Raw genomic sequence first — 144,179 nt, 5'->3', positions numbered from 1 at the left:
AAGCGAGCTATGGCAAAATGTTAAGAGACCTTTTTTGTAGAGAATTAAGTTTCCTACTTTTTATGTTGTATGATACTTTTTGATCAGATGCGTAGTTCTCGAGATATATCAAGATATTTAAAAGTTCCGAAGCCGCACCAACATAATAGAGATACAGAAACACCGTGGCCCCTTTCTTTGAGATAACTCTGCACTATTGCGAGCTGCAAATGCCACTTCCAGCTTAGCTGTGCAGAGGAAGAACAACAAGAAGAAGAAATATCTCGAAATATGTCCGTCAGGCCAGTTCCTTTGAGCTGAATCTGCAAATATCTCGGAAACGAAGCGAGCTATGGCAAAATGTTAAGAGACGTTTTATGTAGAGAATTATGTTTCCTACAATTTATGTTCTATGATATTTTTTGATCAGAAGCGTAGTTTTCGAGATACATCGAGATATTTAAAAGTTCCGAAGCCGCACCAACATAATAGAGATACAGAAACACCGTGGCCCCTTTCTTTGAGATAACTCTGCACTATTGCGAGCTGCAAATGCCACTTCCAGCTTAGCTGTGCAGAGCAAGAACAACAAGAAGAAGAAATATCTCGAAATATGTCCGTCAGGCCAGTTCCTTTGAGCTGAATCTGCAAATATCTCGGAAACGAAGCGAGCTATGGCAAAATGTTAAGAGACCTTTTTTGTAGAGAATTAAGTTTCCTACTTTTTATGTTGTATGATATTTTTTGATCAGATGCGTAGTTCTCGAGATATATCAAGATATTTAAAAGTTCCGAAGCCGCACCAACATAATAGAGATACAGAAACACCGTGGCCCCTTTCTTTGAGATAACTCTGCACTATTGCGAGCTGTAAATGCCACTTCCAGCTTAGCTGTGCAGAGGAAGAACAACAAGAAGAAGAAATATCTCGAAATATGTCCGTCAGGCCAGTTCCTTTGAGCTGAATCTGCAAATATCTCGGAAACGAAGCGAGCTATGGCAAAATGTTGAGAGACGTTTTTTATAGAGAATTATGTTTCCTACAATTTATGTTCTATGATATTTTTTGATCAGAAGCGTAGTTTTCGAGATATATCGAGATATTTAAAAGTTCCGAAGCCGCACCAACATAATAGGGATACAGAAACACCGTGGCCCCTTTCTTTGAGATAACTCTGCACTAGTGCGAGCCGCAAATGCCACTTCCAGCTTAGCTGTGCAGAAGAAGAACAACAAGAAGAAGAAATATCTCGAAATATGTCCGTCAGGCCCCTTCCCTTGAGATAAATCTGCAAATATCTCGGAAACGAAGCGAGCTATGGCGAAATGTTAAGAGACCTTTTTTGTAGAGAATTAAGTTTCCTACTTTTCATGTTCTATGATATTTTTTGATCAGATGCGTAGTTCTCGAGATATATCAAGATATTTAAAAGTTCCGAAGCCGCACCAACATAATAGAGATACAGAAACACCGTGGCCCCTTTCTTTGAGATAACTCTGCACTATTGCGACCTGCAAATGCCACTTCCAGCTCAGCTGTGCAGAAGAAGAACAACAAGAAGAAGAAATATCTCGAAATATGTCCGTCAGGCCCCTTCCCTTGAGATAAATCTGCAAATATCTCGGAAACGAAGCGAGCTATGGCAAAATGTTAAGAGACCGTTTTTGTAGAGAATTAGGTTTCCTACTTTTTATGTTCTATGATATTTTTTGATCAGATGCGTGGTTCTCGAGATATATCAAGATATTTAAAAGTTCCGAAGCCGCACCAACATAATAGAGATACAGAAACACCGTGGCCCCTTTCTTTGAGATAACTCTGCACTAGTGCGAGCTGCAAATGCCACTTCCAGCTTAGCTGTGCAGAAGAAGAACAACAAGAAGAAGAAATATCTCGAAATATGTCCGACAGGCCCCTTCCCTTGAGATAAATCTGCAAATATCTCGGAAACGAAGCGAGCTATGGCGAAATGTTAAGAGACCTTTTTTGTAGAGAATTAAGTTTCCTACTTTTTATCTTGTATGATATTTTTTGATCAGATGCGTAGTTCTCGAGATGTATCAAGACATTTAAAAGTTCCGAAGCCGCACCAACATAATAGAGATACAGAAACACCGTAGCCCCTTTCTTTGAGATAACTCTGCACTATTGCGCGCTGCAAATGCCAATTCCAGCTTAGCTGTGCAGAAGAAGAACAACAAGAAGAAGAAATATCTCGAAATATGTCCGTCAGGCCCCTTCCCTTGAGATAAATCTGCAAATATCTCGGAAACGAAGCGAGCTATGGCAAAATGTTAAGAGACGTTTTTTGTAGAGAATTATGTTTCCTACAATTTATGTTCTATGATATTTTTTGATCAGACGCGTAGTTTTCGAGATATATCGAGATATTTAAAAGTTCCGAAGCCGCACCAACATAATAGAGATACAGAAACACCGTGGCCCCTTTCTTTGAGATAACTCTGCACTATTGCGAGCTGTAAATGCCACTTCCAGCTTAGCTGTGCAGAAGAAGAACAACAAGAAGAAGAAATATCTCGAAATATGTCCGTCAGGCCCCTTCCCTTGAGATATATCTGCAAATATCTCGGAAACGAAGCGAGCTATGGCAAAATGTTAAGAGACCTTTTTTGTAGAGAATTAAGTTTCCTACTTTTTATGTTCTATGATATTTTTTGATCAGATGCGTAGTTCTCGAGATATATCAAGATATTTAAAAGTTCCGAAGCCGCACCAACATAATAGAGATACAGAAACACCGTGGCCCCTTTCTTTGAGATAACTCTGCACTATTGCGAGCTGCAAATGCCACTTCCAGCTTAGCTGTGCAGAGGAAGAACAACAAGAAGAAGAAATATCTCGAAATATGTCCGTCAGGCCAGTTCCTTTGAGCTGAATCTGCAAATATCTCGGAAACGAAGCGAGCTATGGCAAAATGTTGAGAGACGTTTTTTATAGAGAATTATGTTTCCTACAATTTATGTTCTATGATATTTTTTGATCAGAAGCGTAGTTTTCGAGATATATCGAGATATTTAAAAGTTCCGAAGCCGCACCAACATAATAGGGATACAGAAACACCGTGGCCCCTTTCTTTGAGATAACTCTGCACTAGTGCGAGCCGCAAATGCCACTTCCAGCTTAGCTGTGCAGAAGAAGAACAACAAGAAGAAGAAATATCTCGAAATATGTCCGTCAGGCCCCTTCCCTTGAGATAAATCTGCAAATATCTCGGAAACGAAGCGAGCTATGGCGAAATGTTAAGAGACCTTTTTTGTAGAGAATTAAGTTTCCTACTTTTCATGTTCTATGATATTTTTTGATCAGATGCGTAGTTCTCGAGATATATCAAGATATTTAAAAGTTCCGAAGCCGCACCAACATAATAGAGATACAGAAACACCGTGGCCCCTTTCTTTGAGATAACTCTGCACTATTGCGACCTGCAAATGCCACTTCCAGCTCAGCTGTGCAGAAGAAGAACAACAAGAAGAAGAAATATCTCGAAATATGTCCGTCAGGCCCCTTCCCTTGAGATAAATCTGCAAATATCTCGGAAACGAAGCGAGCTATGGCAAAATGTTAAGAGACCGTTTTTGTAGAGAATTAAGTTTCCTACTTTTTATGTTCTATGATATTTTTTGATCAGATGCGTGGTTCTCGAGATATATCAAGATATTTAAAAGTTCCGAAGCCGCACCAACATAATAGAGATACAGAAACACCGTGGCCCCTTTCTTTGAGATAACTCTGCACTAGTGCGAGCTGCAAATGCCACTTCCAGCTTAGCTGTGCAGAAGAAGAACAACAAGAAGAAGAAATATCTCGAAATATGTCCGACAGGCCCCTTCCCTTGAGATAAATCTGCAAATATCTCGGAAACGAAGCGAGCTATGGCGAAATGTTAAGAGACCTTTTTTGTAGAGAATTAAGTTTCCTACTTTTTATCTTGTATGATATTTTTTGATCAGATGCGTAGTTCTCGAGATGTATCAAGACATTTAAAAGTTCCGAAGCCGCACCAACATAATAGAGATACAGAAACACCGTAGCCCCTTTCTTTGAGATAACTCTGCACTATTGCGCGCTGCAAATGCCAATTCCAGCTTAGCTGTGCAGAAGAAGAACAACAAGAAGAAGAAATATCTCGAAATATGTCCGTCAGGCCCCTTCCCTTGAGATAAATCTGCAAATATCTCGGAAACGAAGCGAGCTATGGCAAAATGTTAAGAGACGTTTTTTGTAGAGAATTATGTTTCCTACAATTTATGTTCTATGATATTTTTTGATCAGACGCGTAGTTTTCGAGATATATCGAGATATTTAAAAGTTCCGAAGCCGCACCAACATAATAGAGATACAGAAACACCGTGGCCCCTTTCTTTGAGATAACTCTGCACTATTGCGAGCTGTAAATGCCACTTCCAGCTTAGCTGTGCAGAAGAAGAACAACAAGAAGAAGAAATATCTCGAAATATGTCCGTCAGGCCCCTTCCCTTGAGATATATCTGCAAATATCTCGGAAACGAAGCGAGCTATGGCAAAATGTTAAGAGACCTTTTTTGTAGAGAATTAAGTTTCCTACTTTTTATGTTCTATGATATTTTTTGATCAGATGCGTAGTTCTCGAGATATATCAAGATATTTAAAAGTTCCGAAGCCGCACCAACATAATAGAGATACAGAAACACCGTGGCCCCTTTCTTTGAGATAACTCTGCACTATTGCGAGCTGCAAATGCCACTTCCAGCTTAGCTGTGCAGAGGAAGAACAACAAGAAGAAGAAATATCTCGAAATATGTCCGTCAGGCCAGTTCCTTTGAGCTGAATCTGCAAATATCTCGGAAACGAAGCGAGCTATGGCAAAATGTTGAGAGACGTTTTTTATAGAGAATTATGTTTCCTACAATTTATGTTCTATGATATTTTTTGATCAGAAGCGTAGTTTTCGAGATATATCGAGATATTTAAAAGTTCCGAAGCCGCACCAACATAATAGGGATACAGAAACACCGTGGCCCCTTTCTTTGAGATAACTCTGCACTAGTGCGAGCCGCAAATGCCACTTCCAGCTTAGCTGTGCAGAAGAAGAACAACAAGAAGAAGAAATATCTCGAAATATGTCCGTCAGGCCCCTTCCCTTGAGATAAATCTGCAAATATCTCGGAAACGAAGCGAGCTATGGCGAAATGTTAAGAGACCTTTTTTGTAGAGAATTAAGTTTCCTACTTTTCATGTTCTATGATATTTTTTGATCAGATGCGTAGTTCTCGAGATATATCAAGATATTTAAAAGTTCCGAAGCCGCACCAACATAATAGAGATACAGAAACACCGTGGCCCCTTTCTTTGAGATAACTCTGCACTATTGCGACCTGCAAATGCCACTTCCAGCTCAGCTGTGCAGAAGAAGAACAACAAGAAGAAGAAATATCTCGAAATATGTCCGTCAGGCCCCTTCCCTTGAGATAAATCTGCAAATATCTCGGAAACGAAGCGAGCTATGGCAAAATGTTAAGAGACCGTTTTTGTAGAGAATTAAGTTTCCTACTTTTTATGTTCTATGATATTTTTTGATCAGATGCGTGGTTCTCGAGATATATCAAGATATTTAAAAGTTCCGAAGCCGCACCAACATAATAGAGATACAGAAACACCGTGGCCCCTTTCTTTGAGATAACTCTGCACTAGTGCGAGCTGCAAATGCCACTTCCAGCTTAGCTGTGCAGAAGAAGAACAACAAGAAGAAGAAATATCTCGAAATATGTCCGACAGGCCCCTTCCCTTGAGATAAATCTGCAAATATCTCGGAAACGAAGCGAGCTATGGCGAAATGTTAAGAGACCTTTTTTGTAGAGAATTAAGTTTCCTACTTTTTATCTTGTATGATATTTTTTGATCAGATGCGTAGTTCTCGAGATGTATCAAGACATTTAAAAGTTCCGAAGCCGCACCAACATAATAGAGATACAGAAACACCGTAGCCCCTTTCTTTGAGATAACTCTGCACTATTGCGCGCTGCAAATGCCAATTCCAGCTTAGCTGTGCAGAAGAAGAACAACAAGAAGAAGAAATATCTCGAAATATGTCCGTCAGGCCCCTTCCCTTGAGATAAATCTGCAAATATCTCGGAAACGAAGCGAGCTATGGCAAAATGTTAAGAGACGTTTTTTGTAGAGAATTATGTTTCCTACAATTTATGTTCTATGATATTTTTTGATCAGACGCGTAGTTTTCGAGATATATCGAGATATTTAAAAGTTCCGAAGCCGCACCAACATAATAGAGATACAGAAACACCGTGGCCCCTTTCTTTGAGATAACTCTGCACTATTGCGAGCTGTAAATGCCACTTCCAGCTTAGCTGTGCAGAAGAAGAACAACAAGAAGAAGAAATATCTCGAAATATGTCCGTCAGGCCCCTTCCCTTGAGATATATCTGCAAATATCTCGGAAACGAAGCGAGCTATGGCAAAATGTTAAGAGACCTTTTTTGTAGAGAATTCTGTTTCCTACAATTTATGTTCTATGATATTTTTTGATCAGAAGCGTAGTTTTCGAGATATATCGAGATATTTAAAAGTTCCGAAGCCGCACCAACATAATAGAGATACAGAAACACCGTGGCCCCTTTCTTTGAGATAACTCTGCACTAGTGCGAGCCGCAAATGCCACTTCCAGCTTAGCTGTGCAGAAGAAGAACAACAAGAAGAAGAAATATCTCGAAATATGTCCGTCAGGCCCCTTCCCTTGAGATAAATCTGCAAACATCTCGGAAACGAAGCGAGCTATGGCAAAATGTTGAGAGACCTTTTTTGTAGAGAATTAAGTTTCCTACTTTTTATGTTCTATGATATTTTTTGATCAGATGCGTAGTTCTCGAGATATATCAAGATATTTAAAAGTTCCGAAGCCGCACCAACATAATAGAGATACAGAAACACCGTGGCCCCTTTCTTTGAGATAACTCTGCACTATTGCGAGCTGCAAATGTCACTTCCAGCTTAGCTGTGCAGAGGAAGAACAACAAGAAGAAGAAATATCTCGAAATATGTCCGTCAGGCCAGTACCTTTGAGCTGAATCTGCAAATATCTCGGAAACGAAGCGAGCTATGGCAAAATCTTAGAGACGTTTTTTGTAGAGAATTATGTTTCCTACTTTTTATGTTCTATGATATTTTTTGATCAGAAGCGTAGTTTTCGAGATATATCGAGATATTTAAAAGTTCCGAAGCCGCACCAACATAATAGAGATACAGAAACACCGTGGCCCCTTTCTTTGAGATAACTCTGCACTAGTGCGAGCCGCAAATGCCACTTCCAGCTTAGCTGTGCAGAAGAAGAACAACAAGAAGAAGAAATATCTCGAAATATGTCCGACAGGCCCCTTCCCTTGAGATAAATCTGCAAATATCTCGGAAACGAAGCGAGCTATGGCAAAACGTTAAGAGACCTTTTTTGTAGAGAATTAAGTTTCCTACTTTTTATGTTCTATGATATTTTTTGATGAGATGCGTAGTTCTCGAGATATATCAAGATATTTAAAAGTTCCGAAGCCGCACCAACATAATAGAGATACAGAAACACCGTGGCCCCTTTCTTTGAGATAACTCTGCACTATTGCGAGCTGCAAATGTCACTTCCAGCTTAGCTGTGCAGAGGAAGAACAACAAGAAGAAGAAATATCTCGAAATATGTCCGTCAGGCCAGTTCCTTTGAGCTGAATCTGCAAATATCTCGGAAACGAAGCGAGCTATGGCAAAATGTTAAGAGACGTTTTTTGTAGAGAATTATGTTTCCTACAATTTATGTTCTATGATATTTTTTGATCAGAAGCGTAGTTTTCGAGATATATCGAGATATTTAAAAGTTCCGAAGCCGCACCAACATAATAGAGATACAGAAACACCGTGGCCCCTTTCTTTGAGATAACTCTGCACTACTGCGAGCCGCAAATGCCACTTCCAGCTTAGCTGTGCAGAAGAAGAACAACAAGAAGAAGAAATATCTCGAAATATGTCCGACGGGCCCCTTCCCTTGAGATAAATCTGCAAATATCTCGGAAACAAAGCGAGCTATGGCCATATGTTAGGAGACCTTTTCTGTAGAGAATTAAGTTTCCTACTTTTTATCTTCTATGATATTTTTTGATCAGATGCGTAGTTCTCGAGATATATCAAGATATTTAAAAGTTCCGAAGCCGCACCAACATAATAGAGATACAGAAACACCGTGGCCCCTCTCTTTGAGATAACTCTGCACTATTGCGAGCTGCAAATGCCACTTCCAGCTTTGCTGTGCAGAAGAAGAACAACAAGAAGAAGAAATATCTCGAAATATGTCCGTCAGGCCCCTTCCCTTGAGATAAATCTGCAAATATCTCGGAAACGAAGCGAGCTATGGCAAAATGTTTACAGACCTTTCTTGTAGAGAATTAAGTTTCCTACTTTTTATGTAGTATGATATTTTTTGATCAGATGCGTAGTTCTCGAGATATATCAAGATATTTAAAAGTTCCGAAGCCGCACCAACATAATAGAGATACAGAAACACCGTTGCCCCTTTCTTTGAGATAACTCTGCACGATTGCGAGCTGGAAATGCCACTTCCAGTTTAGCTGTGCAGAAGAAGAACAACAAGAAGAAGAAATTTCTCGAAATATGTCCATCAGGACCCTTCCCTTGAGATAAATCTGCAAATATCTCGGAAACGAAGCGAGCTATGGCAAAATGTTAAGAGACCTTTTTTGTAGAGAATAATGTTTCCTACAATTTACGTTCTATGATATTTTTTGATCAGAAGCGTAGTTTTCGAGATATATCGAGATATTTAAAAGTTCCGAAGCCGCACCAACATAATAGAGATACAGAAACACCGTGGCCCCTTTCTTTGAGATAACTCTGCACTATTGCGACCTGCAAATGCCACTTCCAGCTCAGCTGTGCAGAAGAAGAACAACAAGAAGAAGAAATATCTCGAAATATGTCCGTCAGGCCCCTTCCCTTGAGATAAATCTGCAAATATCTCGGAAACGAAGCGAGCTATGGCAAAATGTTAAGAGACCTTTTTTGTAGAGAATTAAGTTTCCTACTTTTTATGTTCTATGATATTTTTTGATCAGATGCGTAGTTCTCGAGATATATCAAGATATTTAAAAGTTCCGAAGCCGCACCAACATAATAGAGATACAGAAACACCGTGGCCCCTTTCTTTGACATAACTCTGCACTATTGCGAGCTGCAAATGCCACTTCCAGCTTAGCTGTGCAGAGGAAGAACAACAAGAAGAAGAAGTATCTCGAAATATGTCCGTCAGGCCCGTTCCTTTGAGCTGAATCTGCAAATATCTCGGAAACGAAGCGAGCTATGGCAAAATGTTAAGAGACGTTTTTTGTAGAGAATTATGTTTCCTACAATTTATGTTCTATCATATTTTTTGATCAGAAGCGTAGTTTTCGAGATATATCGAGATATTTAAAAGTTCCGAAGCCGCACCAACATAATAGAGATACAGAAACACCGTGGCCCCTTTCTTTGAGATAACTCTGCACTAGTGCGAGCCGCAAATGCCACTTCCAGCTTAGCTGTGCAGAAGAAGAACAACAAGAAGAAGAAATATCTCGAAATATGTCCGACAGGCCCCTTCCCTTGAGATAAATCTGCAAATATCTCGGAAACGAAGCGAGCTATGGCGAAATGTTAAGAGACCTTTTTTGTAGAGAATTAAGTTTCCTACTTTTTATCTTCGACGATATTTTTTGATCAGATGCGTAGTTCTCGAGATATATCAAGATATTTAAAAGTTCCGAAGCCGCACCAACATAATAGAGATACAGAAACACGGTGGCCCCTTTCTTTGAGATAACTCTGCACTATTGCGCGCTGCAAATTCCACTTCCAGCTTAGCTGTGCAGAAGAAGAACAACAAGAAGAAGAAATATCTCGAAATATGTCCATCAGGACCCTTCCCTTGAGATAAATCTGCAAATATCTCGGAAACGAAGCGAACTATGGCAAAATGTTAAGAGACCTTTTTTGTAGAGAATAATGTTTCCTACAATTTACGTTCTATGATATTTTTTGATCAGAAGCGTAGTTTTCGAGATATATCGAGATATTTAAAAGTTCCGAAGCCGCACCAACATAATAGAGATACAGAAACACCGTGGCCCCTTTCTTTGAGATAACTCTGCACTAGTGCGAGCCGCAAATGCCACTTCCAGCTTAGCTGTGCAGAAGAAGAACAACAAGAAGAAGAAATATCTCGAAATATGTCCGACAGGCCCCTTCCCTTGAGATAAATCTGCAAATATCTCGGAAACGAAGCGAGCTATGGCGAAATGTTAAGAGACCTTTTTTGTAGAGAATTAAGTTTCCTACTTTTTATCTTCTATGATATTTTTTGATCAGATGCGTAGTTCTCGAGATATATCAAGATATTTAAAAGTTCCGAAGCCGCACCAACATAATAGAGATACAGAAACACCGTGGCCCCTTTCTTTGAGATAACTCTGCACTATTGCGCGCTGCAAATGCCACTTCCAGCTTAGCTGTGCAGAAGAAGAACAACAAGAAGAAGAAATATCTCGAAATATGTCCGTCAGGCCCCTTCCCTTGAGATAAATCTGCAAATATCTCGGAAACGAAGCGAGCTATGGCAAAATGTTAAGAGACCTTTTTTGTAGAGAATTAAGTTTCCTACTGTTTATGTTCTATGATATTTTTCGATCAGAGGCGTAGTTCTCGAGATATATCAAGATATTTAAAAGTTCCGAAGCCGCACCAACATAATAGAGATACAGAAACACCGTGGCCCCTTTCTTTGAGATAACTCTGCACGATTGCGAGCTGGAAATGCCACTTCCAGTTTAGCTGTGCAGAAGAAGAACAACAAGAAGAAGAAATATCTCGAAATATGTCCATCAGGACCCTTCCCTTGAGATATATCTGCAAACATCTCGGAAACGAAGCGAGCTATGGCAAAATGTTAAGAGACCTTTTTTGTAGAGAATAATGTTTCCTACAATTTACGTTCTATGATATTTTTTGATCAGAAGCGTAGTTTTCGAGATATATCGAGATATTTAAAAGTTCCGAAGCCGCACCAACATAATAGAGATACAGAAACACCGTGGCCCCTTTCTTTGAGATAACTCTGCACTAGTGCGAGCCGCAAATGCCACTTCCAGCTTAGCTGTGCAGAAGAAGAACAACAAGAAGAAGAAATATCTCGAAATATGTCCGTCAGGCCCCTTCCCTTGAGATAAATCTGCAAATATCTCGGGAACGAAGCGAGCTATGGCAAAATGTTAAGAGACCTTTTTTGTAGAGAATTAAGTTTCCTACTTTTTATGTTCTATGATATTTTTTGATCAGATGCGTAGTTCTCGAGATATATCAAGATATTTAAAAGTTCCGAAGCCGCACCAACATAATAGAGATACAGAAACACCGTGGCCCCTTTCTTTGAGATATCTCTGCACGATTGCGAGCTGGAAATGCCACTTCCAGTTTAGCTGTGCAGAAGAAGAACAACAAGAAGAAGAAATATCTCGAAATATGTCCATCAGGACCCTTCCCTTGAGATAAATCTGCAAATATCTCGGAAACGAAGCGAGCTATGGCAAAATGTTAAGAGACCTTTTTTGTAGAGAATAATGTTTCCTACAATTTACGTTCTATGATATTTTTTGATCAGAAGCGTAGTTTTCGAGATATATCGAGATATTTAAAAGTTCCGAAGCCGCACCAACATAATAGAGATACAGAAACACCGTGGCCCCTTTCTTTGAGATAACTCTGCACTATTGCGACCTGCAAATGCCACTTCCAGCTCAGCTGTGCAGAAGAAGAACAACAAGAAGAAGAAATATCTCGAAATATGTCCGTCAGGCCCCTTCCCTTGAGATAAATCTGCAAATATCTCGGAAACGAAGCGAGCTATGGCAAAATGTTAAGAGACCGTTTTTGTAGAGAATTAAGTTTCCTACTTTTTATGTTCTATGATATTTTTTGATCAGATGCGTGGTTCTCGAGATATATCAAGATATTTAAAAGTTCCGAAGCCGCACCAACATAATAGAGATACAGAAACACCGTGGCCCCTTTCTTAGAGATAACTCTGCACTATTGCGAGCTGCAAATGCCACTTCCAGCTTAGCTGTGCAGAAGAAGAACAACAAGAAGAAGAAATATCTCGAAATATGTCCGTCAGGCCCCTTCCCTTGAGATATATCTGCAAATATCTCGGAAACGAAGCGAGCTATTGCAAAATGTTAAGAGACCTTTTTTGTAGAGAATTATGTTTCCTACAATTTATGTTCTATGATGTTTTTTGATCAGAAGCGTAGTTTTCGAGATATATCGAGATATTTAAAAGTTCCGAAGCCGCACCAACATAATAGAGATACAGAAACACCGTGGCCCCTTTCTTTGAGATAACTCTGCACTAGTGCGAGCTGCAAATGCCACTTCCAGCTTAGCTGTGCAGAAGAAGAACAACAAGAAGAAGAAATATCTCGAAATATGTCCGTCAGGCCCCTTCCCTTGAGATAAATCTGCAAATATCTCGGAAACGAAGCGAGCTATGGCAAAATGTTAAGAGACCTTTTCTGTAGAGAATTAAGTTTCCTACTTTTTATGTTCTATGATATTTTTTGATCAGATGCGTAGTTCTCGAGATATATCAAGATATTTAAAAGTTCCGAAGCCGCACCAACATAATAGAGATACAGAAACACCGTGGCCCCTTCCTTTGAGATAACTCTGCACTATTGCGAGCTGCAAATGCCACTTCCAGCTTAGCTGTGCAGAGGAAGAACAACAAGAAGAAGAAGTATCTCGAAATATGTCCGTCAGGCCCGTTCCTTTGAGCTGAATCTGCAAATATCTCGAAAACGAAGCGAGCTATGGCAAAATGTTAAGAGACCGTTTTTGTAGAGAATTAAGTTTCCTACTTTTTATGTTCTATGATATTTTTTGATCAGATGCGTGGTTCTCGAGATATATCAAGATATTTAAAAGTTCCGAAGCCGCACCAACATAATAGAGATACAGAAACACCGTGGCCCCTTTCTTTGAGATAACTCTGCACGATTGCGAGCTGGAAATGCCACTTCCAGTTTAGCTGTGCAGAAGAAGAACAACAAGAAGAAGAAATATCTCGAAATATGTCCGTCAGGCCAGTTCCTTTGAGCTGAATCTGCAAATATCTCGGAAACGAAGCGAGCTATGGCAAAATGTTAAGAGACGTTTTTTGTAGAGAATTATGTTTCCTACAATTTATGTTCTATGATATTTTTTGATCAGAAGCGTAGTTTTCGAGATATATCGAGATATTTAAAAGTTCCGAAGCCGCACCAACATAATAGAGATACAGAAACACCGTGGCCCCTTTCTTTGAGATAACTCTGCACTAGTGCGAGCCGCAAATGCCACTTCCAGCTTAGCTGTGCAGAAGAAGAACAACAAGAAGAAGAAATATCTCGAAATATGTCCGTCAGGCGCCTTCCCTTGAGATAAATCTGCAAATATCTCGGAAACGAAGCGAGCTATGGCAAAATGTTAAGAGACCTTTTTTGTAGAAAATTAGGTTTCCTACTTTTTATGTTCTATGATATTTTTTGATCAGATGCGTAGTTCTCGAGATATATCAAGATATTTAAAAGTTCCGAACCCGCACCAACATAATAGAGATACAGAAACACCGTGGCCCCTTTCTTTGACATAACTCTGCACGATTGCGAGCTGGAAATGCCACTTCCAGTTTAGCTGTGCAGAAGAAGAACAACAAGAAGAAGAAATATCTCGAAATATGTCCATCAGGACCCTTCCCTTGAGATAAATCTGCAAATATCTCGGAAACGAAGCGAGCTATGGCAAAATGTTAAGAGACCTTTTTTGTAGAGAATTATGTTTCCTACAATTTATGTTCTATGATATTTTTTGATCAGAAGCGTAGTTTTCGAGATATATCGAGATATGTAAAAGTTCCGAAGCCGCACCAACATAATAGAGATACAGAAACACCGTGGCCCCTTTCTTTGGGATAACTCTGCACTATTGCGAGCTGCAAATGCCACTTCCAGCTTAGCTGTGCAGAAGAAGAACAACAAGAAGAAGAAATATCTCGAAATATGTCCGTCAGGCCGCTTCCCTTGAGATAAATCTGCAAATATCTCGGAAACGAAGCGAGCTATGGCAAAATGTTAAGAGACCTTTTTTGTAGAGATTTAAGTTTCCTACTTTTTATGTTCTATGATATTTTTCGATCAGAGGCGTAGTTCTCGAGATATATCAAGATATTTAAAAGTTCCGAAGCCGCACCAACATAATAGAGATACAGAAACACCGTGGCCCCTTTCTTTGAGATAACTCTACACTATTGCGAGCTGCAAATGCCACTTCCAGCTTAGCTGTGCAGAGGAAGAACAACAAGAAGAAGAAATATCTCGAAATATGTCCGTCAGGCCAGTTCCTTTGAGCTGAATCTGCAAATATCTCGGAAACGAAGCGAGCTATGGCAAAATGTTAAGAGACGTTTTTTGTAGAGAATTATGTTTCCTACAATTTATGTTCTATGATATTTTTTGATCAGAAGCGTAGTTTTCGAGATATATCGAGATACTTAAAAGTTCCGAAGCCGCACCAACATAATAGAGATACAGAAACACCGTGGCCCCTTTCTTTGAGATAACTGTGCACTAGTGCGAGCCGCAAATGCCACTTCCAGCTTAGCTGTGCAGAAGAAGAACAACAAGAAGAAGAAATATCTCGAAATATGTCCGTCAGGCCCCTTCCCTTGAGATAAATCTGCAAATATCTCGGAAACGAAGCGAGCTATGGCAAAATGTTAGGAGACCTTTTTTGTACAGAATTATGTTTCCTACTTTTTATGTTGTATGATATTTTTTGATCAGACGCGTAGTTCTCGAGATATATCAAGATATTTAAAAGTTCCGAAGCCGCACCAACATAATAGAGATACAGAAACACCGTGGCCCCTTTCTTTGAGATATCTCTGCACTATTGCGAGCTGTAAATGCCACTTCCAGCTTAGCTGTGCAGAAGAAGAACAACAAGAAGAAGAAATATCTCGAAATATGTCCGTCAGGCCCCTTCCCTTGAGATATATCTGCAAATATCTCGGAAACGAAGCGAGCTATGGCAAAATGTGAAGAGACCTTTTTTGTAGAGAATTATGTTTCCTACAATTTATGTTGTATGATATTTTTTGATCAGAAGCGTAGTTTTCGAGATATATCGAGATATTTAAAAGTTCCGAAGCCGCACCAACATAATAGAGATACAGAAACACCGTGGCCCCTTTCTTTGAGATAACTCTGCACTAGTGCGAGCTGCAAATGCCACTTCCAGCTTAGCTGTGCAGAAGAAGAACAACAAGAAGAAGAAATATCTCGAAATATGTCCGTCAGGCCGCTTCCCTTGAGATAAATCTGCAAATATCTCGGAAACGAAGCGAGCTATGGCAAAATGTTAAGAGACCTTTTTTGTAGAGAATTAAGTTTCCTACTTTTTATGTTCTATGATATTTTTCGATCAGAGGCGTAGTTCTCGAGATATATCAAGATATTTAAAAGTTCCGAAGCCGCACCAACATAATAGAGATACAGAAACACCGTGGCCCCTTTCTTTGAGATAACTCTGCACGATTCCGAGCTGGAAATGCCACTTCCAGTTTAGCTGTGCAGAAGAAGAACAACAAGAAGAAATATCTCGAAATATGTCCGTCAGGCCAGTTCCTTTGAGCTGAATCTGCAAATATCTCGGAAACGAAGCGAGCTATGGCAAAATGTTAAGAGACGTTTTTTGTAGAGAATTGTTTCCTACAATTTATGTTCTATGATATTTTTTGATCAGAAGCGTAGTTTTCGAGATATATCGAGATATTTAAAAGTTCCGAAGCCGCACCAACATAATAGGGATACAGAAACACCGTGGCCCCGTTCTTTGAGATAACTCTGCACTAGTGCGAACCGCAAATGCCACTTCCAGCTTAGCTGTGCAGAAGAAGAACAACAAGAAGGAGAAATATCTCGAAATATGTCCGTCAGGCGCCTTCCCTTGAGATAAATCTGCAAATATCTCGGAAACGAAGCGAGCTATGGCAAAATGTTAAGAGACCTTTTTTGTAGAAAATTAGGTTTCCTACTTTTTATGTTCTATGATATTTTTTGATCAGATGCGTAGTTCTCGAGATATATCAAGATATTTAAAAGTTCCGAAGCCGCACCAACATAATAGAGATACAGAAACACCGTGGCCCCTTTCTTTGAGATAACTCTGCACTATTGCGAGCTGTAAATGCCACTTCCAGCTTAGCTGTGCAGAAGAAGAACAACAAGAAGAAGAAATATCTCGAAATATGTCCGTCAGGCCGCTTCCCTTGAGCTGAATCTGCAAATATCTCGGAAACGAAGCGAGCTATGGCAAAATGTTAAGAGACGTTTTTTGTAGAGAATTGTTTCCTACAATTTATGTTCTATGATATTTTTTGATCAGAAGCGTAGTTTTCGAGATATATCGAGATATTTAAAAGTTCCGAAGCCGCACCAACATAATAGGGATACAGAAACACCGTGGCCCCGTTCGTTGAGATAACTCTGCACTAGTGCGAGCCGCAAATGCCACTTCCAGCTTAGCTGTGCAGAAGAAGAACAACAAGAAGAAGAAATATCTCGAAATATGTCCGTCAGGCGCCTTCCCTTGAGATAAATCTGCAAATATCTCGGAAACGAAGCGAGCTATGGCAAAATGTTAAGAGACCTTTTTTGTAGAAAATTAGGTTTCCTACTTTTTATGTTCTATGATATTTTTTGATCAGATGCGTAGTTCTCGAGATATATCAAGATATTTAAAAGTTCCGAAGCCGCACCAACATAATAGAGATACAGAAACACCGTGGCCCCTTTCTTTGAGATAACTCTGCACTATTGCGAGCTGTAAATGCCACTTCCAGCTTAGCTGTGCAGAAGAAGAACAACAAGAAGAAGAAATATCTCGAAATATGTCCGTCAGGCCCCTTCCCTTGAGATATATCTGCAAATATCTCGGAAACGAAGCGAGCTATGGCAAAATGTTAAGAGACCTTTTTTGTAGAGAATTATGTTTCCTACAATTTATGTTCTATGATATTTTTTGATCAGAAGCGTAGTTTTCGAGATATATCGAGATATTTAAAAGTTCCGAAGCCGCACCAACATAATAGAGATACAGAAACACCGTGGCCCCTTTCTTTGGGATAACTCTGCACTATTGCGAGCTGCAAATGCCACTTCCAGCTTAGCTGTGCCGAAGAAGAACAACAAGAAGAAGAAATATCTCGAAATATGTCCGTCAGGCCCCTTCCCTTGAAATAAATCTGCAAATATCTCGGAAACGAAGCGAGCTATGGCAAAATGTTAAGAGACCTTTTTTGTAGAGAATTATGTTTCCTACAATTTATGTTCTATGATATTTTTTGATCAGAAGCGTAGTTTTCGAGATATATCGAGATATTTAAAAGTTCCGAAGCCGCACCAACATAATAGAGATACAGAAACACCGTGGCCCCTTTCTTTGAGATAACTCTGCACTAGTGCGAGCTGCAAATGCCACTTCCAGCTTAGCTGTGCAGAAGAAGAACAACAAGAAGAAGAAATATCTCGAAATATGTCCGTCAGGCCGCTTCCCTTGAGATAAATCTGCAAATATCTCGGAAACGAAGCGAGCTATGGCAAAATGTTAAGAGACCTTTTTTGTAGAGAATTAAGTTTCCTACTTTTTATGTTCTATGATATTTTTCGATCAGAGGCGTAGTTCTCGAGATATATCAAGATATTTAAAAGTTCCGAAGCCGCACCAACATAATAGAGATACAGAAACACCGTGGCCCCTTTCTTTGAGATAACTCTGCACGATTCCGAGCTGGAAATGCCACTTCCAGTTTAGCTGTGCAGAAGAAGAACAACAAGAAGAAGAAATATCTCGAAATATGTCCGTCAGGCCCCTTCCCTTGAGATAAATCTGGAAATATCTCGGAAACGAAGAGAGCTATGGCAAAATGTTAAGAGACCTTTTTTGTAGAGAATTAAGTTTCCTACTTTTTACGTTCTATGACATTTTTTGATCAGATGCGTAGTTCTCGAGATATATCAAGATATTTAAAAGTTCCGAAGCCGCACCAACATAATAGAGATACAGAAACACCGTGGCCCCTTTCTTTGAGATAACTCTGCACTATTGCGAGCTGTAAATGCCACTTCCAGCTTAGCTGTGCAGAAGAAGAACAACAAGAATAAGAAATATTTCGAAATATGTCCTTCAGGCCCCTTCCCTTGAGATAAATCTGCAAATATCTCGGAAACGAAGCGAGCTACGGCAAAATGTTAAGAGACCTTTTTTGTAGAAAATTAGGTTTCCTACTTTTTATGTTCCATGATATTTTTTGATCAGATGCGTAGTTCTCGAGATATATCAAGATATTTAAAAGTTCCGAAGCCGCACCAACATAATAGAGATACAGAAACACCGTGGCCCCTTTCTTTGCGATAACTCTGCACTATTGCGAGCTGCAAATGCCACTTCCAGCTTAGCTGTGCAGAAGAAGAACAACAAGAAGAAGAAGTATCTCGAAATATGTCCGTCAGGCCCCTTCCCTTGAGATATATCTGCAAATATCTCGGAAACGAAGCGAGCTATGGCAAAATGTTAAGAGACCTTTTTTGTCGAGAATTATGTTTCCTACAATTTATGTTCTATGATATTTTTTGATCAGAAGCGTAGTTTTCGAGATATATCGAGATATTTAAAAGTTCCGAAGCCGCACAACATAATAGAGATACAGAAACACCGTGGCCCCTTTCTTTGAGATGACTCTGCACTATTGCGAGCTGGAAATGCCACTTCCAGTTTAGCTGTGCAGAAGAAGAACAACAAGAAGAAGAAATATCTCGAAATATGTCCGTTAGGCCCCTTCCCTTGAGATAAATCTGCAAATATCTCGGAAACGAAGCGAGCTATGGCAAAATGTTGAGAGACCTTTTTTGTAGACAATTAAGTTTCCTACTTTTTATGTTCTATGATCTTTTGTGATCAGATGCGTAGTTCTCGAGATATATCAAGATATTTAAAAGTTCCGAAGCCGCACCAACATAATAGAGATACAGAAACACCGTGGCCCCTTTCTTTGAGATAACTCTGCACTATTGCGAGCTGCAAATGCCACTTCCAGCTTAGCTGTGCGGAAGAAGAACAACAAGAAGAAGAAATATCTCGAAATATGTCCGTCAGGCCCCTTCCCTTGAGATAAATCTGGAAATATCTCGGAAACGAAGAGAGCTATGGCAAAATGTTAAGAGACCTTTTTTGTAGAGAATTAAGTTTCCTACTTTTTACGTTCTATGACATTTTTTGATCAGATGCGTAGTTCTCGAGATATATCAAGATATTTAAAAGTTCCGAAGCCGCACCAACATAATAGAGATACAGAAACACCGTGGCCCCTTTCTTTGAGATAACTCTGCACTATTGCGAGCTGTAAATGCCACTTCCAGCTTAGCTGTGCAGAAGAAGAACAACAAGAAGAAGAAATATCTCGAAATATGTCCGTCAGGCCCCTTCCCTTGAGATAAATCTGCAAATATCGCGGAAACGAAGCGAGCTATGGCAAAATGTTAAGAGACCTTTTTTGTAGAGAATTAAGTTTCCTACTTTTTATGTTCTATGCTATTTTTTGATCAGATGCGTAGTTCTCGAGATATATCAAGATATTTAAAAGTTCCGAAGCCGCACCAACATAATAGAGATACAGAAACACCGTGGCCCCTTTCTTTGAGATAACTCTGCACTACTGCGAGCTGCAAATGCCACTTCCAGCTTAGCTGTGCAGAAGAAGAACAACAAGAAGAAGAAATATCACGAAATATGTCCGTCAGGCCCCTTCCCTTGAGATAAATCTGCAAATATCTCGGAAACAAAGCGAGCTATGGCAAAATGTTAAGAGACCTTTTTTGTAGAGAATTAAGTTTCCTACTTTTTATGTTCTATGATATTTTTTGATCAGATGCGTAGTTCTCGAGATATATCCAGATATTTAAAAGTTCCGAAGCGGCACCAACATAATAGAGATACAGAAACACCGTGGCCCCTTTCTTTGAGGTAACTCTGCACTATTGCGAGCTGCAAATGCCACTTCCAGCTTAGCTGTGCAGAAGAAGAACAACAAGAAGAAGAAATATCTCGAAATATGTCCCTCAGGCCCCTTCCCTTGAGATAAATCTGCAAATATCTCGGAAACCAAGCGAGCTATGGCAAAATGTTAAGAGACCTTATTTGTAGAGAATTAAGTTTCCTACTTTTTATGTTCTACGATATTTTTTGATCAGATGCGTAGTTCTCGAGATATATCAAGATATTTAAAAGTTCCGAAGCCGCACCAACATAATAGAGATACAGAAACACCGTGGCCCCTTTCTTTGAGATAACTCTGCACTATTGCGAGCTGCAAATGCCACTTCCAGCTTAGCTGTGCAGAAGAAGAACAACAAGAAGAAGAAATATCTCGAAATATGTCCGTCAGGACCCTTCCCTTGAGATAGATCTGCAAATATCTCGGAAACGAAGCGAGCTATTGCAAAACGTTAAGAGACCTTTTTTGTAGAGAATTATGTTTCCTACTTTTTATGTTCTATGATATTTTTTGATCAGATGCGTAGTTCTCGAGATATATCAAGATATTTAAAAGTTCCGAAGCCGCACCAACATAATAGAGATACAGAAACACCGTGGCCCCTTTCTTTGAGATAACTCTGCACTATTGCGAGCTGCAAATGCCACTTCCAGCTTAGCTGTGCAGAGGAAGAACAACAAGAAGAAGAAATATCTCGAAATATGTCCGTCAGGCCAGTTCCTTTGAGCTGAATCTGCAAATATCTCGGAAACGAAGCGAGCTATGGCAAAATGTTAAGAGACCTTTTTTGTAGAGAATTATGTTTCCTACAATTTATGTTCTATGATATTTTTTGATCAGAAGCGTAGTTTTCGAGATATATCGAGATACTTAAAAGTTCCGAAGCCGCACCAACATAATAGAGATACAGAAACACCGTGGCCCCTTTCTTTGACATAACTGTGCACTAGTGCGAGCCGCAAATGCCACTTCCAGCTTAGCTGTGCAGAAGAAGAACAACAAGAAGAAGAAATATCTCGAAATATGTCCGTCAGGCCCCTGCCCTTGAGATATATCTGCAAATATCTCGGAAACGAAGCGAGCTATGGCAAAATGTTGAGAGACCTTTTTTGTAGAGAATTATGTTTCCTACAATTTATGTTCTATGATATTTTTTGATCAGAAGCGTCGTTTTCGAGATATATCGAGATATTTAAAAGTTCCGAAGCCGCACCAACATAATAGAGATACAGAAACACCGTGGCCCCTTTCTTTGAGATAACTCTGCACTAGTGCGAGCCGCAAATGCCACTTCCAGCTTAGCTGTGCAGAAGAAGAACAACAAGAAGAAGAAATATCTCGAAATATGTCCGTCAGGCCCCTTCCCTTGAGATAAATCTGGAAATATCTCGGAAACGAAGAGAGCTATGGCAAAATGTTAAGAGACCTTTTTTGTAGAGAATTAAGTTTCCTACTTTTTACGTTCTATGACATTTTTTGATCAGATGCGTAGTTCTCGAGATATATCAAGATATTTAAAAGTTCCGAAGCCGCACCAACATAATAGAGATACAGAAACACCGTGGCCCCTTTCTTTGAGATAACTCTGCACTATTGCGAGCTGTAAATGCCACTTCCAGCTTAGCTGTGCAGAAGAAGAACAACAAGAATAAGAAATATTTCGAAATATGTCCTTCAGGCCCCTTCCCTTGAGGGAAATCTGCAAATATCTCGGAAACGAAGCGAGCTACGGCAAAATGTTAAGAGACCTTTTTTGTAGAAAATTAGGTTTCCTACTTTTTATGTTCCATGATATTTTTTGATCAGATGCGTAGTTCTCGAGATATATCAAGATATTTAAAAGTTCCGAAGCCGCACCAACATAATAGAGATACAGAAACACCGTGGCCCCTTTCTTTGCGATAACTCTGCACTATTGCGAGCTGCAAATGCCACTTCCAGCTTAGCTGTGCAGAAGAAGAACAACAAGAAGAAGAAATATCTCGAAATATGTCCGTCAGGCCCCTTCCCTTGAGATAAATCTGCAAATATCTCGGAAACGAAGCGAGCTATGGCAAAATGTTGAGAGACCTTTTTTGTAGACAATTAAGTTTCCTACTTTTTATGTTCTATGATCTTTTGTGATCAGATGCGTAGTTCTCGAGATATATCAAGATATTTAAAAGTTCCGAAGCCGCACCAACATAATAGAGATACAGAAACACCGTGGCCCCTTTCTTTGAGATAACTCTGCACTATTGCGAGCTGCAAATGCCACTTCCAGCTTAGCTGTGCAGAAGAAGAACAACAAGAAGAAGAAATATCTCGAAATATGTCCGTCAGGCCCCTTCCCTTGAGATAAATCTGCAAATATCTCGGAAACGAAGAGAGCTATGGCAAAATGTTAAGAGACCTTTTTTGTAGAGAATTACGTTTCCTACTTTTCATGTTCTATGATATTTAATGATCAGATGCGTAGTTCTCGATATATATCAAGATATTTAAAAGTTCCGAAGCCGCACCAACATAATAGAGATACAGAAACACCGTGGCCCCTTTCTTTGAGATAACTCTGCACTATTGCGAGCTGCAAATGCCACTTCCAGCTTAGCTGTGAAGAAGAAGAACAACAAGAAGAAGAAATATCTCGAAATATGTCCGTCAGGCCCCTTCCCTTGAGATAAATCTGCAAATATCTCGGAAACGAAGCGAGCTATGGCAAAATGTTAAGAGACCTTTTTTGTAGAGAATTATGTTTCCTACAATTTACGTTCTCTGATATTTTTTGATCAGATGCGTAGTTTTCGAGATATATCGAGATATTTAAAAGTTCCGAAGCCGCACCAACATAATAGAGATACAGAAACACCGTGGCCCCTTTCTTTGAGATAACTCTGCACTATTGCGAGCTGCAGATGCCACTTCCAGCTTAGCTGTGCAGAAGAAGAACAACAAGAAGAAGAAATATCTGGAAATATGTCCGTCAGGCCCCTTCCCTTGAGATAAATCTGCAAATATCTCGGAAACGAAGCGAGCTACGGCAAAATGTTAAGAGACCTTTTTTGTAGAAAATTAGGATTCCTACTTTTTATGTTCTATGATATTTTTTGAACAGATGCGTAGTTCTCGAGATATATCAAGATATTTAAAAGTTCCGAAGCCGTACTAACATAATAGAGATACAGAAACACCGTGGCCCCTTTCTTTGAGATAACTCTGCACTATTGCGCGCTGCAAATGCCACTTCCAGCTTAGCTGTGCAGAAGAAGAACAACAACAAGAAGAAATATCTCGAAATATGTCCGTCAGGCCCCTTCCCTTGAGATAAATCTGCAAATATCGCGGAAACGAAGCGAGCTATGGCAAAATGTTAAGAGACCTTTTTTGTAGAGAATTAAGTTTCCTACTTTTTATGTTCTATGCTATTTTTTGATCAGATGCGTAGTTCTCGAGATATATCAAGATATTTAAAAGTTCCGAAGCCGCACCAACATAATAGAGATACAGAAACACCGTGGCCCCTTTCTTTGAGATAACTCTGCACTATTGCGAGCTGCAAATGCCACTTCCAGCTTAGCTGTGCAGAAGAAGAACAACAAGAAGAAGAAATATCTCGAAATATGTCCGTCAGGACCCTTCCCTTGAGATAGATCTGCAAATATCTCGGAAACGAAGCGAGCTATTGCAAAACGTTAAGAGACCTTTTTTGTAGAGAATTATGTTTCCTACTTTTTATGTTCTATGATATTTTTTGATCAGATGCGTAGTTCTCGAGATATATCAAGATATTTAAAAGTTCCGAAGCCGCACCAACATAATAGAGATACAGAAACACCGTGGCCCCTTTCTTTGAGATAACTCTGCACTATTGCGAGCTGCAAATGCCACTTCCAGCTTAGCTGTGCAGAGGAAGAACAACAAGAAGAAGAAATATCTCGAAATATGTCCGTCAGGCCAGTTCCTTTGAGCTGAATCTGCAAATATCTCGGAAACGAAGCGAGCTATGGCAAAATGTTAAGAGACCTTTTTTGTAGAGAATTATGTTTCCTACAATTTATGTTCTATGATATTTTTTGATCAGAAGCGTAGTTTTCGAGATATATCGAGATACTTAAAAGTTCCGAAGCCGCACCAACATAATAGAGATACAGAAACACCGTGGCCCCTTTCTTTGACATAACTGTGCACTAGTGCGAGCCGCAAATGCCACTTCCAGCTTAGCTGTGCAGAAGAAGAACAACAAGAAGAAGAAATATCTCGAAATATGTCCGTCAGGCCCCTGCCCTTGAGATATATCTGCAAATATCTCGGAAACGAAGCGAGCTATGGCAAAATGTTGAGAGACCTTTTTTGTAGAGAATTATGTTTCCTACAATTTATGTTCTATGATATTTTTTGATCAGAAGCGTCGTTTTCGAGATATATCGAGATATTTAAAAGTTCCGAAGCCGCACCAACATAATAGAGATACAGAAACACCGTGGCCCCTTTCTTTGAGATAACTCTGCACTAGTGCGAGCCGCAAATGCCACTTCCAGCTTAGCTGTGCAGAAGAAGAACAACAAGAAGAAGAAATATCTCGAAATATGTCCGTCAGGCCCCTTCCCTTGAGATAAATCTGGAAATATCTCGGAAACGAAGAGAGCTATGGCAAAATGTTAAGAGACCTTTTTTGTAGAGAATTAAGTTTCCTACTTTTTACGTTCTATGACATTTTTTGATCAGATGCGTAGTTCTCGAGATATATCAAGATATTTAAAAGTTCCGAAGCCGCACCAACATAATAGAGATACAGAAACACCGTGGCCCCTTTCTTTGAGATAACTCTGCACTATTGCGAGCTGTAAATGCCACTTCCAGCTTAGCTGTGCAGAAGAAGAACAACAAGAATAAGAAATATTTCGAAATATGTCCTTCAGGCCCCTTCCCTTGAGGGAAATCTGCAAATATCTCGGAAACGAAGCGAGCTACGGCAAAATGTTAAGAGACCTTTTTTGTAGAAAATTAGGTTTCCTACTTTTTATGTTCCATGATATTTTTTGATCAGATGCGTAGTTCTCGAGATATATCAAGATATTTAAAAGTTCCGAAGCCGCACCAACATAATAGAGATACAGAAACACCGTGGCCCCTTTCTTTGCGATAACTCTGCACTATTGCGAGCTGCAAATGCCACTTCCAGCTTAGCTGTGCAGAAGAAGAACAACAAGAAGAAGAAATATCTCGAAATATGTCCGTCAGGCCCCTTCCCTTGAGATAAATCTGCAAATATCTCGGAAACGAAGCGAGCTATGGCAAAATGTTGAGAGACCTTTTTTGTAGACAATTAAGTTTCCTACTTTTTATGTTCTATGATCTTTTGTGATCAGATGCGTAGTTCTCGAGATATATCAAGATATTTAAAAGTTCCGAAGCCGCACCAACATAATAGAGATACAGAAACACCGTGGCCCCTTTCTTTGAGATAACTCTGCACTATTGCGAGCTGCAAATGCCACTTCCAGCTTAGCTGTGCAGAAGAAGAACAACAAGAAGAAGAAATATCTCGAAATATGTCCGTCAGGCCCCTTCCCTTGAGATAAATCTGCAAATATCTCGGAAACGAAGAGAGCTATGGCAAAATGTTAAGAGACCTTTTTTGTAGAGAATTACGTTTCCTACTTTTCATGTTCTATGATATTTAATGATCAGATGCGTAGTTCTCGATATATATCAAGATATTTAAAAGTTCCGAAGCCGCACCAACATAATAGAGGTACAGAAACACCGTGGCCCCTTTCTTTGAGATAACTCTGCACTATTGCGAGCTGCAAATGCCACTTCCAGCTTAGCTGTGAAGAAGAAGAACAACAAGAAGAAGAAATATCTCGAAATATGTCCGTCAGGCCCCTTCCCTTGAGATAAATCTGCAAATATCTCGGAAACGAAGCGAGCTATGGCAAAATGTTAAGAGACCTTTTTTGTAGAGAATTATGTTTCCTACAATTTACGTTCTCTGATATTTTTTGATCAGATGCGTAGTTTTCGAGATATATCGAGATATTTAAAAGTTCCGAAGCCGCACCAACATAATAGAGATACAGAAACACCGTGGCCCCTTTCTTTGAGATAACTCTGCACTATTGCGAGCTGCAGATGCCACTTCCAGCTTAGCTGTGCAGAAGAAGAACAACAAGAAGAAGAAATATCTGGAAATATGTCCGTCAGGCCCCTTCCCTTGAGATAAATCTGCAAATATCTCGGAAACGAAGCGAGCTACGGCAAAATGTTAAGAGACCTTTTTTGTAGAAAATTAGGATTCCTACTTTTTATGTTCTATGATATTTTTTGAACAGATGCGTAGTTCTCGAGATATATCAAGATATTTAAAAGTTCCGAAGCCGTACTAACATAATAGAGATACAGAAACACCGTGGCCCCTTTCTTTGAGATAACTCTGCACTATTGCGCGCTGCAAATGCCACTTCCAGCTTAGCTGTGCAGAAGAAGAACAACAACAAGAAGAAATATCTCGAAATATGTCCGTCAGGCCCCTTCCCTTGAGATAAATCTGCAAATATCGCGGAAACGAAGCGAGCTATGGCAAAATGTTAAGAGACCTTTTTTGTAGAGAATTAAGTTTCCTACTTTTTATGTTCTATGCTATTTTTTGATCAGATGCGTAGTTCTCGAGATATATCAAGATATTTAAAAGTTCCGAAGCCGCACCAACATAATAGAGATACAGAAACACCGTGGCCCCTTTCTTTGAGATAACTCTGCACTATTGCGAGCTGCAAATGCCACTTCCAGCTTAGCTGTGCAGAAGAAGAACAACAAGAAGAAGAAATATCTCGAAATATGTCCGTCAGGACCCTTCCCTTGAGATAGATCTGCAAATATCTCGGAAACGAAGCGAGCTATTGCAAAACGTTAAGAGACCTTTTTTGTAGAGAATTATGTTTCCTACTTTTTATGTTCTATGATATTTTTTGATCAGATGCGTAGTTCTCGAGATATATCAAGATATTTAAAAGTTCCGAAGCCGCACCAACATAATAGAGATACAGAAACACCGTGGCCCCTTTCTTTGAGATAACTCTGCACTATTGCGAGCTGCAGATGCCACTTCCAGCTTAGCTGTGCAGAAGAAGAACAACAAGAAGAAGAAATATCTGGAAATATGTCCGTCAGGCCCCTTCCCTTGAGATAAATCTGCAAATATCTCGGAAACGAAGCGAGCTACGGCAAAATGTTAAGAGACCTTTTTTGTAGAAAATCAGGATTCCTACTTTTTATGTTCTATGATATTTTTTGAACAGATGCGTAGTTCTCGAGATATATCAAGATATTTAAAAGTTCCGAAGCCGCACTAACATAATAGAGATACAGAAACACCGTGGCCCCTTTCTTTGAGATAACTCTGCACTATTGCGCGCTGCAAATGCCACTTCCAGCTTAGCTGTGCAGAAGAAGAACAACAACAAGAAGAAATATCTCGAAATATGTCCGTCGGGCCCCTTCCCTTGAGATAAATCTGCAAATATCGCGGAAACGAAGCGAGCTATGGCAAAATGTTAAGAGACCTTTTTTGTAGAGAATTAAGTTTCCTACTTTTTATGTTCTATGATATTTTTTGATCAGATGCGTAGTTCTCGAGATATATCAAGATATTTAAAAGTTCCGAAGCCGCACCAACATAATAGAGATACAGAAACACCGTGGCCCCTTTCTTTGAGATAACTCTGCACTACTGCGAGCTGCAAATGCCACTTCCAGCTTAGCTGTGCAGAAGAAGAACAACAAGAAGAAGAAATATCTCGAAATATGTCCGTCAGGCCCCTTCCCTTGAGATAAATCTGCAAATATCTCGGAAACAAAGCGAGCTATGGCAAAATGTTAAGAGACCTTTTTTGTAGAGAATTAAGTTTCCTACTTTTTATGTTCTATGATATTTTTTGATCAGATGCGTAGTTCTCGAGATATATCCAGATATTTAAAAGTTCCGAAGCGGCACCAACATAATAGAGATACAGAAACACCGTGGCCCCTTTCTTTGAGATAACTCTGCACAATTGCGAGCTGCAAATGCCACTTCCAGCTTGGCTGTGCAGAAGAAGAACAACAAGAAGAAGAAATATCTCGAAATATGTCCGTCAGGCCCCTTCCCTTGAGATACATCGGCAAGTATCTCGGAAACGAAGCGAGCTATGGTAAAATGTTAAGAGACCATTTTTGTAGAGAATTAAGTTTCCTACTTTTCATGTTCTATGATATTTTTTGATCAGATGCGTAGTTCTCGAGATATATCAAGATATTTAAAAGTTCCGAAGCCGCACCAACATAATAGAGATACAGAAACACCGTGGCCCCTTTCTTTGAGATAACTCTGCACTATTGCGAGCTGCAAATGCCACTTCCAGCTTAGCTGTGCAGAAGAAGAACAACAAGAAGAAGAAATATCTCGAAATATGTCCGTCAGGCCCCTTCCCTTGAGATAAATCTGCAAATATCTCGGAAACGAAGCGAGCTATGGCAAAATCTTAAGAGACCTTTTTTGTAGAGAATTATGTTTCCTACGATTTAGGTTCTCTGATATTTTTTGATCAGAAGCGTAGTTTTCGAGATATATCGAGATATTTAAAAGTTCCGAAGCCGCACCAACATAATAGAGATACAGAAACACCGTAGCCCCTTTCTTTGAGATAACTCTGCACTATTGCGACCTGCAAATGCCACTTGCAGCTTAGCTGTGCAGAAGAAGAACAACAAGAAGAAGAAATATCTCGAAATATGTCCCTCAGGCCCCTTCCCTTGAGATAAATCTGCAAATATCTCGGAAACCAAGCGAGCTATGGCAAAATGTTAAGAGACCTTATTTGTAGAGAATTAAGTTTCCTACTTTTTATGTTCTACGATATTTTTTGATCAGATGCGTAGTTCTCGAGATATATCAAGATATTTAAAAGTTCCGAAGCCGCACCAACATAATAGAGATACAGAAACACCTTGGCCAGTTTCTTTGAGATAACTCTGCACTATTGCGAGCTGCAAATGCCACTTCCAGCTTAGCTGTGCAGAAGAAGAACAACAAGAAGAAGAAATATCTCGAAATATGTCCGTCAGGCCCCTTCCCTTGAGATAAATCTGCAAATATCTCGGAAACGAAGCGAGCTATGGCAAAATGTTAAGAGACGTTTTTTGTAGAGAATTAAGTTTCCTACTTTTTATGTTCTATGATATTTTTTGATCAGATGCGTAGTTCTCGAGATATATCCAGATATTTAAAAGTTCCGAAGCGGCACCAACATAATAGAGATACAGAAACACCGTGGCCCCTTTCTTTGAGGTAACTCTGCACTATTGCGTGCTGCAAATGCCACTTCCAGCTTAGCTGTGCAGAAGAAGAACAACAAGAAGAAGAAATATCTCGAAATATGTCCCTCAGGCCCCTTCCCTTGAGATAAATCTGCAAATATCTCGGAAACCAAGCGAGCTATGGCAAAATGTTAAGAGACCTTATTTGTAGAGAATTAAGTTTCCTACTTTTTATGTTCTACGATATTTTTTGATCAGATGCGTAGTTCTCGAGATATATCAAGATATTTAAAAGTTCCGAAGCCGCACCAACATAATAGAGATACAGAAACACCGTGGCCCCTTTCTTTGAGATAACTCTGCACTATTGCGAGCTGCAAATGCCACTTCCAGCTTAGCTGTGCAGAAGAAGAACAACAAGAAGAAGAAATATCTCGAAATATGTCCGTCATGCCCCTTCCCTTGAGATAAATCTGCAAATATCTCGGAAACGAAGCGAGCTACGGCAAAATGTTAAGAGACCTTTTTTGTAGAAAATTAGGATTCCTACTTTTTATGTTCTATGATATTTTTTGAACAGATGCGTAGTTCTCGAGATATATCAAGATATTTAAAAGTTCCGAAGCCGTACTAACATAATAGAGATACAGAAACACCGTGGCCCCTTTCTTTGAGATAACTCTGCACTACTGCGAGCTGCAAATGCCACTTCCAGCTTAGCTGTGCAGAAGAAGAACAACAAGAAGAAGAAATATCTCGAAATATGTCCGTCAGGCCCCTTCCCTTGAGATAAATCTGCAAATATCTCGGAAACAAAGCGAGCTATGGCAAAATGTTAAGAGACCTTTTTTGTAGAGAATTAAGTTTCCTACTTTTTATGTTCTATGATATTTTTTGATCAGATGCGTAGTTCTCGAGATATATCCAGATATTTAAAAGTTCCGAAGCGGCACCAACATAATAGAGATACAGAAACACCGTGGCCCCTTTCTTTGAGGTAACTCTGCACTATTGCGAGCTGCAAATGCCACTTCCAGCTTAGCTGTGCAGAAGAAGAACAACAAGAAGAAGAAATATCTCGAAATATGTCCGTCATGCCCCTTCCCTTGAGATAAATCTGCAAATATCTCGGAAACGAAGCGAGCTACGGCAAAATGTTAAGAGACCTTTTTTGTAGAAAATTAGGATTCCTACTTTTTATGTTCTATGATATTTTTTGAACAGATGCGTAGTTCTCGAGATATATCAAGATATTTAAAAGTTCCGAAGCCGTACTAACATAATAGAGATACAGAAACACCGTGGCCCCTTTCTTTGAGATAACTCTGCACTATTGCGCGCTGCAAATGCCACTTCCAGCTTAGCTGTGCAGAAGAAGAACAACAACAAGAAGAAATATCTCGAAATATGTCCGTCAGGCCCCTTCCCTTGAGATAAATCTGCAAATATCTCGGAAACGAAGCGAGCTATGGCAAAATGTTAAGAGACCTTTTTTGTAGAGAATTATGTTTCCTACAATTTACGTTCTCTGATATTTTTTGATCAGATGCGTAGTTTTCGAGATATATCGAGATATTTAAAAGTTCCGAAGCCGCACCAACATAATAGAGATACAGAAACACCGTGGCCCCTTTCTTTGAGATAACTCTGCACTATTGCGAGCTGCAGATGCCACTTCCAGCTTAGCTGTGCAGAAGAAGAACAACAAGAAGAAGAAATATCTGGAAATATGTCCGTCAGGCCCCTTCCCTTGAGATAAATCTGCAAATATCTCGGAAACGAAGCGAGCTACGGCAAAATGTTAAGAGACCTTTTTTGTAGAAAATTAGGATTCCTACTTTTTATGTTCTATGATATTTTTTGAACAGATGCGTAGTTCTCGAGATATATCAAGATATTTAAAAGTTCCGAAGCCGTACTAACATAATAGAGATACAGAAACACCGTGGCCCCTTTCTTTGAGATAACTCTGCACTATTGCGCGCTGCAAATGCCACTTCCAGCTTAGCTGTGCAGAAGAAGAACAACAACAAGAAGAAATATCTCGAAATATGTCCGTCAGGCCCCTTCCCTTGAGATAAATCTGCAAATATCGCGGAAACGAAGCGAGCTATGGCAAAATGTTAAGAGACCTTTTTTGTAGAGAATTAAGTTTCCTACTTTTTATGTTCTATGCTATTTTTTGATCAGATGCGTAGTTCTCGAGATATATCAAGATATTTAAAAGTTCCGAAGCCGCACCAACATAATAGAGATACAGAAACACCGTGGCCCCTTTCTTTGAGATAACTCTGCACTATTGCGAGCTGCAAATGCCACTTCCAGCTTAGCTGTGCAGAAGAAGAACAACAAGAAGAAGAAATATCTCGAAATATGTCCGTCAGGACCCTTCCCTTGAGATAGATCTGCAAATATCTCGGAAACGAAGCGAGCTATTGCAAAACGTTAAGAGACCTTTTTTGTAGAGAATTATGTTTCCTACTTTTTATGTTCTATGATATTTTTTGATCAGATGCGTAGTTCTCGAGATATATCAAGATATTTAAAAGTTCCGAAGCCGCACCAACATAATAGAGATACAGAAACACCGTGGCCCCTTTCTTTGAGATAACTCTGCACTATTGCGAGCTGCAGATGCCACTTCCAGCTTAGCTGTGCAGAAGAAGAACAACAAGAAGAAGAAATATCTGGAAATATGTCCGTCAGGCCCCTTCCCTTGAGATAAATCTGCAAATATCTCGGAAACGAAGCGAGCTACGGCAAAATGTTAAGAGACCTTTTTTGTAGAAAATCAGGATTCCTACTTTTTATGTTCTATGATATTTTTTGAACAGATGCGTAGTTCTCGAGATATATCAAGATATTTAAAAGTTCCGAAGCCGCACTAACATAATAGAGATACAGAAACACCGTGGCCCCTTTCTTTGAGATAACTCTGCACTATTGCGCGCTGCAAATGCCACTTCCAGCTTAGCTGTGCAGAAGAAGAACAACAACAAGAAGAAATATCTCGAAATATGTCCGTCGGGCCCCTTCCCTTGAGATAAATCTGCAAATATCGCGGAAACGAAGCGAGCTATGGCAAAATGTTAAGAGACCTTTTTTGTAGAGAATTAAGTTTCCTACTTTTTATGTTCTATGATATTTTTTGATCAGATGCGTAGTTCTCGAGATATATCAAGATATTTAAAAGTTCCGAAGCCGCACCAACATAATAGAGATACAGAAACACCGTGGCCCCTTTCTTTGAGATAACTCTGCACTACTGCGAGCTGCAAATGCCACTTCCAGCTTAGCTGTGCAGAAGAAGAACAACAAGAAGAAGAAATATCTCGAAATATGTCCGTCAGGCCCCTTCCCTTGAGATAAATCTGCAAATATCTCGGAAACAAAGCGAGCTATGGCAAAATGTTAAGAGACCTTTTTTGTAGAGAATTAAGTTTCCTACTTTTTATGTTCTATGATATTTTTTGATCAGATGCGTAGTTCTCGAGATATATCCAGATATTTAAAAGTTCCGAAGCGGCACCAACATAATAGAGATACAGAAACACCGTGGCCCCTTTCTTTGAGATAACTCTGCACAATTGCGAGCTGCAAATGCCACTTCCAGCTTGGCTGTGCAGAAGAAGAACAACAAGAAGAAGAAATATCTCGAAATATGTCCGTCAGGCCCCTTCCCTTGAGATACATCGGCAAGTATCTCGGAAACGAAGCGAGCTATGGTAAAATGTTAAGAGACCATTTTTGTAGAGAATTAAGTTTCCTACTTTTCATGTTCTATGATATTTTTTGATCAGATGCGTAGTTCTCGAGATATATCAAGATATTTAAAAGTTCCGAAGCCGCACCAACATAATAGAGATACAGAAACACCGTGGCCCCTTTCTTTGAGATAACTCTGCACTATTGCGAGCTGCAAATGCCACTTCCAGCTTAGCTGTGCAGAAGAAGAACAACAAGAAGAAGAAATATCTCGAAATATGTCCGTCAGGCCCCTTCCCTTGAGATAAATCTGCAAATATCTCGGAAACGAAGCGAGCTATGGCAAAATCTTAAGAGACCTTTTTTGTAGAGAATTATGTTTCCTACGATTTAGGTTCTCTGATATTTTTTGATCAGAAGCGTAGTTTTCGAGATATATCGAGATATTTAAAAGTTCCGAAGCCGCACCAACATAATAGAGATACAGAAACACCGTAGCCCCTTTCTTTGAGATAACTCTGCACTATTGCGACCTGCAAATGCCACTTGCAGCTTAGCTGTGCAGAAGAAGAACAACAAGAAGAAGAAATATCTCGAAATATGTCCCTCAGGCCCCTTCCCTTGAGATAAATCTGCAAATATCTCGGAAACCAAGCGAGCTATGGCAAAATGTTAAGAGACCTTATTTGTAGAGAATTAAGTTTCCTACTTTTTATGTTCTACGATATTTTTTGATCAGATGCGTAGTTCTCGAGATATATCAAGATATTTAAAAGTTCCGAAGCCGCACCAACATAATAGAGATACAGAAACACCTTGGCCAGTTTCTTTGAGATAACTCTGCACTATTGCGAGCTGCAAATGCCACTTCCAGCTTAGCTGTGCAGAAGAAGAACAACAAGAAGAAGAAATATCTCGAAATATGTCCGTCAGGCCCCTTCCCTTGAGATAAATCTGCAAATATCTCGGAAACGAAGCGAGCTATGGCAAAATGTTAAGAGACGTTTTTTGTAGAGAATTAAGTTTCCTACTTTTTATGTTCTATGATATTTTTTGATCAGATGCGTAGTTCTCGAGATATATCCAGATATTTAAAAGTTCCGAAGCGGCACCAACATAATAGAGATACAGAAACACCGTGGCCCCTTTCTTTGAGGTAACTCTGCACTATTGCGTGCTGCAAATGCCACTTCCAGCTTAGCTGTGCAGAAGAAGAACAACAAGAAGAAGAAATATCTCGAAATATGTCCCTCAGGCCCCTTCCCTTGAGATAAATCTGCAAATATCTCGGAAACCAAGCGAGCTATGGCAAAATGTTAAGAGACCTTATTTGTAGAGAATTAAGTTTCCTACTTTTTATGTTCTACGATATTTTTTGATCAGATGCGTAGTTCTCGAGATATATCAAGATATTTAAAAGTTCCGAAGCCGCACCAACATAATAGAGATACAGAAACACCGTGGCCCCTTTCTTTGAGATAACTCTGCACTATTGCGAGCTGCAAATGCCACTTCCAGCTTAGCTGTGCAGAAGAAGAACAACAAGAAGAAGAAATATCTCGAAATATGTCCGTCATGCCCCTTCCCTTGAGATAAATCTGCAAATATCTCGGAAACGAAGCGAGCTACGGCAAAATGTTAAGAGACCTTTTTTGTAGAAAATTAGGATTCCTACTTTTTATGTTCTATGATATTTTTTGAACAGATGCGTAGTTCTCGAGATATATCAAGATATTTAAAAGTTCCGAAGCCGTACTAACATAATAGAGATACAGAAACACCGTGGCCCCTTTCTTTGAGATAACTCTGCACTACTGCGAGCTGCAAATGCCACTTCCAGCTTAGCTGTGCAGAAGAAGAACAACAAGAAGAAGAAATATCTCGAAATATGTCCGTCAGGCCCCTTCCCTTGAGATAAATCTGCAAATATCTCGGAAACAAAGCGAGCTATGGCAAAATGTTAAGAGACCTTTTTTGTAGAGAATTAAGTTTCCTACTTTTTATGTTCTATGATATTTTTTGATCAGATGCGTAGTTCTCGAGATATATCCAGATATTTAAAAGTTCCGAAGCGGCACCAACATAATAGAGATACAGAAACACCGTGGCCCCTTTCTTTGAGGTAACTCTGCACTATTGCGAGCTGCAAATGCCACTTCCAGCTTAGCTGTGCAGAAGAAGAACAACAAGAAGAAGAAATATCTCGAAATATGTCCGTCATGCCCCTTCCCTTGAGATAAATCTGCAAATATCTCGGAAACGAAGCGAGCTACGGCAAAATGTTAAGAGACCTTTTTTGTAGAAAATTAGGATTCCTACTTTTTATGTTCTATGATATTTTTTGAACAGATGCGTAGTTCTCGAGATATATCAAGATATTTAAAAGTTCCGAAGCCGTACTAACATAATAGAGATACAGAAACACCGTGGCCCCTTTCTTTGAGATAACTCTGCACTATTGCGCGCTGCAAATGCCACTTCCAGCTTAGCTGTGCAGAAGAAGAACAACAACAAGAAGAAATATCTCGAAATATGTCCGTCAGGCCCCTTCCCTTGAGATAAATCTGCAAATATCGCGGAAACGAAGCGAGCTATGGCAAAATGTTAAGAGACCTTTTTTGTAGAGAATTAAGTTTCCTACTTTTTACGTTCTATGCTATTTTTTGATCAGATGCGTAGTTCTCGAGATATATCAAGATATTTAAAAGTTCCGAAGCCGCACCAACATAATAGAGATACAGAAACACCGTGGCCCCTTTCTTTGAGATAACTCTGCACTACTGCGAGCTGCAAATGCCACTTCCAGCTTAGCTGTGCAGAAGAAGACCAACAAGAAGAAGAAATATCTCGAAATATGTCCGTCATGCCCCTTCCCTTGAGATAAATCTGCAAATATCTCGGAAACGAAGCGAGCTACGGCAAAATGTTAAGAGACCTTTTTTGTAGAAAATTAGGATTCCTACTTTTTATGTTCTATGATATTTTTTGAACAGATGCGTAGTTCTCGAGATATATCAAGATATTTAAAAGTTCCGAAGCCGTACTAACATAATAGAGATACAGAAACACCGTGGCCCCTTTCTTTGAGATAACTCTGCACTACTGCGAGCTGCAAATGCCACTTCCAGCTTAGCTGTGCAGAAGAAGAACAACAAGAAGAAGAAATATCTCGAAATATGTCCGTCAGGCCCCTTCCCTTGAGATAAATCTGCAAATATCTCGGAAACGAAGAGAGCTATGGCAAAATGTTAAGAGACCTTTTTTGTAGAGAATTACGTTTCCTACTTTTCATGTTCTATGATATTTAATGATCAGATGCGTAGTTCTCGATATATATCAAGATATTTAAAAGTTCCGAAGCCGCACCAACATAATAGAGATACAGAAACACCGTGGCCCCTTTCTTTGAGATAACTCTGCACTATTGCGAGCTGCAAATGCCACTTCCAGCTTAGCTGTGAAGAAGAAGAACAACAAGAAGAAGAAATATCTCGAAATATGTCCGTCAGGCCCCTTCCCTTGAGATAAATCTGCAAATATCTCGGAAACGAAGCGAGCTATGGCAAAATGTTAAGAGACCTTTTTTGTAGAGAATTATGTTTCCTACAATTTACGTTCTCTGATATTTTTTGATCAGATGCGTAGTTTTCGAGATATATCGAGATATTTAAAAGTTCCGAAGCCGCACCAACATAATAGAGATACAGAAACACCGTGGCCCCTTTCTTTGAGATAACTCTGCACTATTGCGAGCTGCAGATGCCACTTCCAGCTTAGCTGTGCAGAAGAAGAACAACAAGAAGAAGAAATATCTGGAAATATGTCCGTCAGGCCCCTTCCCTTGAGATAAATCTGCAAATATCTCGGAAACGAAGCGAGCTACGGCAAAATGTTAAGAGACCTTTTTTGTAGAAAATTAGGATTCCTACTTTTTATGTTCTATGATATTTTTTGAACAGATGCGTAGTTCTCGAGATATATCAAGATATTTAAAAGTTCCGAAGCCGTACTAACATAATAGAGATACAGAAACACCGTGGCCCCTTTCTTTGAGATAACTCTGCACTATTGCGCGCTGCAAATGCCACTTCCAGCTTAGCTGTGCAGAAGAAGAACAACAACAAGAAGAAATATCTCGAAATATGTCCGTCAGGCCCCTTCCCTTGAGATAAATCTGCAAATATCGCGGAAACGAAGCGAGCTATGGCAAAATGTTAAGAGACCTTTTTTGTAGAGAATTAAGTTTCCTACTTTTTATGTTCTATGCTATTTTTTGATCAGATGCGTAGTTCTCGAGATATATCAAGATATTTAAAAGTTCCGAAGCCGCACCAACATAATAGAGATACAGAAACACCGTGGCCCCTTTCTTTGAGATAACTCTGCACTATTGCGAGCTGCAAATGCCACTTCCAGCTTAGCTGTGCAGAAGAAGAACAACAAGAAGAAGAAATATCTCGAAATATGTCCGTCAGGACCCTTCCCTTGAGATAGATCTGCAAATATCTCGGAAACGAAGCGAGCTATTGCAAAACGTTAAGAGACCTTTTTTGTAGAGAATTATGTTTCCTACTTTTTATGTTCTATGATATTTTTTGATCAGATGCGTAGTTCTCGAGATATATCAAGATATTTAAAAGTTCCGAAGCCGCACCAACATAATAGAGATACAGAAACACCGTGGCCCCTTTCTTTGAGATAACTCTGCACTATTGCGAGCTGCAGATGCCACTTCCAGCTTAGCTGTGCAGAAGAAGAACAACAAGAAGAAGAAATATCTGGAAATATGTCCGTCAGGCCCCTTCCCTTGAGATAAATCTGCAAATATCTCGGAAACGAAGCGAGCTACGGCAAAATGTTAAGAGACCTTTTTTGTAGAAAATCAGGATTCCTACTTTTTATGTTCTATGATATTTTTTGAACAGATGCGTAGTTCTCGAGATATATCAAGATATTTAAAAGTTCCGAAGCCGCACTAACATAATAGAGATACAGAAACACCGTGGCCCCTTTCTTTGAGATAACTCTGCACTATTGCGCGCTGCAAATGCCACTTCCAGCTTAGCTGTGCAGAAGAAGAACAACAACAAGAAGAAATATCTCGAAATATGTCCGTCGGGCCCCTTCCCTTGAGATAAATCTGCAAATATCGCGGAAACGAAGCGAGCTATGGCAAAATGTTAAGAGACCTTTTTTGTAGAGAATTAAGTTTCCTACTTTTTATGTTCTATGATATTTTTTGATCAGATGCGTAGTTCTCGAGATATATCAAGATATTTAAAAGTTCCGAAGCCGCACCAACATAATAGAGATACAGAAACACCGTGGCCCCTTTCTTTGAGATAACTCTGCACTACTGCGAGCTGCAAATGCCACTTCCAGCTTAGCTGTGCAGAAGAAGAACAACAAGAAGAAGAAATATCTCGAAATATGTCCGTCAGGCCCCTTCCCTTGAGATAAATCTGCAAATATCTCGGAAACAAAGCGAGCTATGGCAAAATGTTAAGAGACCTTTTTTGTAGAGAATTAAGTTTCCTACTTTTTATGTTCTATGATATTTTTTGATCAGATGCGTAGTTCTCGAGATATATCCAGATATTTAAAAGTTCCGAAGCGGCACCAACATAATAGAGATACAGAAACACCGTGGCCCCTTTCTTTGAGATAACTCTGCACAATTGCGAGCTGCAAATGCCACTTCCAGCTTGGCTGTGCAGAAGAAGAACAACAAGAAGAAGAAATATCTCGAAATATGTCCGTCAGGCCCCTTCCCTTGAGATACATCGGCAAGTATCTCGGAAACGAAGCGAGCTATGGTAAAATGTTAAGAGACCATTTTTGTAGAGAATTAAGTTTCCTACTTTTCATGTTCTATGATATTTTTTGATCAGATGCGTAGTTCTCGAGATATATCAAGATATTTAAAAGTTCCGAAGCCGCACCAACATAATAGAGATACAGAAACACCGTGGCCCCTTTCTTTGAGATAACTCTGCACTATTGCGAGCTGCAAATGCCACTTCCAGCTTAGCTGTGCAGAAGAAGAACAACAAGAAGAAGAAATATCTCGAAATATGTCCGTCAGGCCCCTTCCCTTGAGATAAATCTGCAAATATCTCGGAAACGAAGCGAGCTATGGCAAAATCTTAAGAGACCTTTTTTGTAGAGAATTATGTTTCCTACGATTTAGGTTCTCTGATATTTTTTGATCAGAAGCGTAGTTTTCGAGATATATCGAGATATTTAAAAGTTCCGAAGCCGCACCAACATAATAGAGATACAGAAACACCGTAGCCCCTTTCTTTGAGATAACTCTGCACTATTGCGACCTGCAAATGCCACTTGCAGCTTAGCTGTGCAGAAGAAGAACAACAAGAAGAAGAAATATCTCGAAATATGTCCCTCAGGCCCCTTCCCTTGAGATAAATCTGCAAATATCTCGGAAACCAAGCGAGCTATGGCAAAATGTTAAGAGACCTTATTTGTAGAGAATTAAGTTTCCTACTTTTTATGTTCTACGATATTTTTTGATCAGATGCGTAGTTCTCGAGATATATCAAGATATTTAAAAGTTCCGAAGCCGCACCAACATAATAGAGATACAGAAACACCTTGGCCAGTTTCTTTGAGATAACTCTGCACTATTGCGAGCTGCAAATGCCACTTCCAGCTTAGCTGTGCAGAAGAAGAACAACAAGAAGAAGAAATATCTCGAAATATGTCCGTCAGGCCCCTTCCCTTGAGATAAATCTGCAAATATCTCGGAAACGAAGCGAGCTATGGCAAAATGTTAAGAGACGTTTTTTGTAGAGAATTAAGTTTCCTACTTTTTATGTTCTATGATATTTTTTGATCAGATGCGTAGTTCTCGAGATATATCCAGATATTTAAAAGTTCCGAAGCGGCACCAACATAATAGAGATACAGAAACACCGTGGCCCCTTTCTTTGAGGTAACTCTGCACTATTGCGTGCTGCAAATGCCACTTCCAGCTTAGCTGTGCAGAAGAAGAACAACAAGAAGAAGAAATATCTCGAAATATGTCCCTCAGGCCCCTTCCCTTGAGATAAATCTGCAAATATCTCGGAAACCAAGCGAGCTATGGCAAAATGTTAAGAGACCTTATTTGTAGAGAATTAAGTTTCCTACTTTTTATGTTCTACGATATTTTTTGATCAGATGCGTAGTTCTCGAGATATATCAAGATATTTAAAAGTTCCGAAGCCGCACCAACATAATAGAGATACAGAAACACCGTGGCCCCTTTCTTTGAGATAACTCTGCACTATTGCGAGCTGCAAATGCCACTTCCAGCTTAGCTGTGCAGAAGAAGAACAACAAGAAGAAGAAATATCTCGAAATATGTCCGTCATGCCCCTTCCCTTGAGATAAATCTGCAAATATCTCGGAAACGAAGCGAGCTACGGCAAAATGTTAAGAGACCTTTTTTGTAGAAAATTAGGATTCCTACTTTTTATGTTCTATGATATTTTTTGAACAGATGCGTAGTTCTCGAGATATATCAAGATATTTAAAAGTTCCGAAGCCGTACTAACATAATAGAGATACAGAAACACCGTGGCCCCTTTCTTTGAGATAACTCTGCACTACTGCGAGCTGCAAATGCCACTTCCAGCTTAGCTGTGCAGAAGAAGAACAACAAGAAGAAGAAATATCTCGAAATATGTCCGTCAGGCCCCTTCCCTTGAGATAAATCTGCAAATATCTCGGAAACAAAGCGAGCTATGGCAAAATGTTAAGAGACCTTTTTTGTAGAGAATTAAGTTTCCTACTTTTTATGTTCTATGATATTTTTTGATCAGATGCGTAGTTCTCGAGATATATCCAGATATTTAAAAGTTCCGAAGCGGCACCAACATAATAGAGATACAGAAACACCGTGGCCCCTTTCTTTGAGGTAACTCTGCACTATTGCGAGCTGCAAATGCCACTTCCAGCTTAGCTGTGCAGAAGAAGAACAACAAGAAGAAGAAATATCTCGAAATATGTCCGTCATGCCCCTTCCCTTGAGATAAATCTGCAAATATCTCGGAAACGAAGCGAGCTACGGCAAAATGTTAAGAGACCTTTTTTGTAGAAAATTAGGATTCCTACTTTTTATGTTCTATGATATTTTTTGAACAGATGCGTAGTTCTCGAGATATATCAAGATATTTAAAAGTTCCGAAGCCGTACTAACATAATAGAGATACAGAAACACCGTGGCCCCTTTCTTTGAGATAACTCTGCACTATTGCGCGCTGCAAATGCCACTTCCAGCTTAGCTGTGCAGAAGAAGAACAACAACAAGAAGAAATATCTCGAAATATGTCCGTCAGGCCCCTTCCCTTGAGATAAATCTGCAAATATCGCGGAAACGAAGCGAGCTATGGCAAAATGTTAAGAGACCTTTTTTGTAGAGAATTAAGTTTCCTACTTTTTACGTTCTATGCTATTTTTTGATCAGATGCGTAGTTCTCGAGATATATCAAGATATTTAAAAGTTCCGAAGCCGCACCAACATAATAGAGATACAGAAACACCGTGGCCCCTTTCTTTGAGATAACTCTGCACTACTGCGAGCTGCAAATGCCACTTCCAGCTTAGCTGTGCAGAAGAAGACCAACAAGAAGAAGAAATATCTCGAAATATGTCCGTCATGCCCCTTCCCTTGAGATAAATCTGCAAATATCTCGGAAACGAAGCGAGCTACGGCAAAATGTTAAGAGACCTTTTTTGTAGAAAATTAGGATTCCTACTTTTTATGTTCTATGATATTTTTTGAACAGATGCGTAGTTCTCGAGATATATCAAGATATTTAAAAGTTCCGAAGCCGTACTAACATAATAGAGATACAGAAACACCGTGGCCCCTTTCTTTGAGATAACTCTGCACTACTGCGAGCTGCAAATGCCACTTCCAGCTTAGCTGTGCAGAAGAAGAACAACAAGAAGAAGAAATATCTCGAAATATGTCCGTCAGGCCCCTTCCCTTGAGATAAATCTGCAAATATCTCGGAAACAAAGCGAGCTATGGCAAAATGTTAAGAGACCTTTTTTGTAGAGAATTAAGTTTCCTACTTTTTATGTTCTATGATATTTTTTGATCAGATGCGTAGTTCTCGAGATATATCCAGATATTTAAAAGTTCCGAAGCGGCACCAACATAATAGAGATACAGAAACACCGTGGCCCCTTTCTTTGAGGTAACTCTGCACTATTGCGAGCTGCAAATGCCACTTCCAGCTTAGCTGTGCAGAAGAAGAACAACAAGAAGAAGAAATATCTCGAAATATGTCCGTCATGCCCCTTCCCTTGAGATAAATCTGCAAATATCTCGGAAACGAAGCGAGCTACGGCAAAATGTTAAGAGACCTTTTTTGTAGAAAATTAGGATTCCTACTTTTTATGTTCTATGATATTTTTTGAACAGATGCGTAGTTCTCGAGATATATCAAGATATTTAAAAGTTCCGAAGCCGTACTAACATAATAGAGATACAGAAACACCGTGGCCCCTTTCTTTGAGATAACTCTGCACTATTGCGCGCTGCAAATGCCACTTCCAGCTTAGCTGTGCAGAAGAAGAACAACAACAAGAAGAAATATCTCGAAATATGTCCGTCAGGCCCCTTCCCTTGAGATAAATCTGCAAATATCGCGGAAACGAAGCGAGCTATGGCAAAATGTTAAGAGACCTTTTTTGTAGAGAATTAAGTTTCCTACTTTTTACGTTCTATGCTATTTTTTGATCAGATGCGTAGTTCTCGAGATATATCAAGATATTTAAAAGTTCCGAAGCCGCACCAACATAATAGAGATACAGAAACACCGTGGCCCCTTTCTTTGAGATAACTCTGCACTACTGCGAGCTGCAAATGCCACTTCCAGCTTAGCTGTGCAGAAGAAGAACAACAAGAAGAAGAAATATCTCGAAATATGTCCGTCAGGCCCCTTCCCTTGAGATAAATCTGCAAATATCTCGGAAACAAAGCGAGCTATGGCAAAATGTTAAGAGACCTTTTTTGTAGAGAATTAAGTTTCCTACTTTTTATGTTCTATGATATTTTTTGATCAGATGCGTAGTTCTCGAGATATATCCAGATATTTAAAAGTTCCGAAGCGGCACCAACATAATAGAGATACAGAAACACCGTGGCCCCTTTCTTTGAGGTAACTCTGCACTATTGCGAGCTGCAAATGTCACTTCCAGCTTAGCTGTGCAGAAGAAGAACAACAAGAAGAAGAAATATCTCGAAATATGTCCCTCAGGCCCCTTCCCTTGAGATAAATCTGCAAATATCTCGGAAACCAAGCGAGCTATGGCAAAATGTTAAGAGACATTATTTGTAGAGAATTAAGTTTCCTACTTTTTATGTTCTACGATATTTTTTGATCAGATGCGTAGTTCTCGAGATATATCAAGATATTTAAAAGTTCCGAAGCCGCACCAACATAATAGAGATACAGAAACACCGTGGCCCCTTTCTTTGAGATAACTCTGCACTATTGCGAGCTGCAAATGCCACTTCCAGCTTAGCTGTGCAGAAGAAGAACAACAAGAAGAAGAAATATCTCGAAATATGTCCGTCAGGACCCTTCCCTTGAGATAGATCTGCAAATATCTCGGAAACGAAGCGAGCTATTGCAAAACGTTAAGAGACCTTTTTTGTAGAGAATTATGTTTCCTACTTTTTATGTTCTATGATATTTTTTGATCAGATGCGTAGTTCTCGAGATATATCAAGATATTTAAAAGTTCCGAAGCCGCACCAACATAATAGAGATACAGAAACACCGTGGCCCCTTTCTTTGAGATAACTCTGCACTATTGCGAGCTGCAGATGCCACTTCCAGCTTAGCTGTGCAGAAGAAGAACAACAAGAAGAAGAAATATCTGGAAATATGTCCGTCAGGCCCCTTCCCTTGAGATAAATCTGCAAATATCTCGGAAACGAAGCGAGCTACGGCAAAATGTTAAGAGACCTTTTTTGTAGAAAATCAGGATTCCTACTTTTTATGTTCTATGATATTTTTTGAACAGATGCGTAGTTCTCGAGATATATCAAGATATTTAAAAGTTCCGAAGCCGCACTAACATAATAGAGATACAGAAACACCGTGGCCCCTTTCTTTGAGATAACTCTGCACAATTGCGAGCTGCAAATGCCACTTCCAGCTTGGCTGTGCAGAAGAAGAACAACAAGAAGAAGAAATATCTCGAAATATGTCCGTCAGGCCCCTTCCCTTGAGATACATCGGCAAGTATCTCGGAAACGAAGCGAGCTATGGTAAAATGTTAAGAGACCATTTTTGTAGAGAATTAAGTTTCCTACTTTTCATGTTCTATGATATTTTTTGATCAGATGCGTAGTTCTCGAGATATATCAAGATATTTAAAAGTTCCGAAGCCGCACCAACATAATAGAGATACAGAAACACCGTGGCCCCTTTCTTTGAGATAACTCTGCACTATTGCGAGCTGCAAATGCCACTTCCAGCTTAGCTGTGCAGAAGAAGAACAACAAGAAGAAGAAATATCTCGAAATATGTCCGTCAGGCCCCTTCCCTTGAGATAAATCTGCAAATATCTCGGAAACGAAGCGAGCTATGGCAAAATGTTAAGAGACGTTTTTTGTAGAGAATTAAGTTTCCTACTTTTTATGTTCTATGATATTTTTTGATCAGATGCGTAGTTCTCGAGATATATCCAGATATTTAAAAGTTCCGAAGCGGCACCAACATAATAGAGATACAGAAACACCGTGGCCCCTTTCTTTGAGGTAACTCTGCACTATTGCGTGCTGCAAATGCCACTTCCAGCTTAGCTGTGCAGAAGAAGAACAACAAGAAGAAGAAATATCTCGAAATATGTCCCTCAGGCCCCTTCCCTTGAGATAAATCTGCAAATATCTCGGAAACCAAGCGAGCTATGGCAAAATGTTAAGAGACCTTATTTGTAGAGAATTAAGTTTCCTACTTTTTATGTTCTACGATATTTTTTGATCAGATGCGTAGTTCTCGAGATATATCAAGATATTTAAAAGTTCCGAAGCCGCACCAACATAATAGAGATACAGAAACACCGTGGCCCCTTTCTTTGAGATAACTCTGCACTATTGCGAGCTGCAAATGCCACTTCCAGCTTAGCTGTGCAGAAGAAGAACAACAAGAAGAAGAAATATCTCGAAATATGTCCGTCAGGCCCCTTCCCTTGAGATAAATCTGCAAATATCTCGGAAACGAAGCGAGCTATGGCAAAATCTTAAGAGACCTTTTTTGTAGAGAATTATGTTTCCTACGATTTAGGTTCTCAGATATTTTTTGATCAGAAGCGTAGTTTTCGAGATATATCGAGATATTTAAAAGTTCCGAAGCCGCACCAACATAATAGAGATACAGAAACACCGTAGCCCCTTTCTTTGAGATAACTCTGCACTATTGCGACCTGCAAATGCCACTTGCAGCTTAGCTGTGCAGAAGAAGAACAACAAGAAGAAGAAATATCTCGAAATATGTCCCTCAGGCCCCTTCCCTTGAGATAAATCTGCAAATATCTCGGAAACCAAGCGAGCTATGGCAAAATGTTAAGAGACCTTATTTGTAGAGAATTAAGTTTCCTACTTTTTACGTTCTACGATATTTTTTGATCAGATGCGTAGTTCTCGAGATATATCAAGATATTTAAAAGTTCCGAAGCCGCACCAACATAATAGAGATACAGAAACACCGTGGCCCCTTTCTTTGAGATAACTCTGCACTATTGCGAGCTGCAAATGCCACTTCCAGCTTAGCTGTGCAGAAGAAGAACAACAAGAAGAAGAAATATCTCGAAATATGTCCGTCAGGCCCCTTCCCTTGAGATAAATCTGCAAATATCTCGGAAACGAAGCGAGCTATGGCAAAATGTTAAGAGACGTTTTTTGTAGAGAATTAAGTTTCCTACTTTTTATGTTCTATGATATTTTTTGATCAGATGCGTAGTTCTCGAGATATATCCAGATATTTAAAAGTTCCGAAGCAGCACCAACATAATAGAGATACAGAAACACCGTGGCCCCTTTCTTTGAGGTAACTCTGCACTATTGCGTGCTGCAAATGCCACTTCCAGCTTAGCTGTGCAGAAGAAGAACAACAAGAAGAAGAAATATCTCGAAATATGTCCCTCAGGCCCCTTCCCTTGAGATAAATCTGCAAATATCTCGGAAACCAAGCGAGCTATGGCAAAATGTTAAGAGACCTTATTTGTAGAGAATTAAGTTTCCTACTTTTTATGTTCTACGATATTTTTTGATCAGATGCGTAGTTCTCGAGATATATCAAGATATTTAAAAGTTCCGAAGCCGCACCAACATAATAGAGATACAGAAACACCGTGGCCCCTTTCTTTGAGATAACTCTGCACTATTGCGAGCTGCAAATGCCACTTCCAGCTTAGCTGTGCAGAAGAAGAACAACAAGAAGAAGAAATATCTGGAAATATGTCCGTCAGGCCCCTTCCCTTGAGATAAATCTGCAAATATCTCGGAAACGAAGCGAGCTACGGCAAAATCTTAAGAGACCTTTTTTGTAGAAAATTAGGATTCCTACTTTTTATGTTCTATGATATTTTTTGAACAGATGCGTAGTTCTCGAGATATATCAAGATATTTAAAAGTTCCGAAGCCGCACCAACATAATAGAGATACAGAAACACCGTGGCCCCTTTCTTTGAGATAACTCTGCACTACTGCGAGCTGGAAATGCCACTTCCAGTTTAGCTGTGCAGAAGAAGAACAACAAGAAGAAGAAACATCTCGAAATATGTCCATCAAGACCCTTCCCTTGAGATAAATCTGCAAATATCTCGGAAACGAAGCGAGCTATGGCAAAATGTTAAGAGACCTTTTTTGTAGAGAATTATGTTTCCTACAATTTATGTTGTATGATATTTTTTGATCAGAAGCGTAGTTTTCGAGATATATCGAGATATTTAAAAGTTCCGAAGCCGCACCAACATAATAGAGATACAGAAACACCGTGGCCCCTTTCTTTGGGATAACTCTGGACTATTGCGAGCTGGAAATGCCACTTCCAGTTTAGCTGTGCAGAAGAAGAACAACAAGAAGAAGAAATATCTCGAAATATGTCCGTCAGGAACCTTCCCTTGAGATAAATCTGCAAATATCTCGGAAACGAAGAGAGCTATTGCAAAACGTTAAGAGACCTTTTTTGTAGAGAATTAAGTTTCCTACTTTTTATGTTCTATGATATTTTTTGATCAGATGCGTAGTTCTCGAGATATATCAAGATATTTAAAAGTTCCGAAGCCGCACCAACATAATAGAGATACAGAAACACCGTGGCCCCTTTCTTTGAGATAACTCTGCACCTTGCGAGCTGCAAATGCCACTTCCAGCTTAGCTGTGCAGAAGAAGAACAACAAGAAGAAGAAATATCTCGAAATATGTCCGTCAGGCCCCTTCCCTTGAGATATATCTGCAAATATCTCGGAAACGAAGAGAGCTATGGCAAAATGATAAGAGACCTTTTTTGTAGAGAATTAAGTTTCCTCCTTTTTATGTTCTACGATATTTTTTGATCAGATGCGTAGTTCTCGAGATATATCAAGATATTTAAAAGTTCCGAAGCCGCACCAACAAAATAGAGATACAGAAACACCGTGGCCCCTTTCTTTGAGATAACTCTGCACTATTGCGAGCTGGAAATGCCACTTCCAGTTTAGCTGTGCAGAAGAAGAACAACAAGAAGAAGAAATATCTCGAAATATGTCCGTTAGGCCCCTTCCCTTGAGATAAATCTGCAAATATCTCGGAAACGAAGCGAGCTATTGCAAAACGTTAAGAGACCTTTTTTGTAGAGAATTAAGTTTCCTACTTTTTATGTTCTATGATATTTTTCGATCAGATGCGTAGTTCTCGAGATATATCAAGATATTTAAAAGTTCCGAAGCCGCACCAACATAATAGATACAGAAACACCGTGGCCCCTCTCTTTGAGATAACTCTGCACTATTGCGAGCTGCAAATGCCACTTCCAGCTTAGCTGTGCAGAAGAAGAACAACAAGAAGAAGAAATATCTGGAAATATGTCCGTCAGGCCCCTTCCCTTGAGATAAATCTGCAAATATCTCGGAAACGAAGCGAGCTACGGCAAAATGTTAAGAGACCTTTTTTGTAGAAAATTAGGATTCCTACTTTTTATGTTCTATGATATTTTTTGAACAGATGCGTAGTTCTCGAGATATATCAAGATATTTAAAAGTTCCGAAGCCGCACCAACATAATAGAGATACAGAAACACCGTGGCCCCTTTCTTTGAGATAACTCTGCACTATTGCGCGCTGCAAATGGCACTTCCAGCTTAGCTGTGCAGAAGAAGAACAACAAGAAGAAGAAATATCTCGAAATATGTCCGTCAGGCCCCTTCCCTTGAGATAAATCTGCAAATATCTCGGAAACGAAGCGAGCTATGGCAAAATGTTAAGAGACGTTTTTTGTAGAGAATTAAGTTTCCTACTTTTTATGTTCTATGATATTTTTTGATCAGATGCGTAGTTCTCGAGATATATCCAGATATTTAAAAGTTCCGAAGCGGCACCAACATAATAGAGATACAGAAACACCGTGGCCCCTTTCTTTGAGGTAACTCTGCACTATTGCGTGCTGCAAATGCCACTTCCAGCTTAGCTGTGCAGAAGAAGAACAACAAGAAGAAGAAATATCTCGAAATATGTCCCTCAGGCCCCTTCCCTTGAGATAAATCTGCAAATATCTCGGAAACCAAGCGAGCTATGGCAAAATGTTAAGAGACCTTATTTGTAGAGAATTAAGTTTCCTACTTTTTATGTTCTACGATATTTTTTGATCAGATGCGTAGTTCTCGAGATATATCAAGATATTTAAAAGTTCCGAAGCCGCACCAACATAATAGAGATACAGAAACACCGTGGCCCCTTTCTTTGAGATAACTCTGCACTATTGCGAGCTGCAAATGCCACTTCCAGCTTAGCTGTGCAGAAGAAGAACAACAAGAAGAAGAAATATCTCGAAATATGTCCGTCAGGCCCCTTCCCTTGAGATAAATCTGCAAATATCTCGGAAACGAAGCGAGCTATGGCAAAATCTTAAGAGACCTTTTTTGTAGAGAATTATGTTTCCTACGATTTAGGTTCTCTGATATTTTTTGATCAGAAGCGTAGTTTTCGAGATATATCGAGATATTTAAAAGTTCCGAAGCCGCACCAACATAATAGAGATACAGAAACACCGTAGCCCCTTTCTTTGAGATAACTCTGCACTATTGCGACCTGCAAATGCCACTTGCAGCTTAGCTGTGCAGAAGAAGAACAACAAGAAGAAGAAATATCTCGAAATATGTCCCTCAGGCCCCTTCCCTTGAGATAAATCTGCAAATATCTCGGAAACCAAGCGAGCTATGGCAAAATGTTAAGAGACCTTATTTGTAGAGAATTAAGTTTCCTACTTTTTACGTTCTACGATATTTTTTGATCAGATGCGTAGTTCTCGAGATATATCAAGATATTTAAAAGTTCCGAAGCCGCACCAACATAATAGAGATACAGAAACACCGTGGCCCCTTTCTTTGAGATAACTCTGCACTATTGCGAGCTGCAAATGCCACTTCCAGCTTAGCTGTGCAGAAGAAGAACAACAAGAAGAAGAAATATCTCGAAATATGTCCGTCAGGCCCCTTCCCTTGAGATAAATCTGCAAATATCTCGGAAACGAAGCGAGCTATGGCAAAATGTTAAGAGACGTTTTTTGTAGAGAATTAAGTTTCCTACTTTTTATGTTCTATGATATTTTTTGATCAGATGCGTAGTTCTCGAGATATATCCAGATATTTAAAAGTTCCGAAGCGGCACCAACATAATAGAGATACAGAAACACCGTGGCCCCTTTCTTTGAGGTAACTCTGCACTATTGCGTGCTGCAAATGCCACTTCCAGCTTAGCTGTGCAGAAGAAGAACAACAAGAAGAAGAAATATCTCGAAATATGTCCCTCAGGCCCCTTCCCTTGAGATAAATCTGCAAATATCTCGGAAACCAAGCGAGCTATGGCAAAATGTTAAGAGACCTTATTTGTAGAGAATTAAGTTTCCTACTTTTTATGTTCTACGATATTTTTTGATCAGATGCGTAGTTCTCGAGATATATCAAGATATTTAAAAGTTCCGAAGCCACACCAACATAATAGAGATACAGAAACACCGTGGCCCCTTTCTTTGAGATAACTCTGCACTATTGCGAGCTGCAAATGCCACTTCCAGCTTAGCTGTGCAGAAGAAGAACAACAAGAAGAAGAAATATCTGGAAATATGTCCGTCAGGCCCCTTCCCTTGAGATAAATCTGCAAATATCTCGGAAACGAAGCGAGCTACGGCAAAATCTTAAGAGACCTTTTTTGTAGAAAATTAGGATTCCTACTTTTTATGTTCTATGATATTTTTTGAACAGATGCGTAGTTCTCGAGATATATCAAGATATTTAAAAGTTCCGAAGCCGCACCAACATAATAGAGATACAGAAACACCGTGGCCCCTTTCTTTGAGATAACTCTGCACTACTGCGAGCTGGAAATGCCACTTCCAGTTTAGCTGTGCAGAAGAAGAACAACAAGAAGAAGAAACATCTCGAAATATGTCCATCAAGACCCTTCCCTTGAGATAAATCTGCAAATATCTCGGAAACGAAGCGAGCTATGGCAAAATGTTAAGAGACCTTTTTTGTAGAGAATTATGTTTCCTACAATTTATGTTGTATGATATTTTTTGATCAGAAGCGTAGTTTTCGAGATATATCGAGATATTTAAAAGTTCCGAAGCCGCACCAACATAATAGAGATACAGAAACACCGTGGCCCCTTTCTTTGGGATAACTCTGGACTATTGCGAGCTGGAAATGCCACTTCCAGTTTAGCTGTGCAGAAGAAGAACAACAAGAAGAAGAAACATCTCGAAATATGTCCGTCAGGACCCTTCCCTTGAGATAAATCTGCAAATATCTCGGAAACGAAGAGAGCTATTGCAAAACGTTAAGAGACCTTTTTTGTAGAGAATTAAGTTTCCTACTTTTTATGTTCTATGATATTTTTTGATCAGATGCGTAGTTCTCGAGATATATCAAGATATTTAAAAGTTCCGAAGCCGCACCAACATAATAGAGATACAGAAACACCGTGGCCCCTTTCTTTGAGATAACTCTGCACCTTGCGAGCTGCAAATGCCACTTCCAGCTTAGCTGTGCAGAAGAAGAACAACAAGAAGAAGAAATATCTCGAAATATGTCCGTCAGGCCCCTTCCCTTGAGATAAATCTGCAAATATCTCGGAAACGAAGCGAGCTACGGCAAAATGTTAAGAGACCTTTTTTGTAGAAAATTAGGATTCCTACTTTTTATGTTCTATGATATTTTTTGAACAGATGCGTAGTTCTCGAGATATATCAAGATATTTAAAAGTTCCGAAGCCGCACCAACATAATAGAGATACAGAAACACCGTGGCCCCTTTCTTTGAGATAACTCTGCACTATTGCGCGCTGCAAATGGCACTTCCAGCTTAGCTGTGCAGAAGAAGAGCAACAAGAAGAAGAAATATCTCGAAATATGTCCCTCAGGCCCCTTCCCTTGAGATAAATCTGCAAATATCTCGGAAACCAAGCGAGCTATGGCAAAATGTTAAGAGACCTTATTTGTAGAGAATTAAGTTTCCTACTTTTTATGTTCTACGATATTTTTTGATCAGATGCGTAGTTCTCGAGATATATCAAGATATTTAAAAGTTCCGAAGCCGCACCAACATAATAGAGATACAGAAACACCGTGGCCCCTTTCTTTGAGATAACTCTGCACTATTGCGAGCTGCAAATGCCACTTCCAGCTTAGCTGTGCAGAAGAAGAACAACAAGAAGAAGAAATATCTCGAAATATGTCCGTCAGGCCCCTTCCCTTGAGATAAATCTGCAAATATCTCGGAAACGAAGCGAGCTATGGCAAAATCTTAAGAGACCTTTTTTGTAGAGAATTATGTTTCCTACAATTTACGTTCTCTGATATTTTTTGATCAGAAGCGTAGTTTTCGAGATATATCGAGATATTTAAAAGTTCCGAAGCCGCACCAACAGAATAGAGATACAGAAACACCGTAGCCCCTTTCTTTGAGATAACTCTGCACTATTGCGACTTGCAAATGCCACTTCCAGCTTAGCTGTGCAGAAGAAGAACAACAAGAAGAAGAAATATCTCGAAATATGTCCCTCATGCCCCTTCCCTTGAGATAAATCTGCAAATATCTCGGAAACCAAGCGAGCTATGGCAAAATGTTAAGAGACCTTATTTGTAGAGAATTAAGTTTCCTACTTTTTATGTTCTACGATATTTTTTGATCAGATGCGTAGTTCTCGAGATATATCAAGATATTTAAAAGTTCCGAAGCCGCACCAGCATAATAGAGATACAGAAACACCGTGGCCCCTTTCTTTGAGATAACTCTGCACTACTGCGAGCTGGAAATGCCACTTCCAGTTTAGCTGTGCAGAAGAAGAACAACAAGAAGAAGAAACATCTCGAAATATGTCCATCAGGACCCTTCCCTTGAGATAAATCTGCAAATATCTCGGAAACGAAGCGAGCTATGGCAAAATGTTAAGAGACCTTTTTTGTAGAGAATTATGTTTCCTACAATTTATGTTGTATGATATTTTTTGATCAGAAGCGTAGTTTTCGAGATATATCGAGATATTTAAAAGTTCCGAAGCCGCACCAACATAATAGAGATACAGAAACACCGTGGCCCCTTTCTTTGGGATAACTCTGCACTATTGCGAGCTGGAAATGCCACTTCCAGTTTAGCTGTGCAGAAGAAGAACAACAAGAAGAAGAAATATCTCGAAATATGTCCGTCAGGACCCTTCCCTTGAGATAAATCTGCAAATATCTCGGAAACGAAGCGAGCTATTGCAAAACGTTAAGAGACCTTTTTTGTAGAGAATTAAGTTTCCTACTTTTTATGTTCTATGATATTTTTTGATCAGATGCGTAGTTCTCGAGATATATCAAGATATTTAAAAGCTCCGAAGCTGCACCAACATAATAGAGGTACAGAAACACCGTGGCCCCTTTCTTTGAGATAACTCTGCACTATTGCGAGCTGCAAATGCCACTTCCAGCTTAGCTGTGCAGAAGAAGAACAACAAGAAGAAGAAATATCTCGAAATATGTCCGTCGGCCCCTTCCCTTGAGATAAATCTGCAAATATCTCGGAAACGAAGCGAGCTATGGTAAAATGTTAAGAGACATTTTTTGTAGAGAATTAAGTTTCCTACTTTTTATGTTCTATGATATTTTTCGATCAGAGGCGTAGTTCTCGAGATATATCAAGATATTTAAAAGTTCCGAAGCCGCACCAACATAATAGAGATACAGAAACACCGTGGCCCCTCTCTTTGAGATAACTCTGCACTATTGCGAGCTGGAAATGCCACTTCCAGTTTAGCTGTGCAGAAGAAGAACAACAAGAAGAAGAAATATCACGAAATATGTCCGTTAGGCCCCTTCCCTTGAGATAAATCTGCAAATATCTCGGAAACGAAGCGAGCTATGGCAAAATGTTAAGAGACCTTTTTTGTAGCGAATTAAGTTTCCTACTTTTTATGTTCTATGATATTTTTTGATCAGATGCGTAGTTCTCGAGATATATCAAGATATTTAAAAGTTCCGAAGCCGCACCAACATAATAGAGATACAGAAACACCGTGGCCCCTTTCTTTCAGATAGCTATGCACTATTGCGAGCTACAAATGCCACCTCCAGCTTAGCTGTGCAGAAGAAGAACAACAAGAAGAAGAAATATCTCGAAATATGTCCGTCAGGCCCCTTACCTTGAGATAAATCTGCAAATATCTCGGAAACGAAGCGAGCTATGGCAAAATGTTAAGAGACCTTTTTTGTAGAGAATTAAGTTTCCTACTTTTTATCTTCTATGATATTTTCTGATCAGATGCGTAGTTCTCGAGATATATCAAGATATTTAAAAGTTCCGAAGCCGCACCAACATAATAGAGATACAGAAACACCGTGGCCCCTCTCTTTGAGATAACTCTGCACAATTGCGAGCTGCAAATGCCACTTCCAGCTTAGCTGTGCAGAAGAAGAACAACAAGAAGAAGAAATATCTCGAAATATGTCCGTCAGGACCCTTCCCTTGAGATAAATCTGCAAATATCTCGGAAACGAAGCGAGCTATTGCAAAACGTTAAGAGACCTTTTTTGTAGAGAATTAAGTTTCCTACTTTTTATGTTCTATGATATTTTTTGATCAGATGCGTAGTTCTCGAGATATATCAAGATATTTAAAAGCTCCGAAGCTGCACCAACATAATAGAGGTACAGAAACACCGTGGCCCCTTTCTTTGAGATAACTCTGCACTATTGCGAGCTGCAAATGCCACTTCCAGCTTAGCTGTGCAGAAGAAGAACAACAAGAAGAAGAAATATCTCGAAATATGTCCGTCGGCCCCTTCCCTTGAGATAAATCTGCAAATATCTCGGAAACGAAGCGAGCTATGGCAAAATGTTAAGAGACACTTTTTGTAGAGAATTAAGTTTCCTACTTTTTATGTTCTATGATATTTTTCGATCAGAGGCGTAGTTCTCGAGATATATCAAGATATTTAAAAGTTCCGAAGCCGCACCAACATAATAGAGATACAGAAACACCGTGGCCCCTCTCTTTGAGATAACTCTGCACTATTGCGAGCTGGAAATGCCACTTCCAGTTTAGCTGTGCAGAAGAAGAACAACAAGAAGAAGAAATATCTCGAAATATGTCCGTTAGGCCCCTTCCCTTGAGATAAATCTGCAAATATCTCGGAAACGAAGCGAGCTATGGCAAAATGTTAACAGACTTTTTTGTAGAGAATTAAGTTTCCTACTTTTTATGTTCTATGATATTTTTTGATCAGACGCGTAGTTCTCGAGATATATCAAGATATTTAAAAGTTCCGAAGCCGCACCAACATAATAGAGATACAGAAACACCGTGGCCCCTTTCTTTGAGATAACTCTGCACCTTGCGAGCCGCAAATGCCACTTCCAGCTTAGCTGTGCAGAAGAAGAACAACAAGAAGAAGAAATATCTCGAAATATGTCCGTCAGGCCCCTTCCCTTGAGATAAATCTGCAAATATCTCGGAAACGAAGAGAGCTATGGCAAAATGATAAGAGACCTTTTTTGTAGAGAATTAAGTTGCCTACTTTTTATGTTCTATGATATTTTTTGATCAGATGCGTAGTTCTCGAGATATATCAAGATATTTAAAAGTTCCGAAGCCGCACCAACATAATAGAGATACAGAAACACCGTGGCCCCTTTCTTTGAGATAACTCTGCACTATCGCGAGCTGCAAATGCCACTTCCAGCTTAGCTGTGCAGAAGAAGAACAACAAGAAGAAGAAATATCACGAAATATGTCCGTTAGGCCCCTTCCCTTGAGATAAATCTGCAAATATCTCGGAAACGAAGCGAGCTATGGCAAAATGTTAAGAGACCTTTTTTGTAGCGAATTAAGTTTCCTACTTTTTATGTTCTATGATATTTTCTGATCAGATGCGTAGTTCTCGAGATATATCAAGATATTTAAAAGTTCCGAAACCGCACCAACATAATAGAGATACAGAAACACCGTGGCCCCTCTCTTTGAGATAACTCTGCACAATTGCGAGCTGCAAATGCCACTTCCAGCTTAGCTGTGCAGAAGAAGAACAACAAGAAGAAGAAATATCTCGAAATATGTCCGTCAGGACCCTTCCCTTGAGATAAATCTGCAAATATCTCGGAAACGAAGCGAGCTATTGCAAAACGTTAAGAGACCTTTTTTGTAGAGAATTAAGTTTCCTACTTTTTATGTTCTATGATATTTTTTGATCAGATGCGTAGTTCTCGAGATATATCAAGATATTTAAAAGCTCCGAAGCTGCACCAACATAATAGAGGTACAGAAACACCGTGGCCCCTTTCTTTGAGATAACTCTGCACCTTGCGAGCCGCAAATGCCACTTCCAGCTTAGCTGTGCAGAAGAAGAACAACAAGAAGAAGAAATATCTCGAAATATGTCCGTCAGGCCCCTTCCCTTGAGATAAATCTGCAAATATCTCGGAAACGAAGAGAGCTATGGCAAAATGATAAGAGACCTTTTTTGTAGAGAATTAAGTTGCCTACTTTTTATGTTCTATGATATTTTTTGATCAGATGCGTAGTTCTCGAGATATATCAAGATATTTAAAAGTTCCGAAGCCGCACCAACATAATAGAGATACAGAAACACCGTGGCCCCTTTCTTTGAGATAACTCTGCACTATTGCGAGCTGCAAATGCCACTTCCAGCTTAGCTGTGCAGAAGAAGAACAACAAGAAGAAGAAATATCACGAAATATGTCCGTTAGGCCCCTTCCCTTGAGATAAATCTGCAAATATCTCGGAAACGAAGCGAGCTATGGCAAAATGTTAAGAGACCTTTTTTGTAGCGAATTAAGTTTCCTACTTTTTATGTTCTATGATATTTTTTGATCAGATGCGTAGTTCTCGAGATATATCAAGATATTTAAAAGTTCCGAAGCCGCACCAACATAATAGAGATACAGAAACACCGTGGCCCCTTTCTTTCAGATAGCTATGCACTATTGCGAGCTGCAAATGCCACCTCCAGCTTAGCTGTGCAGAAGAAGAACAACAAGAAGAAGAAATATCTCGAAATATGTCCGTCAGGCCCCTTACCTTGAGATAAATCTGCAAATATCTCGGAAACGAAGCGAGCTATGGCAAAATGTTAAGAGACCTTTTTTGTAGAGACTTAAGTTTCCTACTTTTTATCTTCTATGATATTTTCTGATCAGATGCGTAGTTCTCGAGATATATCAAGATATTTAAAAGTTCCGAAGCCGCACCAACATAATAGAGATACAGAAACACCGTGGCCCCTTTCTTTGAGATAACTCTGCACTATTGCGAGCTGCAAATGCCACTTCCAGCTTAGCTGTGCAGAAGAAGAACAACAAGAAGAAGAAATATCTCGAAATATGTCCGTCAGGCCCCTTCCCTTGAGATAAATCTGCAAATATCTCGGAAACGAAGAGAGCTATGGCAAAATGATAAGAGACCTTTTTTGTAGAGAATTAAGTTTCCTACTTTTTATGTTCTATGATATTTTTTGATCAGATGCGTAGTTCTCGAGATATATCAAGATATTTAAAAGTTCCGAAGCCGCACCAACATAATAGAGATACAGAAACACCGTGGCCCCTTTCTTTGAGATAACTCTGCACTATTGCGAGCTGCAAATGCCACTTCCAGCTTAGCTGTGCAGAGGAAGAACAACAAGAAGAAGAAATATCTCGAAATATGTCCGTCAGGCCAGTTCCTTTGAGCTGAATCTGCAAATATCTCGGAAACGAAGCGAGCTATGGCAAAATGTTAAGAGACGTTTTTTGTAGAGAATTATGTTTCCTACAATTTATGTTCTATGATATTTTTTGATCAGAAGCGTAGTTTTCGAGATATATCGAGATATTTAAAAGTTCCGAAGCCGCACCAACATAATAGAGATACAGAAACACCGTGGCCCCTTTCTTTGAGATAACTCTGCACTAGTGCGAGCCGCAAATGCCACTTGCAGCTTAGCTGTGCAGAAGAAGAACAACAAGAAGAAGAAATATCTCGAAATATGTCCGTCAGGCCCCTTCCCTTGAGATAAATCTGCAAATATCTCGGAAACGAAGCGAGCTATTGCAAAATGTTAAGAGACCTTTTTTGTAGAGAATTGAGTTTCCTACTTTTTATGTTCTATGAAATTTTTTGATCAGATGCGTAGTTCTCGAGATATATCAAGATATTTAAAAGTTAAGAAGCCGCACCAACATAATAGAGATACAGAAACACCGTGGCCCCTTTCTTTGAGATAACTCTGCACTATTGCGAGCTGCAAATGCCACTTCCAGCTTAGCTGTGCAGAAGAAGAACAACAAGAAGAAGAAATATCACGAAATATGTCCGTTAGGCCCCTTCCCTTGAGATAAATCTGCAAATATCTCGGAAACGAAGCGAGCTATGGCAAAATGTTAAGAGACCTTTTTTGTAGCGAATTAAGTTTCCTACTTTTTATGTTCTATGATATTTTTTGATCAGATGCGTAGTTCTCGAGATATATCAAGATATTTAAAAGTTCCGAAGCCGCACCAACATAATAGAGATACAGAAACACCGTGGCCCCTTTCTTTGAGATAACTCTGCACTATTGCGAGCTGCAAATGCCACTTCCAGCTTAGCTGTGCAGAGGAAGAACAACAAGAAGAAGAAATATCTCGAAATATGTCCGTCAGGCCCCTTCCCTTGAGATAAATCTGCAAATATCTCGGAAACGAAGCGAGCTATGGCAAAATGTTAAGAGACCTTTTTTGTAGAGAATTAAGTTTCCTACTTTTTATGTTCTATGATATTTTTTGATCAGATGCGTAGTTCTCGAGATATATCAAGATATTTAAAAGTTCCGAAGCCGCACCAACATAATAGAGATACAGAAACACCGTGGCCCCTTTCTTTGAGATAACTCTGCACTATTGCGAGCTGTAAATGCTACTTCCAGCTTAGCTGTGCAGAAGAAGAATAACAAGAAGAAGAAATATCTCGAAATATGTCCGTCAGGCCCCTTCCCTTGAGATATATCTGCAAATATCTCGGAAACGAAGCGAGCTATGGCAAAATGTTAAGAGACCTTTTTTGTAGAGAATTAAGTTTCCTACTTTTTATGTTCTATGATATTTTTTGATCAGATGCGTAGTTCTCGAGATATATCAAGATATTTAAAAGTTCCGAACCCGCACCAACATAATAGAGATACAGAAACACCGTGGCCCCTTTCTTTGAGATAACTCTGCACTATTGCGAGCTGCAAATGCCACTTCCAGCTTAGCTGTGCAGAGGAAGAACAACAAGAAGAAGAAATATCTCGAAATATGTCCGTCGGGCCCCTTCCCTTGAGATAAATCTGCAAATATCTCGGAAACGAAGCGAGCTATGGCAAAATGTTAAGAGACCTTTTTTGTAGAGAATAATGTTTCCTACAATTTACGTTCTATGATATTTTTTGATCAGAAGCGTAGTTTTCGAGATATATCGAGATATTTAAAAGTTCCGAAGCCGCACCAACATAATAGAGATACAGAAACACCGTGGCCCCTTTCTTTGAGATAACTCTGCACTATTGCGACCTGCAAATGCCAATTCCAGCTCAGCTGTGCAGAAGAAGAACAACAAGAAGAAGAAATATCTCGAAATATGTCCGTCAGGCCCCTTCCCTTGAGATAAATCTGCAAATATCTCGGAAACGAAGCGAGCTATGGCAAAATGTTTAGAGACCTTTCTTGTAGAGAATTAAGTTTCCTACTTTTTATGTAGTATGATATTTTTTGATCAGATGCGTAGTTCTCGAGATATATCAAGATATTTAAAAGTTCCGAAGCCGCACCAATATAATAGAGATACAGAAACACCGTGGCCCCTTTCTTTGAGATAACTCTGCACTATTGCGCGCTGCAAATGCCACTTCCAGCTTAGCTGTGCAGAAGAAGAACAACAAGAAGAAGAAATATCTCGAAATATGTCCGTCAGACCCCTTCCCTTGAGATAAATCTGCAAATATCTCGGAAACGAAGCGAGCTATGGGAAAATGTAAAGAGACCTTTTTTGTAGAGAATTAAGTTTCCTACTTTTTATGTAGTATGATATTTTTTGATCAGATGCGTAGTTCTCGAGATATATCAAGATATTTAAAAGTTCCGAAGCCGCACCAACATAATAGAGATACAGAAACACCGTGGCCCCTTTCTTTGGGATAACTCTGCACTATTGCGAGCTGCAAATGCCACTTCCAGCTTAGCTGTGCAGAAGAAGAACAACAAGAAGAAGAAATATCTCGAAATATGTCCGTCAGGCCCCTTCCCTTGAGATAAATCTGCAAATATCTCGGAAACGAAGCGAGCTATGGGAAAATGTAAAGAGACCTTTTTTGTAGAGAATTAAGTTTCCTACTTTTTATGTAGTATGATATTTTTTGATCAGATGCGTAGTTCTCGAGATATATCAAGATATTTAAAAGTTCCGAAGCCGCACCAACATAATAGAGATACAGAAACACCGTGGCCCCTTTCTTTGGGATAACTCTGCACTATTGCGAGCTGCAAATGCCACTTCCAGCTTAGCTGTGCAGAAGAAGAACAACAAGAAGAAGAAATATCTCGAAATATGTCCGTCAGGCCACTTCCCTTGAGATAAATCTGCAAATATCTCGGAAACGAAGCGAGCTATGGCAAAATATTAAGAGACCTTTTTTGTAGAGAATTAAGTTTCCTAGTTTTTATGTTCGATGATATTTTTTGATCAGATGCGTAGTTCTCGAGATATATCAAGATATTTAAAAGTTCAGAAGCTGCACCAACATAATAGAGGTACAGAAACACCGTGGCCTCTTTCTTTGAGATAACTCTGCACTATTGCGAGCTGCAAATGCCACTTCGAGCTTAGCTGTGCAGAAGAAGAACAACAAGAAGAAGAAATATCTCGAAATATGTCCGTCAGACCCCTTCCCTTGAGATGAATCTGCAAATATCTCGGAAACGAAGCCAGCTATGGCAAAACGTTAAGAGACCTTTTTTGTAGAGAATAATATTTCCTACAATTTACGTTCTATGATATTTTTTGATCAGAAGCGTAGTTTTCGAGATATATCGAGATATTTAAAAGTTCCGAAGCCGCACCAACATAATAGAGATACAGAAACACCGTGGCCCCTTTCTTTGAGATAACTCTGCACTATTGCGACCTGCAAATGCCACTTCCAGCTCAGCTGTGCAGAAGAAGAACAACAAGAAGAAGAAATATCTCGAAATATGTCCGTCAGGCCCCTTCCCTTGAGATAAATCTGCAAATATCTCGGAAACGAAGCGAGCTATGGCAAAATGTTAAGAGACCTTTTTTGTAGAGAATTAAGTTTCCTACTTTTTATGTTCTATGATATTTTTTGATCAGATGCGTAGTTCTCGAGATATATCAAGATATTTAAAAGTTCCGAAGCCGCACCAACATAATAGAGATACAGAAACACCGTGGCCCCTTTCTTTGAGATAACTCTGCACTAGTGCGAGCCGCAAATGCCACTTCCAGCTTAGCTGTGCAGAAGAAGAACAACAAGAACAAGAAATATCTCGAAATATGTCCGTCAGGCCCCTTCCCTTGAGATAAATATGCAAATATCTCGGAAACGAAGCGAGCTATGGCAAAATGTTAAGAGACCTTTTTTGTAGAGAATTAAGTTTCCTACTTTTTATGTTCTATGATATTTTTTGATCAGATACGTAGTTCTCGAGATATATCAAGATATTTAAAAGTTCCGAAGCTGCACCAACATAATAGAGGTACAGAAACACCGTGGCCTCTTTCTTTGAGATAACTCTGCACTATTGCGAGCTGCAAATGCCACTTCGAGCTTAGCTGTGCAGAAGAAGAACAACAAGAAGAAGAAATATCTCGAAATATGTCCGTCAGACCCCTTCGCTTGAGATGAATCTGCAAATATCTCGGAAACGAAGCGAGCTATGGCAAAATGTTAAGAGACCTTTTTTGTAGAGAATTAAGTTTCCTACTTTTTATGTTCTATGATATTTTTTGATCAGATGCGTAGTTCTCGAGATATATCAAGATATTTAAAAGTTCCGAAGCCGCACCAACATAATAGAGATACAGAAACACCGTGGCCCCTTTCTTTGAGATAACTCTGCACTAGTGCGAGCCGCAAATGCCACTTCCAGCTTAGCTGTGCAGAAGAAGGACAACAAGAAGAAGAAATATCTCGAAATATGTCCGTCAGGCCCCTTCCCTTGAGATAAATCTGGAAATATCTCGGAAACGAAGCGAGCTATGGCAAAATGTTTAGAGACCTTTCTTGTAGAGAATTAAGTTTCCTACTTTTTATGTAGTATGATATTTTTTGATCAGATGCGTAGTTCTCGAGATATATCAAGATATTTAAAAGTTCCGAAGCCGCACCAACATAATAGAGATACAGAAACACCGTGGCCCCTTTCTTTGAGATAACTCTGCACTATTGCGCGCTGCAAATGCCACTTCCAGCTTAGCTGTGCAGAAGAAGAACAACAAGAAGAAGAAATATCTCGAAATATGTCCGTCAGGCCCCTTCCCTTGAGATAAATCTGCTAATATCTCGGAAACGAAGCGAGCTATTGCAAAATGTTAAGAGACCTTTTTTGTAGAGAATTAAGTTTCCTACTTTTTATGTTCTATGATATTTTTTGATCAGATGCGTAGTTCTCGAAATATATCAAGATATTTAAAAGTTCCGAAGCCGCACCAACATAATAGAGATACAGAAACACCGTGGCCCCTTTCTTTGAGATAACTCTGCACTATTGCGAGCTGCAAATGCCACTTCCAGCTTAGCTGTGCAGAAGAAGAACAACAAGAAGAAGAAATATCTCGAAATATGTCCGTCAGGCCCCTTCCCTTGAGATATATCTGCAAATCTCTCGGAAACGAAGCGAGCTATGGCAAAATGTTAAGAGACCTTTTTTGTAGAGAATTAAGTTTCCTACTTTTTATGTTCTATGATATTTTTTGATCAGATGCGTAGTTCTCGAAATATATCAAGATATTTAAAAGTTCCGAAGCCGCACCAACATAATAGAGATACAGAAACACCGTGGCCCCTTTCTTTGAGATAACTCTGCACTATTGCGAGCTGCAAATGCCACTTCCAGCTTAGCTGTGCAGAAGAAGAACAACAAGAAGAAGAAATATCTCGAAATATGTCCGTCAGGCCCCTTCCCTTGAGATATATCTGCAAATATCTCGGAAACGAAGCGAGCTATGGCAAAATGTTAAGAGACCTTTTTTGTAGAGAATTATGTTTCCTACAATTTATGTTCTATGAGATTTTTTGATCAGAAGCGTAGTTTTCGAGATATATCGAGATATTTAAAAGTTCCGAAGCCGCACCAACATAATAGAGATACAGAAACACCGTGGCCCCTTTCTTTGAGATAACTCTGCACTAGTGCGAGCCGCAAATGCCACTTCCAGCTTAGCTGTGCAGAAGAAGAACAACAAGAAGAAGAAATATCTCGAAATATGTCCGACAGGCCCCTTCCCTTGAGATAAATCTGCAAATATCTCGGAAACGAAGCGAGCTATGGCGAAATGTTAAGAGACCTTTTTTGTAGAGAATTAAGTTTCCTACTTTTTATCTTCTATGATATTTTTTGATCATATGCGTAGTTCTCGAGATATATCAAGATATTTAAAAGTTCCGAAGCCGCACCAACATAATAGAGATACTGAAACACCGTGGCCCCTCTCTTTGAGATAACTCTGCACTATTGCGAGCTGCAAATGCCACTTCCAGCTCAGCTGTGCAGAAGAAGAACAACAAGAAGAAGAAATATCTCGAAATATGTCCGTCAGGCCCCTTCCCTTGAGATAAATCTGCAAATATCTCGGAAACGAAGCGAGCTATGGCAAAATGTTAAGAGACCTTTTTTGTAGAGAATTAAGTTTCCTACTTTTTACGTTGTATGATATTTTTTGATCAGATGCGTAGTTCTCGAGATATATCAAGATATTTAAAAGTTCTGAAGCCGCACCAACATAATAGAGATACAGAAACACCGTGGCCCCTTTCTTTGAGATCACTCTGCACTATTGCGAGCTGGAAATGCCACTTCCAGTTTAGCTGTGCAGAAGAAGAACAACAAGAAGAAGAAATATCTCGAAATATGTCCATCAGGACCCTTCCCTTGAGATAAATCTGCAAATATCTCGGAAACGAAGCGAGCTATGGCAAAATGTTAAGGGACCTTTTTTGTAGAGAATAATGTTTCCTACAATTTACGTTCTATGATATTTTTTGATCAGAAGCGTAGTTTTCGAGATATATCGAAATATTTTAAAGTTCCGAAGCCGCACCAACATAATAGAGATACAGAAACACCGTGGCCACTTTCTTTGAGATAACTCTGCACTATTGCGACCTGCAAATGCCACTTCCAGCTCAGCTGTGCAGAAGAAGAACAACAAGAAGAAGAAATATCTCGAAATATGTCCGTCAGGCCCCTTCCCTTGAGATAAATCTGCAAATATCTCGGAAACGAAGCGAGCTATGGCGAAATGTTAAGAGACCTTTTTTGTAGAGAATTAAGTTTCCTACTTTTTATGTAGTATGATATTTTTTGATCAGATGCGTAGTTCTCGAGATATATCAAGATATTTAAAAGTTCCGAAGCCGCACCAACATAATAGAGATACAGAAACACCGTGGCCCCTTTCTTTGAGATAACTCTGCACTATTGCGCGCTGCAAATGCCACTTCCAGCTTAGCTGTGCAGAAGAAGAACAACAACAAGAAGAAATATCTCGAAATATGTCCGTCAGGCCCCTTCCCTTGAGATAAATCTGCAAATATCTCGGAAACGAAGCGAGCTATGGCAAAATGTTAAGAGACCTTTTTTGTAGAGAATTAAGTTTCCTACTTTTTATGTTCTATGATATTTTTTGATCAGATGCGTAGTTCTCGAAATATATCAAGATATTTAAAAGTTCCGAAGCCGCACCAACATAATAGAGATACAGAAACACCGTGGCCGCTTTCTTTGAGATAACTCTGCACTATTGCGAGCTGCAAATGCCACTTCCAGCTTAGCTGTGCAGAAGAAGAACAACAAGAAGAAGAAATATCTCGAAATATGTCCGTCAGGCCCCTTCCCTTGAGATATATCTGCAAATATCTCGGAAACGAAGCGAGCTATGGCAAAATGTTAAGAGACCTTTTTTGTAGAGAACTATGTTTCCTACAATTTATGTTCTATGATATTTTTTGATCAGAAGCGTAGTTTTCGAGATATATCGAGATATTTAAAAGTTCCGAAGCCGCACCAACATAATAGAGATACAGAAACACCGTGGCCCCTTTCTTTGAGATAACTCTGCACTAGTGCGAGCCGCAAATGCCACTTCCAGCTTAGCTGTGCAGAAGAAGAACAACAAGAAGAAGAAATATCTCGAAATATGTCCGACAGGCCCCTTCCCTTGAGATAAATCTGCAAATATCTCGGAAACGAAGCGAGCTATGGCGAAATGTTAAGAGACCTTTTTTGTAGAGAATTAAGTTTCCTACTTTTTATCTTCTATGATATTTTTTGATCAGATGCGTAGTTCTCGAGATATATCAAGATATTTAAAAGTTCCGAAGCCGCACCAACATAATAGAGATACAGAAACACCGTGGCCCCTCTCTTTGAGATAACTCTGCACTATTGCGAGCTGCAAATGCCACTTCCAGCTTAGCTGTGCAGAAGAAGAACAACAAGAAGAAGAAATATCTCGAAATATGTCCGTCAGGCCCCTTCCCTTGAGATAAATCTGCAAATATCTCGGAAACGAAGCGAGCTATGGCAAAATCTTTAGAGACCTTTCTTGTAGAGAATTAAGTTTCCTACTTTTTATCTTCTATGATATTTTTTGATCAGATGCGTAGTTCTCGAGATATATCAAGATATTTAAAAGTTCCGAAGCCGCACCAACATAATAGAGATACAGAAACACCGCGGCCCCTCTCTTTGAGATAACTCTGCACTATTGCGAGCTGCAAATGCCACTTCCAGCTTAGCTGTGCAGAAGAAGAACAACAAGAAAAAGAAATATCTCGAAATATGTCCGTCAGGCCCCTTCCCTTGAGATAAATCTGCAAATATCTCGGAAACGAAGCGAGCTATGGCAAAATCTTTAGAGACCTTTCTTGTAGAGAATTAAGCTTCCTACTTTTTATGTAGTATGATATTTTTTGATCAGATGCGTAGTTCTCGAGATATATCAAGATATTTAAAAGTTCCGAAGCCGCACCAACATAATAGAGATACAGAAACACCGTGGCCCCTTTCTTTGAGATAACTCTGCACTATTGCGCGCTGCAAATGCCACTTCCAGCTTAGCTGTGCAGAAGAAGAACAACAAGAAGAAGAAATATCTCGAAATATGTCCGTCAGGCCCCTTCCCTTGAGATAAATCTGCAAATATCTCGGAAACGAAGCGAGCTATGGCAAAATGTTAAGAGACCGTTTTTGTAGAGAATAATGTTTCCTACAATTTACGTTCTATGATATTTTTTGATCAGAAGCGTAGTTTTCGAGATATATCGAGATATTTAAAAGTTCCGAAGCCGCACCAACATAATAGAGATACAGAAACACCGTGGCCCCATTCTTTGAGATAACTCTGCACTATTGCGACCTGCAAATGCCACTTCCAGCTCAGCTGTGCAGAAGAAGAACAACAAGAAGAAGAAATATCTCGAAATATGTCCGTCAGGCCCCTTCCCTTGAGATAAATCTGCAAATATCTCGGAAACGAAGCGAGCTATGGCAAAATGTTAAGAGACCTTTTTTGTAGAGAATTAAGTTTCCTACTTTTTATGTTCTATGATATTTTTTGATCAGATGCGTAGTTCTCGAGATATATCAAGATATTTAAAAGTTCCGAAGCCGCACCAACATAATAGAGATACAGAAACACCGTGGCCCCTCTCTTTGAGATAACTCTGCACTATTGCGAGCTGCAAATGCCACTTCCAGCTTAGCTGTGCAGAAGAAGAACAACAAGAAGAAGAAATATCTCGAAATATGTCCGTCAGGCCCCTTCCCTTGAGATAAATCTGCAAATATCTCGGAAACGAAGCGAGCTATGGCAAAATCTTTAGAGACCTTTCTTGTAGAGAATTAAGTTTCCTACTTTTTATCTTCTATGATATTTTTTGATCAGATGCGTAGTTCTCGAGATATATCAAGATATTTAAAAGTTCCGAAGCCGCACCAACATAATAGAGATACAGAAACACCGCGGCCCCTCTCTTTGAGATAACTCTGCACTATTGCGAGCTGCAAATGCCACTTCCAGCTTAGCTGTGCAGAAGAAGAACAACAAGAAAAAGAAATATCTCGAAATATGTCCGTCAGGCCCCTTCCCTTGAGATAAATCTGCAAATATCTCGGAAACGAAGCGAGCTATGGCAAAATCTTTAGAGACCTTTCTTGTAGAGAATTAAGCTTCCTACTTTTTATGTAGTATGATATTTTTTGATCAGATGCGTAGTTCTCGAGATATATCAAGATATTTAAAAGTTCCGAAGCCGCACCAACATAATAGAGATACAGAAACACCGTGGCCCCTTTCTTTGAGATAACTCTGCACTATTGCGCGCTGCAAATGCCACTTCCAGCTTAGCTGTGCAGAAGAAGAACAACAAGAAGAAGAAATATCTCGAAATATGTCCGTCAGGCCCCTTCCCTTGAGATAAATCTGCAAATATCTCGGAAACGAAGCGAGCTATGGCAAAATGTTAAGAGACCTTTTTTGTAGAGAATAATGTTTGCTACAATTTACGTTCTATGATATTTTTTGATCAGAAGCGTAGTTTTCGAGATATATCGAGATATTTAAAAGTTCCGAAGCCGCACCAACATAATAGAGATACAGAAACACCGTGGCCCCATTCTTTGAGATAACTCTGCACTATTGCGACCTGCAAATGCCACTTCCAGCTCAGCTGTGCAGAAGAAGAACAACAAGAAGAAGAAATATCTCGAAATATGTCCGTCAGGCCCCTTCCCTTGAGATAAATCTGCAAATATCTCGGAAACGAAGCGAGCTATGGCAAAATGTTAAGAGACCTTTTTTGTAGAGAATTAAGTTTCCTACTTTTTATGTTCTATGATATTTTTTGATCAGATGCGTAGTTCTCGAGATATATCAAGATATTTAAAAGTTCCGAAGCCCCACCAACATAATAGAGATACAGAAACACCCTGGCCCCTTTCTTTGAGATAATTCTGCACTATTGCGACCTGCAAATGCCACTTCCAGCTCAGCTGAGCAGAAGAAGAACAACAAGAAGAAGAAATATCTCGAAATATGTCCGTCAGGCCCCTTCCCTTGAGATAAATCTGCAAATATCTCGGAAACGAAGCGAGCTATGGCAAAATGTTAAGAGACCTTTTTTGTAGAGAATTAAGTTTCCTACTTTTTACGTTCTATGATATTTTTTGATCAGATGCGTAGTTCTCGAGATATATCAAGATATTTAAAAGTTCCGAAGCCGCAGCAACATAATAGAGATACAGAAACACCGTGGCCCCTTTCTTTGAGATAACTCTGCACTATTGCGAGCTGGAAATGCCACTTCCAGTTTAGCTGTGCAGAAGAAGAACAACAAGAAGAAGAAATATCTCGAAATATGTCCATCAGGACCCTTCCCTTGAGATAAATCTGCAAATATCTCGGAAACGAAGCGAGCTATGGCAAAATGTTAAGGGACCTTTTTTGTAGAGAATAATGTTTCCTACAATTTACGTTCTATGATATTTTTTGATCAGAAGCGTAGTTTTCGAGATATATCGAAATATTTTAAAGTTCCGAAGCCGCACCAACATAATAGAGATACAGAAACACCGTGGCCACTTTCTTTGAGATAACTCTGCACTATTGCGACCTGCAAATGCCACTTCCAGCTCAGCTGTGCAGAAGAAGAACAACAAGAAGAAGAAATATCTCGAAATATGTCCGTCAGGCCCCTTCCCTTGAGATAAATCTGCAAATATCTCGGAAACGAAGCGAGCTATGGCGAAATGTTAAGAGACCTTTTTTGTAGAGAATTAAGTTTCCTACTTTTTATGTAGTATGATATTTTTTGATCAGATGCGTAGTTCTCGAGATATATCAAGATATTTAAAAGTTCCGAAGCCGCACCAACATAATAGAGATACAGAAACACCGTGGCCCCTTTCTTTGAGATAACTCTGCACTATTGCGCGCTGCAAATGCCACTTCCAGCTTAGCTGTGCAGAAGAAGAACAACAACAAGAAGAAATATCTCGAAATATGTCCGTCAGGCCCCTTCCCTTGAGATAAATCTGCAAATATCTCGGAAAGGAAGCGAGCTATGGCAAAATGTTAAGAGACCTTTTTTGTAGAGAATAATGTTTCCTACAATTTACGTTCTATGATATTTTTTGATCAGAAGCGTAGTTTTCAAGATATATCGAGATATTTAAAAGTTCCGAAGCCGCACCAACATAATAGAGATACAGAAACACCGTGGCCCCTTTCTTTGAGATAACTCTGCACTATTGCGACCTGCAAATGCCACTTCCAGCTTAGCTGTGCAGAGGAAGAACAACAAGAAGAAGAAATATCTCGAAATATGTCCGTCAGGCCAGTTCCTTTGAGCTGAATCTGCAAATATCTCGGAAACGAAGCGAGCTATGGCAAAATGTTAAGAGACGTTTTTTGTAGAGAATTATGTTTCCTACAATTTATGTTCTATGATATTTTTTGATCAGAAGCGTAGTTTTCGAGATATATCGAGATATTTAAAAGTTCCGAAGACGCACCAACATAATAGAGATACAGAAACACCGTCGCCCCTTTCTTTGAGATAACTCTGCACTATTCCGAGCTGCAAATGCCACTTCCAGCTTAGCTGTGCAGAAGAAGAACAACAAGAAGAAGAAATATCTCAAAATATGTCCGTGAGGCCCCTTCCCTTGAGATAAATCTGCAAATATCTCGGAAACGAAGCGAGCTATGGCAAAATGTTTAGAGACCTTTCTTGTAGAGAATTAAGTTTCCTACTTTTTATGTAGTATGATATTTTTTGATCAGATGCGTAGTTCTCGAGATATATCAAGATATTTAAAAGTTCCGAAGCCGCACCAACATAATAGAGATACAGAAACACCGTGGCCCCTTTCTTTGAGATAACTCTGCACTATTGCGAGCTGGAAATGCCACTTCCAGTTTAGCTGTGCAGAAGAAGAACAACAAGAAGAAGAAATATCTCGAAATATGTCCGTTAGTCCCCTTCCCTTGAGATAAATCTGCAAATATCTCGGAAACGAAGCGAGCTATGGCAAAATGTTAAGAGACCTTTTTTGTACAGAATTAAGTTTCCTACTTTTTATGTTCTATGATATTTTTTGATCAGATGCGTAGTTCTCGAGATATATCAAGATATTTAAAAGTTCCGAAGCCGCACCAACATAATAGAGATACAGAAACACCGTGGCCCCTTTCTTTGAGATAACTCTGCACTATTGCGCGCTGCAAATGCCACTTCCAGCTTAGCTGTGCAGAAGAAGAACAACAAGAAGAAGAAATATCTCGAAATATGTCCGTCAGGCCCCTTCCCTTGAGATATATCTGCAAATATATCGGAAAGAAAGCGAGCTATGGCAAAATGTTAAGAGACCTTTTTTGTCGAGAATTATGTTTCCTACAATTTATGTTCTATGATATTTTTTGATCAGAAGCGTAGTGGTCGAGATATATCGAGATATTTAAAAGTTCCGAAGCCGCACCAACATAATAGAGATACAGAAACACCGTGGCCCCTTTCTTTGAGATAACTCTGCACTATTGCGAGCTGGAAATGCCACTTCCAGTTTAGCTGTGCAGAAGAAGAACAACAAGAAGAAGAAATATCTCGAAATATGTCCGTTAGGCCCCTTCCCTTGAGATAAATCTGCAAATATCTCGGAAACGAAGCGAGCTATGGCAAAATGTTAAGAGACCTTTTTTGTAGAGAATTAAGTTTCCAACTTTTTATGTTGTATGATATTTTTTGATCAGATGCGTAGTTCTCGAGATATATCAAGATATTTAAAAGTTCCGAAGCCGCACCAACATAATAGAGATACAGAAACACCGTGGCCCCTTTCTTTGAGATAACTCTGCACTATTGCGAGCTGGAAATGCCACTTCCAGTTTAGCTGTGCAGAAGAAGAACAACAAGAAGAAGAAATATCTCGAAATATGTCCGTTAGGCCCCTTCCCTTGAGATAAATCTGCAAATATCTCGGAAACGAAGCGAGCTATGGCAAAATGTTAAGAGACCTTTTTTGTAGAGAATTAAGTTTCCTACTTTTTATGATCTATGATATTTTTTGATCAGATGCGTAGTTCTCGAGATATACCAAGATATTTAAAAGTTCCGAAGCCGCACCAACATAATAGAGATACAGAAACACCGTGGCCCCTTTCTTTGAGATAACTCTGCACAATTGCGAGCTGCAAATGCCACTTCCAGCTTGGCTGTGCAGAAGAAGAACAACAAGAAGAAGAAATATCTCGAAATATGTCCGTCAGGCCCCTTCCCTTGAGATACATCGGCAAGTATCTCGGAAACGAAGCGAGCTATGGTAAAATGTTAAGAGACCATTTTTGTAGAGAATTAAGTTTCCTACTTTTCATGTTCTATGATATTTTTTGATCAGATGCGTAGTTCTCGAGATATATCAAGATATTTAAAAGTTCCGAAGCCGCACCAACATAATAGAGATACAGAAACACCGTGGCCCCTTTCTTTGAGATAACTCTGCACTATTGCGAGCTGCAAATGCCACTTCCAGCTTAGCTGTGCAGAAGAAGAACAACAAGAAGAAGAAATATCTCGAAATATGTCCGTCAGGCCCCTTCCCTTGAGATAAATCTGCAAATATCTCGGAAACGAAGCGAGCTATGGCAAAATGTTAAGAGACGTTTTTTGTAGAGAATTAAGTTTCCTACTTTTTATGTTCTATGATATTTTTCGATCAGAGGCGTAGTTCTCGAGATATATCAAGATATTTAAAAGTTCCGAAGCCGCACCAACATAATAGAGATACAGAAACACCGTGGCCCCTTTCTTTGAGATAACTCTGCACGATTGCGAGCTGGAAATGCCACTTCCAGTTTAGCTGTGCAGAAGAAGAACAACAAGAAGAAGAAATATCTCGAAATATGTCCGTCAGGCCCCTTCCCTTGAGATACATCGGCAAGTATCTCGGAAACGAAGCGAGCTATGGTAAAATGTTAAGAGACCATTTTTGTAGAGAATTAAGTTTTCTACTTTTTATGTTCCATGATATTTTTTGATCAGATGCGTAGTTCTCGAGATATATCAAGATATTTAAAAGTTCTGAAGCTGCACCAACATAATAGAGATACAGAAACACCGTGGCCCCTTTCTTTGAGGTAACTCTGCACTATTGCGCGCTGCAAATGCCACTTCCAGTTTAGCTGTGCAGAAGAAGAACAACAAGAAGAAGAAATATCTCGAAATATGTCCGTCAGACCCCTTCCCTTGAGATGAATCTGCAAATATCTCGGAAACGAAGCGAGCTATGGCAAAATGTTAAGAGACCTTTTTTGTAGAGAATAATGTTTCCTACAATTTACGTTCTATGATATTTTTTGATCAGAAGCGTAGTTTTCGAGATATATCGAGATATTTAAAAGTTCCGAAGACGCACCAACATAATAGAGATACAGAAACACCGTGGCCCCTTTCTTTGAGATAACTGTGCACTAGTGCGAGCCGCAAATGCCACTTCCAGCTTAGCTGTGCAGAAGAAGAACAACAAGAAGAAGAAATATCTCGAAATATGTCCGTCAGGCCCCTTCCCTTGAGATAAATCTGCAAATATCTCGGAAACGAAGAGAGCTATGGCAAAAGGTTAAGAGACCTTTTTTGTAGAGAATTAAGTTTCCTACTTTTCATGTTCTATGATATTTTTTGATCAGATGCGTAGTTCTCGAGATATATCAAGATATTTAAAAGTTCCGAAGCCGCACCAACATAATAGAGATACAGAAACACCGTGGCCCCTTTCTTTGACATAACTCTGCACAATTGCGAGCTGCAAATGCCACTTCCAGCTTGGCTGTGCAGAAGAAGAACAACAAGAAGAAGAAATATCTCGAAATATGTCCGTCAGGCCCCTTCCCTTGAGATACATCGGCAAGTATCTCGGAAACGAAGCGAGCTATGGTAAAATGTTAAGAGACCATTTTTGTAGAGAATTAAGTTTTCTACTTTTTATGTTCCATGATATTTTTTGATCAGATGCGTAGTTCTCGAGATATATCAAGATATTTAAAAGTTCTGAAGCTGCACCAACATAATAGAGATACAGAAACACCGTGGCCCCTTTCTTTGAGATAACTCTGCACTATTGCGCGCTGCAAATGCCACTTCCAGCTTAGCTGTGCAGAAGAAGAACAACAAGAAGAAGAAATATCTCGAAATATGTCCGTCAGGCCCCTTCCCTTGAGATAAATCTGCAAATATCTCGGAAACGAAGCGAGCTATGGCAAAATGTTTAGAGACCTTTCTTGTAGAGAATTAAGTTTCCTACTTTCTATGTAGTATGATATTTTTTGATCAGATGCGTAGTTCTCGAGATATATCAAGATATTTAAAAGTTCCGAAGCCGCACCAACATAATAGAGATACAGAAACACCGTGGCCCCTTTCTTTGAGATAACTCTGCACTATTCCGAGCTGTAAATGCCACTTCCAGCTTAGCTGTGCAGAAGAAGAACAACAAGAAGAAGAAGTATCTCGAAATATGTCCGTCAGGCCCCTTCCCTTGAGATATATCTGCAAATATCTCGGAAACGAAGCGAGCTATGGCAAAATGTTAAGAGACCTTTTTTGTAGAGAATTAAGTTTCCTACTTTTTATGATCTATGATATTTATTGATCAGATGCGTAGTTCTCGAGATATACCAAGATATTTAAAAGTTCCGAAGCCGCACCAACATAATAGAGATACAGAAACACCGTGGCCCCTTTCTTTGAGATAACTCTGCACTATTGCGAGCTGCAAATGCCACTTCCAGCTTGGCTGTGCAGAAGAAGAACAACAAGAAGAAGAAATATCTCGAAATATGTCCGTCAGGCCCCTTCCCTTGAGATACATCGGCAAGTATCTCGGAAACGAAGCGAGCTATGGTAAAATGTTAAGAGACCATTTTTGGAGAGAATTAAGTTTCCTACTTTTCATGTTCTATGATATTTTTTGATCAGATGCGTAGTTCTCGAGATATATCAAGATATTTAAAAGTTCCGAAGCCGCACCAACATAATAGAGATACAGAAACACCGTGGCCCCTTTCTTTGAGATAACTCTGCACTATTGCGAGCTGCAAATGCCACTTCCAGTTTAGCTGTGCACAAGAAGAACAACAAGAAGAAGAAATATCTCGAAATATGTCCATCAGGACCCTTCCCTTGAGATAAATCTGCAAATATCTCGGAAACGAAGCGAGCTATGGCAAAATGTTAAGAGACCTTTTTTGTAGAGAATTATGTTTCCTACAATTTATGTTCTATGATATTTTTTGATCAGAAGCGTAGTTTTCGAGATATATCGAGATATTTAAAAGTTCCGAAGCCGCACCAACATAATAGAGATACAGAAACAGCGTGGCCCCTTTCTTTGGGATAACTCTGCACTATTGCGAGCTGGAAATGCCACTTCCAGTTTAGCTGTGCAGAAGAAGAACAACAAGAAGAAGAAATATCTCGAAATATGTCCATCAGGACCCTTCCCTTGAGATAAATCTGCAAATATCTCGGAAACGAAGCGAGCTATGGCAAAATGTTAAGAGACCTTTTTTGTAGAGAATTATGTTTCCTACGATTTATGTTCTATGATATTTTTTGATCAGAAGCGTAGTTCTCGAGATATACCAAGATATTTAAAAGTTCCGAAGCCGCACCAACATAATAGAGATACAGAAACACCGTGGCCCCTTTCTTTGAGACAACTCTGCACAATTGCGAGCTGCAAATGCCACTTCCAGCTTGGCTGTGCAGAAGAAGAACAACAAGAAGAAGAAATATCTCGAAATATGTCCGTCAGGCCCCTTCCCTTGAGATGCATCGGCAAGTATCTCGGAAACGAAGCGAGCTATGGTAAAATGTTAAGAGACCATTTTTGTAGAGAATTAAGTTTCCTACTTTTCATGTTCTATGATATTTTTTGATCAGATGCGTAGTTCTCGAGATATATGAAGATATTTAAAAGTTCCGAAGCCGCACCAACATAATAGAGATACAGAAACACCGTGGCCCCTTTCTTTGAGATAACTCTGCACTATTGCGAGCTGCAAATGCCACTTCCAGCTTAGCTGTGCAGAAGAAGAACAACAAGAAGAAGAACTATCTCGAAATATGTCCGTCAGGCCCCTTCCCTTGAGATAAATCTGCAAATATCTCGGAAACGAAGAGAGCTATGGCAAAATGTTAAGAGACCTTTTTTGTAGAGAATTATGTTTCCTACAATTTATGTTCTATGATATTTTTTGATCAGAAGCGTAGTTTTCGAGATATATCGAGATATTTAAAAGTTCCGAAGCCGCACCAACATAATAGAGATACAGAAACACCGTGGCCCCTTTCTTTGAGATAACTCTGCACTAGTGCGAGCCGCAAATGCCACTTCCAGCTTAGCTGTGCAGAAGAAGAACAACAAGAAGAAGAAATATCTCGAAATATGTCCGTCAGGCCCCTTCCCTTGAGATAAATCTGCAAATATCTCGGAAACGAAGAGAGCTATGGCAAAATGTTAAGAGACCTTTTTTGTAGAGAATTAAGTTTCCTACTTTTTATGTTCTATGACATTTTTTGATCAGATGCGTAGTTCTCGAGATATATCAACATATTTAAAAGTTCCGAAGCCGCACCAACATAATAGAGATACAGAAACACCGTGGCCCCTTTCTTTGAGATAACTCTGCACTATTGCGAGCTGTAAATGCCACTTCCAGCTTAGCTGTGCAGAAGAAGAACAACAAGAAGAAGAAATATCTCGAAATATGTCCGTCAGGCCAGTTCCTTTGAGCTGAATCTGCAAATACCTCGGAAACGAAGCGAGCTATGGCAAAATGTTAAGAGACGTTTTTTGTAGAGAATTATGTTTCCTACAATTTATGTTCTATGATATTTTTTGATCAGAAGCGTAGTTTTCGAGATATATCGAGATATTTAAAAGTTCCGAAGCCGCACCAACATAATAAAGATACAGAAACACCGTGGCCCCTTTCGTTGAGATAACTGTGCACTAGTGCGAGCCGCAAATGCCACTTCCAGCTTAGCTGTGCAGAAGAAGAACAACAAGAAGAAGAAATATCTCGAAATATGTCCGTCGGGCCCCTTCCCTTGAGATAAATCTGCAAATATCTCGGAAACGAAGCGAGCTATAGCAAAATGTTAAGAGACCGTTTTTGTAGAGAATTAAGTTTCCTACTTTTTATGTTCTATGATATTTTTTGATGAGACGCGTAGTTCTCGAGATATATCAAGATATTTAAAAGTTCCGAAGCCGCACCAACATAATAGAGATACAGAAACACCGTGGCCCCTTTCTTTGAGATAACTCTGCACTATTGCGAGCTGCAAATGCCACTTCCAGCTTAGCTGTGCAGACGGAGAACAACAAGAAGAAGAAATATCTCGAAATATGTCCGTCAGGCCCCTTCCCTTGAGATAAATCTGCAAATATCTCGGAAACGAAGAGAGCTATGGCAAAATGTTCAGAGACCTTTTTTGTAGAGAATTAAGTTTCCTACTTTTCATGTTCTATGATATTTTTTGATCAGATGCGTAGTTCTCGAGATATATCAAGATATTTAAAAGTTCCGAAGCCGCACCAACATAATAGAGATACAGAAACACCGTGGCCCCTTTCTTTGAGATAACTCTGCACTCGTGCGAGCCGCAAATGCCACTTCCAGCTTAGCTGTGCAGAAGAAGAACAACAAGAAGAAGAAATATCTCGAAATATGTCCGTCAGGCCCCTTCCCTTGAGATAAATCTGCAAATATCTCGGAAACGAAGCGAGCTATGGCAAAATGCTAAGAGACCTTTTTTGTAGAGAATTATGTTTCCTACTTTTTATGTTCTATGATATTTTTTGATCAGACCCGTAGTTCTCGAGATATATCAAGATATTTAAAAGTTCCGAAGCCGCACCAACATAATAGAGATACAGAAACACCGTGGCCCCTTTCTTTGAGATATCTCTGCACTATTGCGAGCTGCAAATGCCACTTCCAGCTTAGCTGTGCAGAGGAAGAACAACAAGAAGAAGAAATATCTCGAAATATGTCCGTCAGGCCAGTTCCTTTGAGCTGAATCTGCAAATATCTCGGAAACGAAGCGAGCTATGGCAAAATGTTAAGAGACGTTTTTTGTAGAGAATTATGTTTCCTACAATTTATGTTCTATGATATTTTTTGATCAGAAGCGTAGTTCTCGAGATATATCAAGATATTTAAAAGTTCCGAAGCCGCACCAACATAATAGAGATACAGAAACACCGTGGCCCCTTTCTTTGAGATAACTCTGCACTATTGCGAGCTGGAAATGCCACTTCCAGCTTAGCTGTGCAGAAGAAGAACAACAAGAAGAAGAAATATCTCGAAATATGTCCGTCAGGCCCCTTCCCTTGAGATATATCTGCAAATATCTCGGAAACGAAGCGAGCTATGGCAAAATGTTAAGAGACCTTTTTTGTAGAGAATTATGTTTCCTACAATTTATGTTCTATGATATTTTTTGATCAGAAGCGTAGTTTTCGAGATATATCGAGATATTTAAAAGTTCCGAAGCCGCACCAACATAATAGAGATACAGAAACACCGTGGCCCCTTTCTTTGAGATAACTCTGCACTAGTGCGAGCCGCAAATGCCACTTCCAGCTTAGCTGTGCAGAAGAAGAACAACAAGAAGAAGAAATATCTCGAAATATGTCCGTCAGGCCCCTTCCCTTGAGATAAATCTGCAAATATCTCGGAAACGAAGAGAGCTATGGCAAAATGTTAAGAGACCTTTTTTGTAGAGAATTAAGTTTCCTACTTTTTATGTTCTATGACATTTTTTGATCAGATGCGTAGTTCTCGAGATATATCAACATATTTAAAAGTTCCGAAGCCGCACCAACATAATAGAGATACAGAAACACCGTGGCCCCTTTCTTTGAGATAACTCTGCACTATTGCGAGCTGTAAATGCCACTTCCAGCTTAGCTGTGCAGAAGAAGAACAACAAGAAGAAGAAATATCTCGAAATATGTCCGTCAGGCCAGTTCCTTTGAGCTGAATCTGCAAATACCTCGGAAACGAAGCGAGCTATGGCAAAATGTTAAGAGACGTTTTTTGTAGAGAATTATGTTTCCTACAATTTATGTTCTATGATATTTTTTGATCAGAAGCGTAGTTTTCGAGATATATCGAGATATTTAAAAGTTCCGAAGCCGCACCAACATAATAAAGATACAGAAACACCGTGGCCCCTTTCGTTGAGATAACTGTGCACTAGTGCGAGCCGCAAATGCCACTTCCAGCTTAGCTGTGCAGAAGAAGAACAACAAGAAGAAGAAATATCTCGAAATATGTCCGTCGGGCCCCTTCCCTTGAGATAAATCTGCAAATATCTCGGAAACGAAGCGAGCTATAGCAAAATGTTAAGAGACCGTTTTTGTAGAGAATTAAGTTTCCTACTTTTTATGTTCTATGATATTTTTTGATGAGACGCGTAGTTCTCGAGATATATCAAGATATTTAAAAGTTCCGAAGCCGCACCAACATAATAGAGATACAGAAACACCGTGGCCCCTTTCTTTGAGATAACTCTGCACTATTGCGAGCTGCAAATGCCACTTCCAGCTTAGCTGTGCAGACGGAGAACAACAAGAAGAAGAAATATCTCGAAATATGTCCGTCAGGCCCCTTCCCTTGAGATAAATCTGCAAATATCTCGGAAACGAAGAGAGCTATGGCAAAATGTTCAGAGACCTTTTTTGTAGAGAATTAAGTTTCCTACTTTTCATGTTCTATGATATTTTTTGATCAGATGCGTAGTTCTCGAGATATATCAAGATATTTAAAAGTTCCGAAGCCGCACCAACATAATAGAGATACAGAAACACCGTGGCCCCTTTCTTTGAGATAACTCTGCACTCGTGCGAGCCGCAAATGCCACTTCCAGCTTAGCTGTGCAGAAGAAGAACAACAAGAAGAAGAAATATCTCGAAATATGTCCGTCAGGCCCCTTCCCTTGAGATAAATCTGCAAATATCTCGGAAACGAAGCGAGCTATGGCAAAATGCTAAGAGACCTTTTTTGTAGAGAATTATGTTTCCTACTTTTTATGTTCTATGATATTTTTTGATCAGACCCGTAGTTCTCGAGATATATCAAGATATTTAAAAGTTCCGAAGCCGCACCAACATAATAGAGATACAGAAACACCGTGGCCCCTTTCTTTGAGATATCTCTGCACTATTGCGAGCTGCAAATGCCACTTCCAGCTTAGCTGTGCAGAGGAAGAACAACAAGAAGAAGAAATATCTCGAAATATGTCCGTCAGGCCAGTTCCTTTGAGCTGAATCTGCAAATATCTCGGAAACGAAGCGAGCTATGGCAAAATGTTAAGAGACGTTTTTTGTAGAGAATTATGTTTCCTACAATTTATGTTCTATGATATTTTTTGATCAGAAGCGTAGTTCTCGAGATATATCAAGATATTTAAAAGTTCCGAAGCCGCACCAACATAATAGAGATACAGAAACACCGTGGCCCCTTTCTTTGAGATAACTCTGCACTATTGCGAGCTGGAAATGCCACTTCCAGCTTAGCTGTGCAGAAGAAGAACAACAAGAAGAAGAAATATCTCGAAATATGTCCGTCAGGCCCCTTCCCTTGAGATATATCTGCAAATATCTCGGAAACGAAGCGAGCTATGGCAAAATGTTAAGAGACCTTTTTTGTAGAGAATTATGTTTCCTACAATTTATGTTCTATGATATTTTTTGATCAGAAGCGTAGTTTTCGAGATATATCGAGATATTTAAAAGTTCCGAAGCCGCACCAACATAATAGAGATACAGAAACACCGTGGCCCCTTTCTTTGAGATAACTCTGCACTAGTGCGAGCCGCAAATGCCACTTCCAGCTTAGCTGTGCAGAAGAAGAACAACAAGAAGAAGAAATATCTCGAAATATGTCCGTCAGGCCCCTTCCCTTGAGATATATCTGCAAATATCTCGGAAACGAAGCGAGCTATGGCAAAATGTTAAGAGACCTTTTTTGTAGAGAATTCTGTTTCCTACAATTTATGTTCTACGATATTTTTTGATCAGAAGCGTAGTTTTCGAGATATATCGAGATATTTAAAAGTTCCGAAGCCGCACCAACATAATAGAGATACAGAAACACCGTGGCCCCTTTCTTTGAGGTAACTCTGCACTAGTGCGAGCCGCAAATGCCACTTCCAGCTTAGCTGTGCGGAAGAAGAACAACAAGAAGAAGAAATATCTCGAAATATGTCCGTCAGGCCCCTTCCCTTGAGATAAATCTGCAAATATCTCGGAAACGAAGCGAGCTATGGCAAAATGTTAACAGACCTTTTTGTAGAGAATTAAGTTTCCTACTTTTTATGTTCTATGATATTTTTTGATCAGATGCGTAGTTCTCGAGATATATCAAGATATTTAAAAGTTCCGAAGCCGCACCAACATAATAGAGATACAGAAACACCGTGGCCCCTTTCTTTGAGATAACTCTGCACTATTGCGAGCTGCAAATGCCACTTCCAGTTTAGCTGTGCAGAAGAAGAACAACAAGAAGAAGAAATATCTCGAAATATGTCCGTCAGGCCCCTTCCCTTGAGATATATCTGCAAATATCTCGGAAACGAAGCGAGCTATGGCAAAATGTTAAGAGACCTTTTTTGTAGAGAATTATGTTTCCTACAATTTAGGTTCTATGATATTTTTTGATCAGAAGCGTAGTTTTCGAGATATATCGAGATATTTAAAAGTTCCGAAGCCGCACCAACATAATAGAGATACAGAAACACCGTGGCCCCTTTCTTTGAGATAACTCTGCACTAGTGCGAGCCGCAAATGCCACTTCCAGCTTAGCTGTGCAGAAGAAGAACAACAAGAAGAAGAAATATCTCGAAATATGTCCGTTAGGCCCCTTCCCTTGAGATAAATCTGCAAATATCTCGGAAACGAAGCGAGCTATGGCAAAATGTTAAGAGACCTTTTTTGTAGAGAATTAAGTTTCCTACTTTTTATGTTCTATGATATTTTTTGATCAGATGCGTAGTTCTCGAGATATATCAAGATATTTAAAAGTTCCGAAGCCGCACCAACATAATAGAGATACAGAAACACCGTGGCCCCTTTCTTTGAGATAACTCTGCACTATTGCGAGCTGCAAATGCCACTTCCAGCTTAGCTGTGCAGAAGAAGAAATATCTCGAAATATGTCCGTCAGGCCCCTTCCCTTGAGATATATCTGCAAATATCTCGGAAACGAAGCGAGCTATGGCAAAATGTTAAGAGACCTTTTTTGTAGAGAATTAAGTTTCCTACTTTTTATGTTCTATGATATTTTTTGATCAGATGCGTAGTTCTCGAGATATATCAAGATATTTAAAAGTTCCGAAGCCGCACCAACATAATAGAGATACAGAAACACCGTGGCCCCTTTCTTTGAGATAACTCTGCACTATTGCGAGCTGCAAATGCCACTTCCAGCTTAGCTGTGCAGAAGAAGAAATATCTCGAAATATGTCCGTCAGGCCCCTTCCCTTGAGATATATCTGCAAATATCTCGGAAACGAAGCGAGCTATGGCAAAATGTTAAGAGACCTTTTTTGTAGAGAATAATGTTTCCTACAATTTACGTTCTATGATATTTTTTGATCAGAAGCGTAGTTTTCGAGATATATCGAGATATTTAAAAGTTCCGAAGCCGCACCAACATAATAGAGATACAGAAACACCGTGGCCCCTTTCTTTGAGATAACTCTGCACTATTGCGAGCTGGAAATGCCACTTCCAGTTTAGCTGTGCAGAAGAAGAACAACAAGAAGAAGAAATATCTCGAAATATGTCCGTTAGGCCCCTTCCCTTGAGATAAATCTGCAAATATCTCGGAAACGAAGAGAGCTATGGCAAAATGTTAAGAGACCTTTTTTGTAGAGAATTAAGTTTCCTACTTTTTATGTTCTATGACATTTTTTGATCAGATGCGTAGTTCTCGAGATATATCAACATATTTAAAAGTTCCGAAGCCGCACCAACATAATAGAGATACAGAAACACCGTGGCCCCTTTCTTTGAGATAACTCTGCACTATTGCGAGCTGTAAATGCCACTTCCAGCTTAGCTGTGCAGAAGAAGAACAACAAGAAGAAGAAATATCTCGAAATATGTCCGTCAGGCCCCTTCCCTTGAGATATATCTGCAAATATCTCGGAAACGAAGCGAGCTATCGCAAAATGTTAAGAGACCTTTTTTGTCGAGAATTATGTTTCCTACAATTTATGTTCTATGATATTTTTTGGTCAGAAGCGTAGTTTTCGAGATATATCGAGATATTTAAAAATTCCGAAGCTGCACCAACATAATAGAGATACAGAAACACCGTGGCCCCTTTCTTTGAGATAACTCTGCACTAGTGCGAGCCGCAAATGCCACTTCCAGCTTAGCTGTGCAGAAGAAGAACAACAAGAAGAAGAAATATCTCGAAATATGTCCGTCAGGCCCCTTCCCTTGAGATAAATATGCAAATATCTCGGAAACAAAGCGAGCTATGGCAAAATGTTAAGAGACCTTTTTTGTAGAGAATTAAGTTTCCTACTTTTTATGTTCTATGATATTTTTTTATCAGATGCGTAGTTCTCGAGATATATCAAGATATTTAAAAGTTCCGAAGCCGCACCAACATAATAGAGATACAGAAACACCGTGGCCCCTTTCTTTGAGATAACTCTGCACTATTGCGAGCTGCAAATGCCACTTCCAGCTTAGCTGTGCAGAGGAAGAACAACAAGAAGAAGAAATATCTCGAAATATGTCCGTCAGGCCAGTTCCTTTGAGCTGAATCTGCAAATATCTCGGAAACGAAGCGAGCTATGGCAAAATGTTAAGAGACGTTTTTTGTAGAGAATTATGTTTCCTACAATTTATGTTCTATGATATTTTTTGATCAGAAGCGTAGTTTTCGAGATATATCGAGATATTTAAAAGTTCCGAAGCCGCACCAACATAATAAAGATACAGAAACACCGTGGCCCCTTTCGTTGAGATAACTGTGCACTAGTGCGAGCCGCAAATGCCACTTCCAGCTTAGCTGTGCAGAAGAAGAACAACAAGAAGAAGAAATATCTCGAAATATGTCCGTCGGGCCCCTTCCCTTGAGATAAATCTGCAAATATCTCGGAAACGAAGCGAGCTATAGCAAAATGTTAAGAGACCGTTTTTGTAGAGAATTAAGTTTCCTACTTTTTATGTTCTATGATATTTTTTGATGAGACGCGTAGTTCTCGAGATATATCAAGATATTTAAAAGTTCCGAAGCCGCACCAACATAATAGAGATACAGAAACACCGTGGCCCCTTTCTTTGAGATAACTCTGCACTATTGCGAGCTGCAAATGCCACTTCCAGCTTAGCTGTGCAGACGGAGAACAACAAGAAGAAGAAATATCTCGAAATATGTCCGTCAGGCCCCTTCCCTTGAGATAAATCTGCAAATATCTCGGAAACGAAGAGAGCTATGGCAAAATGTTCAGAGACCTTTTTTGTAGAGAATTAAGTTTCCTACTTTTCATGTTCTATGATATTTTTTGATCAGATGCGTAGTTCTCGAGATATATCAAGATATTTAAAAGTTCCGAAGCCGCACCAACATAATAGAGATACAGAAACACCGTGGCCCCTTTCTTTGAGATAACTCTGCACTCGTGCGAGCCGCAAATGCCACTTCCAGCTTAGCTGTGCAGAAGAAGAACAACAAGAAGAAGAAATATCTCGAAATATGTCCGTCAGGCCCCTTCCCTTGAGATAAATCTGCAAATATCTCGGAAACGAAGCGAGCTATGGCAAAATGCTAAGAGACCTTTTTTGTAGAGAATTATGTTTCCTACTTTTTATGTTCTATGATATTTTTTGATCAGACCCGTAGTTCTCGAGATATATCAAGATATTTAAAAGTTCCGAAGCCGCACCAACATAATAGAGATACAGAAACACCGTGGCCCCTTTCTTTGAGATATCTCTGCACTATTGCGAGCTGCAAATGCCACTTCCAGCTTAGCTGTGCAGAGGAAGAACAACAAGAAGAAGAAATATCTCGAAATATGTCCGTCAGGCCAGTTCCTTTGAGCTGAATCTGCAAATATCTCGGAAACGAAGCGAGCTATGGCAAAATGTTAAGAGACGTTTTTTGTAGAGAATTATGTTTCCTACAATTTATGTTCTATGATATTTTTTGATCAGAAGCGTAGTTCTCGAGATATATCAAGATATTTAAAAGTTCCGAAGCCGCACCAACATAATAGAGATACAGAAACACCGTGGCCCCTTTCTTTGAGATAACTCTGCACTATAGCGAGCTGGAAATGCCACTTCCAGTTTAGCTGTGCAGAAGAAGAGCAACAAGAAGAAGAAATATCTCGAAATATGTCCGTCAGGCCCCTTCCCTTGAGATATATCTGCAAATATCTCGGAAACGAAGCGAGCTATGGCAAAATGTTAAGAGACCTTTTTTGTAGAGAATTATGTTTCCTACAATTTAGGTTCTATGATATTTTTTGGTCAGAAGCGTAGTTTTCGAGATATATCGAGATATTTAAAAATTCCGAAGCTGCACCAACATAATAGAGATACAGAAACACCGTGGCCCCTTTCTTTGAGATAACTCTGCACTAGTGCGAGCCGCAAATGCCACTTCCAGCTTAGCTGTGCAGAAGAAGAACAACAAGAAGAAGAAATATCTCGAAATATGTCCGTCAGGCCCCTTCCCTTGAGATAAATATGCAAATATCTCGGAAACAAAGCGAGCTATGGCAAAATGTTAAGAGACCTTTTTTGTAGAGAATTAAGTTTCCTACTTTTTATGTTCTATGATATTTTTTTATCAGATGCGTAGTTCTCGAGATATATCAAGATATTTAAAAGTTCCGAAGCCGCACCAACATAATAGAGATACAGAAACACCGTGGCCCCTTTCTTTGAGATAACTCTGCACTATTGCGAGCTGCAAATGCCACTTCCAGCTTAGCTGTGCAGAGGAAGAACAACAAGAAGAAGAAATATCTCGAAATATGTCCGTCAGGCCAGTTCCTTTGAGCTGAATCTGCAAATATCTCGGAAACGAAGCGAGCTATGGCAAAATGTTAAGAGACGTTTTTTGTAGAGAATTATGTTTCCTACAATTTATGTTCTATGATATTTTTTGATCAGAAGCGTAGTTTTCGAGATATATCGAGATATTTAAAAGTTCCGAAGCCGCACCAACATAATAAAGATACAGAAACACCGTGGCCCCTTTCGTTGAGATAACTGTGCACTAGTGCGAGCCGCAAATGCCACTTCCAGCTTAGCTGTGCAGAAGAAGAACAACAAGAAGAAGAAATATCTCGAAATATGTCCGTCGGGCCCCTTCCCTTGAGATAAATCTGCAAATATCTCGGAAACGAAGCGAGCTATAGCAAAATGTTAAGAGACCGTTTTTGTAGAGAATTAAGTTTCCTACTTTTTATGTTCTATGATATTTTTTGATGAGACGCGTAGTTCTCGAGATATATCAAGATATTTAAAAGTTCCGAAGCCGCACCAACATAATAGAGATACAGAAACACCGTGGCCCCTTTCTTTGAGATAACTCTGCACTATTGCGAGCTGCAAATGCCACTTCCAGCTTAGCTGTGCAGACGGAGAACAACAAGAAGAAGAAATATCTCGAAATATGTCCGTCAGGCCCCTTCCCTTGAGATAAATCTGCAAATATCTCGGAAACGAAGAGAGCTATGGCAAAATGTTCAGAGACCTTTTTTGTAGAGAATTAAGTTTCCTACTTTTCATGTTCTATGATATTTTTTGATCAGATGCGTAGTTCTCGAGATATATCAAGATATTTAAAAGTTCCGAAGCCGCACCAACATAATAGAGATACAGAAACACCGTGGCCCCTTTCTTTGAGATAACTCTGCACTCGTGCGAGCCGCAAATGCCACTTCCAGCTTAGCTGTGCAGAAGAAGAACAACAAGAAGAAGAAATATCTCGAAATATGTCCGTCAGGCCCCTTCCCTTGAGATAAATCTGCAAATATCTCGGAAACGAAGCGAGCTATGGCAAAATGCTAAGAGACCTTTTTTGTAGAGAATTATGTTTCCTACTTTTTATGTTCTATGATATTTTTTGATCAGACCCGTAGTTCTCGAGATATATCAAGATATTTAAAAGTTCCGAAGCCGCACCAACATAATAGAGATACAGAAACACCGTGGCCCCTTTCTTTGAGATATCTCTGCACTATTGCGAGCTGCAAATGCCACTTCCAGCTTAGCTGTGCAGAGGAAGAACAACAAGAAGAAGAAATATCTCGAAATATGTCCGTCAGGCCAGTTCCTTTGAGCTGAATCTGCAAATATCTCGGAAACGAAGCGAGCTATGGCAAAATGTTAAGAGACGTTTTTTGTAGAGAATTATGTTTCCTACAATTTATGTTCTATGATATTTTTTGATCAGAAGCGTAGTTCTCGAGATATATCAAGATATTTAAAAGTTCCGAAGCCGCACCAACATAATAGAGATACAGAAACACCGTGGCCCCTTTCTTTGAGATAACTCTGCACTATAGCGAGCTGGAAATGCCACTTCCAGTTTAGCTGTGCAGAAGAAGAGCAACAAGAAGAAGAAATATCTCGAAATATGTCCGTCAGGCCCCTTCCCTTGAGATATATCTGCAAATATCTCGGAAACGAAGCGAGCTATGGCAAAATGTTAAGAGACCTTTTTTGTAGAGAATTATGTTTCCTACAATTTAGGTTCTATGATATTTTTTGATCAGAAGCGTAGTTTTCGAGATATATCGAGATATTTAAAAGTTCCGAAGCCGCACCAACATAATAGAGATACAGAAACACCGTGGCCCCTTTCTTTGAGATAACTCTGCACTAGTGCGAGCCGCAAATGCCACTTCCAGCTTAGCTGTGCAGAAGAAGAACAACAAGAAGAAGAAATATCTCGAAATATGTCCGTTAGGCCCCTTCCCTTGAGATAAATCTGCAAATATCTCGGAAACGAAGCGAGCTATGGCAAAATGTTAAGAGACCTTTTTTGTAGAGAATTAAGTTTCCTACTTTTTATGTTCTATGATATTTTTTGATCAGATGCGTAGTTCTCGAGATATATCAAGATATTTAAAAGTTCCGAAGCCGCACCAACATAATAGAGATACAGAAACACCGTGGCCCCTTTCTTTGAGATAACTCTGCACTATTGCGAGCTGCAAATGCCACTTCCAGCTTAGCTGTGCAGAAGAAGAAATATCTCGAAATATGTCCGTCAGGCCCCTTCCCTTGAGATATATCTGCAAATATCTCGGAAACGAAGCGAGCTATGGCAAAATGTTAAGAGACGTTTTTTGTAGAGAATTATGTTTCCTACAATTTATGTTCTATGATATTTTTTGAGCAGAAGCGTAGTTTTCGAGATATATCGAGATATTTAAAAGTTCCGAAGACGCACCAACATAATAGAGATACAGAAACACCGTGGCCCCTTTCTTTGAGATAACTCTGCGCTATTGCGAGCTGGAAATGCCACTTCCAGTTTAGCTGTGCAGAAGAAGAACAACAAGAAGAGGAAATATCTCGAAATATGTCCGTCAGGCCCCTTCCCTTGAGATATATCTGCAAATATCTCGGAAACGAAACGAGCTATGGCAAAATGTTAAGAGACCTTTTTTGTAGAGAATTATGTTTCCTACAATTTATGTTCTATGATATTTTTTAATCAGAAGCGTAGTTTTCGAGATATATCGAGATATTTAAAAGATCCGAAGCCGCACCAACATAATAGAGATACAGAAACACCGTGGCCCCTTTCTTTGAGATAACCCTGCACTAGTGCGAGCCGCAAATGCCGCTTCCAGCTTAGCTGTGCAGAAGAAGAACAACAAGAAGAAGAAATATCTCGAAATATGTCCGTCAGGCCCCTTTCCTCGAGATAAATCTGCAAATATCTCGGAAACGAAGCGAGCTATGGCAAAATGTTAAGAGACCTTTTTTGTAGAGAATTATGTTTCCTACAATTTATGTTCTATGATATTTTTTGATCGGAAGCGTAGTTTTCGAGATATATCGAGATATTTAAAAGTTCCGAAGCCGCCCCAACATAATAGAGATACAGAAACACCGTGGCCCCTTTCTTTGAGATAACTCTGCACTATTGCGAGCTGCAGATGCCACTTCCAGCTTAGCTGTGCAGAGGAAGAACAACAAGAAGAAGAAATATCTCGAAATATGTCCGTCAGGCCAGTTCCTTTGAGCTGATTCTGCAAATATCTCGAAAACGAAGCGAGCTATGGCAAAATGTTAAGAGACATTTTTTGTAGAGAATTATGTTTCCTACAATTTATGTTCTATGATATTTTTTGATCAGAAGCGTAGTTTTCGAGATATATCGAGATATTTAAAAGTTCCGAAGACGCACCAACATAATAGAGATACAGAAACACCGTGGCCCCTTTCTTTGAGATAACTCTGCGCTATTGCGAGCTGGAAATGCCACTTCCAGTTTAGCTGTGCAGAAGAAGAACAACAAGAAGAGGAAATATCTCGAAATATGTCCGTCAGGCCCCTTCCCTTGAGATATATCTGCGAATATCTCGGAAACGAAACGAGCTATGGCAAAATGTTAAGAGACCTTTTTTGTAGAGAATTATGTTTCCTACAATTTATGTTCTATGATATTTTTTAATCAGAAGCGTAGTTTTCGAGATATATCGAGATATTTAAAAGATCCGAAGCCGCACCAACATAATAGAGATACAGAAACACCGTGGCCCCTTTCTTTGAGATAACCCTGCACTAGTGCGAGCCGCAAATGCCGCTTCCAGCTTAGCTGTGCAGAAGAAGAACAACAAGAAGAAGAAATATCTCGAAATATGTCCGTCAGGCCCCTTCCCTCGAGATCAATCTGCAAATATCTCGGAAACGAAGCGAGCTATGGCAAAATGTTAAGAGACCTTTTTTGTAGAGAATTAAGTTTCCTACTTTTTATGCTCTATGATATTTTTTGATCGGATGCGTAGTTCTCGAGATATATCAAGATATTTAAAAAATCCGAAGCTGCACCAACATAATAGAGATACAGAAACACCGTGGCCCCTTTCTTCGAGATAACTCTGCACTATTGCGAGCTGCAAATGCCACTTCCAGCTTAGCTGTGCAGAAGAAGACCAACAAGAAGAAGAAATATCTCGAAAAATGTCCGTCAGGCCCCTTCCCTTGAGATAAATCTGCAAATATCTCGGAAACGAAGCGAGCTATGGCAAAATGTTGAGAGACCTTATTTGTAGAGAATTAAGTTTCCTACTTTTTATGTTCTATGATATTTTTTGATCAGATGCGTAGTTCTCGAGATATATCAAGATATTTAAAAGTTCCGAAGCCGCACCAACATAATAGAGATACAGAAACACCGTGGCCCCTTTCTTTCAGATAACTCTGCACTATTGCGAGCTGGAAATGCCACTTCCTGTTTAGCTGTGCAGAAGAAGAACAACAAGAAGAAGAAATATCCCGAAATATGTCCGTCAGGCCCCTTCCCTTGAGATAAATCTGCATATATCTCGGAAACGAAGCGAGCTATGGCAAAATGTTAAGAGACCTTTTTGGTAGAGAATGAAGTTTCCTACTTTTTATGTTCTATGATATTTTTTGATCAGATGCGTAGTTCTCGAGATATATGAAGATATTTAAAAGTTCCGAAGCCGCACCAACATAATAGAGATACAGAAACACCGTGGCCCCTTTCTTTGAGATAACTCTGCACTATTGCGAGCTGCAAATGCCACTTCCAGCTTAGCTGTGCAGAAGAAGAACAACAAGAAGAAGAAATATCTCGAAATATGTCCGTCAGACCCCTTCCCTTGAGATAAATCTGCAAATATCTCGGAAACGAAGCGAGCTATGGCAAAATGTTAAGAGACCTTTTTTGTAGAGAATTATGTTTCCCACAATTTACGTTCTATGATATTTTTTGATCAGAAGCGTAGTTTTCGAGATATATCGAGATATTTAAAAGATCCGAAGCCGCACCAACATAATAGAGATACAGAAACACCGTGGCCCCTTTCTTCGAGATAACTCTGCACTATTGCGAGCTGCAAATGCCACTTCCAGCTTAGCTGTGCAGAAGAAGAACAACAAGAAGAAGAAATATCTCGAAATATGTCCGTCAGGCCCCTTTCCTCGAGATAAATCTGCAAATATCTCGGAAACGAAGCGAGCTATGGCAAAATGTTAAGAGACCTTTTTTGTAGAGAATTATGTTTCCTACAATTTATGTTCTATGATATTTTTTGATCGGAAGCGTAGTTTTCGAGATATATCGAGATATTTAAAAGTTCCGAAGCCGCCCCAACATAATAGAGATACAGAAACACCGTGGCCCCTTTCTTTGAGATAACTGTGCACTATTGCGAGCTGCAGATGCCACTTCCAGCTTAGCTGTGCAGAGGAAGAACAACAAGAAGAAGAAATATCTCGAAATATGTCCGTCAGGCCAGTTCCTTTGAGCTGATTCTGCAAATATCTCGAAAACGAAGCGAGCTATGGCAAAATGTTAAGAGACATTTTTTGTAGAGAATTATGTTTCCTACAATTTATGTTCTATGATATTTTTTGATCAGAAGCGTAGTTTTCGAGATATATCGAGATATTTAAAAGTTCCGAAGACGCACCAACATAATAGAGATACAGAAACACCGTGGCCCCTTTCTTTGAGATAACTCTGCGCTATTGCGAGCTGGAAATGCCACTTCCAGTTTAGCTGTGCAGAAGAAGAACAACAAGAAGAGGAAATATCTCGAAATATGTCCGTCAGGCCCCTTCCCTTGAGATATATCTGCAAATATCTCGGAAACGAAACGAGCTATGGCAAAATGTTAAGAGACCTTTTTTGTAGAGAATTATGTTTCCTACAATTTATGTTCTATGATATTTTTTAATCAGAAGCGTAGTTTTCGAGATATATCGAGATATTTAAAAGATCCGAAGCCGCACCAACATAATAGAGATACAGAAACACCGTGGCCCCTTTCTTTGAGATAACCCTGCACTAGTGCGAGCCGCAAATGCCGCTTCCAGCTTAGCTGTGCAGAAGAAGAACAACAAGAAGAAGAAATATCTCGAAATATGTCCGTCAGGCCCCTTCCCTCGAGATCAATCTGCAAATATCTCGGAAACGAAGCGAGCTATGGCAAAATGTTAAGAGACCTTTTTTGTAGAGAATTAAGTTTCCTACTTTTTATGCTCTACGATATTTTTTGATCGGATGCGTAGTTCTCGAGATATATCAAGATATTTAAAAAATCCGAAGCTGCACCAACATAATAGAGATACAGAAACACCGTGGCCCCTTTCTTCGAGATAACTCTGCACTATTGCGAGCTGCAAATGCCACTTCCAGCTTAGCTGTGCAGAAGAAGAACAACAAGAAGAAGAAATATCTCGAAAAATGTCCGTCAGGCCCCTTCCCTTGAGATAAATCTGCAAATATCTCGGAAACGAAGCGAGCTATGGCAAAATGTTGAGAGACCTTATTTGTAGAGAATTAAGTTTCCTACTTTTTATGTTCTATGATATTTTTTGATCAGATGCGTAGTTCTCGAGATATATCAAGATATTTAAAAGTTCCGAAGCCGCACCAACATAATAGAGATACAGAAACACCGTGGCCCCTTTCTTTCAGATAACTCTGCACTATTGCGAGCTGGAAATGCCACTTCCTGTTTAGCTGTGCAGAAGAAGAACAACAAGAAGAAGAAATATCCCGAAATATGTCCGTCAGGCCCCTTCCCTTGAGATAAATCTGCATATATCTCGGAAACGAAGCGAGCTATGGCAAAATGTTAAGAGACCTTTTTGGTAGAGAATGAAGTTTCCTACTTTTTATGTTCTATGATATTTTTTGATCAGATGCGTAGTTCTCGAGATATATGAAGATATTTAAAAGTTCCGAAGCCGCACCAACATAATAGAGATACAGAAACACCGTGGCCCCTTTCTTTGAGATAACTCTGCACTATTGCGAGCTGCAAATGCCACTTCCAGCTTAGCTGTGCAGAAGAAGAACAACAAGAAGAAGAAATATCTCGAAATATGTCCGTCAGACCCCTTCCCTTGAGATAAATCTGCAAATATCTCGGAAATGAAGCGAGCTATGGCAAAATGTTAAGAGACCTTTTTTGTAGAGAATTATGTTTCCCACAATTTACGTTCTATGATATTTTTTGATCAGAAGCGTAGTTTTCGAGATATATCGAGATATTTAAAAGATCCGAAGCCGCACCAACATAATAGAGATACAGAAACACCGTGGCCCCTTTCTTCGAGATAACTCTGCACTATTGCGAGCTGCAAATGCCACTTCCAGCTTAGCTGTGCAGAAGAAGACCAACAAGAAGAAGAAATATCTCGAAATATGTCCGTCAGGCCCCTTCCCTTGAGATAAATCTGCAAGTATCTTGGAAACGAAGCGAGCTATGGCAAAATGTTAAGAGACCTTTTTTGTAGAGAATTAAGTTTCCTACTTTTTATGTTCTATGATATTTTTTGATCAGATGCGTAGTTCTCGAGATATATCAAGATATTTTTAAAGTTCCGAAGCCGCACCAACATAATAGAGATACAGAAACACCGTGGCCCCTTTCTTTGAGATAACTCTGCACTATTGCGAGCTGCAAATGCCACTTCCAGCTTAGCTGTGCAGAAGAAGAACAACAAGAAGAAGAAATATCTCGAAATATGTCCGTCAGGCCCCTTCCCTTGAGATAAATCTGCAAATATCTCGGAAACGAAGCGAGCTATGGCAAAATGTTAAGCGACTTTATTTGTAGAGAATTAAGTTTCCTACTTTTTACGTTCTATGATATTTTTTAATCAGATGCGTAGTTCTCGAGATATATAAAGATATTTTAAAGTTCCGAAGCCGCACCAACATAATAGAGATACAGAAACACCGTGGCCCCTTTCTTTGAGATAACTCTGCACTATTGCGAGCTGCAAATGCCACTTCCAGCTTAGCTGTGCAGAAGAAGAACAACAAGAAGAAGAAATATCTCGAAATATGTCCGTCAGACCCGTTCCCTTGAGATAAATCTGCAAATATCTCGGAAACGAAGCGAGCTATGGCAAAATGTTAAGAGACCTTTTTTGTAGAGAATTATGTTTCCCACAATTTATGTTTTATGATATTTTTTGATCAGAAGCGTAGTTTTCGAGATATATCGAGATATTTAAAAGATCCGAAGCCGCACCAACATAATAGAGATACAGAAACACCGTGGCCCCTTTCTTCGAGATAACTCTGCACTATTGCGAGCTGCAAATGCCACTTCCAGCTTAGCTGTGCAGAAGAAGACCAACAAGAAGAAGAAATATCTCGAAATATGTCCGTCAGGCCCCTTCCCTTGAGATAAATCTGCAAGTATCTTGGAAACGAAGCGAGCTATGGCAAAATGTTAAGAGACCTTTTTTGTAGAGAATTAAGTTTCCTACTTTTTATGTTCTATGATATTTCTTGATCAGATGCGTAGTTCTCGAGATATATCAAGATATTTAAAAGTTCCGAAGCCGCACCAACATAATAGAGATACAGAAACACCGTGGCCCCTTTCTTTGAGATAACTCTGCACTATTGCGAGCTGCAAATGCCACTTCCAGCTTAGCTGTGCAGAAGAAGAACAACAAGAAGAAGAAATATCTCGAAATATGTCCGTCAGGCCCCTTCCCTTGAGGTAAATCTGCAAATATCTCGGAAACGAAGCGAGCTATGGCAAAATGTTAAGCGACTTTATTTGTAGAGAATTAAGTTTCCTACTTTTTACGTTCTATGATATTTTTTAATCAGATGCGTAGTTCTCGAGATATATAAAGATATTTTAAAGTTCCGAAGCCGCACCAACATAATAGAGATACAGAAACACCGTGGCCCCTTTCTTCGAGATAACTCTGCACTATTGCGAGCTGCAAATGCCACTTCCAGCTTAGCTGTGCAGAAGAAGAACAACAAGAAGAAGAAATATCTCGAAAAATGTCCGTCAGGCCCCTTCCCTTGAGATAAATCTGCAAATATCTCGGAAACGAAGCGAGCTATGGCAAAATGTTAAGAGACCTTTTTTGTAGAGAATTATGTTTCCCACAATTTACGTTCTATGATATTTTTTGATCAGAAGCGTAGTTTTCGAGATATATCGAGATATTTAAAAGATCCGAAGCCGCACCAACATAATAGAGATACAGAAACACCGTGGCCCCTTTCTTCGAGATAACTCTGCACTATTGCGAGCTGCAAATGCCACTTCCAGCTTAGCTGTGCAGAAGAAGACCAACAAGAAGAAGAAATATCTCGAAATATGTCCGTCAGGCCCCTTCCCTTGAGATAAATCTGCAAGTATCTTGGAAACGAAGCGAGCTATGGCAAAATGTTAAGAGACCTTTTTTGTAGAGAATTAAGTTTCCTACTTTTTATGTTCTATGATATTTTTTGATCAGATGCGTAGTTCTCGAGATATATCAAGATATTTTTAAAGTTCCGAAGCCGCACCAACATAATAGAGATACAGAAACACCGTGGCCCCTTTCTTTGAGATAACTCTGCACTATTGCGAGCTGCAAATGCCACTTCCAGCTTAGCTGTGCAGAAGAAGAACAACAAGAAGAAGAAATATCTCGAAATATGTCCGTCAGACCCGTTCCCTTGAGATAAATCTGCAAATATCTCGGAAACGAAGCGAGCTATGGCAAAATGTTAAGAGACCTTTTTTGTAGAGAATTATGTTTCCCACAATTTATGTTTTATGATATTTTTTGATCAGAAGCGTAGTTTTCGAGATATATCGAGATATTTAAAAGATCCGAAGCCGCACCAACATAATAGAGATACAGAAACACCGTGGCCCCTTTCTTCGAGATAACTCTGCACTATTGCGAGCTGCAAATGCCACTTCCAGCTTAGCTGTGCAGAAGAAGACCAACAAGAAGAAGAAATATCTCGAAATATGTCCGTCAGGCCCCTTCCCTTGAGATAAATCTGCAAGTATCTTGGAAACGAAGCGAGCTATGGCAAAATGTTAAGAGACCTTTTTTGTAGAGAATTAAGTTTCCTACTTTTTATGTTCTATGATATTTTTTGATCAGATGCGTAGTTCTCGAGATATATCAAGATATTTAAAAGTTCCGAAGCCGCACCAACATAATAGAGATACAGAAACACCGTGGCCCCTTTCTTTGAGATAACTCTGCACTATTGCGAGCTGCAAATGCCACTTCCAGCTTAGCTGTGCAGAAGAAGAACAACAAGAAGAAGAAATATCTCGAAATATGTCCGTCAGGCCCCTTCCCTTGAGGTAAATATGCAAATATCTCGGAAACGAAGCGAGCTATGGCAAAATGTTAAGCGACTTTATTTGTAGAGAATTAAGTTTCCTACTTTTTACGTTCTATGATATTTTTTAATCAGATGCGTAGTTCTCGAGATATATAAAGATATTTTAAAGTTCCGAAGCCGCACCAACATAATAGAGATACAGAAACACCGTGGCCCCTTTCTTCGAGATAACTCTGCACTATTGCGAGCTGCAAATGCCACTTCCAGCTTAGCTGTGCAGAAGAAGAACAACAAGAAGAAGAAATATCTCGAAAAATGTCCGTCAGGCCCCTTCCCTTGAGATAAATCTGCAAATATCTCGGAAACGAAGCGAGCTATGGCAAAATGTTAAGAGACCTTATTTGTAGAGAATTAAGTTTCCTCCTTTTTATGTTCTATGATATTTTTTGATCAGATGCGTAGTTCTCGAGATATATCAAGATATTTAAAAGTTCCGAAGCCGCACCAACATAATAGAGATACAGAAACACCGTGGCCCCTTTCTTTGAGATAACTCTGCACTATTGCGAGCTGTAAATGCCACGTCCAGCTTAGCTGTGCAGAAGAAGAACAACAAGAAGAAGAAATATCTCGAAATATGTCCGTCAGGCCCCTTCCCTCGAGATAAATCTGCAAATATCTCGGAAACGAAGCGAGCTATGGCAAAATGTTAAGAGACCTTTTTTGTAGAGAATTAAGTTTCCTACTTTTTATGTTCTATGATATTTTTTGATCGGATGCGTAGCTCTCGAGATATATCAAGATATTTAAAAGTTCCGAAGCCGCTCCAACATAATAGAGATACAGAAACACCGTGGCCCCTTTCTTTCAGATAACTCTGCACTATTGCGAGCTGGAAATGCCACTTCCAGTTTAGCTGTGCAGAAGAAGAACAACAAGAAGAAGAAATATCTCGAAATATGTCCGTCAGGCCCCTTCCCTTGAGATAAATCTGCATATATCTCGGAAACGAAGCGAGCTATGGCAAAATGTTGAGAGACCTTTTTTGTAGAGAATTAAGTTTTCTACTTTTTATGTTCTATGATATTTTTTGATCAGATGCGTAGTTCTCGAGATATATAAAGATATTTTAAAGTTCCGAAGCCGCACCAACATAATAGAGATACAGAAACACCGTGGCCCCTTTCTTTGAGATAACTCTGCACTATTGCGAGCTGCAAATGCCACTTCCAGCTTAGCTGTGCAGAAGAAGAACAACAAGAAGAAGAAATATCTCGAAATATGTCCGTCAGACCCGTTCCCTTGAGATAAATCTGCAAATATCTCGGAAACGAAGCGAGCTATGGCAAAATGTTAAGAGACCTTTTTTGTAGAGAATTATGTTTCCCACAATTTATGTTTTATGATATTTTTTGATCAGAAGCGTAGTTTTCGAGATATATCGAGATATTTAAAAGATCCGAAGCCGCACCAACATAATAGAGATACAGAAACACCGTGGCCCCTTTCTTCGAGATAACTCTGCACTATTGCGAGCTGCAAATGCCACTTCCAGCTTAGCTGTGCAGAAGAAGACCAACAAGAAGAAGAAATATCTCGAAATATGTCCGTCAGGCCCCTTCCCTTGAGATAAATCTGCAAGTATCTTGGAAACGAAGCGAGCTATGGCAAAATGTTAAGAGACCTTTTTTGTAGAGAATTAAGTTTCCTACTTTTTATGTTCTATGATATTTTTTGATCAGATGCGTAGTTCTCGAGATATATCAAGATATTTAAAAGTTCCGAAGCCGCACCAACATAATAGAGATACAGAAACACCGTGGCCCCTTTCTTTGAGATAACTCTGCACTATTGCGAGCTGCAAATGCCACTTCCAGCTTAGCTGTGCAGAAGAAGAACAACAAGAAGAAGAAATATCTCGAAATATGTCCGTCAGGCCCCTTCCCTTGAGATAAATCTGCAAATATCTCGGAAACGAAGCGAGCTATGCCAAATGTTAAGCGACTTTATTTGTAGAGAATTAAGTTTCCTACTTTTTACGTTCTATGATATTTTTTAATCAGATGCGTAGTTCTCGAGATATATAAAGATATTTTAAAGTTCCGAAGCCGCACCAACATAATAGAGATACAGAAACACCGTGGCCCCTTTCTTCGAGATAACTCTGCACTATTGCGAGCTGCAAATGCCACTTCCAGCTTAGCTGTGCAGAAGAAGAACAACAAGAAGAAGAAATATCTCGAAAAATGTCCGTCAGGCCCCTTCCCTTGAGATAAATCTGCAAATATCTCGGAAACGAAGCGAGCTATGGCAAAATGTTAAGAGACCTTATTTGTAGAGAATTAAGTTTCCTACTTTTTATGTTCTATGATATTTTTTGATCAGATGCGTAGTTCTCGAGATATATCAAGATATTTAAAAGTTCCGAAGCCGCACCAACATAATAGAGATACAGAAACACCGTGGCCCCTTTCTTTGAGATAACTCTGCACTATTGCGAGCTGTAAATGCCACGTCCAGCTTAGCTGTGCAGAAGAAGAACAACAAGAAGAAGAAATATCTCGAAATATGTCCGTCAGGCCCCTTCCCTCGAGATAAATCTGCAAATATCTCGGAAAGGAAGCGAGCTATGGCAAAATGTTAAGAGACCTTTTTTGTAGGGAATTAAGTTTCCTACTTTTCATGTTCTATGATATTTTTTGATCGGATGCGTAGCTCTCGAGATATATCAAGATATTTAAAAGTTCCGAAGCCGCACCAACATAATAGAGATACAGAAACACCGTGGCCCCTTTCTTTCAGATAACTCTGCACTATTGCGAGCTGCAAATGCCACTTCCAGCTTAGCTGTGCAGAAGAAGAACAACAAGAAGAAGAAATATCTCGAAATATGTCCGTCAGGCCCCTTCCCTTGAGATAAATCTGCAAATATCTCGGAAACGAAGCGAGCTATGGCAAAATGTTAAGCGACTTTATTTGTAGAGAATTAAGTTTCCTACTTTTTACGTTCTATGATATTTTTTAATCAGATGCGTAGTTCTCGAGATATATAAAGATATTTTAAAGTTCCGAAGCCGCACCAACATAATAGAGATACAGAAACACCGTGGCCCCTTTCTTTGAGATAACTCTGCACTATTGCGAGCTGCAAATGCCACTTCCAGCTTAGCTGTGCAGAAGAAGAACAACAAGAAGAAGAAATATCTCGAAATATGTCCGTCAGACCCGTTCCCTTGAGATAAATCTGCAAATATCTCGGAAACGAAGCGAGCTATGGCAAAATGTTAAGAGACCTTTTTTGTAGAGAATTATGTTTCCCACAATTTATGTTTTATGATATTTTTTGATCAGAAGCGTAGTTTTCGAGATATATCGAGATATTTAAAAGATCCGAAGCCGCACCAACATAATAGAGATACAGAAACACCGTGGCCCCTTTCTTCGAGATAACTCTGCACTATTGCGAGCTGCAAATGCCACTTCCAGCTTAGCTGTGCAGAAGAAGACCAACAAGAAGAAGAAATATCTCGAAATATGTCCGTCAGGCCCCTTCCCTTGAGATAAATCTGCAAGTATCTTGGAAACGAAGCGAGCTATGGCAAAATGTTAAGAGACCTTTTTTGTAGAGAATTAAGTTTCCTACTTTTTATGTTCTATGATATTTTTTGATCAGATGCGTAGTTCTCGAGATATATCAAGATATTTAAAAGTTCCGAAGCCGCACCAACATAATAGAGATACAGAAACACCGTGGCCCCTTTCTTTGAGATAACTCTGCACTATTGCGAGCTGCAAATGCCACTTCCAGCTTAGCTGTGCAGAAGAAGAACAACAAGAAGAAGAAATATCTCGAAATATGTCCGTCAGGCCCCTTCCCTTGAGGTAAATCTGCAAATATCTCGGAAACGAAGCGAGCTATGGCAAAATGTTAAGCGACTTTATTTGTAGAGAATTAAGTTTCCTACTTTTTACGTTCTATGATATTTTTTAATCAGATGCGTAGTTCTCGAGATATATAAAGATATTTTAAAGTTCCGAAGCCGCACCAACATAATAGAGATACAGAAACACCGTGGCCCCTTTCTTCGAGATAACTCTGCACTATTGCGAGCTGCAAATGCCACTTCCAGCTTAGCTGTGCAGAAGAAGAACAACAAGAAGAAGAAATATCTCGAAAAATGTCCGTCAGGCCCCTTCCCTTGAGATAAATCTGCAAATATCTCGGAAACGAAGCGAGCTATGGCAAAATGTTAAGAGACCTTATTTGTAGAGAATTAAGTTTCCTCCTTTTTATGTTCTATGATATTTTTTGATCAGATGCGTAGTTCTCGAGATATATCAAGATATTTAAAAGTTCCGAAGCCGCACCAACATAATAGAGATACAGAAACACCGTGGCCCCTTTCTTTGAGATAACTCTGCACTATTGCGAGCTGTAAATGCCACGTCCAGCTTAGCTGTGCAGAAGAAGAACAACAAGAAGAAGAAATATCTCGAAATATGTCCGTCAGGCCCCTTCCCTCGAGATAAATCTGCAAATATCTCGGAAACGAAGCGAGCTATGGCAAAATGTTAAGAGACCTTTTTTGTAGAGAATTAAGTTTCCTACTTTTTATGTTCTATGATATTTTTTGATCGGATGCGTAGCTCTCGAGATATATCAAGATATTTAAAAGTTCCGAAGCCGCTCCAACATAATAGAGATACAGAAACACCGTGGCCCCTTTCTTTCAGATAACTCTGCACTATTGCGAGCTGGAAATGCCACTTCCAATTTAGCTGTGCAGAAGAAGAACAACAAGAAGAAGAAATATCTCGAAATATGTCCGTCAGGCCCCTTCCCTTGAGATAAATCTGCATATATCTCGGAAACGAAGCGAGCTATGGCAAAATGTTGAGAGACCTTTTTTGTAGAGAATTAAGTTTTCTACTTTTTATGTTCTATGATATTTTTTGATCAGATGCGTAGTTCTCGAGATATATAAAGATATTTTAAAGTTCCGAAGCCGCACCAACATAATAGAGATACAGAAACACCGTGGCCCCTTTCTTTGAGATAACTCTGCACTATTGCGAGCTGCAAATGCCACTTCCAGCTTAGCTGTGCAGAAGAAGAACAACAAGAAGAAGAAATATCTCGAAATATGTCCGTCAGACCCGTTCCCTTGAGATAAATCTGCAAATATCTCGGAAACGAAGCGAGCTATGGCAAAATGTTAAGAGACCTTTTTTGTAGAGAATTATGTTTCCCACAATTTATGTTTTATGATATTTTTTGATCAGAAGCGTAGTTTTCGAGATATATCGAGATATTTAAAAGATCCGAAGCCGCACCAACATAATAGAGATACAGAAACACCGTGGCCCCTTTCTTCGAGATAACTCTGCACTATTGCGAGCTGCAAATGCCACTTCCAGCTTAGCTGTGCAGAAGAAGACCAACAAGAAGAAGAAATATCTCGAAATATGTCCGTCAGGCCCCTTCCCTTGAGATAAATCTGCAAGTATCTTGGAAACGAAGCGAGCTATGGCAAAATGTTAAGAGACCTTTTTTGTAGAGAATCAAGTTTCCTACTTTTTATGTTCTATGATATTTTTTGATCAGATGCGTAGTTCTCGAGATATATCAAGATATTTAAAAGTTCCGAAGCCGCACCAACATAATAGAGATACAGAAACACCGTGGCCCCTTTCTTTGAGATAACTCTGCACTATTGCGAGCTGCAAATGCCACTTCCAGCTTAGCTGTGCAGAAGAAGAACAACAAGAAGAAGAAATATCTCGAAATATGTCCGTCAGGCCCCTTCCCTTGAGATAAATCTGCAAATATCTCGGAAACGAAGCGAGCTATGCCAAATGTTAAGCGACTTTATTTGTAGAGAATTAAGTTTCCTACTTTTTACGTTCTATGATATTTTTTAATCAGATGCGTAGTTCTCGAGATATATAAAGATATTTTAAAGTTCCGAAGCCGCACCAACATAATAGAGATACAGAAACACCGTGGCCCCTTTCTTCGAGATAACTCTGCACTATTGCGAGCTGCAAATGCCACTTCCAGCTTAGCTGTGCAGAAGAAGAACAACAAGAAGAAGAAATATCTCGAAAAATGTCCGTCAGGCCCCTTCCCTTGAGATAAATCTGCAAATATCTCGGAAACGAAGCGAGCTATGGCAAAATGTTAAGAGACCTTATTTGTAGAGAATTAAGTTTCCTACTTTTTATGTTCTATGATATTTTTTGATCAGATGCGTAGTTCTCGAGATATATCAAGATATTTAAAAGTTCCGAAGCCGCACCAACATAATAGAGATACAGAAACACCGTGGCCCCTTTCTTTGAGATAACTCTGCACTATTGCGAGCTGTAAATGCCACGTCCAGCTTAGCTGTGCAGAAGAAGAACAACAAGAAGAAGAAATATCTCGAAATATGTCCGTCAGGCCCCTTCCCTCGAGATAAATCTGCAAATATCTCGGAAAGGAAGCGAGCTATGGCAAAATGTTAAGAGACCTTTTTTGTAGGGAATTAAGTTTCCTACTTTTTATGTTCTATGATATTTTTTGATCGGATGCGTAGCTCTCGAGATATATCAAGATATTTAAAAGTTCCGAAGCCGCACCAACATAATAGAGATACAGAAACACCGTGGCCCCTTTCTTTCAGATAACTCTGCACTATTGCGAGCTGGAAATGCCACTTCCAGTTTAGCTGTGCAGAAGAAGAACAACAAGAAGAAGAAATATCTCGAAATATGTCCGTCAGGCCCCTTCCCTTGAGGTAAATCTGCAAATATCTCGGAAACGAAGCGAGCTATGGCAAAATGTTAAGCGACTTTATTTGTAGAGAATTAAGTTTCCTACTTTTTACGTTCTATGATATTTTTTAATCAGATGCGTAGTTCTCGAGATATATAAAGATATTTTAAAGTTCCGAAGCCGCACCAACATAATAGAGATACAGAAACACCGTGGCCCCTTTCTTCGAGATAACTCTGCACTATTGCGAGCTGCAAATGCCACTTCCAGCTTAGCTGTGCAGAAGAAGAACAACAAGAAGAAGAAATATCTCGAAAAATGTCCGTCAGGCCCCTTCCCTTGAGATAAATCTGCAAATATCTCGGAAACGAAGCGAGCTATGGCAAAATGTTAAGAGACCTTATTTGTAGAGAATTAAGTTTCCTCCTTTTTATGTTCTATGATATTTTTTGATCAGATGCGTAGTTCTCGAGATATATCAAGATATTTAAAAGTTCCGAAGCCGCACCAACATAATAGAGATACAGAAACACCGTGGCCCCTTTCTTTGAGATAACTCTGCACTATTGCGAGCTGTAAATGCCACGTCCAGCTTAGCTGTGCAGAAGAAGAACAACAAGAAGAAGAAATATCTCGAAATATGTCCGTCAGGCCCCTTCCCTCGAGATAAATCTGCAAATATCTCGGAAACGAAGCGAGCTATGGCAAAATGTTAAGAGACCTTTTTTGTAGAGAATTAAGTTTCCTACTTTTTATGTTCTATGATATTTTTTGATCGGATGCGTAGCTCTCGAGATATATCAAGATATTTAAAAGTTCCGAAGCCGCTCCAACATAATAGAGATACAGAAACACCGTGGCCCCTTTCTTTCAGATAACTCTGCACTATTGCGAGCTGGAAATGCCACTTCCAGTTTAGCTGTGCAGAAGAAGAACAACAAGAAGAAGAAATATCTCGAAATATGTCCGTCAGGCCCCTTCCCTTGAGATAAATCTGCATATATCTCGGAAACGAAGCGAGCTATGGCAAAATGTTGAGAGACCTTTTTTGTAGAGAATTAAGTTTTCTACTTTTTATGTTCTATGATATTTTTTGATCAGATGCGTAGTTCTCGAGATATATAAAGATATTTTAAAGTTCCGAAGCCGCACCAACATAATAGAGATACAGAAACACCGTGGCCCCTTTCTTTGAGATAACTATGCACTATTGCGAGCTGCAAATGCCACTTCCAGCTTAGCTGTGCAGAAGAAGAACAACAAGAAGAAGAAATATCTCGAAATATGTCCGTCAGACCCGTTCCCTTGAGATAAATCTGCAAATATCTCGGAAACGAAGCGAGCTATGGCAAAATGTTAAGAGACCTTTTTTGTAGAGAATTATGTTTCCCACAATTTATGTTTTATGATATTTTTTGATCAGAAGCGTAGTTTTCGAGATATATCGAGATATTTAAAAGATCCGAAGCCGCACCAACATAATAGAGATACAGAAACACCGTGGCCCCTTTCTTCGAGATAACTCTGCACTATTGCGAGCTGCAAATGCCACTTCCAGCTTAGCTGTGCAGAAGAAGACCAACAAGAAGAAGAAATATCTCGAAATATGTCCGTCAGGCCCCTTCCCTTGAGATAAATCTGCAAGTATCTTGGAAACGAAGCGAGCTATGGCAAAATGTTAAGAGACCTTTTTTGTAGAGAATTAAGTTTCCTACTTTTTATGTTCTATGATATTTTTTGATCAGATGCGTAGTTCTCGAGATATATCAAGATATTTAAAAGTTCCGAAGCCGCACCAACATAATAGAGATACAGAAACACCGTGGCCCCTTTCTTTGAGATAACTCTGCACTATTGCGAGCTGCAAATGCCACTTCCAGCTTAGCTGTGCAGAAGAAGAACAACAAGAAGAAGAAATATCTCGAAATATGTCCGTCAGGCCCCTTCCCTTGAGATAAATCTGCAAATATCTCGGAAACGAAGCGAGCTATGCCAAATGTTAAGCGACTTTATTTGTAGAGAATTAAGTTTCCTACTTTTTACGTTCTATGATATTTTTTAATCAGATGCGTAGTTCTCGAGATATATAAAGATATTTTAAAGTTCCGAAGCCGCACCAACATAATAGAGATACAGAAACACCGTGGCCCCTTTCTTCGAGATAACTCTGCACTATTGCGAGCTGCAAATGCCACTTCCAGCTTAGCTGTGCAGAAGAAGAACAACAAGAAGAAGAAATATCTCGAAAAATGTCCGTCAGGCCCCTTCCCTTGAGATAAATCTGCAAATATCTCGGAAACGAAGCGAGCTATGGCAAAATGTTAAGAGACCTTATTTGTAGAGAATTAAGTTTCCTACTTTTTATGTTCTATGATATTTTTTGATCAGATGCGTAGTTCTCGAGATATATCAAGATATTTAAAAGTTCCGAAGCCGCACCAACATAATAGAGATACAGAAACACCGTGGCCCCTTTCTTTGAGATAACTCTGCACTATTGCGAGCTGTAAATGCCACGTCCAGCTTAGCTGTGCAGAAGAAGAACAACAAGAAGAAGAAATATCTCGAAATATGTCCGTCAGGCCCCTTCCCTCGAGATAAATCTGCAAATATCTCGGAAAGGAAGCGAGCTATGGCAAAATGTTAAGAGACCTTTTTTGTAGGGAATTAAGTTTCCTACTTTTTATGTTCTATGATATTTTTTGATCGGATGCGTAGCTCTCGAGATATATCAAGATATTTAAAAGTTCCGAAGCCGCACCAACATAATAGAGATACAGAAACACCGTGGCCCCTTTCTTTCAGATAACTCTGCACTATTGCGAGCTGGAAATGCCACTTCCAGTTTAGCTGTGCAGAAGAAGAACAACAAGAAGAAGAAATATCTCGAAATATGTCCGTCAGGCCCCTTCCCTTGAGATAAATCTGCATATATCTCGGAAACGAAGCGAGCTATGGCAAAATGTTGAGAGACCTTTTTTGTAGAGAATTAAGTTTTCTACTTTTTATGTTCTATGATATTTTTTGATCAGATGCGTAGTTCTCGAGATATATCAAGATATTTAAAAGTTCCGAAGCCGCACCAACATAATAGAGATACAGAAACACCGTGGCCCCTTTCTTTGAGATAACTCGGCACTACTGCGAGCTGGAAATGCCACTTCCAGTTTAGCTGTGCAGAAGAAGAACAACAAGAAGAAGAAATATCTCGAAATATGTCCGTCAGGCCCCTTCCCTTGAGATAAATCTGCAAGTATCTTGGAAACGAAGCGAGCTATGGCAAAATGTTAAGAGACCTTTTTTGTAGAGAATTAAGTTTCCTACTTTTTATGTTCTATGATATTTTTTGATCAGATGCGTAGTTCTCGAGATATATCAAGATATTTAAAAGTTCCGAAGCCGCACCAACATAATAGAGATACAGAAACACCGTGGCCCCTTTCTTTGAGATAACTCTGCACTATTGCGAGCTGCAAATGCCACTTCCAGCTTAGCTGTGCAGAAGAAGAACAACAAGAAGAAGAAATATCTCGAAATATGTCCGTCAGGCCCCTTCCCTTGAGATAAATCTGCAAATATCTCGGAAACGAAGCGAGCTATGGCAAAATGTTAAGCGACTTTATTTGTAGAGAATTAAGTTTCCTACTTTTTACGCTCTATGATATTTTTTAATCAGATGCGTAGTTCTCGAGATATATCAAGATATTTAAAAGTTCCGAAGCCGCACCAACATAATAGAGATACAGAAACACCGTGGCCCCTTTCTTTGAGATAACTCTGCACTATTGCGAGCTGTAAATGCCACGGCCAGCTTAGCTGTGCAGAAGAAGAACAACAAGAAGAAGAAATATCTCGAAATATGTCCGTCAGGCCCCTTCCCTCGAGATAAATCTGCAAATATCTCGGAAACGAAGCGAGCTATGGCAAAATGTTAAGAGACCTTTTTTGTAGAGAATTAAGTTTCCTACTTTTTATGTTCTATGATATTTTTTGATCGGATGCGTAGCTCTCGAGATATATCAAGATATTTAAAAGTTCCGAAGCCGCACCAACATAATAGAGATACAGAAACACCGTGGCCCCTTTCTTTGAGATAACTCTGCACTATTGCGAGCTGCAAATGCCACTTCCAGCTTAGCTGTGCAGAAGAAGACCAACAAGAAGAAGAAATATCTCGAAATATGTCCGTCAGGCCCCTTCCCTTGAGATAAATCTGCAAATATCTCGGAAACGAAGCGAGCTATGGCAAAATGTTAAGAGACCTTATTTGTGGAGAATTAAGTTTCCTACTTTTTATGTTCTATGATATTATTTGATCAGATGCGTAGTTCTCGAGATATATCAAGATATTTAAAAGTTCCGAAGCCGCACCAACATAATAGAGATACAGAAACACCGTGGCCCCTTTCTTTCAGATAACTCTGCACTATTGCGAGCTGGAAATGCCACTTCCAGTTTAGCTGTGCAGAAGAAGAACAACAAGAAGAAGAAATATCTCGAAATATGTCCGTCAGGCCCCTTCCCTTGAGATAAATCTGCATATATCTCGGAAACGAAGCGAGCTATGGCAAAATGTTGAGAGACCTTTTTTGTAGAGAATTAAGTTTTCTACTTTTTATGTTCTATGATATTTTTTGATCAGATGCGTAGTTCTCGAGATATATCAAGATATTTAAAAGTTCCGAAGCCGCACCAACATAATAGAGATACAGAAACACCGTGGCCCCTTTCTTTGAGATAACTCGGCACTACTGCGAGCTGGAAATGCCACTTCCAGTTTAGCTGTGCAGAAGAAGAACAACAAGAAGAAGAAATATCTGGAAATATGTCCGTCAGGCCCCTTCCCTTGAGATAAATCTGCAAATATCTCGGAAACGAAGCGAGCTATGGCAAAATGTTAAGCGACTTTATTTGTAGAGAATTAAGTTTCCTACTTTTTACGCTCTATGATATTTTTTAATCAGATGCGTAGTTCTCGAGATATATAAAGATATTTTAAAGTTCCGAAGCCGCACCAACATAATAGAGATACAGAAACACCGTGGCCCCTTTCTTCGAGATAACTCTGCACTATTGCGAGCTGCAAATGCCACTTCCAGCTTAGCTGTGCAGAAGAAGAACAACAAGAAGAAGAAATATCTCGAAAAATGTCCGTCAGGCCCCTTCCCTTGAGATAAATCTGCAAATATCTCGGAAACGAAGCGAGCTATGGCAAAATGTTTAGAGACCTTATTTGTAGAGAATTAAGTTTCCTACTTTTTATGTTCTATGATATTTTTTGATCAGATGCGTAGTTCTCGAGATATATCAAGATAATTAAAAGTTCCGAAGCCGCACCAACATAATAGAGATACAGAAACACCGTGGCCCCTTTCTTTGAGATAACTCTGCACTATTGCGAGCTGTAAATGCCACGTCCAGCTTAGCTGTGCAGAAGAAGAACAACAAGAAGAAGAAATATCTCGAAATATGTCCGTCAGGCCCCTTCCCTCGTGATAAATCTGCAAATATCTCGGAAACGAAGCGAGCTATGGCAAAATGTTAAGAGACCTTTTTTGTAGAGAATTAAGTTTCCTACTTTTTATGTTCTATGATATTTTTTGATCGGATGCGTAGCTCTCGAGATATATCAAGATATTTAAAAGTTCCGAAGCCGCACCAACATAATAGAGATACAGAAACACCGTGGCCCCTTTCTTTGAGATAACTCTGAACTATTGCGAGCTGCAAATGCCACTTCCAGCTTAGCTGTGCAGAAGAAGACCAACAAGAAGAAGAAATATCTCGAAATATGTCCGTCAGGCCCCTTCCCTTGAGATAAATCTGCAAATATCTCGGAAACGAAGCGAGCTATGGCAAAATGTTAAGAGACCTTATTTTTGGAGAATTAAGTTTCCTACTTTTTATGATGTATGATATTATTTGATCAGATGCGTAGTTCTCGAGATATATCAAGATATTTAAAAGTTCCGAAGCCGCACCAACATAATAGAGATACAGAAACACCGTGGCCCCTTTCTTTCAGATAACTCTGCACTATTGCGAGCTGGAAATGCCACTTCCAGTTTAGCTGTGCAGAAGAAGAACAACTAGAAGAAGAAATATCTCGAAATATGTCCGTCAGGCCCCTTCCCTTGAGATAAATCTGCATATATCTCGGAAACGAAGCGAGCTATGGCAAAATGTTGAGAGACCTTTTTTGTAGAGAATTAAGTTTTCTACTTTTTATGTTCTATGATATTTTTTGATCAGATGCGTAGTTCTCGAGATATATCAAGATATTTAAAAGTTCCGAAGCCGCACCAACATAATAGAGATACAGAAACACCGTGACCCCTTTCTTTGAGATAACTCGGCACTACTGCGAGCTGGAAATGCCACTTCCAGTTTAGCTGTGCAGAAGAAGAACAACAAGAAGAAGAAATATCTCGAAATATGTCCGTCAGGCCCCTTCCCTTGAGATAAATCTGCAAGTATCTTGGAAACGAAGCGAGCTATGGCAAAATGTTAAGAGACCTTATTTGTGGAGAATTAAGTTTCCTACTTTTTATGATGTATGATATTATTTGATCAGATGCGTAGTTCTCGAGATATATCAAGATATTTAAAAGTTCCGAAGCCGCACCAACATAATAGAGATACAGAAACACCGTGGCCCCTTTCTTTCAGATAACTCTGCACTATTGCGAGCTGGAAATGCCACTTCCAGTTTAGCTGTGCAGAAGAAGAACAACAAGAAGAAGAAATATCTCGAAATATGTCCGTCAGGCCCCTTCCCTTGAGATAAATCTGCATATATCTCGGAAACGAAGCGAGCTATGGCAAAATGTTGAGAGACCTTTTTTGTAGAGAATTAAGTTTTCTACTTTTTATGTTCTATGATATTTTTTGATCAGATGCGTAGTTCTCGAGATATATCAAGATATTTAAAAGTTCCGAAGCCGCACCAACATGATAGAGATACAGAAACACCGTGACCCCTTTCTTTGAGATAACTCGGCACTACTGCGAGCTGGAAATGCCACTTCCAGTTTAGCTGTGCAGAAGAAGAACAACAAGAAGAAGAAATATCTCGAAATATGTCCGTCAGGCCCCTTCCCTTGAGATAAATCTGCAAGTATCTTGGAAACGAAGCGAGCTATGGCAAAATGTTAAGAGACCTTTTTTGTAGAGAATTAAGTTTCCTACTTTTTATGTTCTATGATATTTTTTGATCAGATGCGTAGTTCTCGAGATATATCAAGATATTTAAAAGTTCCGAAGCCGCACCAACATAATAGAGATACAGAAACACCGTGGCCCCTTTCTTTGAGATAACTCTGCACTATTGCGAGCTGCAAATGCCACTTCCAGCTTAGCTGTGCAGAAGAAGAACAACAAGAAGAAGAAATATCTCGAAATATGTCCGTCCGGCCCCTTCCCTTGAGATGTATCTGCAAGTATCTTGAAAACGAAGCGAGCTATGGCAAAATGTTAAGAGACCTTTTTTGTAGAGAATGAAGTTTCCTACTTTTTATGTTCTATGATATTTTTTGATCAGATGCGTAGATCTCGAGATATATCAAGATACTTAAAAGTTCCGAAGCCGCACCAACATAATAGAGATACAGAAACACCGTGGCCCCTTTCTTTGAGATAACTCTGCACTATTGCGAGCTGCAAATGCCACTTCCAGCTTAGCTGTGCAGAAGAAGAACAACAAGAAGAAGAAATATCTCGAAATATGTCCGTCAGGCCCCTTCCCTTGAGATAAATCTGCAAATATCTCGGAAACGAAGCGAGCTATGGCAAAATGTTAAGAGACCTTTTCTGTAGAGAATTAAGTTTTCTACTTTTTATGTTCCATGATATTTTTTGATCAGATGCGTAGTTCTCGAGATATATCAAGATATTTAAAAGTTCTGAAGCTGCACCAACATAATAGAGATACAGAAACACCGTGGCCCCTTTCTTTGAGATAACTCTGCACTAGTGCGAGCCGCAAATGCCACTTCCAGCTTAGCTGTGCAGAAGAAGAACAACAAGAAGAAGAAATATCTGGAAATATGTCCGTCAGGCCCCTTCCCTTGAGATAAATCTGCAAATATCTCGGAAACGAAGCGAGCTATGGCAAAATGTTAAGCGACTTTATTTGTAGAGAATTAAGTTTCCTACTTTTTACGCTCTATGATATTTTTTAATCAGATGCGTAGTTCTCGAGATATATAAAGATATTTTAAAGTTCCGAAGCCGCACCAACATAATAGAGATACAGAAACACCGTGGCCCCTTTCTTCGAGATAACTCTGCACTATTGCGAGCTGCAAATGCCACTTCCAGCTTAGCTGTGCAGAAGAAGAACAACAAGAAGAAGAAATATCTCGAAAAATGTCCGTCAGGCCCCTTCCCTTGAGATAAATCTGCAAATATCTCGGAAACGAAGCGAGCTATGGCAAAATGTTTAGAGACCTTATTTGTAGAGAATTAAGTTTCCTACTTTTTATGTTCTATGATATTTTTTGATCAGATGCGTAGTTCTCGAGATATATCAAGATATTTAAAAGTTCCGAAGCCGCACCAACATAATAGAGATACAGAAACACCGTGGCCCCTTTCTTTGAGATAACTCTGCACTATTGCGAGCTGTAAATGCCACGTCCAGCTTAGCTGTGCAGAAGAAGAACAACAAGAAGAAGAAATATCTCGAAATATGTCCGTCAGGCCCCTTCCCTCGTGATAAATCTGCAAATATCTCGGAAACGAAGCGAGCTATGGCAAAATGTTAAGAGACCTTTTTTGTAGAGAATTAAGTTTCCTACTTTTTATGTTCTATGATATTTTTTGATCGGATGCGTAGCTCTCGAGATATATCAAGATATTTAAAAGTTCCGAAGCCGCACCAACATAATAGAGATACAGAAACACCGTGGCCCCTTTCTTTGAGATAACTCTGCACTATTGCGAGCTGCAAATGCCACTTCCAGCTTAGCTGTGCAGAAGAAGACCAACAAGAAGAAGAAATATCTCGAAATATGTCCGTCAGGCCCCTTCCCTTGAGATAAATCTGCAAATATCTCGGAAACGAACCGAGCTATGGCAAAATGTTAAGAGACCTTATTTGTGGAGAATTAAGTTTCCTACTTTTTATGATGTATGATATTATTTGATCAGATGCGTAGTTCTCGAGATATATCAAGATATTTAAAAGTTCCGAAGCCGCACCAACATAATAGAGATACAGAAACACCGTGGCCCCTTTCTTTCAGATAACTCTGCACTATTGCGAGCTGGAAATGCCACTTCCAGTTTAGCTGTGCAGAAGAAGAACAACAAGAAGAAGAAATATCTCGAAATATGTCCGTCAGGCCCCTTCCCTTGAGATAAATCTGCATATATCTCGGAAACGAAGCGAGCTATGGCAAAATGTTGAGAGACCTTTTTTGTAGAGAATTAAGTTTTCTACTTTTTATGTTCTATGATATTTTTTGATCAGATGCGTAGTTCTCGAGATATATCAAGATATTTAAAAGTTCCGAAGCCGCACCAACATAATAGAGATACAGAAACACCGTGACCCCTTTCTTTGAGATAACTCGGCACTACTGCGAGCTGGAAATGCCACTTCCAGTTTAGCTGTGCAGAAGAAGAACAACAAGAAGAAGAAATATCTCGAAATATGTCCGTCAGGCCCCTTCCCTTGAGATAAATCTGCAAGTATCTTGGAAACGAAGCGAGCTATGGCAAAATGTTAAGAGACCTTTTTTGTAGAGAATTAAGTTTCCTACTTTTTATGTTCTATGATATTTTTTGATCAGATGCGTAGTTCTCGAGATATATCAAGATATTTAAAAGTTCCGAAGCCGCACCAACATAATAGAGATACAGAAACACCGTGGCCCCTTTCTTTGAGATAACTCTGCACTATTGCGAGCTGCAAATGCCACTTCCAGCTTAGCTGTGCAGAAGAAGAACAACAAGAAGAAGAAATATCTCGAAATATGTCCGTCAGGCCCCTTCCCTTGAGATAAATCTGCATATATCTCGGAAACGAAGCGAGCTATGGCAAAATGTTGAGAGACCTTTTTTGTAGAGAATTAAGTTTTCTACTTTTTATGTTCTATGATATTTTTTGATCAGATGCGTAGTTCTCGAGATATATCAAGATATTTAAAAGTTCCGAAGCCGCACCAACATAATAGAGATACAGAAACACCGTGGCCCCTTTCTTTGAGATAACTCGGCACTACTGCGAGCTGGAAATGCCACTTCCAGTTTAGCTGTGCAGAAGAAGAACAACAAGAAGAAGAAATATCTCGAAATATGTCCGTCAGGCCCCTTCCCTTGAGATGTATCTGCAAGTATCTTGAAAACGAAGCGAGCTATGGCAAAATGTTAAGAGACCTTTTTTGTAGAGAATTAAGTTTCCTACTTTTTATGTTCTATGATATTTTTTGATCAGATGCGTAGATCTCGAGATATATCAAGATATTTAAAAGTTCCGAAGCCGCACCAACATAATAGAGATACAGAAACACCGTGGCCCCTTTCTTTGAGATAACTCTGCACTATTGCGAGCTGCAAATGCCACTTCCAGCCTAGCTGTGCAGAAGAAGAACAACAAGAAGAAGAAATATCTCGAAATATGTCCGTCAGGCCCCTTCCCTTGAGATAAATCTGCAAATATCTCGGAAACGAAGCGAGCTATGGCAAAATGTTAAGAGACCTTTTCTGTAGAGAATTAAGTTTTCTACTTTTTATGTTCCATGATATTTTTTGATCAGATGCGTAGTTCTCGAGATATATCATGATATTTAAAAGTTCTGAAGCTGCACCAACATAATAGAGATACAGAAACACCGTGGCCCCTTTCTTTGAGATAACTCTGCACTAGTGCGAGCCGCAAATGCCACTTCCAGCTTAGCTGTGCAGAAGAAGAACAACAAGAAGAAGAAATATCTGGAAATATGTCCGTGAGGCCCCTTCCCTTGAGATAAATCTGCAAATATCTCGGAAACGAAGCGAGCTATGGCAAAATGTTAAGAGACCTTTTTTGTAGAGAATTATGTTTCCTACTTTTTATGTTCTATGATATTTTTTGATCAGACGCGTAGCTCTCGAGATATATCAAGATATTTAAAAGTTCCGAAGCCGCACCAACATAATAGAGATACAGAAACACCGTGGCCCCTATCTTTGAGATAACTCTGCACTATTGCGAGCTGGAAATGCCACTTCCAGTTTAGCTGTGCAGAAGAGGAACAACAAGAAGAAGAAATATCTCGAAATATGTCCGTTAGGCCCCTTCCCTTGAGATAAATCTGCAAATATCTCGGAAACGAAGCGAGCTATGGCAAAATGTTAAGAGACCTTTTTTGTAGAGAATTATGTTTCCTACTTTTTATGTTCTATGATATTTTTTGATCAGAAGCGTAGTTTTCGAGATATATCGAGATATTTAAAAGTTCCGAAGCCGCACCAACATAATAGAGATACAGAAACACCGTGGCCCCTTTCTTTGAGATAACTCTGCACTATTGCGAGCTGCAAATGCCACTTCCAGCTTAGCTGTGCAGAGGAAGAACAACAAGAAGAAGAAATATCTCGAAATATGTCCGTCAGGCCAGTTCCTTTGAGCTGAATCTGCAAATATCTCGGAAACGAAGCGAGCTATGGCAAAATGTTAAGAGACCTTTTTTGTAGAGAATTATGTTTCCTACTTTTTATGTTCTATGATATTTTTTGATCAGAACCGTAGTTTTCGAGATATATCGAGATATTTAAAAGTTCCGAAGCCGCACCAACATAATAGAGATACAGAAACACCGTGGCCCCTTTCTTTGAGATAACTCTGCACTATTGCGAGCTGCAAATGCCACTTCCAGCTTAGCTGTGCAGAGGAAGAACAACAAGAAGAAGAAATATCTCGAAATATGTCCGTTAGGCCCCTTCCCTTGAGATAAATCTGCAAATATCTCGGAAACGAAGCGAGCTATGGCAAAATGTTAAGAGACCTTTTTTGTAGAGAATTAAGTTTCCTACTTTTTATGTTCTATGATATTTTTTGATCGGATGCGTAGTTCTCGAGATATATCAAGATATTTAAAAGTTCCGAAGCCGCACCAACATAATACAGATACAGAAACACCGTGGCCCCTTTCTTTGAGATAACTCTGCACTATTGCGAGCTGCAAATGCCACTTCCAGCTTAGCTGTGCAGAGGAAGAACAACAAGAAGAAGAAATATCTCGAAATATGCCCGTCAGGCCAGTTCCTTTGAGCTGAATCTGCAAATATCTCGGAAACGAAGCGGGCTATGGCAAAATGTTAAGAGACGTTTTTTGTAGAGAATTATGTTTCCTACAATTTATGTTCTATGATATTTTTTGATCAGAAGCGTAGTTTTCGAGATATATCGAGATATTTAAAAGTTCCGAAGCCGCACCAACATAATAGGGATACAGAAACACCGTGGCCCCTTTCTTTGAGATAACTCTGCACTCGTGCGAGCCGCAAATGCCACTTCCAGCTTAGCTGTGCAGAAGAAGAACAACAAGAAGAAGAAATATCTCGAAATATGTCCGTCAGGCCCCTTCCCTTGAGATAAATCTGCAAATATCTCGGAAACGAAGCGAGCTATTGCAAAATGTTAAGAGACCTTTTTTGTAGAGAATTGAGTTTCCTACTTTTTATGTTCTATGATATTTTTTGATCAGATGCGTAGTTCTCGAGATATATCAAGATATTTAAAAGTTCCGAAGCCGCACCAACATAATAGAGATACAGAAACACCGTGGCCCCTTTCTTTGAGATAACTCTGCACTATTGCGAGCTGCAAATGCCACTTCCAGCTTAGCTGTGCAGAAGAAGAACAACAAGAAGAAGAAATATCTCGAAATATGTCCGTCAGGCCCCTTCCCTTGAGATAAATCTGCAAATATCTCGGAAACGAAGCGAGCTATGGCAAAATGTTAAGAGACCTTTTCTGTAGAGAATTAAGTTTTCTACTTTTTATGTTCCATGATATTTTTTGATCAGATGCGTAGTTCTCGAGATATATCAAGATATTTAAAAGTTCTGAAGCTGCACCAACATAATAGAGATACAGAAACACCGTGGCCCCTTTCTTTGAGATAACTCTGCACTAGTGCGAGCCGCAAATGCCACTTCCAGCTTAGCTGTGCAGAAGAAGAACAACAAGAAGAAGAAATATCTCGAAATATGTCCGTCAGGCCCCTTCCCTTGAGATAAATCTGCAAATATCTCGGAAACGAAGCGAGCTATTGCAAAATGTTAAGAGACCTTTTTTGTAGAGAATTGAGTTTCCTACTTTTTATGTTCTATGATATTTTTTGATCAGATGCGTAGTTCTCGAGATATATCAAGATATTTAAAAGTTCCGAAGCCGCACCAACATAATAGAGATACAGAAACACCGTGGCCCCTTTCTTTGAGATAACTCTGCACTAGTGCGAGCCGCAAATGCCACTTCCAGCTTAGCTGTGCAGAAGAAGAACAACAAGAAGAAGAAATATCTCGAAATATGTCCGTCAGGCCACTTCCCTTGAGATAAATCTGCAAATATCTCGGAAACGAAGCGAGCTATGGCAAAATGTTAAGAGACCTTTTTTGTAGAGAATTATGTTTCCTACTTTTTATGTTCTATGATATTCTTTGATCAGACGCGTAGCTCTCGAGATATATCAAGATATTTAAAAGTTCCGAAGCCGCACCAACATAATAGAGATACAGAAACACCGTGGCCCCTCTCTTTGAGATAACTCTGCACTATTGCGAGCTGGAAATGCCACTTCCAGTTTAGCTGTGCAGAAGAAGAACAACAAGAAGAAGAAATATCTCGAAATATGTCCGTTAGGCCCCTTCCCTTGAGATAAATCTGCAAATATCTCGGAAACGAAGCGAGCTATGGCAAAATGTTAAGAGACCTTTTTTGTAGAGAATTATGTTTCCTACTTTTTATGTTCTATGATATTTTTTTGATCAGACGCGTAGCTCTCGAGATATATCAAGATATTTAAAAGTTCCGAAGCCGCACCAACATAATAGAGATACAGAAACACCGTGGCCCCTCTCTTTGAGATAACTCTGCACTATTGCGAGCTGGAAATGCCACTTCCAGTTTAGCTGTGCAGAAGAAGAACAACAAGAAGAAGAAATATCTCGAAATATGTCCGTTAGGCCCCTTCCCTTGAGATAAATCTGCAAATATCTCGGAAACGAAGCGAGCTATGGCAAAATGTTAAGAGACCTTTTTTGTAGAGAATTATGTTTCCTACTTTTTATGTTCTATGATATTTTTTGATCAGAAGCGTAGTTTTCGAGATATATCGAGATATTTAAAAGTTCCGAAGCCGCACCAACATAATAGAGATACAGAAACACCGTGGCCCCTTTCTTTGAGATAACTCTGCACTATTGCGAGCTGCAAATGCCACTTCCAGCTTAGCTGTGCAGAGGAAGAACAACAAGAAGAAGAAATATCTCGAAATATGTCCGTCAGGCCAGTTCCTTTGAGCTGAATCTGCAAATATCTCGGAAACGAAGCGAGCTATGGCAAAATGTTAAGAGACCTTTTTTGTAGAGAATTAAGTTTCCTACTTTTTATGTTCTATGATATTTTTTGATCAGATGCGTAGTTCTCGATATATATCAAGATATTTAAAAGTTCCGAAGCCGCACCAACATAATAGAGATACAGAACCACCGTGGCCCCTTTCTTTGAGATAACTCTGCACTATTGCGAGCTGTAAATGCCACTTCCAGCTTAGCTGTGCAGAAGAAGAACAACAAGAAGAAGACATATCTCGAAATATGTCCGTCAGGCCCCTTCCCTTGAGATATATCTGCAAATATCTCGGAAACGAAGCGAGCTATGGCAAAATGTTAAGAGACCTTTTTTGTAGAGAATTATGTTTCCTACAATTTATGTTCTATGATATTTTTTGATCAGAAGCGTAGTTTTCGAGATATATCGAGATATTTAAAAGTTCCAAAGCCGCACCAACATAATAGAGATACAGAAACACCGTGGCCCCTTTCTTTGAGATAACTCTGCACTAGTGCGAGCCGCAAATGCCACTTCCAGCTTAGCTGTGCAGAAGAAGAACAACAAGAAGAAGAAATATCTCGAAATATGTCCGTCAGGCCCCTTCCTTGAGATAAATCTGCAAATATCTCGGAAACAAAGCGAGCTATGGCAAAATGTTAAGAGACCTTTTTTGTAGAGAATTAAGTTTCCTACTTTTTATGTTCTATGATATTTTTTGATCAGATGCGTAGTTCTCGAGATATATCAAGATATTTAAAAGTTCCAAAGCCGCACCAACATAATAGAGATACAGAAACACCGTGGCCCCTTTCTTTGAGACAACTCTGCACTATTGCGAGCTGCAAATGCCACTTCCAGCTTAGCTGTGCAGGGGAAGAACAACAAGAAGAAGAAATATCTCGAAATATGCCCGTCAGGCCAGTTCCTTTGAGCTGACTCTGCAAATATCTCGGAAACGAAGCGAGCTATGGCAAAATGTTAAGAGACGTTTTTTGTAGAGAATTATGTTTCCTACAATTTATGTTCTATGATATTTTTTGATCAGAAGCGTAGTATTCGAGATATATCGAGATATTTAAAAGTTCCGAAGCCGCACCAACATAATAGGGATACAGAAACACCGTGGCCCCTTTCTTTGAGATAACTCTGCACTAGTGCGAGCCGCAAATGCCACTTCCAGCTTAGCTGTGCAGAAGAAGAACAACAAGAAGAAGAAATATCTCGAAATATGTCCGCCAGGCCCTTTCCCTTGAGGTAAATCTGCAAATATCTCGGAAACGAAGCGAGCTATGGCAAAATGTTGAGAGACCTTTTTTGTAGAGAATTAAGTTTCCTACTTTTTATGTTCTATGATATTTTTTGATCAGATGCGTAGTTCTCGAGATATATCAAGATATTTAAAAGTTCCGAAGCCGCACCAACATAATAGAGATACAGAAACACCGTGGCCCCTCTCTTTGAGATAACTCTGCACTATTGCGAGCTGGAAATGCCACTTCCAGTTTAGCTGTGCAGAAGAAGAACAACAAGAAGAAGAAGTATCTCGAAATATGTCCGTCAGGCCCCTTCCCTTGAGATAAATCTGCAAATATCTCGGAAACGAAGCGAGCTATGGCAAAATGTTAAGAGACCTTTTTTGTAGAGAATTATGTTTCCTACTTTTTATGTTCTATGATATTTTTTGATCAGAAGCGTAGTTTTCGAGATATATCGAGATATTTAAAAGTTCCGAAGCCGCACCAACATAATAGAGATACAGAAACACCGTGGCCCCTTTCTTTGAGATAACTCTGCACTATTGCGAGCTGTAAATGCCACTTCCAGCTTAGCTGTGCAGAAGAAGAACAACAAGAAGAAGACATATCTCGAAATATGTCCGTCAGGCCCCTTCCCTTGAGATATATCTGCAAATATCTCGGAAACGAAGCGAGCTATGGCAAAATGTTAAGAGACCTTTTTTGTAGAGAATTAAGTTTCCTACTTTTTATGTTCTATGATATTTTTTGATCAGATGCGCAGTTCTCGAGATATATCAAGATATTTAAAAGTTCCGAAGCCGCACCAACATAATAGAGATACAGAAACACCGTGGCCCCTTTCTTTGAGATAACTCTGCACTATTGCGAGCTGCAAATGCCACTTCCAGCTTAGCTGTGCAGAGGAAGAACAAGAAGAAGAAGAAATATCTCGAAATATGTCCGTCAGGCCACTTCCCTTGAGATAAATCTGCAAATATCTCGGAAACGAAGCGAGCTATGGCAAAATGTTAAGAGACCTTTTTTGTAGAGAATTATGTTTCCTACTTTTTATGTTCTATGATATTTTTTGATCAGACGCGTAGCTCTCGAGATATATCAAGATATTTAAAAGTTCCGAAGCCGCACCAACATAATAGAGATACAGAAACACCGTGGCCCCTCTCTTTGAGATAACTCTGCACTAGTGCGAGCCGCAAATGCCACTTCCAGCTTAGCTGTGCAGAAGAAGAACAACAAGAAGAAGAAATATCTCGAAATATGTCCGTCAGGCCCCTTCCCTTGAGGTAAATCTGCAAATATCTCGGAAACGAAGCGAGCTATGGCAAAATGTTGAGAGACCTTTTTTGTAGAGAATTAAGTTTCCTACTTTTTATGTTCTATGATATTTTTTGATCAGATGCGTAGTTCTCGAGATATATCAAGATATTTAAAAGTTCCGAAGCCGCACCAACATAATAGAGATACAGAAACACCGTGGCCCCTCTCTTTGAGATAACTCTGCACTATTGCGAGCTGGAAATGCCACTTCCAGTTTAGCTGTGCAGAAGAAGAACAACAAGAAGAAGAAGTATCTCGAAATATGTCCGTCAGGCCCCTTCCCTTGAGATAAATCTGCAAATATCTCGGAAACGAAGCGAGCTATGGCAAAATGTTAAGAGACCTTTTTTGTAGAGAATTATGTTTCCTACTTTTTATGTTCTATGATATTTTTTGATCAGAAGCGTAGTTTTCGAGATATATCGAGATATTTAAAAGTTCCGAAGCCGCACCAACATAATAGAGATACAGAAACACCGTGGCCCCTTTCTTTGAGATAACTCTGCACTAGTGCGAGCCGCAAATGCCACTTCCAGCTTAGCTGTGCAGAAGAAGAACAACAAGAAGAAGAAATATCTCGAAATATGTCCGTCAGGCCCCTTCCCTTGAGGTAAATCTGCAAATATCTCGGAAACGAAGCGAGCTATGGCAAAATGTTGAGAGACCTTTTTTGTAGAGAATTAAGTTTCCTACTTTTTATGTTCTATGATATTTTTTGATCAGATGCGTAGTTCTCGAGATATATCAAGATATTTAAAAGTTCCGAAGCCGCACCAACATAATAGAGATACAGAAACACCGTGGCCCCTTTCTTTGAGATAACTCTGCAGTATTGCGAGCTGTAAATGCCACTTCCAGCTTAGCTGTGCAGGAGAAGAACAACAAGAAGAAGAAATATCTCGAAATATGTCCGTCAGGCCCCTTCCCTTGAGATATATCTGCAAATATCTCGGAAACGAAGCGAGCTATGGCAAAATGTTGAGAGACCTTTTTTGTAGAGAATTATGTTTCCTACAATTTATGTTCTATGATATTTTTTGATCAGAAGCGTAGTTTTCGAGATATATCGAGATATTTAAAAGTTCCAAAGCCGCACCAACATAATAGAGATACAGAAACACCGTGGCCCCTTTCTTTGAGATAACTCTGCACTAGTGCGAGCCGCAAATGCCACTTCCAGCTTAGCTGTGCAGAAGAAGAACAACAAGAAGAAGAAATATCTCGAAATATGTCCGTCAGGCCCCTTCCCTTGAGATAAATCTGCAAATATCTCGGAAACGAAGCGAGCTATGGCAAAATGTTAAGAGACCTTTTTTGTAGAGAATTAAGTTTCCTACTTTTTATGTTCTATGATATTTTTTGATCAGAAGCGTAGTTTTCGAGATATATCGAGATATTTAAAAGTTCCAAAGCCGCACCAACATAATAGAGATACAGAAACACCGTGGCCCCTTTCTTTGAGATAACTCTGCAGTATTGCGAGCTGTAAATGCCACTTCCAGCTTAGCTGTGCAGGAGAAGAACAACAAGAAGAAGAAATATCTCGAAATATGTCCGTCAGGCCCCTTCCCTTGAGATATATCTGCAAATATCTCGGAAACGAAGCGAGCTATGGCAAAATGTTAAGAGACCTTTTTTGTAGAGAATTAAGTTTCCTACTTTTTATGTTCTATGATATTTTTTGATCAGATGCGTAGTTCTCGAGATATATCAAGATATTTAAAAGTTCCGAAGCCGCACCAACATAATAGAGATACAGAAACACCGTGGCCCCTTTCTTTGAGATAACTCTGCACTATTGCGAGCTGCAAATGCCACTTCCAGCTTAGCTGTGCAGAGGAAGAACAACAAGAAGAAGAAATATCTCGAAATATGTCCGTCAGGCCCCTTCCCTTGAGATAAATCTGCATATATCTCGGAAACGAAGCGAGCTATGGCAAAATGTTGAGAGACCTTTTTTGTAGAGAATTAAGTTTTCTACTTTTTATGTTCTATGATATTTTTTGATCAGATGCGTAGTTCTCGAGATATATCAAGATATTTAAAAGTTCCGAAGCCGCACCAACATAATAGAGATACAGAAACACCGTGGCCCCTTTCTTTGAGATAACTCGGCACTACTGCGAGCTGGAAATGCCACTTCCAGTTTAGCTGTGCAGAAGAAGAACAACAAGAAGAAGAAATATCTGGAAATATGTCCGTCAGGCCCCTTCCCTTGAGATAAATCTGCAAATATCTCGGAAACGAAGCGAGCTATGGCAAAATGTTAAGCGACTTTATTTGTAGAGAATTAAGTTTCCTACTTTTTACGCTCTATGATATTTTTTAATCAGATGCGTAGTTCTCGAGATATATAAAGATATTTTAAAGTTCCGAAGCCGCACCAACATAATAGAGATACAGAAACACCGTGGCCCCTTTCTTCGAGATAACTCTGCACTATTGCGAGCTGCAAATGCCACTTCCAGCTTAGCTGTGCAGAAGAAGAACAACAAGAAGAAGAAATATCTCGAAAAATGTCCGTCAGGCCCCTTCCCTTGAGATAAATCTGCAAATATCTCGGAAACGAAGCGAGCTATGGCAAAATGTTTAGAGACCTTATTTGTAGAGAATTAAGTTTCCTACTTTTTATGTTCTATGATATTTTTTGATCAGATGCGTAGTTCTCGAGATATATCAAGATATTTAAAAGTTCCGAAGCCGCACCAACATAATAGAGATACAGAAACACCGTGGCCCCTTTCTTTGAGATAACTCTGCACTATTGCGAGCTGTAAATGCCACGTCCAGCTTAGCTGTGCAGAAGAAGAACAACAAGAAGAAGAAATATCTCGAAATATGTCCGTCAGGCCCCTTCCCTCGTGATAAATCTGCAAATATCTCGGAAACGAAGCGAGCTATGGCAAAATGTTAAGAGACCTTTTTTGTAGAGAATTAAGTTTCCTACTTTTTATGTTCTATGATATTTTTTGATCGGATGCGTAGCTCTCGAGATATATCAAGATATTTAAAAGTTCCGAAGCCGCACCAACATAATAGAGATACAGAAACACCGTGGCCCCTTTCTTTGAGATAACTCTGAACTATTGCGAGCTGCAAATGCCACTTCCAGCTTAGCGGTGCAGAAGAAGACCAACAAGAAGAAGAAATATCTCGAAATATGTCCGTCAGGCCCCTTCCCTTGAGATAAATCTGCAAATATCTCGGAAACGAAGCGAGCTATGGCAAAATGTTAAGAGACCTTATTTGTGGAGAATTAAGTTTCCTACTTTTTATGATGTATGATATTATTTGATCAGATGCGTAGTTCTCGAGATATATCAAGATATTTAAAAGTTCCGAAGCCGCACCAACATAATAGAGATACAGAAACACCGTGGCCCCTTTCTTTCAGATAACTCTGCACTATTGCGAGCTGGAAATGCCACTTCCAGTTTAGCTGTGCAGAAGAAGAACAACTAGAAGAAGAAATATCTCGAAATATGTCCGTCAGGCCCCTTCCCTTGAGATAAATCTGCATATATCTCGGAAACGAAGCGAGCTATGGCAAAATGTTGAGAGACCTTTTTTGTAGAGAATTAAGTTTTCTACTTTTTATGTTCTATGATATTTTTTGATCAGATGCGTAGTTCTCGAGATATATCAAGATATTTAAAAGTTCCGAAGCCGCACCAACATAATAGAGATACAGAAACACCGTGACCCCTTTCTTTGAGATAACTCGGCACTACTGCGAGCTGGAAATGCCACTTCCAGTTTAGCTGTGCAGAAGAAGAACAACAAGAAGAAGAAATATCTCGAAATATGTCCGTCAGGCCCCTTCCCTTGAGATAAATCTGCAAGTATCTTGGAAACGAAGCGAGCTATGGCAAAATGTTAAGAGACCTTATTTGTGGAGAATTAAGTTTCCTACTTTTTATGATGTATGATATTATTTGATCAGATGCGTAGTTCTCGAGATATATCAAGATATTTAAAAGTTCCGAAGCCGCACCAACATAATAGAGATACAGAAACACCGTGGCCCCTTTCTTTCAGATAACTCTGCACTATTGCGAGCTGGAAATGCCACTTCCAGTTTAGCTGTGCAGAAGAAGAACAACAAGAAGAAGAAATATCTCGAAATATGTCCGTCAGGCCCCTTCCCTTGAGATAAATCTGCATATATCTCGGAAACGAAGCGAGCTATGGCAAAATGTTGAGAGACCTTTTTTGTAGAGAATTAAGTTTTCTACTTTTTATGTTCTATGATATTTTTTGATCAGATGCGTAGTTCTCGAGATATATCAAGATATTTAAAAGTTCCGAAGCCGCACCAACATAATAGAGATACAGAAACACCGTGACCCCTTTCTTTGAGATAACTCGGCACTACTGCGAGCTGGAAATGCCACTTCCAGTTTAGCTGTGCAGAAGAAGAACAACAAGAAGAAGAAATATCTCGAAATATGTCCGTCAGGCCCCTTCCCTTGAGATAAATCTGCAAGTATCTTGGAAACGAAGCGAGCTATGGCAAAATGTTAAGAGACCTTTTTTGTAGAGAATTAAGTTTCCTACTTTTTATGTTCTATGATATTTTTTGATCAGATGCGTAGTTCTCGAGATATATCAAGATATTTAAAAGTTCCGAAGCCGCACCAACATAATAGAGATACAGAAACACCGTGGCCCCTTTCTTTGAGATAACTCTGCACTATTGCGAGCTGCAAATGCCACTTCCAGCTTAGCTGTGCAGAAGAAGAACAACAAGAAGAAGAAATATCTCGAAATATGTCCGTCAGGCCCCTTCCCTTGAGATGTATCTGCAAGTATCTTGAAAACGAAGCGAGCTATGGCAAAATGTTAAGAGACCTTTTTTGTAGAGAATTAAGTTTCCTACTTTTTATGTTCTATGATATTTTTTGATCAGATGCGTAGATCTCGAGATATATCAAGATACTTAAAAGTTCCGAAGCCGCACCAACATAATAGAGATACAGAAACACCGTGGCCCCTTTCTTTGAGATAACTCTGCACTATTGCGAGCTGCAAATGCCACTTCCAGCTTAGCTGTGCAGAAGAAGAACAACAAGAAGAAGAAATATCTCGAAATATGTCCGTCAGGCCCCTTCCCTTGAGATAAATCTGCAAATATCTCGGAAACGAAGCGAGCTATGGCAAAATGTTAAGAGACCTTTTCTGTAGAGAATTAAGTTTTCTACTTTTTATGTTCCATGATATTTTTTGATCAGATGCGTAGTTCTCGAGATATATCAAGATATTTAAAAGTTCTGAAGCTGCACCAACATAATAGAGATACAGAAACACCGTGGCCCCTTTCTTTGAGATAACTCTGCACTAGTGCGAGCCGCAAATGCCACTTCCAGCTTAGCTGTGCAGAAGAAGAACAACAAGAAGAAGAAATATCTGGAAATATGTCCGTCAGGCCCCTTCCCTTGAGATAAATCTGCAAATATCTCGGAAACGAAGCGAGCTATGGCAAAATGTTAAGCGACTTTATTTGTAGAGAATTAAGTTTCCTACTTTTTACGCTCTATGATATTTTTTAATCAGATGCGTAGTTCTCGAGATATATAAAGATATTTTAAAGTTCCGAAGCCGCACCAACATAATAGAGATACAGAAACACCGTGGCCCCTTTCTTCGAGATAACTCTGCACTATTGCGAGCTGCAAATGCCACTTCCAGCTTAGCTGTGCAGAAGAAGAACAACAAGAAGAAGAAATATCTCGAAAAATGTCCGTCAGGCCCCTTCCCTTGAGATAAATCTGCAAATATCTCGGAAACGAAGCGAGCTATGGCAAAATGTTTAGAGACCTTATTTGTAGAGAATTAAGTTTCCTACTTTTTATGTTCTATGATATTTTTTGATCAGATGCGTAGTTCTCGAGATATATCAAGATATTTAAAAGTTCCGAAGCCGCACCAACATAATAGAGATACAGAAACACCGTGGCCCCTTTCTTTGAGATAACTCTGCACTATTGCGAGCTGTAAATGCCACGTCCAGCTTAGCTGTGCAGAAGAAGAACAACAAGAAGAAGAAATATCTCGAAATATGTCCGTCAGGCCCCTTCCCTCGTGATAAATCTGCAAATATCTCGGAAACGAAGCGAGCTATGGCAAAATGTTAAGAGACCTTTTTTGTAGAGAATTAAGTTTCCTACTTTTTATGTTCTATGATATTTTTTGATCGGATGCGTAGCTCTCGAGATATATCAAGATATTTAAAAGTTCCGAAGCCGCACCAACATAATAGAGATACAGAAACACCGTGGCCCCTTTCTTTGAGATAACTCTGCACTATTGCGAGCTGCAAATGCCACTTCCAGCTTAGCTGTGCAGAAGAAGACCAACAAGAAGAAGAAATATCTCGAAATATGTCCGTCAGGCCCCTTCCCTTGAGATAAATCTGCAAATATCTCGGAAACGAACCGAGCTATGGCAAAATGTTAAGAGACCTTATTTGTGGAGAATTAAGTTTCCTACTTTTTATGATGTATGATATTATTTGATCAGATGCGTAGTTCTCGAGATATATCAAGATATTTAAAAGTTCCGAAGCCGCACCAACATAATAGAGATACAGAAACACCGTGGCCCCTTTCTTTGAGATAACTCTGCACTATTGCGAGCTGTAAATGCCACTTCCAGCTTAGCTGTGCAGAAGAAGAACAACAAGAAGAAGACATATCTCGAAATATGTCCGTCAGGCCCCTTCCCTTGAGATATATCTGCAAATATCTCGGAAACGAAGCGAGCTATGGCAAAATGTTAAGAGACCTTTTTTGTAGAGAATTAAGTTTCCTACTTTTTATGTTCTATGATATTTTTTGATCAGATGCGCAGTTCTCGAGATATATCAAGATATTTAAAAGTTCCGAAGCCGCACCAACATAATAGAGATACAGAAACACCGTGGCCCCTTTCTTTGAGATAACTCTGCACTATTGCGAGCTGCAAATGCCACTTCCAGCTTAGCTGTGCAGAGGAAGAACAAGAAGAAGAAGAAATATCTCGAAATATGTCCGTCAGGCCACTTCCCTTGAGATAAATCTGCAAATATCTCGGAAACGAAGCGAGCTATGGCAAAATGTTAAGAGACCTTTTTTGTAGAGAATTATGTTTCCTACTTTTTATGTTCTATGATATTTTTTGATCAGACGCGTAGCTCTCGAGATATATCAAGATATTTAAAAGTTCCGAAGCCGCACCAACATAATAGAGATACAGAAACACCGTGGCCCCTCTCTTTGAGATAACTCTGCACTAGTGCGAGCCGCAAATGCCACTTCCAGCTTAGCTGTGCAGAAGAAGAACAACAAGAAGAAGAAATATCTCGAAATATGTCCGTCAGGCCCCTTCCCTTGAGGTAAATCTGCAAATATCTCGGAAACGAAGCGAGCTATGGCAAAATGTTGAGAGACCTTTTTTGTAGAGAATTAAGTTTCCTACTTTTTATGTTCTATGATATTTTTTGATCAGATGCGTAGTTCTCGAGATATATCAAGATATTTAAAAGTTCCGAAGCCGCACCAACATAATAGAGATACAGAAACACCGTGGCCCCTCTCTTTGAGATAACTCTGCACTATTGCGAGCTGGAAATGCCACTTCCAGTTTAGCTGTGCAGAAGAAGAACAACAAGAAGAAGAAGTATCTCGAAATATGTCCGTCAGGCCCCTTCCCTTGAGATAAATCTGCAAATATCTCGGAAACGAAGCGAGCTATGGCAAAATGTTAAGAGACCTTTTTTGTAGAGAATTATGTTTCCTACTTTTTATGTTCTATGATATTTTTTGATCAGAAGCGTAGTTTTCGAGATATATCGAGATATTTAAAAGTTCCGAAGCCGCACCAACATAATAGAGATACAGAAACACCGTGGCCCCTTTCTTTGAGATAACTCTGCACTAGTGCGAGCCGCAAATGCCACTTCCAGCTTAGCTGTGCAGAAGAAGAACAACAAGAAGAAGAAATATCTCGAAATATGTCCGTCAGGCCCCTTCCCTTGAGGTAAATCTGCAAATATCTCGGAAACGAAGCGAGCTATGGCAAAATGTTGAGAGACCTTTTTTGTAGAGAATTAAGTTTCCTACTTTTTATGTTCTATGATATTTTTTGATCAGATGCGTAGTTCTCGAGATATATCAAGATATTTAAAAGTTCCGAAGCCGCACCAACATAATAGAGATACAGAAACACCGTGGCCCCTTTCTTTGAGATAACTCTGCAGTATTGCGAGCTGTAAATGCCACTTCCAGCTTAGCTGTGCAGGAGAAGAACAACAAGAAGAAGAAATATCTCGAAATATGTCCGTCAGGCCCCTTCCCTTGAGATATATCTGCAAATATCTCGGAAACGAAGCGAGCTATGGCAAAATGTTGAGAGACCTTTTTTGTAGAGAATTATGTTTCCTACAATTTATGTTCTATGATATTTTTTGATCAGAAGCGTAGTTTTCGAGATATATCGAGATATTTAAAAGTTCCAAAGCCGCACCAACATAATAGAGATACAGAAACACCGTGGCCCCTTTCTTTGAGATAACTCTGCACTAGTGCGAGCCGCAAATGCCACTTCCAGCTTAGCTGTGCAGAAGAAGAACAACAAGAAGAAGAAATATCTCGAAATATGTCCGTCAGGCCCCTTCCCTTGAGATAAATCTGCAAATATCTCGGAAACGAAGCGAGCTATGGCAAAATGTTAAGAGACCTTTTTTGTAGAGAATTAAGTTTCCTACTTTTTATGTTCTATGATATTTTTTGATCAGAAGCGTAGTTTTCGAGATATATCGAGATATTCAAAAGTTCCAAAGCCGCACCAACATAATAGAGATACAGAAACACCGTGGCCCCTTTCTTTGAGATAACTCTGCAGTATTGCGAGCTGTAAATGCCACTTCCAGCTTAGCTGTGCAGGAGAAGAACAACAAGAAGAAGAAATATCTCGAAATATGTCCGTCAGGCCCCTTCCCTTGAGATATATCTGCAAATATCTCGGAAACGAAGCGAGCTATGGCAAAATGTTAAGAGACCTTTTTTGTAGAGAATTATGTTTCCTACAATTTATGTTCTATCATATTTTTTGATCAGAAGCGTAGTTTTCGAGATATATCGAGATATTTAAAAGTTCCAAAGCCGCACCAACATAATAGAGATACAGAAACACCGTGGCCCCTTTCTTTGAGATAACTCTGCACTAGTGCGAGCCGCAAATGCCACTTCCAGCTTAGCTGTGCAGAAGAAGAACAACAAGAAGAAGAAATATCTCGAAATATGTCCGTCAGGCCCCTTCCTTGAGATAAATCTGCAAATATCTCGGAAACAAAGCGAGCTATGGCAAAATGTTAAGAGACCTTTTTTGTAGAGAATTAAGTTTCCTACTTTTTATGTTCTATGATATTTTTTGATCAGATGCGTAGTTCTCGAGATATATCAAGATATTTAAAAGTTCCGAAGCCGCACCAACATAATAGAGATACAGAAACACCGTGGCCCCTTTCTTTGAGATAACTCTGCACTATTGCGAGCTGCAAATGCCACTTCCAGCTTAGCTGTGCAGAGGAAGAACAACAAGAAGAAGAAATATCTCGAAATATGCCCGTCAGGCCAGTTCCTCTGAGCTGAATCTGCAAATATCTCAGAAACGAAGCGAGCTATGGCAAAATGTTAAGAGACGTTTTTTGTAGAGAATTATGTTTCCTACAATTTATGTTCTATGACATTTTTTGATCAGAAGCGTAGTTTTCGAGATATATCGAGATATTTAAAAGTTCCAAAGCCGCACCAACATAATAGAGATACAGAAACACCGTGGCCCCTCTCTTTGAGATAACCCTGCACTATTGCGAGCTGGAAATGCCACTTCCAGTTTAGCTGTGCAGAAGAAGAACAACAAGAAGAAGAAATATCTCGAAATATGTGCGTCAGGCCCCTTCCCTTGAGATAAATCTGCAAATATCTCGGAAACGAAGGGAACTATGGCAAAATGTTAAGAGACCTTTTTTGTAGAGAATTATGTTTCCTACAATTTATGTTCTATGATATTTTTTGATCAGAAGCGTAGTTTTCGACATATATCGAGATATTTAAAAGTTCCGAAGCCGCACCAACATAATAGAGATACAGAAACACCGTGGCCCCTTTCTTTGAGATAACTCTGCGCTAGTGCGAGCCGCAAATGCCACTTCCAGCTTAGCTGTGCAGAAGAAGAACAACAAGAAGAAGAAATATCTCGAAATATGCCCGTCAGGCCCCTTCCCTTGAGATAAATCTGCAAATATCTCGGAAACGAAGCGAGCGATGGCAAAATGTTAAGAGACCTTTTTTGTAGAGAATTAAGTTTCCTACTTTTTATGTTCTATGATATTTTTTGATCAGATGCGCAGTTCTCGAGATATATCAAGATATTTAAAAGTTCCGAAGCCGCACCAACATAATAGAGATACAGAAACACCGTGGCCCCTTTCTTTGAGATAACTCTGCACTATTGCGAGCTGCAAATGCCACTTCCAGCTTAGCTGTGCAGAGGAAGAACAAGAAGAAGAAGAAATATCTCGAAATATGTCCGTCAGGCCACTTCCCTTGAGATAAATCTGCAAATATCTCGGAAACGAAGCGAGCTATGGCAAAATGTTAAGAGACCTTTTTTGTAGAGAATTATGTTTCCTACTTTTTATGTTCTATGATATTTTTTGATCAGACGCGTAGCTCTCGAGATATATCAAGATATTTAAAAGTTCCGAAGCCGCACCAACATAATAGAGATACAGAAACACCGTGGCCCCTCTCTTTGAGATAACTCTGCACTAGTGCGAGCCGCAAATGCCACTTCCAGCTTAGCTGTGCAGAAGAAGAACAACAAGAAGAAGAAATATCTCGAAATATGTCCGTCAGGCCCCTTCCCTTGAGGTAAATCTGCAAATATCTCGGAAACGAAGCGAGCTATGGCAAAATGTTGAGAGACCTTTTTTGTAGAGAATTAAGTTTCCTACTTTTTATGTTCTATGATATTTTTTGATCAGATGCGTAGTTCTCGAGATATATCAAGATATTTAAAAGTTCCGAAGCCGCACCAACATAATAGAGATACAGAAACACCGTGGCCCCTCTCTTTGAGATAACTCTGCACTATTGCGAGCTGGAAATGCCACTTCCAGTTTAGCTGTGCAGAAGAAGAACAACAAGAAGAAGAAGTATCTCGCAATATGTCCGTCAGGCCCCTTCCCTTGAGATAAATCTGCAAATATCTCGGAAACGAAGCGAGCTATGGCAAAATGTTAAGAGACCTTTTTTGTAGAGAATTATGTTTCCTACTTTTTATGTTCTATGATATTTTTTGATCAGAAGCGTAGTTTTCGAGATATATCGAGATATTTAAAAGTTCCGAAGCCGCACCAACATAATAGAGATACAGAAACACCGTGGCCCCTTTCTTTGAGATAACTCTGCACTATTGCGAGCTGTAAATGCCACTTCCAGCTTAGCTGTGCAGAAGAAGAACAACAAGAAGAAGACATATCTCGAAATATGTCCGTCAGGCCCCTTCCCTTGAGATATATCTGCAAATATCTCGGAAACGAAGCGAGCTATGGCAAAATGTTAAGAGACCTTTTTTGTAGAGAATTATGTTTCCTACAATTTATGTTCTATGATATTTTTTGATCAGAAGCGTAGTTTTCGAGATATATCGAGATATTTAAAAGTTCCAAAGCCGCACCAACATAATAGAGATACAGAAACACCGTGGCCCCTTTCTTTGAGATAACTCTGCACTAGTGCGAGCCGCAAATGCCACTTCCAGCTTAGCTGTGCAGAAGAAGAACAACAAGAAGAAGAAATATCTCGAAATATGTCCGTCAGGCCCCTTCCCTTGAGATAAATCTGCAAATATCTCGGAAACGAAGCGAGCTATGGCAAAATGTTAAGAGACCTTTTTTGTAGAGAATTATGTTTCCTACAATTTATGTTCTATGATATTTTTTGATCAGAAGCGTAGTTTTCGAGATATATCGAGATATTTAAAAGTTCCAAAGCCGCACCAACATAATAGAGATACAGAAACACCGTGGCCCCTTTCTTTGAGATAACTCTGCACTAGTGCGAGCCGCAAATGCCACTTCCAGCTTAGCTGTGCAGAAGAAGAACAACAAGAAGAAGAAATATCTCGAAATATGTCCGTCAGGCCCCTTCCCTTGAGATAAATCTGCAAATATCTCGGAAACGAAGCGAGCTATGGCAAAATGTTAAGAGACCTTTTTTGTAGAGAATTAAGTTTCCTACTTTTTATGTTCTATGATATTTTTTGATCAGATGCGTAGTTCTCGAGATATATCAAGATATTTAAAAGTTCCGAAGCCGCACCAACATAATAGAGATACAGAAACACCGTGGCCCCTTTCTTTGAGATAACTCTGCAGTATTGCGAGCTGTAAATGCCACTTCCAGCTTAGCTGTGCAGGAGAAGAACAACAAGAAGAAGAAATATCTCGAAATATGTCCGTCAGGCCCCTTCCCTTGAGATATATCTGCAAATATCTCGGAAACGAAGGGAGCTATGGCAAAATGTTAAGAGACCTTTTTTGTAGAGAATTATGTTTCCTACAATTTATGTTCTATGATATTTTTTGATCAGAAGCGTAGTTTTCGAGATATATCGAGATATTTAAAAGTTCCGAAGCCGCACCAACATAATAGAGATACAGAAACACCGTGGCCCCTTTCTTTGAGATAACTCTGCGCTAGTGCGAGCCGCAAATGCCACTTCCAGCTTAGCTGTGCAGAAGAAGAACAACAAGAAGAAGAAATATCTCGAAATATGCCCGTCAGGCCCCTTCCCTTGAGATAAATCTGCAAATATCTCGGAAACGAAGCGAGCGATGGCAAAATGTTAAGAGACCTTTTTTGTAGAGAATTAAGTTTCCTACTTTTTATGTTCTATGATATTTTTTGATCAGATGCGCAGTTCTCGAGATATATCAAGATATTTAAAAGTTCCGAAGCCGCACCAACATAATAGAGATACAGAAACACCGTGGCCCCTTTCTTTGAGATAACTCTGCACTATTGCGAGCTGCAAATGCCACTTCCAGCTTAGCTGTGCAGAGGAAGAACAAGAAGAAGAAGAAATATCTCGAAATATGTCCGTCAGGCCACTTCCCTTGAGATAAATCTGCAAATATCTCGGAAACGAAGCGAGCTATGGCAAAATGTTAAGAGACCTTTTTTGTAGAGAATTATGTTTCCTACTTTTTATGTTCTATGATATTTTTTGATCAGACGCGTAGCTCTCGAGATATATCAAGATATTTAAAAGTTCCGAAGCCGCACCAACATAATAGAGATACAGAAACACCGTGGCCCCTCTCTTTGAGATAACTCTGCACTAGTGCGAGCCGCAAATGCCACTTCCAGCTTAGCTGTGCAGCAGAAGAACAACAAGAAGAAGAAATATCTCGAAATATGTCCGTCAGGCCCCTTCCCTTGAGGTAAATCTGCAAATATCTCGGAAACGAAGCGAGCTATGGCAAAATGTTGAGAGACCTTTTTTGTAGAGAATTAAGTTTCCTACTTTTTATGTTCTATGATATTTTTTGATCAGATGCGTAGTTCTCGAGATATATCAAGATATTTAAAAGTTCCGAAGCCGCACCAACATAATAGAGATACAGAAACACCCTGGCCCCTCTCTTTGAGATAACTCTGCACTATTGCGAGCTGGAAATGCCACTTCCAGTTTAGCTGTGCAGAAGAAGAACAACAAGAAGAAGAAGTATCTCGAAATATGTCCGTCAGGCCCCTTCCCTTGAGATAAATCTGCAAATATCTCGGAAACGAAGCGAGCTATGGCAAAATGTTAAGAGACCTTTTTTGTAGAGAATTATGTTTCCTACTTTTTATGTTCTATGATATTTTTTGATCAGAAGCGTAGTTTTCGAGATATATCGAGATATTTAAAAGTTCCGAAGCCGCACCAACATAATAGAGATACAGAAACACCGTGGCCCCTTTCTTTGAGATAACTCTGCACTATTGCGAGCTGTAAATGCCACTTCCAGCTTAGCTGTGCAGAAGAAGAACAACAAGAAGAAGACATATCTCGAAATATGTCCGTCAGGCCCCTTCCCTTGAGATATATCTGCAAATATCTCGGAAACGAAGCGAGCTATGGCAAAATGTTAAGAGACCTTTTTTGTAGAGAATTATGTTTCCTACAATTTATGTTCTATGATATTTTTTGATCAGAAGCGTAGTTTTCGAGATATATCGAGATATTTAAAAGTTCCAAAGCCGCACAAACATAATAGAGATACAGAAACACCGTGGCCCCTTTCTTTGAGATAACTCTGCACTAGTGCGAGCCGCAAATGCCACTTCCAGCTTAGCTGTGCAGAAGAAGAACAACAAGAAGAAGAAATATCTCGAAATATGTCCGTCAGGCCCCTTCCCTTGAGATAAATCTGCAAATATCTCGGAAACGAAGCGAGCTATGGCAAAATGTTAAGAGACCTTTTTTGTAGAGAATTAAGTTTCCTACTTTTTATGTTCTATGATATTTTTTGATCAGATGCGTAGTTCTCGAGATATATCAAGATATTTAAAAGTTCCGAAGCCGCACCAACATAATAGAGATACAGAAACACCGTGGCCCCTTTCTTTGAGATAACTCTGCAGTATTGCGAGCTGTAAATGCCACTTCCAGCTTAGCTGTGCAGGAGAAGAACAACAAGAAGAAGAAATATCTCGAAATATGTCCGTCAGGCCCCTTCCCTTGAGATATATCTGCAAATATCTCGGAAACGAAGCGAGCTATGGCAAAATGTTGAGAGACCTTTTTTGTAGAGAATTATGTTTCCTACAATTTATGTTCTATGATATTTTTTGATCAGAAGCGTAGTTTTCGAGATATATCGAGATATTTAAAAGTTCCAAAGCCGCACCAACATAATAGAGATACAGAAACACCGTGGCCCCTTTCTTTGAGATAACTCTGCACTAGTGCGAGCCGCAAATGCCACTTCCAGCTTAGCTGTGCAGAAGAAGAACAACAAGAAGAAGAAATATCTCGAAATATGTCCGTCAGGCCCCTTCCCTTGAGATAAATCTGCAAATATCTCGGAAACGAAGCGAGCTATGGCAAAATGTTAAGAGACCTTTTTTGTAGAGAATTAAGTTTCCTACTTTTTATGTTCTATGATATTTTTTGATCAGATGCGTAGTTCTCGAGATATATCAAGATATTTAAAAGTTCCGAAGCCGCACCAACATAATAGAGATACAGAAACACCGTGGCCCCTTTCTTTGAGATAACTCTGCACTATTGCGAGCTGCAAATGCCACTTCCAGCTTAGCTGTGCAGAGGAAGAACAACAAGAAGAAGAAATATCTCGAAATATGCCCGTCAGGCCAGTTCCTCTGAGCTGAATCTGCAAATATCTCAGAAACGAAGCGAGCTATGGCAAAATGTTAAGAGACGTTTTTTGTAGAGAATTATGTTTCCTACAATTTATGTTCTATGACATTTTTTGATCAGAAGCGTAGTTTTCGAGATATATCGAGATATTTAAAAGTTCCGAAGCCGCACCAACATAATAGGGATACAGAAACACCGTGGCCCCTCTCTTTGAGATAACTCTGCACTATTGCGAGCTGGAAATGCCACTTCCAGTTTAGCTGTGCAGAAGAAGAACAACAAGAAGAAGAAATATCTCGAAATATGTCCGTCAGGCCCCTTCCCTTGAGATAAATCTGCAAATATCTCGGAAACGAAGGGAGCTATGGCAAAATGCTAAGAGACCTTTTTTGTAGAGAATTATGTTTCCTACAATTTATGTTCTATGATATTTTTTGATCAGAAGCGTAGTTTTCGAGATATATCGAGATATTTAAAAGTTCCGAAGCCGCACCAACATAATAGAGATACAGAAACACCGTGGCCCCTTTCTTTGAGATAACTCTGCGCTAGTGCGAGCCGCAAATGCCACTTCCAGCTTAGCTGTGCAGAAGAAGAACAACAAGAAGAAGAAATATCTCGAAATATGCCTGTCAGGCCCCTTCCCTTGAGATAAATCTGCAAATATCTCGGAAACGAAGCGAGCGATGGCAAAATGTTAAGAGACCTTTTTTGTAGAGAATTAAGTTTCCTACTTTTTATGTTCTATGATATTTTTTGATCAGATGCGCAGTTCTCGAGATATATCAAGATATTTAAAAGTTCCGAAGCCGCACCAACATAATAGAGATACAGAAACACCGTGGCCCCTTTCTTTGAGATAACTCTGCACTATTGCGAGCTGCAAATGCCACTTCCAGCTTAGCTGTGCAGAGGAAGAACAAGAAGAAGAAGAAATATCTCGAAATATGTCCGTCAGGCCAGTTCCTTTGAGGTGAATCTGCAAATATCTCGGAAACGAAGCGAGCTATGGCAAAATGTTAAGAGACGTTTTTTGTAGAGAATTATGTTTCCTACAATTTATGTTCTATGATATTTTTTGATCAGAAGCGTAGTTTTCGAGATATATCGAGATATTTAAAAGTTCCGAAGCCGCACCAACATAATAGGGATACAGAAACACCGTGGCCCCTTTCTTTGAGATAACTCTGCACTAGTGCGAGCCGCAAATGCCACTTCCAGCTTAGCTGTGCAGCAGAAGAACAACAAGAAGAAGAAATATCTCGAAATATGTCCGTCAGGCCACTTCCCTTGAGATAAATCTGCAAATATCTCGGAAACGAAGCGAGCTATGGCAAAATGTTAAGAGACCTTTTTTGTAGAGAATTATGTTTCCTACTTTTTATGTTCTATGATATTTTTTGATCAGACGCGTAGCTCTCGAGATATATCAAGATATTTAAAAGTTCCGAAGCCGCACCAACATAATAGAGATACAGAAACACCGTGGCCCCTCTCTTTGAGATAACTCTGCAATAGTGCGAGCCGCAAATGCCACTTCCAGCTTAGCTGTGCAGAAGAAGAACAACAAGAAGAAGAAATATCTCGAAATATGTCCGTCAGGCCCCTTCCCTTGAGGTAAATCTGCAAATATCTCGGAAACGAAGCGAGCTATGGCAAAATGTTGAGAGACCTTTTTTGTAGAGAATTAAGTTTCCTACTTGTTATGTTCTATGATATTTTTTGATCAGATGCGTAGTTCTCGAGATATATCAAGATATTTAAAAGTTCCGAAGCCGCACCAACATAATAGGGATACAGAAACACCGTGGCCCCTTTCTTTGAGATAACTCTGCACTAGTGCGAGCCGCAAATGCCACTTCCAGCTTAGCTGTGCAGAAGAAGAACAACAAGAAGAAGAAATATCTCGAAATATGTCCGTCAGGCCCCTTCCCTTGAGATATATCTGCAAATATCTCGGAAACGAAGCGAGCTATGGCAAAATGTTAAGAGACCTTTTTTGTAGAGAATTAAGTTTCCTACTTTTTATGTTCTATGATATTTTTTGATCAGATGCGTAGTTCTCGAGATATATCAAGATATTTAAAAGTTCCGAAGCCGCACCAACATAATAGGGATACAGAAACACCGTGGCCCCTCTCTTTGAGATAACTCTGCACTATTGCGAGCTGGAAATGCCACTTCCAGTTTAGCTGTGCAGAAGAAGAACAACAAGAAGAAGAAATATCTCGAAATATGTCCGTCAGGCCCCTTCCCTTGAGATAAATCTGCAAATATCTCGGAAACGAAGGGAGCTATGGCAAAATGTTAAGAGACCTTTTTTGTAGAGAATTATGTTTCCTACAATTTAGGTTCTATGATATTTTTTGATCAGAAGCGTAGTTTTCGAGATATATCGAGATATTTAAAAGTTCCGAAGCCGCACCAACATAATAGAGATACAGAAACACCGTGGCCCCTTTCATGAGGTAACTCTGCACTAGTGCGAGCCGCAAATGCCACTTCCAGCTTAGCTGTGCAGAAGAAGAACAACAAGAAGAAGAAATATCTCGAAATATGCCCGTCAGGCCCCTTCCCTTGAGATAAATCTGCAAATATCTCGGAAACGAAGCGAGCTATGGCAAAATGTTAAGAGACCTTTTTTGTAGAGAATTATGTTTCCTACTTTTTATGTTCTATGATATTTTTTGATCAGACGCGTAGCTCTCGAGATATATCAAGATATTTGAAAGTTCCGAAGCCGCACCAACATAATAGAGATACAGAAACACCGTGGCCCCTCTCTTTGAGATAACTCTGCAATAGTGCGAGCCGCAAATGCCACTTCCAGCTTAGCTGTGCAGAAGAAGAACAACAAGAAGAAGAAATATCTCGAAATATGTCCGTCAGGCCCCTTCCCTTGAGGTAAATCTGCAAATATCTCGGAAACGAAGCGAGCTATGGCAAAATGTTGAGAGACCTTTTTTGTAGAGAATTAAGTTTCCTACTTTTTATGTTCTATGATATTTTTTGATCAGATGCGTAGTTCTCGAGATATATCAAGATATTTAAAAGTTCCGAAGCCGCACCAACATAATAGAGATACAGAAACACCGTGGCCCCTCTCTTTGAGATAACTCTGCACTATTGCGAGCTGGAAATGCCACTTCCAGTTTAGCTGTGCAGAAGAAGAACAACAAGAAGAAGAAGTATCTCGAAATATGTCCGTCAGGCCCCTTCCCTTGAGATAAATGTGCAAATATCTCGGAAACGAAGCGAGCTATGGCAAAATGTTAAGAGACCTTTTTTGTAGAGAATTATGTTTCCTACAATTTATGTTCTATGATATTTTTTGATCAGAAGCGTAGTTTTCGAGATATATCGAGATATTTAAAAGTTCCGAAGCCGCACCAACATAATAGAGATACAGAAACACCGTGGCCCCTCTCTTTGAGATAACTCTGCAATAGTGCGAGCCGCAAATGCCACTTCCAGCTTAGCTGTGCAGAAGAAGAACAACAAGAAGAAGAAATATCTCGAAATATGTCCGTCAGGCCCCTTCCCTTGAGATAGATCTGCAAATATCTCGGAAACGAAGCGAGCTATGGTAAAATGTTAAGAGACCTTTTTTGTAGAGAATTAAGTTTCCTACTTTTTATGTTCTATGATATTTTTTGATCAGATGCGTAGTTCTCGAGATATATCAAGATATTTAAAAGTTCCGAAGCCGCACCAACATAATAGGGATACAGAAACACCGTGGCCCCTTTCTTTGAGATAACTCTGCACTAGTGCGAGCCGCAAATGCCACTTCCAGCTTAGCTGTGCAGAAGAAGAACAACAAGAAGAAGAAATATCTCGAAATATGTCCGTCAGGCCCCTTCCCTTGAGATATATCTGCAAATATCTCGGAAACGAAGCGAGCTATGGCAAAATGTTAAGAGACCTTTTTTGTAGAGAATTAAGTTTCCTACTTTTTATGTTCTATGATATTTTTTGATCAGATGCGTAGTTCTCGAGATATATCAAGATATTTAAAAGTTCCGAAGCCGCACCAACATAATAGAGATACAGAAACACCGTGGACCCTTTCTTTGAGATAACTCTGCACTATTGCGAGCTGTAAATGCCACTTCCAGCTTAGCTGTGCAGAAGAAGAACAACAAGAAGAAGAAATATCTCGAAATATGTCCGTCAGGCCCCTTCCCTTGAGATATATCTGCAAATATCTCGGAAACGAAGCGAGCTATGGCAAAATGTTAAGAGACCTTTTTTGTAGAGAATTAAGTTTCCTACTTTTTATGTTCTATGATATTTTTTGATCAGATGCGTAGTTCTCGAGATATATCAAGATATTTAAAAGTTCCGAAGCCGCACCAACATAATAGAGATACAGAAACACCGTGGCCCCTTTCTTTGAGATAACTCTGCAGTATTGCGAGCTGTAAATGCCACTTCCAGCTTAGCTGTGCAGGAGAAGAACAGCAAGAAGAAGAAATATCTCGAAATATGTCCGTCAGGCCCCTTCCCTTGAGATATATCTGCAAATATCTCGGAAACGAAGCGAGCTATGGCAAAATGTTAAGAGACCTTTTTTGTAGAGAATTATGTTTCCTACAATTTATGTTCTATGATATTTTTTGATCAGAAGCGTAGTTTTCGAGATATATCGAGATATTTAAAAGTTCCAAAGCCGCACCAACATAATAGAGATACAGAAACACCGTGGCCCCTTTCTTTGAGATAACTCTGCACTATTGCGAGCTGGAAATGCCACTTCCAGTTTAGCTGTGCAGAATAAGAACAACAAGAAGAAGAAATATCTCGAAATATGTCCGTCAGGCCCCTTCCCTTGAGATAAATCTGCAAATATCTCGGGAACGAAGCGAGCTATGGCAAAATGTTAAGACACCTTTTTTGTAGAGAATTAAGTTTCCTACTTTTTATGTTCTATAATATTTTTTGATCAGATGCGTAGTTCTCGAGATATATCAAGTTATTTAAAAGTTCCGAAGCCGCACCAACATAATAGAGATACAGAAACACCGTGGCCCCTTTCTTTGAGATAACTCTGCACTATTGCGAGCTGTAAATGCCACTTCCAGCTTAGCTGTGCAGAAGAAGAACAACAAGAAGAAGAAATATCTCGAAATATGTCCGTCAGGCCCCTTCCCTTGAGATAAATCTGCAAACATCTCGGAAACGAAGCGAGCTATGGCAAAATGTTAAGAGACCTTTTTTGTAGAGAATTATGTTTCCTACAATTTATGTTCTATGATATTTTTTGATCAGAAGCGTAGTTTTCGAGATATATCGAGATATTTAAAAGTTCCGAAGCCGCACCAACATAATAGAGATTCAGAAACACCGTTGCCCCTTTCTTTGAGATAACTCTGCACTAGTGCGAGCCGCAAATGCCACCTTCCAGCTTAGCTGTGCAGAAGAAGAACAACAAGAAGAAGAAATATCTCGAAATATGTCCGTCAGGCCCCTTCCCTTGAGATAAATTTGCAAATATCTCGGAAACGAAGAGAGCTATGGCAAAATGTTAAGAGACCTTTTTTGTAGAGAATTAAGTTTCCTACTTTTTATGTTCTATGATATTTTTTGATCAGATGCGTAGTTCCCGAGATATATCAAGATATTTAAAAGTTCCGAAGCCGCACCAACATAATAGAGATACAGAACCACCGTGGCCCCTTTCTTTGAGATAACTCTGCACTATTCGGAGCTGCAAATGCCACTTCCAGCTTAGCTGTGCAGAAGAAGAACAACAAGAAGAAGAAATATCTCGAAATATGTCCGTCAGGCCAGTTCCTTTGAGCTGAATCTGCAAATATCTCGGAAACGAAGCGAGCTATGGCAAAATGTTAACAGACCTTTTTTGTAGAGAATTATGTTTCCTACAATTTATGTTCTATGATATTTTTTGATCAGAAGCGTAGTTTTCGAGATATATCGAGATATTTAAAAGTTCCGAAGACGCACCAACATAATAGAGATACAGAAACACCGTGGCCCCTTTCTTTGAGATAACTGTGCACTAGTGCGAGCCGCAAATGCCACTTCCAGCTTAGCTGTGCAGAAGAAGAACAACAAGAAGAAGAAATATCTCGAAATATGTCCGTCAGGCCCCTTCCCTTGAGATATATCTGCAAATATCTCGGAAACGAAGAGAGCTATGGCAAAATGTTAAGAGACCTTTTTTGTAGAGAATTAAGTTTCCTACTTTTTATGTTCTACGATATTTTTTGATCAGATGCGTAGTTCTCGAGATATATCAAGATATTTAAAAGTTCCGAAGCCGCACCAACATAATAGAGATCCAGAAACACCGTGGCCCCTTTCTTTGAGATAACTCTGCGTTTAGTGCGAGCCGCAAATGCCACTTCCAGCTTAGCTGTGCAGAAGAAGAACAACAAGAAGAAGAAATATCTCGAAATATGTCCGTCAGGCCCCTTCCCTTGAGATGTATCTGCAAATATCTCGGAAACGAAGCGAGCTATGGCAAAATGTTAAGAGACCTTTTTTGTAGAGAATTATGTTTCCTACAATTTATGTTCTATGATATTTTTTGATCAGAAGCGTAGTTTTCGAGATATATCGAGATATTTAAAAGTTCCGAAGCCGCACCAACATAATAGAGATACAGAAACACCGTGGCCCCTTTCTTTGAGATAACTCTGCACTATTGCGTGCTGCAAATGCCACTTCCAGCTTAGCTGTGCAGAAGAAGAACAACAAGAAGAAGAAATATCTCGAAATATGTCCGTCAGGCCCCTTCCCTTGAGATAAATCTGCAAATATCTCGGAAACGAAGCGAGCTATGGCAAAATGTTAAGAGACCTTTTTTGTAGAGAATTAAGTTTCCTACTTTTTATGTTCTATGATATTTTTTGATCAGATGCGTAGTTCTCGAGATATATCAAGATATTTAAAAGTTCCGAAGCCGCACCAACATAATAGAGATACAGAAACACCGTGGCCCCTTTCTTTGAGATAACTCTGCACTATTGCGAGCTGTAAATGCCACGTCCAGCTTAGCTGTGCAGAAGAAGAACAACAAGAAGAAGAAATATCTCGAAATATGTCCGTCAGGCCCCTTCCCTTGAGATAAATCTGCAAATATCTCGGAAACGAAGCGAGCTATGGCAAAATGTTAAGAGACCTTTTTTGTAGAGAATTAAGTTTCCTACTTTTTATGTTCTATGATATTTTTTGATCAGATGCGTAGTTCTCGAGATATATCAAGATATCTAAAAGTTCCGAAGCCGCACCAACATAATAGAGATACAGAAACACCGTGGCCCCTTTCTTTGAGATAACTCTGCACTACTGCGAGCTGGAAATGCCACTTCCAGTTTAGCTGTGCAGAAGGAGAACAACAAGAAGAAGAAATATCTCGAAATATGTCCGTCAGGCCCCTTCCCTTGAGATAAATCTGCAAATATCTTGGAAACGAAGCGAGCTATGGCAAAATGTTAAGAGACCTTTTTTGTAGAGAATTAAGTTTCCTACTTTTTATGTTCTATGATATTTTTTGATCAGATGCGTAGTTCTCGAGATATATCAAGATATTTAAAAGTTCCGAAGCCGCACCAACATAATAGAGATACAGAAACACCGTGGCCCCTTTCTTTGAGATAACTCTGCACAATTGCGAACTGCAAATGCCACTTCCAGCTTAGCTGTGCAGAAGAAGAACAACAAGAAGAAGAAATATCTCGAAATATGTCCGTCAGGCCCCTTCCCTTGAGATAAATCTGCAAATATCTCGGAAACGAAGCGAGCTATGGCAAAATGTTAAGCGACTTTATTTGTAGAGAATTAAGTTTCCTACTTTTTACGTTCTATGATATTTTTTGCTCAGATGCGTAGTTCTCGAGATATATCAAGATATTTAAAAGTTCCGAAGCCGCACCAACATAATAGAGATACAGAAACACCGTGGCCCCTTTCTTTGAGATAACTCTGCACTATTGCGAGCTGTAAATGCCACGTCCAGCTTAGCTGTGCAGAAGAAGAACAACAAGAAGAAGAAATATCTCGAAATATGTCCGTCAGGCCCCTTCCCTTGAGATAAATCTGCAAATATCTCGGAAACGAAGCGAGCGATGGCAAAATGTTAAGAGACCTTTTTTGTAGAGAATTAAGTTTCCTACTTTTTATGTTCTATGATATTTTTTGATCAGATGCGTAGTTCTCGAGATATATCAAGATATCTAAAAGTTCCGAAGCCGCACCAACATAATAGAGATACAGAAACACCGTGGCCCCTTTCTTCGAGATAACTCTGCACTATTGCGAGCTGCAAATGCCACTACCAGCTTAGCTGTGCAGAAGAAGAACAACAAGAAGAAGAAATATCTCGAAAAATGTCCGTCAGGCCCCTTCCCTTGAGATATATCTGCAAATATCTCGGAAACGAAACGAGCTATGGCAAAATGTTAAGAGACCTTTTCTGTAGAGAATTATGTTTCCTACAATTTATGTTCTATGATATTTTTTAATCAGAAGCGTAGTTTTCGAGATATATGGAGATATTTAAAAGATCCGAAGCCGCACCAACATAATAGAGATACAGAACCACCGTGGCCCCTTTCTTTGAGATAACTCTGCACTATTCGGAGCTGCAAATGCCACTTCCAGCTTAGCTGTGCAGAAGAAGAACAACAAGAAGAAGAAATATCTCGAAATATGTCCGTCAGGCCAGTTCCTTTGAGCTGAATCTGCAAATATCTCGGAAACGAAGCGAGCTATGGCAAAATGTTAACAGACCTTTTTTGTAGAGAATTATGTTTCCTACAATTTATGTTCTATGATATTTTTTGATCAGAAGCGTAGTTTTCGAGATATATCGAGATATTTAAAAGTTCCGAAGACGCACCAACATAATAGAGATACAGAAACACCGTGGCCCCTTTCTTTGAGATAACTGTGCACTAGTGCGAGCCGCAAATGCCACTTCCAGCTTAGCTGTGCAGAAGAAGAACAACAAGAAGAAGAAATATCTCGAAATATGTCCGTCAGGCCCCTTCCCTTGAGATATATCTGCAAATATCTCGGAAACGAAGCGAGCTATGGCAAAATGTTAAGAGACCGTTTTTGTAGAGAATTAAGTTTCCTACTTTTTATGTTCTATGATATTTTTTGATCAGACGCGGAGTTCTCGAGATATATCAAGATATTTAAAAGTTCCGAAGCCGCACCAACATAATAGAGATACAGAAACACCGTGGCCCCTTTCTTTGAGATAACTCGGCACTATTGCGAGCTGCAAATGCCACTTCCAGCTTAGCTGTGCAGAAGAAGAACAACAAGAAGAAGAAATATCTCGAAATATGTCCGTCAGGCCCCTTCCCTTGAGATAAATCTGCAAAT

Source organism: Osmia lignaria, unplaced genomic scaffold (genome assembly GCF_051020975.1).
Source record: "Osmia lignaria lignaria isolate PbOS001 unplaced genomic scaffold, iyOsmLign1 scaffold0001, whole genome shotgun sequence".
NCBI lineage: Eukaryota > Metazoa > Arthropoda > Insecta > Hymenoptera > Megachilidae > Osmia > Osmia lignaria.
The sequence above is the reverse complement of the archived record's forward strand: the minus strand, read 5'-3'. Positions refer to the sequence as shown.